The sequence below is a fragment of the Battus philenor genome, unplaced genomic scaffold (genome assembly GCF_028537555.1).
Source record: "Battus philenor isolate CCGP_79_NKW_IND1 unplaced genomic scaffold, ilBatPhil1.0.hap1 SCAF_4, whole genome shotgun sequence".
Taxonomy (NCBI): domain Eukaryota; kingdom Metazoa; phylum Arthropoda; class Insecta; order Lepidoptera; family Papilionidae; genus Battus; species Battus philenor.
The window spans coordinates 536,089-680,267 of NW_027181704.1; the positions used below are offsets into that span (position 1 = coordinate 536,089).

General features: G+C 35.0%; 1 protein-coding gene across 1 annotated transcript; it reads right to left on the bottom strand.

The window, feature by feature from the left end:
* Window positions 1-77,695: 77,695 nt before the first annotated feature.
* Window positions 77,696-115,521, bottom strand: LOC137928910 (protein O-mannosyl-transferase TMTC1-like). Its single transcript, XM_068771915.1, has 14 exons — window positions 115,223-115,521; window positions 100,440-100,617; window positions 92,075-92,148; window positions 90,955-91,089; window positions 89,711-89,881; window positions 88,920-89,109; window positions 87,131-87,252; window positions 86,763-86,927; window positions 84,100-84,213; window positions 83,067-83,210; window positions 81,769-81,968; window positions 81,102-81,258; window positions 79,269-79,386; window positions 77,696-78,037 (listed from the first exon to the last, which is right to left on the bottom strand). Exons 1-14 carry the CDS (start codon window positions 115,519-115,521, stop codon window positions 77,696-77,698), a joined length of 2,409 nt encoding a protein of 802 aa, XP_068628016.1.
* Between the last annotated feature and the right edge of the window lie 28,658 nt (window positions 115,522-144,179).

The window sequence follows — 144,179 nt, forward strand, 5'->3', positions numbered from 1 at the left end:
ATTATGTACGACACTGATCTATGTTTCAATCAATTAGTTTATTTCAGAGAAATATATGGCTATTTTTTTGACATACATTAATTCATCTATAATTTTTAAGAAAAAATTAAAAAGAAAACTTTCTAGTTGGCGATTCAAATATGCAAGGCATAAGCCTCCCTTCTTTGTCATTATGCATCTAGAGGTCTGATGAATTTTTTGCACAAATTCAAGGAACCCATAAAAATGAATATCCAACCAGACAGATCAAACAAGGAAAGTGACACAATCCATAACGCACTATTATACGACAAAAAGTAGAAGATATTTGAATCCGGTCATATTTAACACAATAAATCTCTTACGAGGTGTTACCGATCACCTAATTGTTAGTACTATGAAGAATCTAATGAAGAGATACCTTTTTACTCACAAATTACGTTGTGTATAAATAAAAAAATTCCACTGAATATAAGTAAAGTTAGTTCTGCAGGTTCTAGTGTATTTTTTTGGAGACTTGCGATCATTGGTCCCGGCATAGTCTTATATATTATTAGCAACTTTTATTCATTCATTATGTAGGATTGATACTGCTCGAATAGTATCACTCGAGAATCAATAATAAAAAGGAATAAGATACAAGTTAACAGAAGAGAGGTAAATATTGTGAATGAACTGCAAAAAAGGAAATAAAAACTGTGATTTAGAAAAATATAATAATAGTAAAGGATAATAAAACAATGGATACAAAATAAAACTTAAATAAATATAGTAATTGTAAAACAAAGAACAAAAATAAAAATTAGAGAAAGGCGATGTATGATAGGTAACAAGATATGAAAAGGAATAGAAGAGAATAAGATGGACAAAAGAGAAGCATGGAAATAAGAAAAAAAAAAGATGAAAACTATATTTTAAAATAATGTCCTTACTTACACATGGCACGAGAGGGCCTTTAAAATGTATGCTATGAAAAACTAATATATTTTACACTTTGTGCATTAATTATATAGAACTGCCACTGTTCACAAGATTCCGGAGGATGGGCAGCAGCTTCTACTGCGTACCATAACGCCACACTGTGATCGCCAAACGACTGTTTAGAATGGCGATTATGGTAGATCCACCCTTTGATATACTTAGGGAAGGTCCATGCATCGTAGTGTGCGTCTATGGGTTGAAACGACGAGATTTTCTATCTCTACAAATTTATTTAAATTCAGAAACCTTTCTAAATAAAGATAAATAAACTCAATATAATACCGATAGAAAGTAATAGCTATAAATTATGAATATACTTTCACTTAAGTACGCGAGTGTACCTTTTGTGTCGCTTTTGAAATTTTTCCTGTCATGTATACTGACGGTGTCTTTTAGTTGCGGCAGCATACGTCAGGGTACATTCGCCGACTAATGCACTGAATACTCTTTTCATATCAATAAGCACTTCATATAACAAGTTCTTTCAACTTTTGGTGAGGTACACTTAAAGCTAGCAATGTATTTAAGAAAAAATAAAAAAGATCATCAATAGTTAAGAAATGTCACGTAGGATTTACAATAACCATGTAAGTCTGGAGAAGAATCAAAAAAGTCAAATTTCATAAAAACTAGAAACATTGAATTCCTTTATATTTTTTTTAATAAAGTGCCGCAAATCATTATTGGACTATCATTAATAAAATTCAAACGCATGTTAAAAATAAATTGATTGATATATCTTATTATTTAATAAACAAATATTTAAATGACAAGAATCCTTGGCAGTGATGTCGCTTAATTATTTTGATTTCATTTAGGCTATATCTGATAAAGTGTATATGTATAAATCTGTGTTAAACTTTATTAATAGACATGTTGTTGTAGAGTTTCTTCCTGCTTCTTCTCCACAACTATAATACCTTGCGAATCATAGAAGAGTCAAAAATAAAATAGATTAAAAATTAAATATATAATAAGTTGACGATCAATAAGAGTTCTTTCAAAAGTTCCAATGTTAAATAACTTAATTTTATCTTTTATCTTATCATTTAATGGCATCCATCAAGTTTTACTTACGAGTATTCCTCGCGTTAATTATTTTGAGAAAACCCATAACGAAATCACAATGTTTGTGTACGTGATCCCTTTTACAATATGCTTGCAAAAAAACCTTCACTCTGTATCGGATTTTTCTTACATAGTATTGTTAGTATAAGTTTAGAGAAAGCTTATCTATATTTATAGTATTAACATTGCGTATGTCTATTTTTCATGTATATATATGTATATGAACATCATAATTTCATATTTAATGGAATCAGGCGTTACCTCGCGGAAGTCCATCCTAAGTAAGAAAAGGACCAATATTTAGCCACCTCCGCACATGCAGTGGTAGTCGTGCAATAAAATGCACCGCCCGCCAGCACGCTGATAAATGCGTATGCGGCAAAAAATGAGAAACACACAACCGCCACCGATCATAATTTCACACGATGCCGATAGATGGCGCGAGTTGTATATTGCCTCGCGCTATCTCACGCAGGTAGTCGCCTACAAGAGCAGTATTTAATATACTAATAAGAATGAATTTCGACAAAGTGTTAAAATTTTGTTTACTAATTTATTTCTAAGAGTGTCTCTAGCTGCTCAGGCATTTGACGAACAAATATCTCACCTGAATTATTAGTTATTTTCCCTCTTGCCTCCTTTGCCTCAAAAAGTAAAAGAAAGCACCTCGAAGTAATTGACATATAAGTAAACGAATGATACGTAATAGCGCTATGGGCATTGAATTACAGCCGGTATTTCTAAAGACATTAGGCTTAAATTCCTTCATATCAGCGTTATAAGTATAATAAAATACCTCATCAGCCAATTCAACAATAACTTAGATATCATTATATGATTTGGTATTAAAAAATAATTATACCATTCCACGAGGCCCTGTAAAAAGTTTACGAGGTCCTTCGAGAATAAGGCTCGCGTCCAATAATTTTTATCGCAACTTCTACGGTCTTTATTGATCGTAAATGTGCCGTAAAAGATATAAATAGGATATGAAATTTAAATGGGTTTTAGTTTTGGATACCTAAAACGAAAGTCTCTCTTCTCTTTTCCGCACATACGCTGGCGTCCCTTGCTGCTCTTCCGTTAATAATGTCCTATCCAAGGGCTCTTATTTCCAGACATTGTAATCACTCTTATTTTTCTTTTAGCGCATTGCCAAGTTAAAGAAGTGGTGGGCAATTCACATGCCCAGTTTAGTTTGGCGCTGGAGTATTAAGATTCCGGAGTAGAGACAATTGACTGTCAAACACGGAACAGGACGCACAAGGTGAACCAGATGTCATTGTTAAAGTCATCGGAAAAAGGCCACTTACAACGGGTATTATTAGATATCTATAGGAGAGGTATATTTCTAACAGGCCTATTTCTTCTTGACGCCTGTTTATTGGGCTGTTTTTCTTTGTATTGATCAAGCATAGAATGATGACCTATTTTTTTTATGGCCCCCGCTATTGGGAGCCTCTCGTACCCTTATTTTGTTTGGGACAGGGAATTTATTTACAAATAATTTTTTCAGGGTTTTATCTTTATTCTACACTCACTTTCATTCTTCTAAATTTCTTTTATTCTTTTATGCTTCACAGTATCTTGCAATTTTTTTTGATCTATTTGACCTATTTTACGACAAGCATAAATAATAGATAGATCATCCATTGTTCCTTGACTGAGACTATCTCTGTTCAAGACACTACGTCTTGTAGCTGGTCGTGGAGGACATTTCGGACGAGAGTCGAGTATCGAATTACCGATTCACTCTGCAATTCCACCTACGCTGCGGAGGCATAGGTATCTCAAGTTTGCAGCTCATGTGCTTGGTTCCTTTAATATGGATGACCAGGTCACTGCTACTGATCTCCAAGATAGGAATCAGTTTGAGGGGCATACAGCAGATTCCTATCCTACAATTTGATATTCATGGTAAGTTTGATTAGTCTAGAATTTAATATTTTTTATCTTAAGCCAATTTTTTTGCTACCTATATTTATAATTCATATCTGATAAATTCACAAAACTTTTTCTCCTTTCTTAGATTTAATGTCTAATAATTAACACAATTGTTTTTTTACTCTAAGATTTATATCTTTGATAATATAAATATTATATATCGTTTCTTTGCCGCTCGTCGCTTCGCTCCGCATATTTGCAAAGTGTATACGCACTTTGCGATAGTTTACCGAGCGCGTTGCCGCACCGACTTTGTTTGCGCTCGGCAGCCGGCGGCGCGTGTTTAAGTACTCCACTTAACCTTATCACGTACATACCGTGGCGGACTGTTTTAGATACACGCAAATATAAGTAAACCTATATACAGGATGATTGGAAATAGGTATAAAAGGTTCATATCACTGACTGTTAAAAAAAAACATAAATTTTAAAGTGAAATACAAATAGAAGAAATGCTGTTGGCTATTAGGCTATTTATTTTTCATTATTTGATTTAAACCTACTACTGAGAAACACCACGCTGTTTAAGTGATAAAGGTTAAAAAATAATTTATTCAACATTAGAACTTTTAACAGAGCTCTTAATGATCGAAAATTTATTTAATCAATTTTATTTTATACTCTACTCTACTTTGTAAGGAATATTTGTGGAGAAAAACCATAAAGAAATTACACACATGATCTTAAAATACTTTAACAGTTGACTCTCTATTACCCAATATATATCAATTCAACGCAATACAAATATAAATAGTATAATTCTTACAATATAAGAAGTAATGATATATTTAATTTATCTTGTTCAGTTGTGAAATTATTAATTAAGTTCAGTTTATGTATTTTATAGTAAACGAATGTGAGTACCAATACGAACAAGATAGGTTATATAGTGTATTAAATAAAAACTTTGTACTTTTTTATCATATCACAATAAAAGATATAACGTAAAGCAGTTTTCAAAAATAATGATAAAATAGTAATAAAAAAACATAATAAAATAAATTATTGTTTAATATTTGACCCTGCAGACATTGTACTTAGCGAAGTTATTGGCCTATTGCATTCTAATAAAAAAATAATGTCTTTCAAAGTGATTAATTCACAAATGGTGATTAGAAATTGGTGTGATGAATCCTTTTTCCACATTTTTGTACACCATTTTCAATAATTATCCTTTAACAATCAAAGATAATTGAATGACTGCGGTCATCGAAAGGAATAATTGAGAGTTTATAAATATTTTAGTTTAAGTAAATGAATATTTTGATAAGCTCGCGAACCAACTGTGTTCCGCGAACTCAATACCGTCTAAGATGAACGCGCATATATAGGCCATCACGATCATGCGAAACAATTAGTAAGAAAAGGACCAATATTTAGCCACTTCCGCACATGCAGTGGTTATGTTACAAGAATGAAGATGCCCCGTGGAGGGGTGAAATACGTGTTGAGTAATTTGGTGGTAGCGGTTGTGTGATTCGCATTGTTTGCCGCATACGCATTTATCAGCGGGCTGGCGGGCGGTGCATTTCATTGCATGACTACCACTGCATGTGCGGAAGTGGCTAAATATTGGTCCTTTTCTTACTTAGGATGGACTTCCGCGAGGTAACGCCTGATTCCATTAAATATGCGAAACAATAATAAAGAAGTGATCAAGGTAAATTAAAATTAAAAAGAGATTTATCTCATTCCGCTTTAATTCAAGTGGTTAAGACACTAATATATCAAAAACCTTAAACGAACTTACGATAATTGCTTCATCAGGTAGAAACTCTAACGGAAAAGATAGAAAATTTAATAGTGTAAGAAAAGCCATAGGCGTCGACTGCCGGCGTCTTCTATCCTTGATTTATGTGGCGCCGGTGATTTGTAACGTTGTCTGACGTATATACGTGTTAACCAATTTGCTTCTGGCACTTTATCGAATCTCACCACAACATTTATCAAGTATTAGATCGTTTAATATATCAATTGTTGATAGATGTTAAAAGTTACTACAATTCTGCCTACAACATTTGTAGTTTGGTATTGTTTGAGATTTGGTATTACTTTATATATTACTGTTTGATAACGACTGCCGCTGAGGCTGAAAGGTCGTGTGTGGACACCATGAGCTAGAAGATGTGGCTTGGGTAGCCCCACTAGCTACAACAACAAAATAGTCAACGTCTTGGGAAGTGGCTAGATGCGGGTAGAGCAAAACAGTGCAGAGTTCTTTGGAGAATGCCTAAGCAGTGTGTGTCTATTGGCTCCCATAATGCTGCTTTTGCTGCTGCTGATGATGAAGACTACTTATTTCCTATGCGTCAATAAAATAAAATGAAATAGGATGACAGTTTTTATATTTTACGTTATTGAAAAAGTAATAAACGTAATAAGTTTTAATTACATATTAAAAGATGTCGTTCAAAACGCTCTAGTGTCAAAATGGGTATATAGATGGCGTTGGCAGTCGGTTGCTTACCTAAATAATTAAAAAAATATCTTAAATATTTGTGAGATCTAAAACGAGAAAACATATATATAAGTATCAGGTTTCAGTTTTGTGATCATCACCTTATTACAGTGGCAATTCATTATAAAAATGATTCATATATCACTGAATAAATCTTTACTTACTGCTGTTTATAATTAAGAATATCTTTTCCTTATTCAATAAAGGCGGGGTAGAGTTAATTAAGTTATTTTGACACGCACTAGATAGCTTCAACAGACTACTTACTGATTACAGAAAAAGTAACTAGTAAACAATCACGTGGAAGATAGATACTCGTCTGATTAAGTCATGTCAATAAATGTACTCTTTAAGACTATTATTCTGAATAAAACCTTTCGTCTACATGTTGTTATAGAAAGAGCTTATCGTTTCGTGAAGGCGTTTCAAGACGGACACGACTTTCAGAATTGGAGACACAACTAAGAAGGGAACTAGAATTTATCTAGATCAGAGTTCCCCAAACTTTTTGTGTCGTAGACCCCTTGCCATGTTTTTCCGTGTTGGGTAGACCACCTACTTACCTGATATTGATTTCTTGTAAATTTCTAACTGTAGTAATGTTTAGTGTTAAAAACTTAAAGTAAAAACATATGTTAATTTATACATTTATTAATTGAATTTAAATTAAAACTACTCAAAATAAAATTTTGTATCTGTTATGTAAAATATACGTAACATTAAATAAACATAAAATAAACTGTACATAAAATAACATAAGTAATAAGTCAATATTTTTGGTGAGAAGGATGAACTTGATGCTTTAATAACAAATTATCAACATTTGGCGTCAATTTTGTAAATAATTAAAGTAATTTTATAAACATATATAATAATTTTTTTACTTCATAAGTACTTTTATAAATAATGTAAATGTTTTGATATTATAAGATAATATGATGTAAGTAAATAGGTACTATCAGTGTATGTGTTGAGATCCACTATCGTGGACCCTCATTTTCATTTCATGGACCCCCAAATTTTTTTTCGCTGACGTAGACCCCTTGCAGGTTATCATAGACGCCTAGGGGTCGATATAGACCACTTTGGGAATCACTGATCTAGATTGACAAATAAGTTTTTTTAAAACGTTAATAGATGTCGTTGGCGCGAGAAATGCATCTAGGATTAATTGCGTTTACATTAAAAACTAATTACATTGGTAAATTCGAGTCAAAGTAAACACATTCAGAATTGGTTCGTTCGCAAATACATTCCTGCACTCGGCAATCATGCAATAATTTATTAAATGGAGATAAAATCGTAATAATTTAACTTCTCATTGCTGTTAATTTGGCAGCGCGAACTTATACATGATTGGATAGAGATGTAAAGGCTTTAAATAGGGTTAAAGTACAGCATGCTGTCAATTAATTAATGGTAAATAATTTCTAAAAACCAATGGAAAACGGACTTACAAAATTCGGTTAGCTAAATATTAAAATAAGTATCTATTTATTATTTAGTCAAGTTAAACCAGAGTTCCCCAAACTTTTTTGTGTCGTAGACCCCTTGCCATGTTTTTCCGTGTTGGGAAGACCCCCTACTAACCTGATATTGATTTCCTGTAAATTCCTTACTGTAGTGAAGTTTAGTGTTAAAAACTTAAAGTAAAAATACATGTTAATTTAATAATCCTACAACTTACACCATTTTATAAACATATACAATAATTTTTTTACTTCATAGGTACTTTTATAAATAATGTAAATGTTTTGATATTATAAGATAGTATGATGTAAGTAAATAGGTACTATCAGTGTATGTGTTGAGATCCACTATCGTGGACCCCCATTTTCATTTCATAAACCCCAAATTTTTTTTTCGCTGACGTAGACCCCTTGTATGTTGTCATAGACCCCTAGGGGTCGATATAGACCACTGTGGAAATCACTGAGTTAATCCATTCGGAGACATCTTTTTAATAACTATATAAAAAAAAAACTTATTTTAAACCGATTTTGGGACTCTATTTATTAAGAAAAGTGAATCCCTTTGGGACTCTATGAGTCCAAGATAGAACTCTGGTAAGCACTGATTCCACCGGAGCCTAAATTGGAACTGACTCTATCATCATCCGATGTCCCATGAGTTGTTCAGTTGTTTTGTCTCGGACAGGACGTCGTTCATACTATCTTCTAAACAATTTATGCTGAAAAGAACTCTAACAAATACATGTTATATCTCTTGTTTAGTTTGCTCATTAATCGGCCATGAGCCGTCTGCTGCCTTTTATCTGCCTGTCCTTGCAGACTGTCACTGCTCGAAGTTATTTCACTGTCGTAAGTAAATCAATATATTTTAGAGTGGTCACAACGTTTATGGTGATTATAAATAGGTTTAAAACTTGTTGCTGCCTTTAAAGTTTCTATATCTATGACCAATCACCCGGTATGCTGGTTTAAAAACTTTCCCATGCAATCAATTATGTTTAACATATCCTGTCTTGTTCAAATCCCATCCCATGAGATGCATTAAGAGGCATTCGAGGAAGGATTTAAAACTTCCGGATCTTTCCGTGGATGCGTCAAAATATTTAGAGAAAATATTAAATAGATTTCAAATAACGCAAATTTTCAATGCAAATATAAACGGAATTTCATTATAACAAATATCTATATATGCTTTTATTGAAGATAAGATCGTACATACGCAGTTGGAACGTAATGAAGAAATATTTCTTTGAAAGAAAGGCCATTAAGTCCATAAAATAATAATAAATAATGATGTACAAAATTAAGATTTAAAGACACATTCCATTTTTAAATAATGTGCGTTATAATTTAAAAATGGAACGTGTCTTTAAAACTTAAGTCTATAACTTATTAAGTTGTATAAGTCGAAGTGTAAACATAACACGAGTGTTGAAATCGTTCGGGTGAGTTTAAAGTGGAAGCAGGCGTGATGTTTTCAAAGATAAATGTTCACTTCAATTGGTATGTGGGGCGATATTCAAATAACAACTCCATCCGACCGTGAAACCTAACAAAAACGGGCAACTTTTTACAGAGTTGTATTTCTTAAAGTCGATTTAAAATTTTATATTGGCTCTTTTTAAAACACCGTTGTACTACATACTTTTGTAGTTTTATCATAACATTATTATTGGCTTAGCCTAAATTGAATATGGAGAGATTTATTAAAGGTACAAACAGTAGGAATTTCTTCATACATATATATATATATATATATATATATGTATATATATATATATGTCTATTTCAAATTTGATTTCTTTCTCTCTCTATTTTCAGGTTATTTAAGGCTCTATATAAACTTGTATATACCATATGCTGCAGTACACTAATAGAAGTGTTGTTGGAGATTTTTCCGTCGCTTCTTTACCCATTCCTAACGCTTTCGAAAGTGGTAATAATGTATTCAAGCAACAATTATCGAACATGTAGAGTTTCTGACCTATCAGGCGCCCTTGAGACAGAATTCTAAACGGTTATTATCGAGTAACAGCCTAAGAAGTCGAGATTTCCTCGCGGGTACGCTTGAGTCTGATCACTCCATGAAGCGTCCACCGAAGTGATCTAACACCTCGGCAGCCTCCAAATTTTCTAAAATTGTAGTATGTAGCTGTCAGAGTAGAGGCTTTATAGAAAGCCATCGAGCGTTGATTCCGCCCTCATCGCTTTTTCCGCGAAATCTGTAAATGCCATATGGGCTTCAAAAAAAATCTATAAATATTATACTAAATTTTGTAATAGTACATACAGTTTTTGTATTTTTATGGTCGATCAATACTGCTCGAAAGTCCCTATAAAAGGTTGGATTTTAACATAAAAATACACTTTAATAATAAGCAAGAAAAGTAAGCGCACCAGGTGGACAAATGGCGATGTTTAAGGTACTCGGAAGGCATTAGATGCAGGCTGTTTCCAATCAGTTCTATTGGGAGATAGCCTATTTCCCACTGTTAAAATTAATCGGTAAAAATGATAATGATAATAAAATTAAAATATACATAATTTGAGTCAATTTACTGAAGCAATTTCGCCAATTTTATTTTAGTTTTTGTTTTATAGAGATGCCAACATTATGTGAAACGATGACATTTATAGACTTGTTGTCTTAGGTAAAGTGAATACCTCAAGGTGTAAAAGAGTCTGGTGGAAATTTTAACGGAATCTCCCTCGCGTTTATACGAGAGTAGTGCCTCGAAGAGGAAGGAATGGCAGAAGATTGTAGCACGTGCAACGATGTTTATAATTACTCTCCCGCCAAAAACACATAGTTAAGAAGATTAAGTTGTCTATACATATTAAATTAAATCCACTTTCCAATGGTCACGCCATAATTTGGAAATAAATTTACCGAATTCATTTATATATTTTTCAATGGAATCAGACGTTACCTTGCGGAAGTCCATCCTAAGTAAGTGCCGATTAGTGGACTCTGTGTTTGGCACTAATCGGTGTAACATAACTCCTGAAGATGCCCCGTGAAGGGGTGAAGCACGTGTTGAGTGATTTGACGGTGGCGGTTGTGTGATTCGCATTGTTTGCCGCATACGCATTTATCAGCGGGCTGGCGGGTGGTGCACTTTGTTGCACGACTACCACTGCATGTGCGGAAGTGGCTAAATATTGGTCCTTTTCTTACTTACATATATTTTATTAGTTTTCTAATACATAATACTTAAAGTAGAATATTTTTGATAAAAATATAGAAATTTTCAAATAAACTTAGAAAAATATAGAACTTATAATGAATATTACAATTTATATTACTCGTATACAAGGCATAGGTCCCTATTGATAATCGCCGCTATGGCTGTCCTGCGGCGATTTCCCCCGACTGCGGCCTTCCAATTCCCCTACCGGCCCGAGGTCTTCACTCGAAGACCTCCCAGTTCCAACGCCATCAGTTGTACAGGAAATATGCCCCGGCCCTGCCGGTTCCAAACGAGCAATTCTTCAAGCTACATCGATCAAAGAACTAGGTTCTTTGACGTATTTTCTCATTTTCGATTCGTTTTACAGCGAAATCAAATGAAATAATAACGATGTTGGGGATAATAATCAAATATAAAGATAACACATTGTGAAATTATCTAATGCCTTTGAGTAACAACAAAATCAATGTGTTTACATCGATAGAAAAATAGTCCGCAAATTTATTCGTGCGTATGACACTAATTAATGGAATGAGCCGGAGCCAATTAACTTTGCTTAGCGTACCGTGCCGCTGTTGACTTCGGCGACAAGCAGATTGCAAATAGTTACACACTGAGTCACACATACCCGTCTGTGCCGACTCAAAGTAATATGCCAGAAATCATTTTTGTAATTTCATGTAATGAAATTTTTGATAATGCTTCATTATTTCTCTCCGTTGTACATTATTTCGGCATATTAATTTGTATTATATAACTATGTCTTCCAATAGGTTTTATACTGCATTTAAATATTAAAATACCATAAATGTTCATGTCCAATATAATAAATGCTCTCTACCTATTTTTCAGAAAATGGTTAAGAACTATTTTATAGACCTGTGATTATCTGTTAATTCATTTATTTATTATTTCTGAGGCAAGTGCGATCGACATCAGTTTGATGTTTTTATTTATTGTTGTGTTATATGTATAATGTATATTATACCTTATTGTTTTTGTGTTTTTTGTACGTTTGTTTGTATGTATGCATGTATGTTTGTATGTTTTGCACACATCAAGTACCCATTATTAGTACTTCCACATTTTCCATATGTTTGTCTGTAAGAACTTGCCTTCTGTGACAAGACCGCCCCCTGTACTTTTTTGTACTTTATTGTGACACTATTTAAATGTATCCTAAAGTGTACAATAAAGAATATTATGCATATATACATACATATATATGTATACACACATATGAATATAGTGACGTAATTCAGTGTACCCTATTGATGTAGTAATTATGTTATCAATAAATATTGATTAATACTGCTGTACGACTGTATAAACATGCTGGGTGTGAACTGTCAAATTATTGAGAAGGCTCAAAATCACCTAGAGAGTAATGATAAAGGCTATGCTTAGAATTTCGCTGAGAGATCGAATAAGAAATAATGAAATCCGCAAAAAAAATAAAGTTATCTACGTAACTTGAACTTAACTTGAATAATTGCCAACTTCAGGAAGCTTACAAATTAATTATTGTAGAATAATCTGGACTTGGGGTTTCGCTGCGAGACTGAATCACAAATAAGGAGATCGGCAGAAGAAACAAGATCACTGACGTTACTTGAATAATTAGTCTGAAATGACAGCGGGAAGGATACAAGGCACGTGAAACCTACGGCTGTTGGAGTAGAAATGTTCTCGAAACGCGACCACAAGTCGGTAGACGCGACGTGGGCACGCCAACACTAGGTAGACCGACGACATAGTTAAGGTTGCGGAGGTAGCTGGATGAAGGCAGTGCAGGACCGGTCATCGTGACGATCCTTGTAGGGAGCCATGTGCCTTTCAGTAGGTTTCTATCGGCTTATATAATGATCGTTATAAATACAGCAAAGTGTTTCAATATATGCACACTAAAAAAGAGGCTTTAATCAGGGTTTCATTGTGTGTAATTATTTGATAATGAAATAAACGTTTTTAAATTAATATATCTTCTAATGATTCCCGTCGAAAGAGCAGTGACTCGAGGTCCGGGAAGGTTATTCTGCGGTGAAAACTTATCAGTAATGGCTGACTGAAACTGAAAATTACTCAAGTGAATTAATATCGCCCCAGTGGATTTCGGCCTAATGGCAGTTTGTGGCAAATAAATTGCACCTCGTTTTTCATTTTATAAAACCAATGATCATTAGTGATAGCTTTGTTTACAGCCTCTTGTTGTTGTTTTGGTTCGAACGTTTTAGTACCGTGTTCTTGCACGAAGAAAACTCGTTTAAGAGCCGTTTTTTACATAATGAGGTTCAGAAAATTTATGATTTGGAACAATCTACTAAACCATAACCATGTCCATCCATATCAGTGCATTAGTTGAAGTTATAGGTAGGACTTACTGCTATATATAGAACCTCATTTATAGATTTTCGATACTAGTTGCAAGTGGTCTTCATCCACAAAATTATATATACGAACTAACGTATTAATAAGCAACTGGATTTTTTTACATCTTAATATAAAAGTTAAATTATTACAAAACCAAGTTATACTTCTTCTTCTCTTTGACTCCGATAGACGTCAATTGCAAGGTTTAAGCGTTCCACAAAGATCGCCATGATGTCCAGACTTCTCGCAGCCTTAACAACCTTGTCGGTTCACTTAGTGGAGTACCCACGCCTCGTCTACCACCGGCTCGTGGTCGCCACTCGAAAACCATTCGGGCCCAACAGCCATCAGTTTCAATAACGATGTGCTCTGCATACTGCCACTTCAGACAGACAATTCTTTGCGCGACGTCAGTAAAATTTATTCATTCTAATAATTATTAATTTTTTATTTTCTGTAGATCAGTCTGCTAACAGATAAAGACCTCTTTCAATTGTCCTGTGATGTCCCATTTATATTGTTCGAGCTTATAAATTTTAAAACTGATAGACAATCAAAATTGTCATTAATAATACAGTTAACGAATGCTTTCATTCCGCAACATCGAGCTACATGGCGACGCACAGGTAGAGAAGGAGCACCAGAACCCACCGGGGCATGACACAACTACTCTGACAATAGTGCACGTAGAAAGAGATCATAAATTAGTTCTGGTAAATCTTTTTCTTTCAAGGGATGTACATGTAAAACTGCGACGAAGATTTTTAATTATGTTCATGGTGTAATTTTTCTTCTACTTTTTTTGGAAGGTTATGCTCTCTTTCCCCCACTATGCTCATTTTGGGGCCGACGTTGCCGATTGTTATAGTTAAATAAATATCGAAATTATGCTTGTATAATGTATACCATATGTAAAGAAGAACGCTGTAACTTCAGATTGCAAATATAGATGGCGTTAGTTGTCACTTATCTTCCGCTATAGTTGGACGTCAAAAGTTAACCACAACTAAAGTGCATCCCCCGTTTAAGTGGAAAATTAAATCATAGCATAGAATCAATCATTAAACCATATTTTGACCAATATATATATATATATATATATATATATATATGATAACGAAGAATTAACGAGATTCTAAAACCTATGATTAACATGTTAAGGGTGTAACGTCAAATTTTAAATTGTTTTTTTAACATTGTAACTAATTCTCTTATACACGGAAGTATGATAATATGCGGTTAGTCCAGATTTTTGGCCACATGGCGACGTCATCGATCAAGTGTGGTGCGAATCTAACGGAACTCTTATGGCTGCGACCATGTAGTCTTTTTCCTTCTACTTTGCCGGCAATCTGTACAAAATACTTATTACAAAGAGATAGTAAAATGTCGAGTATTCTTTTTCACTTGCTTTAGTGTGGAGGCATTGATACTACTACTACTACTCCGCTGGCTCAGTGACCCAAAGTGGGTCTTGGCCTCCGAAGCAAGAGACTTCCACTTTCCTCTATCTTGCGCCATCGTCTGCCATTGGTTAACATTCAATTCGCGCAAGTCTGCCTCAACGCGATCGATCCAGCGATACCTGGGTCTACCCACTGGTCTTCGACCTCTCGGTTTTTCCAGGTACGCTACCTTCACGCTCCGATCCGATCCCATTCGCTCCAAGTGACCAAGCCAGCGAATTCGTTGAGCTTTGTATTCGCCAAAGATATTTGGCTGTGCTACTATAGTCTCAAGGACGGGAGGCATTGATAAATAAAAAAATGAAGGTTCATTTCTTTAATAGACAGTGAAATCACATGAGAATTTATTCCGTCTGTGGGAAAAAAAATTCGACAGACGTAAGCCCGACGTTTTCATCCGATGAAATAAATGTATCCATATTGAATTTGAAATAAGATCGTTTCTCTTTAAGAGGTTTTTCGTTGTTATTCAAACGGAAGTCGGATCGGCGACGTATGAAGCGCGGTAAAGGACTTATCTCTCATGATATTTTCCCCACGCGAAAACGATGAATATATTTTATAGGAAAACATTTTTGGAACAAGCGAATGTCTTGTTCCACTGACATATTTCTTTAAAGAATTTCTGGTTTTGTTACAACCATAGATGCTGTTGGCGACTGAAGCGGTAGTTTATATATATATGTATGTGTGCGTGTGTGTGTGCGTGCGTGTGTGTGCTTGTGTGCGCGTGTGTGCGCGTGTGTGTGCGTGTGTATGCGTGTGTGCCTGCGTGTGTGTGTGCGTGTGTGTGTGCGTGTGTGTGTGCGTGTGTGTGTGCGTGTGTGTGTGAGGATGTGTGTAAACAGTCCAGACGCTCGTCAAGAGATGCCTGATACATTTTTTATAAGTCAGACCTATCTACAATTTGTATAACAAAATCATCACTGTTGACCTTTTATTTATGCCCCTGATTTTGAGGTCTCTAGTTCAACCCTTATAATAGGTGGACAGGGTCTTTATTTACATCATTATTTTTTCATATGATTTTTCATACTCATCTTTCGTCCTTGTCAATGCCTTTCATTCTTTCCTCTAATTTACTTCATTCCTTTCCATACATCGCCCATTCCTTCGCCTTCTGTCCACAATTCTACAATTTTTACATTTGTTATTTTTATCAATTGTGTAACAATTTATTTATTCTTATTTCCTGCTTATTGTGTTACTAGAATAAAAAATATAAAATTAAAAAAAGTTAAGATTTCATACACAAAATTTAATGCGCTATATAAAAAAGAAATTGACTTAATTTAGTTGCAATTTTTACCGGGAAATTTGACACCGTTTTTTCGATACATTTTGTTTTTTTTTACAGTAACGTACTTTTTTTAAAAAACAATTTCAAATCATTTTTTACGAGTAACTTACTTTATTTTGAAAGGCAAGTTCTTCAAGCTTGAACGAACTTCAAGTCTGTTGAGAAGAGCCAGCATTCTTGATTGATTATTTCATCGTTTTTTATCTATTTTATTCAAACGTTGCAATTTTAATTAGTGTGCTAGACGTTTGTAGATTCAACTAAAAACTAATAGGCTATACAACTCGTGGAAGACATGGCTGCATACCTACGAGTCCTTACCTTGTTATTTCTTCCAATTAGTCCAGATTTAAATTTAGGTCCCCCATGTGAAACAATGAAGAACTTACAGATGAAATGATGATGTCTAAAAGAAATTTTCTGTCGTCATATATTCTTTTTACGATTCCATCGAATAGAAAACCAATCGGAGTAGTTGGTGTATAATTTGGAGCATAAATCTCCCTTACACCAAATCTTTCATCTCCATAACTCATTTGAAACTTGGAATCACAAAACTAAGCCATTATTCATCTATTTCGAACGATGGCTGGTGCATTAAGTATGCAAACAGGGCGCGGTTAAACCGCAGTGATTTATGCGCGACGGTTGCCTTGCACAAAAACCTCTTCCCCACTTGCCGATTCGATATGAAATTATCCGGTTCCGTGGAATACATTTCATGAGGTTACGAAGATTAGGAATGTATTACTTCTCGAAATTTAAGATGCAACTGCTTAGAACATTGGATTAAAATTTTGATTACGTTTCTCTATTTAAAAGTAACATTGAAATATATATATTTTCATCAGACCTGTCAGTTTTTGAGGGATCTACTTCACAGGTGATTAATTTTAGATATAAAAGCTTTATAAGTATTCCTCGATTAATGTGTGGTACACTCTACACAAAAATAAATTACTTCGGGTATAATATCGTAAAGATAATGTAATAATATAAAACATTTTCAAAATTTTTGTACCTTACCCTAATTTATTAATTAATTATTTCTGCAGAAAGTATTGATCTGTCGCATTTCAATATAAAAAATAAAATTTCAGTAAATTTTTCAAAATTATCTCGTTGTGCAAAAGCTTTAAAGCTTTTTGTTGGAACCTCTAATCACCCTGTATCAAATTTTATTATTCATTAGCTTAATCTGAATGAAATTCCACCGTCCTCCAGTAGGTAGAGACGAAGTGAACTTCAGGTAATTATTTATGAAACAAATTTAAATGAATCGCCTCACTCCGCTCACTTGAGTAAACAACGTGAGACGCGTCGCTTTGTGAAAGTTAGTTAACCGAAGTTTGGATATTTTTGAAGGAATTTACCCGGTAGTTCACTGTCTATGTACAACCGGATGAAGAAATAAATCCTCTCGAATTCTTATCGAATGAGGAGATCCACAGAAGAACCAAGATCATCGAGATAGCTCGAAGAATTTCTTGTATGAAGTGGCAGTAGGTGGGGCATATCGCTAGTGCAACAGATGGCCATTTGGCCCAAAAGGTTTTCTAGTGGCGACCACGATCCAAAAGACGTAACGTGGACTGACGTGATTTTTAGGATCGTGGGATGCGGGCACCGTAAAACTAGTCGTTGTGGCAATCTTTGTGGCAGGCTAAGGCCACCACACTTAATTGTTACCACCACATTTAATTGTTTCATTAATGTGTACCAATAGACGTCTACATACGTCTATTGGTACACATTAATGAAACAATTAAATTTATTATTCTTGCAGTTTTTTATCTACTTTGACTAGTTAAATTTATTATTTTTACTGATATTAATTCGTGATTAAGTACGAAAAGGACTAATACTTAGCAACTTCCGCACATGCAGTGGTAGTCGTGCAACAAAGTGCACCGCCCGCCAGCCCGCTGATACATGCGTATGCGGCAAACAATGCGAATTACACAACTGCCACCGTCAAATTACTCAACACGTGTTTCACCCCTCCACGAGGCATTGTTATAATAAGCGGCGACGGACTGAGCTCACTCTGTGTTTGGCACTAATCGGTGTACATAACTCCTGGCTGGCGGGCGGTGCACTTTGTTGCACGACTACCACTGCATGTGCGGAAGTGGCTAAATATTGGTCCTTTTCTTACTTAGGATGGACTTCCGCAACTGACTGATTCTATTAAATATTTAATTTGTCATGTCTTTGTCAAGTTTTATGCCCAGCTCACCGCCACTTTAGAGGAGCAATTCTGACAGCAGATGCTCCGAGTAAAGCTTTCTTCATTCCTCTCTGACCTAGAGCTTTCTTATGAGTGCAGTCGTAAATAACAACGTCCCGGATCCGTATGCCATCGCGAATAAAAACACACAATACACTTTTATTTATACAGATACACAATTTGTCTAAAACTTCTACGTTTGACGTCGTGATTGATTGCGGGCTGGATTTATGTGTTGTGTGATTTCTGTAAGGCGCTCGCCGAGCGATGGCGACCTTTGATGTCATATTCATGACACCGGTTGCGGTGAATGATTCCTCTGCGCGCTGACCCGTCGTCTGACCCTTTTTAAACATGATTTAGGCTGACCACTTTGATTTATGATATGTAGGTAATATAATTGCTACGAGATTGCTTATGTGTATATGATATATATGTAAAAAAATGATCTTTTTATTCAAAAATGCAACCTAGCTTGGCAAGACAAGATAACAAATTATAGATTAGAATAAATAGATGATATAACAAAAGTGTAGAAGTCCGGAAATATATATCAGAATAAAACTGTATTGTGATAAACGCAAAAAAGGTGTGATGAAGGAAGAAAAGCGTGGTGTGAATGGAGAGTACATCGATGATAAGAGTATAATAGAAGAAGGGTAAAAGAGATTGTGAAGAATGAAAGAATAAATAATAAAACAATAATTGAAAAAAATATGAGGTACGAGGGGTTCCAAAACGGGGTTGTTAAAATATATATATATTCTCTCGCGGTAATATTTTTAAATATTTTCACTAAACTTGTCGATTACACATATTACAAGCTATTAATAAAGTATACATAAAAATAAACCAAGTTTACAACTTTTCAGAAGTTGATACTGCTAAGTGTAAAGTTGAGACTAAGTTACACTGTGATTAACAATCAAACGTTATGAGATATTTTTTTCTTAGTTCTCAATCTGAGGAATTTTAGCATTAAAAATATTTATATCAAAAACAACCGGAATACAGACAATGTTATGTCCTCTACAGTTTGTGATCATGTAAATGTAACTGGAAAGATATTGACAGTAAAATGGCATAAAGTTGACACGTGCTTAGTGCGTGTTCATGGTTGGCAGCAAGTCATTTATATTTCATTCTGGCCGCCTTAGTAAATGCCTTTATACTCTTTGAATTAGATTACTGTAGTTTTATAAACGTGGTAGTCAAAGAGGATAGTATTATAAATGTAAAACGGGGTCTTCATAAAGAATAAATAAGGATCCATCTGTGCGTATCATAAATCATGTGAAAAGCTTCATATATTTTTTTAAATTGATGTAAGAAGGGTCGCGCGCCCGACACACGTCGGTCTCCCGCTGGTCTCCCGCCGGTCTCCCGCCCGTCTCCGGTCTCCGCAAACCGCGCGCTACGTGACGGCCGTTTATAAATACGTTGTCAGCTGTGTTTAGATATGAATTTTTGATGTATTATACCGCAGTCCATTATAAAAGCACTTATGGTATTAAGGTGTGAAATTTCGACGAAGGGAAGTCCCCGGATTTGACGTTAGCGGTTAGTTTTACGCGTTATGTGTTTTAAGCTTTCGTTTCGGAATATTCTGTACAATAACTTTGCACTAAAATATATCTCCATCATTTGTTTACTCGCAAGAATTGAGTTTCGAATAAACTTAGATCTTCAGGTAAAAGTTATATTGTAATATGGTTTACACGTGTGGTCATTTATGACGGGTCAATGTCACACAGAGAGCAATGTCGAGGGCTATGCTCGGAGTTTCGCTGTGAGATCGAATCTGAAGCGAAGAGATTCGTAGAAGATCACCGACGTAACTCGAAGATATGCTAGGATGAAGTAGCAGTATGTGGAGCACATCGCTCGTGCAACTGACGGTCGTGGGGGACAAAATGTTCTCAAGTGGCGACCAAAAGCCTGTAGACGCGGCTTGGGTAAGTTCCCCACTATGTTAACCAACGACATAGTTAAATTCGCGTAAGTAACTGGATGCAGGCAACGCAAGAGTGGACATAGCGGCGATTTTTAGTGGAGACCTATGCCTTGCAGTCAGCGTATATCGGCTGAAAATAAGAACACTATTTTTATATTAAGAGACAGAGTTAGTTTTAAACTAACTGCCCCAACACACCGTATTGTATAAATATTACATAAATAAAAAATAATAGTGATAACTTTTTTAAATTAATTAATATGTAAATAATAAGCTGTGATTGCTTTTATTTAGTTATTTCCATGGTATGTCAGCTATATAAAAACATTCTATGACATTGTTTAGGACATTGCATAGGTTGATTGGTTATGTGAATTTTAAAGTTTTAAACCGGCGAATGTATAGTTCTTTTGCTGCCTATTAATATGCGGTATTTCAGATATAATAAATATCAATGAATATGAAAAATAGTTTTCAACTTTTATTTTGATGCGTATTTACACTATTCAATGTTTACTATCTGTTCCTGAAGAATTTTTACTGCTAGAAGTTATTGGTCAATCACAATAGAACTTTAAATCAATTTACCATATTTTAAAGTGATCATATAATATAAGGTAATTGAAGTTATGGTGTAAAATTCTTATAACTTTTTGCTGGCGAATGAGCCATATATTCGCCTCTTTATAACTTTTAAACCTGTATATAACGAGAATGCTTCCTTAGCTACTGCAGGAAGGTGGTGACAAATGCAATAGGTAAAAATAAAACAAACACTAAAATATAGAAATTAAGGAGTTGGCGTCTTATTTAAAGACGTTTGTAACACTTTATCAATTTATTTAACACACGAACAAATTTTTATTAGCGCTTGAGTGCGAGCAAAAAGGACGTGCATTCGTCGTGGAACTCTGGGGCGCACTGTGCTCTGCGACCGAGTGAAAGCGGGCAATAGAACAAAGGCGCAAAAGATATAAAAGAAACAAAAGTAACAAAAGGTCTGCGCCCGCGTCACCGGTGCGTGCATGTGCCCGCTGCACTAATTCGGCACACTAAGTTCGCCCGTCGGCTACGCTCGCCCACAAAATCTTACACCTATTATTCATTCATCACATCAGTATATATACGACTCCTACAAAATAAATAAATAAAGTATTACCAAAAATAGTGCAATAAACAGTATAATAGTTTATAATATGATAATTATAAAGAAAATACGTGTTAAATATTTGAACAAAAAATGTAATGTTGCAAAATAAAATAGTAAGGAAATCTAGAATGTAGTGGTTGAGGATGGATGTATGGGTAATGGAATGAATGAGAAAGACTGGGAAAATTGTAGAATGAAAGAAACAGTACGACAGATAAAATGATACATGAAAGAGAAGAATGATTATAATAAAAAATATGAATAAATTACTAGAAATAAAAAGTTCCTGTCCCACACGAGATGGGGGAACGAGAGGTCCCCAACAGCGGGGGCCATTAAAAAAAAAAACCTATGTATAACCAATCATCCTATGTCTTTATTAATTGACAATTAAAGCCAGTGGTTGGTCAGTTGTAGATGACTGGATATACCATCGTAGGTTGCGGATTCGATTCCCGTGATACAATCTTATATAATTCACACTTTGTACGTTAATTATATAGGATTGCCACAGCTTATAAAATAAGTTTCTAAAGGATGGGCAGCAGAGTTCTCTGCGTACCATAATACTACACTGCGATCGCCAATCCCCCTGCCAAGCTTGGCGATTATGATATATTCACCTATAGGTATCTTTGACTTGAAGTTGTCGGCTAAAACTATGAATACAGATTGGTACTCTTACATATATAATCCATTTATATGTAACATCTTAAATTTAAGTTTTATTCTATCTAAAGAGATGTATTGCAATCTGAACAATGTACCACGAATGCAATATGGAAATACCAGAATCTTTTCATCTTGTCTGTCTGACATTTGCGTCTTGCAAACATGCAACGCTGTCAAAATTTAATGTTTTACTAAAACATTCAAATATTTATATTTGCATGTAATATTGTAAATTCTGTAAGTATTAGATTTTAAAATGAATATATAAGCTTAAGGAAAATTTGTTGTATTTATTTATTGTAATGTATTTTAAAGGAACGCATACCATTGGGATATAATTTTCTCGAATGTTAAGTTCGGAAATCGCAGGTCATCGTGACGATCTTTAAGAAAGATATGACATGGATAAATGATTGGATACATCTTTTTAGTTAAAGTGTGTATAAAAATCATAAGTTTTCTTATCTCATACAAATAACCGATTAAATTAAAACTTGTAACTAGTTGTCAAAGTAGCGTGTTGAGTTGCAATAAACAAATACAACAAAAATATAATCACACTAGCTGACTAAATGACCTCTCAAGGTACGTTTAAATATAAATTTTAAATAATTATTTATAACTAGCTGTGCCCGTGACTCCGTACACGTGGAAATTAATAAAAAAATTAGTTTCTTTTCCTTTCAGAATTTTTACAATAAAAGTAGATTAAGCTACACCTTATTACATTAGCTATCTGCCAGAAAAAATTCCGTCAAAATAGGTCCAACTATTCCAAAAATTGACCGGATCAAACAGACAGGCTAAAATCTAAAAAAGATATTTTTGGAATAAGTACCGTATATATATTTATATGCATGTAATATATTTATTTATTTATTTAATATTCTTTATTGTACACGATAAGATACATTTAATAAGTTTTACAATAATATACAGAAAAGTACAATGGGCGGTCTTAACACACAAGGCAATCTCTTACAGACAACCATAATAAGGAAAAGATAAAAGTACTTATAAAGGGTAGTTCACGTGTACAAAAAAAATACATATTCACAAACAAATGAACAAAAATATACATAAACATACATAGACATACATACTTAAACATATATACATACGTATATAACATATATACTTATTATAAAAAAGGTAGTATATATGTATTTTAATATTACAAACAGATACTCCATTTGATTTATTTGTATAGATAAAATTCGCAAAACATTCGCGCCGGTCCAAGCAAGACCAGTGGTTTGCTGACAACTTGTGTTCATTGGGATCTTAGTTTCGTACGTTACATGTTACAAATAAATTATCAAGATATATTCTTTATATGCAAATTATTTTTTTTAAATCGGTTACGTTTTCTATTGCTGGCTACTGCGACCATAATATTATATTTTAAATAATTCTCGCGCGATCTAATTCAAATAAAAATGAGGATTGAATTCAGACGCCGCGTATAATGCTACCGTAATCTTTACATTTGTGCTAATTTTTAAACGGTTTTATTTAGTTCGACCCGTACGGAATTTATTTGGATCAAAATTATCAATTGAAATTTAAGCACCTTCCCGTTGTAGGATTGATCTGAAATTTGGTACACACATTTAATTTAGATGAGAATACAATATAATAAAATCATTAACATTATAAATCTAAGATGGCCGCCGATACAAAATGGCGGATTACATATTTTTCCTTAATCCCCTCAATGTGGGTATCAAATGAAAGGGCTTCACTAGTAAAATACGATGATTATGTCAAAATTTAAAATTCAAGATGGACGCCGTTCCAATATGGCGGACTAGGTACATAACTACACTAGGTCCACAACCACCACAATATGGGTATCAAAAAACTGTTTAACTTAAAAGTTTTTTAAATGTATTTATTTAAGTAGCAAATACGTTCACGGGTGGGAATTTTCATTAAATTCTTCACATTAAATTCTTACACAAATTCAGTGAAAAATTAATATGACAGCGCATAGAGTACATAATTTCTTGTTCTGTTCAGTCGATGCAAGACAAAGGTCTCCCTTAGAGATCGCCACGATGACCGGTCCTGCGCTACCTTTACTAAGTCGTTGGTCTACCTAGCGGGGGGTCTACCCACGCCGCGTCTACCTGCTCGTGGTCGCCACTCGAGAACCTTTCGGCCCTAACGACCATCAGTTGCACAAGCGATGTGCCCCACCGACCACCACTTTAGACAAGCAATACTTCGAGATAGGTCGGTGATTTTGATTCTTTTTCTATTCACATTGAATGTTCATATATTTATAATTTTAATATCTTAATTGATTCTTTTATTTAATTAATTTTTAAATTACAATATTATTATAAATATTAATTGATCGATAAAAAATACACACATTAACAACGGTATGGTATTTTTTGGCAGAATAATATACTTTATTCAAAAAACAAGATTTTAATGTAAGTTTTGAATTTGATTTCTCGCGATCATAACACTAAACGATCCCATGCGTTTAAAAATATGAATTAATAAACCAATTAATACACAGTTTATATTGTTAGTAAGTAAGATATGAAATCAATGATAAATAAAGTTTTTCTGGGTTAATTTTTGTTTATTATTGACTGCGATTGGCCAGTAATTTTTGACTGTGTGAAACCTTCTGGAATAGCTTGAATAAAATAATGCCGAGTTTCTATTTAAACTGTCTTCATCGGATTCTGTCTCTCGCGCGGAAGGCTATTACTCAAGCCGTCGCTAAAGACAATGGTGGAGCCATTTAAGACGCTGCTCAGTTTCACATTCTTTGCCGGCGTTCACTAATGGTTCTGCCGTCTTTGTCGCGGCTCCGTTATTATATAGCCTCGCTGTTGCTACGGCGTGAAAAACTTGCATCAAATATGACACATAAATCTGAAAAAATGATACTTTTTATTTATTATTTAGTTTTTTGGGAAAATTGTTATTTCGTATTTTTTTTTCATTTAACACGTTTACTGCGGCTTGAGGTCGATTCAGTCTCATGGTAGACTTTGCACTGGTGCGGCGCGTAAAACTCGTGTTTTCTTTCTAGTGCGGCGGCTGTTTACACTCAACCGTATGAGGTATGACAAAGACAAATATAGCTTTCTTTATGTCTGCGAAGCATTGACTAAATATTGTAAAAAAAATGATTGAAACATGAGGCAGAAAAGGCCTCAACCGCACTACTAGGAAGTTCAGCTTGAGGCTGATTCGACCTCAGCCGCACCAGCTGAAAGTTCTTCAAAATTGGGCCCGCAGTGAACGTGTTAAGTTTATTTACATTTAAATATAGTATGTATGACGATGACTTTTTGTTATCTTGAAGTCGTTGCTGTAGAAATTTGTCGATTTAAGATAGAAAAAGTCGTCATATAGTTTTGACGGTCAAAAGAACTGTTTATATCAACCTGACTCTTCGAAGTTTTGAAGACACAAAAACTGCGGAAAATCTGAAAGTAGAAAATCAGGGTCATGTGGCAAGGCATGGATGTATTATCATCTATCAATTAAAGTCTCTTAAATTTTATTGGTAATTATGGTGTGTGTGGTGTTGTTATGGTGTATATTTTTCATTTTAATTTTCTCTCAATTTCTTGGTTTAAACAGATCAGTCCGAATCGATGTTTCTGCTCAGCAGTAAATGCTAGTTATAAATATCGACCGGCATTTTATTTTCATTCTTAAAATGTTGATTTATATGATATAAAAAGTTTATAAGTAAGAGCTGGTTTAAAATTGTTAGAATTTTAAACCAGCTCTTGAAAACAATATATAAATAAATATAACCTAAATATATCGAACCTCTTTTATATTGTTCTGAGAAATGCAGAAGATATAATGGCATAGAGAAAGCTTGTTATCTGAAAAAGTTAAGTCCTGATTAGTGATAAAGGAATCGATCAAGAAACATAATACATTGTAATAGGAATGCAAAAATGTTATACTATTTTGTATTAACGTACGCATCGAAATGGTGAATGTTAAGCATTCTAACTAGATAGTAGAAGTGCAGTGCAAACTGCATGACCGGTGCAGATGTACTTGATACACATGATGGCACATGATGGCACGCGCAGAACGAGTGCACAATGCGATGCAAATTTAAACTTTGCTCTTTAACCATTATACAGTGACTATTGTTGTTATTACTTCCTTTATTTTGAAATGAATACATATATTACATTTACACCTAATATTGTGATCAAAATGTAAGTTTTATTTATTCTGATTATTATAAACGATAAAACGCACTTTAACTTACGCTCCAGTCCTTGAAACAGCTTAAATAGTTTTTTCCCGTATAGTCTTGAATATCTTCGATTTAGTTTTTATCTCCTTAATTGGTTTAAAACAATTAGTCTTAGCATTGATTTTTTGAGTTTTCTGAATAGCCAGAAGTTACACAGATCCAAATAAGACGAATACGGTGGTTGCGGAATGATATGAGTTAAGTTTTTGACGCTTTTTAAAAAAAAATTAGGCGAATTTGGCTCCAATGGAGATTTGACGCGTTTGAGATACAAAACATCCTACAAAATGATTTGGGTTGAGCCAAAAGATATTCTAGCTTTTACAAATAGACGCATGGCAAATGTTATAGACAGTCCTACTAAAGAAAAAAATTCCATGCGTTCCTAAGGCCCTGGAATTTTAAATGAAAATTTCACCTTGCTTTTTGATCACAGTAGTATATCTGAAATCGATCGATGGAAATGTATCTGATTTAAGTAAAAAAGGATCATTATTTAGCCACTTCCGCACATGCAGTGGTAGTCGTGCAACTAAGTGTTAACCGGTAATAAGTGGTTTAAGGGTGGCGGTTGTGTAATTCGCATTGTTTGCCGCATACGCATTTATCAGCGGGCTAGCGGGCGGTGCACTTATACGTAAATATTGGTCGTTTTCTTACTTAGGATGGACTTCCGCAAGGTAGCGCCTAATTCCATAAAATATGTATCTGATTTGTTAAGGCAAAGGCTCTTTTCATGACTCTATTTATTACTTGTCGTAGATTATCCTTCTCTAATTTGGTACAGCTGATGTTATTTTATCCTTGCACTTTATTTCCTTCGAGTTTCTTACTTATTCACAAATCTTATGTTGTGACGATGGAGGTACCATTTTTGAAGTCAACTCTTGTATGTGGCGTGAGTAGGAGTCTCGTTAAATGAACCGACGATATATTTAAGATCGTGGGCGGCGTGAGACAGGTCATTGTGGCGATCCTGAACGGAGGTCTATGCCTGAAATTGAAAATGATTTTAGTTACATAAGATTTTTATTTTTACTGTTATTTTTATTTATTTTATCTGTCTGTTTTCGGAATACTACTTGATACGATTTTGTTCCTTTATTTTAACTTCTGTTCTATTTTTTAGCCTTCACATTTTGTTTGTCTGTCTTAATTTTCTATTTCTCTTTCACTATTCAGTCACAGTATCCGCTATTTTCTCTACCTCACTCATTTATTCTTTCTGATGGTTTCTCCCTTATAGTGTTACCCACCAGTTCATAATATTCTAATTCCTCATGAGAATTTAGATGGTATCAGACCTATGACGCTGATAAGGAGTTATTGGATAAATGATTTACGTCACGTGACACGCGTAGGTCCGGCGTAAATTTGATTGATTTATTTAATTAAAATGGCTGCGAGAGGGAGTGAATTTCGAAACGCGTGTTCGATGCTTAATCATATTTTTTTCTTCCCTTCGCCCTCAATTTTTCACTCTCTGATTAATGAATCAGACTACCCTCATTCCGCATTAACGATTTACATATCGCAACTCATGAATGTAATTTCACAAACGTCGGCTTCTTATTCTTCCTCACTATTTCACCTGCAGGTGTCCGCCAGTTTGGAGAAGAATTGTAATTACTATCTAATAACTTTTTATATAAATACATCTATTTGATGATTGCCACTGCTAATAAATTGGTTTTCAGACATTAGACAATTGTGAACTTCTCTACCAATAGTGGCGGTCACTGTATATCCACTCATAAATATCTTTGTGGGCGGCCTATATCTTGTAGTGGGCATCTATAGACTTAAACGACGACAAAGACGAAAATGTTGTTGTCACCTAAAATATAGTATATAGTATGTTTAATATTAGATTTTAAACTAAGGCACACATATAATATATTATAGATAACGTATTTATTTAAAAAACATTTGTAAACGCATAGAATAGTTTTATCATATTTCCTCAAAAAATCTACTAGATGGCGCTAGAGAGTAAACGTCATAGACGTAGTGCTGTTTTACCGACGTTATGTTCTCTTACAAACAACTCTGTATGCGTATAATATGCGCAAAAATAAATTATTATATATCACAAATATTGAGTTTCTCTCTTCCTGAACTATTTATTATATGAAGAGTAACCTACCATCGTCTGCAAACATACCTAAGGAAATCTCAAGCTTTCAAGTTACTTATTGCTGTAAATAGCTTGTATGAAATCTACTAAAGATGTCTTTACAGGATTGTACCATTCTAAAAGAAATGTGGAAAACTTAACTCTGGGCTTAAGTTACCACTAAGTAATCCAGTATGTGCACTATAAGAACAAATTTAGCAAAGTGCATTCTGACTACCAAATAAGCTGCGAATAAGAGTTGAGCGAACTGCGAACACTCGACGAATTGAATTGCAAAGTGCAATTGCCCTCTCCCAAATGCAGTACTTGTAGACCGATATTGTTTCCCAAACGAAATTGTTTTTAACACTTAAAGTTGCAATGGAAGCCATCTTTCGTTTCTATAAACCCATGCTTTTTTCTAGAAGCATCTTTACAAGTATATAGTGCAAATTTTACGAGTTTTTTTAAATAAGATATCAATTATTAATTTTCCATCACTTACCAGCGATAAAAGCCTATGACTTGCAACCGTAGGTTGCAGTTTTGATTTCCAGGATACACTTGCATAATTCACACCTTATCAATTAATTATAAAGTTCAAAAAGTCAATTGTTTAGAGGATATACATCAGCGTCTGCATTTCATAATCCTTCACTGCGATCGCCAACGTGACAATCAGGGTATATTCCCCCGAAATATTTTTGAGGATGGCCTATGCCTTGCAGTGGGTGTCTATGATCTGAAACGACGACTGTTGATTTTCTGACAGTATAGCCAAGGTCACAGGGGGTCGCTGGATGAAGGAAACATAAGACCGACAATGGGAATCTTCGGTGGAGGCCTTGAAAATGGCGCCTGTCTTCTGATATCATGTTGCCTTCGAGGTTTTGACTTCAGAAAAACTAAACATTTTTTAAGTTTATTGCAACCTTAAAATATGTCAAATAATGGGATTACCAGTCCATGGTTTCACTCTTGTTTCAGCTGTTTTATGGGTTAGATATCATAATATTAAATAAATTTAAAAACTGTAATATTTTTGTTAATGGTACCCGTTTTCGATGATGTCTCGTTACCCCTGCCATGTGTAAATCAGTTTTTCAGTTTTTTTTTTTAATTTTGATTTACATACTTCTTTCCTTTGCAATATCTTTTAAGCCTTCCTTTTGTCCTTCACATGTTCTATCTTTCGTGATTTGCAATTCTTCTTCCATCATTGCGTTTCTTTCCTCATCTACATCCCCTGATCACAATTTTACATTACATGCTACAGATTATTAAAAGATATTTTAAAATATTACAATATCCTAACTTTTACAATTAAAACTAAAAACAAAATAAAAAAACATTATTTTGTCTGTATTGCTTCTTATGTAATTTTTATGTACAGGTCTGTTTATTTCCTGCGAATCTTTCCGACCCTTAACATCTAGGGTCGATTCTTGTTCCTATTTATTGTAATCTGCACCACGTTTTTTACAATACTCAAGGAATGTAGTGCGCAGATTGTCGTCGCCGATCTAGCCGATGCTTGCTCCCTCTATCTTTCTTCTTATCTCGACTACGGAATGAGAGCGGAGTCCTTTAAACACAGGACAATCGGCAGTAATGTATTATACATTACGATCTGGTGAAACAAACGCAGTGTTGATCATCCACCTGTAACGAGCACACACGACCTTCTTAAGGTCGTCGGAGGACAGTAGATGCAGGCTTCTTACAACCGGTACTAATGTAAATTTATTGGAGAGGTCTATATCCATCGATTCCATGGATTCTATGATGGTGATGATGTGAATGCTGGTATAGTACTGGTAGCAGAAATAAGCTACGAAAAATACTTAAGATGTCAACATTTGTTTGAATCTCAACAGATCATATCAATTACATATTCAAGTGGAAAGCCTCTGTCGTTTGCGGATTTTTTTTATTGTATCAATTCACGAAGCTTCCACGAATCATTGTTAAAAAATATTTTTATATTCAACCGTAGCGTATCGAGTGGCAGGACCGCAGCGAGGCCGTGGCGCGTAAAAAGCCGCCGTCACGCGATCGCTATATAGCAGTTATTTTCGCATTGCAGGCGCCTTCGTTATTTTATTATTGTTATGCGCAAAACATACGGGAAAATCCTAGTGTGTTTGACTATCGTAAAATTGATGACCGGAAAACTCAAGAAAAACATTTATACAAGGTTAACTTATTCTGTAATTAAATATTGCTTGACTTATGTTAGAATCAAGAATTTGACTTATATGACTCCGCTACTTAGAAGTAAGTCAGAAAAAGTATATCAGATGAGTAAAGCTAATATATAAATATATTTAAATAAACAGTTGACGGTCAATAAGAGATCTGTTAAATGTTCCAATGTTGAATAAATATTTTTTTTCTATATCTTTAACTTTTGTTCCCCCCTAGCATGTGAGGCGCAGAGATTTGACAACTCAGGTAAAAAACCTTTTTGTTTTTAATTTCTTTTATTTCACTTTTTCCTTCCATCTCTCACAATCTCTATCTTTGATCACATTTAAATCATCACCCGTGCATCACCTTCCTTTCCTCATCTTAGTACCTAGACCACATTTTACTACGTTGTCACAGTTTTGACAGACAAAAGACAAAATTTATCGATTTTATCTAGATTTTACATTTGTTGTAATTTTTATTCTTAGATAATAAGACCGGTTGGAAATTGCCTGCTTTCAGCGTCTTCCAACGACCTTAAAAAGATCGTCTATCTTTTAGTTGAATATCCTACTCTGGGAGCCGGTAATTGGTTTCCACATTGGAACAATTAGGTACGTATGTTAAAATGTAATTTTAATAGAGCGAATCCCACTAACTGAAACTAAAATAGAATATATGTATAGAATTTCTTTTAATTAAATAAACATCATCTGTATACGTATTTGTATATCAGTGAAATATGATATTTTCGTTATAAATAAAAAAAATGATCTATTACTACAACAAAAACATATATACGTACTAAAAAAATATCATGCGTTTGTTAAAGTCTAAAATTATATCGTCGCTTCAGGCCATAGACGCCAACTGCAAGGCTCCCCTAAAAGATATCTATGAAAGGATGTTCCATAATCGCCACATGGTAGGCGGGCTGGCGATCGGATATATTATCGTACTTAAAGGACACTGCTACCCATCCTTTGGGAAATTGCCAGTGTTTGTGGCAATCCTGTATAAATAATCTAAAAAGTGAGAATTGTATAAGATTGTATCCGTGGAATTGAACCTATGATCTACAATCGCAAGTCAGCCCTATATATATATAACCATATGCGTCACGGTGGAACCTGTCTAAGCTTCACAGGATCTGGTAGTGAAAACGATAAAAGTTATTATCCAGTCTCTAACACGGAGTTCAGGTTTACGGCTGCAACTCAAGCCGCCGGGATCGCGGGCCGCTGTATGATCGTAAAATTCACCGCGAACGCTGCCTTATTTATTATTTCAACGGTATTACACGTTTTATGGTACATAAAAGTTTCCGCCTCTCTCTGGGTTGTTTACTGGACTGCTACAAAATTTATTGGAAAGCGACATCTCTTTAACTAGACCTCAAACTTACTATCTACTACTGCCTCAAAACTTGTCCACTAGTCATAATCATGACTACGTCGAAGCCCACAGCTGGACAAAAACCTACTACCAATATTCCTATAGGACCTGTTAAAAGCTGCCTTCATCCACTATTTTCCGACAAGTTTATCTGTCGTGTATTTTACGCTGCAATTCTAAAGTTCTAAAGAAAGCTATCGGATACTTTTATACATTCATGCCCAGTATTCTATCATGTATCATATCTATGATGATGAAAAAATGTCATGAAACTTCCACAGCTGGACGTAGATCTCCTCGTTAGTTTTACATTATAACCGGTCAGTACCAGTCTGCGTCCAGCATCTTGAGGCGCTTTTACAAGGTCTGAAATCCACATTGGGGGTGGACATATCGATTTGACGGTACATGGTCTCTACTGCAGAATCTTAAAGCTTCAGGGGCGATTGTTTCTCTGTTATATGACCTACTTATGGTCCAAGTATTTTGTGCATACTGCAAGGAGACAACTTGGAAAAGCTGATGATTACTGGTTAAGGGCCTAATAAAATTGTGGTGTCGCCTAAGAGTTCCGATCCGTTCATCACAATACTCGACACCATGGTATAGAAATCCAACGACCATTCCATAGCAATAGCCAACAATAGGGATCGATGGCATGTAATCATACTGAACATCGTAAAAAAGGTTACGATTTTCAGTATTGAGAAGAATGATACTATAAAGATGATTGTATATTTTATACTTAAGTACTAGTCTTCAAAACGTTCCGAGGTAATCAGTGAAGAAAAATGTTAAAAGATTTACCCCGTCGGACCTGGTAAAGTTCTAATAAATCCAAAAATAAAACAAACATTTATTCTTTCAAACTGGCTTTGCGAAGCACCTTTGAAAAGTCAAGAAATTTATAAACATAAATATTTATACGTTAATCTAATTTTTATCATTTATAACTGACAGGATAGAAATGTTGATCCTATTGAAAAGACATGGAATAAAACTGGATGCTGATAGAATGCCCACTGTAAGTCACAGACCTCTCCTTATGATCTTCATGATGACCGGTCCTCCATCGCATCCAGCCACTTCCCGTGACCTTAACTATATCTTCGCTTGATTTACTGAAGGGTCTTACTCACGGCGCGTCTACCGGCTCGTGGTCGCGACTCGAGAACCTTTCAGCCCCAATGGCCATCGGTTGCACGAGCGATGCGCCCCGCCCATACATAGTAATTCTTTGAGCTACGTCTGTGATCTTGGTACTTCTGTTGATCTCCTTGTTTATGGTTGACAGCCCTCTTGCTCATTAGTAAGAAAAGGACCAATATTTAGCCACTTCCGCACATGCAGGGGTGGTCGTGCAACAAAATGCACCGCCCGCCAGCTCGCCAATAAATGCGTATGCGGCAAACAATGCGAATCACACAACCGCCACCGCCAAATTACTCAACACGTGTTTCACCCCTCCACGGGGCATCTTCAGGAGTTATGTTACACCGGTTAGTGCCAAACACAGACTCTGCGTATTTATCAGCGGGCTGGCGGGCGGTGTACTTTGTTGCACGACTGCCACTGCATGTGCGGAAGTGGCTAAATATTGGTCATTTTCTTACTTAGGATGGACTTCTGCAAGGTAACGCCTGATCCCATTAAATGTTCCATTAAATACTATTGCTCGTTCTCTGCATGACCTTGAGGCTTTTCTTGAGGCCTGTCTCAAGTCACCAGGTCCCGGATCCGTATGTCATCACTTGCAACACACATTGGTCAAGACCTTCAGAAATTGCGGAATCTCGGAGGAGAAGAAGTTTCGGAGCTTCCCGAACGCTACCCATCCGAGTTGAGTGATCTCTTTCTAGAAGTTGGATTTACCAAGCTGAACAATTGTCCCAGATATATATATATATATATATATATATATATATATAGTCGTGTACAACTTTGAGCGTAATACCTGCGACAAGTACTTTAGTCACGGTATGAATATTAAACATTTTAGTCTTTTCCATGATTATTTTGAGGCATACGTATCCGAAGGTTCTACTGAAGTCATCGAGCATTGTACCCAGGTCGTCAATGGTCTCAGCCGACGACTATATCATCAGCAAACCGAAGGTGAGTGGTAAACAGTATTAGCTAGAGCTTAAACAAAGACGCACATACACATAAGGATTTGGTATCCAAATATTACCAGACTATAACATTAATAACACTTTGTAAATAAAAAAGATTGAATGTGCAATGAAAAACGCGAATTGTCGAATCCGCTGATGAATACTAGCAAGGGTCGCTTGATTGATTTATTTAATTAAAACGGGATCGGCTGGTGGTGGGCGGCGCCTCAGCGTACGGTGCTGCCCCCTATTTTAATTAACCCTTTATTTTGGGGCCTCGTTTTTTTGGGTCCACCCTTAGTTTAATAAATTTTATGTGATACCGCGCAATTGTCGTATATATGCAATCGACGGTCAGAATCCTTAGCGACTGGCTATCGCTGTTCATTGTCAATGAAGCTAGTAAAAGTCTAAAGAGGTTTTAATAGGTCAAGAAGTCTAAAGAAGATAAATTGATCGAAAATGGTCAGAGAAGAGTAAAGAGTTGAAAGAGGCTTAAGTATATAAGTTATATAAGCGTTAAGAGGTCAAATAAGAATAGACGCAAAATAACCCTAAATGTGTCTAAGAAACATAAAAAGGTCAGAGAGACCAATTTTTTTTTACTTTCATTGGGAGATCAAATCAGAAATGAGGAGATCCTCGGATTACCATGTGAATTGCCTTTTTTTCTATTTATTGTCTATGGTGTACAAGAAAGTGTATATAAATAAATAAAAAATAACTAACAACCGCGACAAACTTAATTTGTGAGATAAATCTATTTATGAAATCAAATTTACCGAAGATAAATTCCACTCTTCCCGCGTGAGATTACACGTTATAACAGTTACATATGCGTAACTTGACAGGACTTGAGAACAAGTTATAAATTTGTTAAGTTATTTCGACGCCGAATGAGACAAAGTTTATATAGAATTAGTCATGGCTAATTGATTACTAAGTAAACGGAAACAATGTCACAAAAGAAATCTATTGTATAAGTTACTTTATTCTTTAAAAGAAAAACACAATTTTAGCGGATATACAAGACCGATGGTTGTATTTATGAAGGACATTTGTTAAAGTAAAGACAAAAAAAATCTTACCGAGCTTATCTTGGGATGTTTTCGATTTAATTATCGATTATCGATATCGATTTAATTCTTGGCCTCTTTACTCTATATAGCGAGAGCTATTTCTTAGTATACATTAGATGAAAGGACGACCTTATGAGCAGTAGTAGCCCTGTGGTACGGGGATTGAGACTTACAATCGTAGGTCGCGTATTGGATTCCCGAGATACGGTCTTATATAATCACACATCGGGCTTTACAAGAATTGAGAGGAGCAAGAGGCAATCTTCCTTGTGCTGTGACAAATACATGGAAAAAATTGTTAAATTCATACAGAAAAGTTGGAAAGAAAAATATATTACGAGCATTTGTAGCCGCATGTTTGATTATCACGATGCAATTTTACATTATTTACACTTTGTGAATTAATTATATAGGATTGCAACAAGTTTCCAAAGTATGGCAGCTGTGTCTTCTATGTACAATAATACAACAGTGCGATTAACATCTCGCCTGCTAAACGTGATTATGGTTATTACCCTATATGGTATATTACCCCGTAGAAAACTTTTGAGATAGGCCTGTGCCTTGTAGTAGGCCTCTATAGGCTGATATCTAACAGATTCAGGCGTTATTTTGCGGAAGTCCATCCTAAGTAAAAAAGGGACTAATATATAGCTACTTCCCCTATGCAGCAGTAGTCGTGTAATGAAATGCACAGTCCGCTGATAAATGCGCATGCGGCAAACAATGCGAATTACACAACTACCACCGTTAAATCACTCAACACGTGTTTCACCCCTCCACGGGGCATCCTCAGGAGTAATGTTACACCGATTAGTGCCACTCGCACTCTGTGTTTGGCACACGTGTTGAGTGATTTTTATCAGCAGGCTGGCGGGCGGTGCACTTTATTGCACGATTACTGCGACATAGCGGAATATATTTATATATATATATATATAGAATATATATCGAAATATGTAGTCCTTTTATTACTTTCTTTAGGCAGAAACAAAAGTACGAAGAACTAAAATTAAATACTGTTTACTATCTGTTCCTGCAGGATTTATGCTACGAGAAATAAATAGCCTGTTAAATTCCAATAAAAAGAGTTTTGCTTGCAACCATCAACCTGTATTTTTCTTTCTTATTTTCTTTATATAAGGTGGCCAGTATAATCTATACTAGAATGCTATGTTGTCTAGGCGCGCTGCAATTCGAATGTAACTTGGTCGTTTAGGTTGGAATACAAGTGCTTTTAACCTGCAATTATTGTGCAACGCGAGCCCGCTCGCCTGCCACAGTGCGCAGTATTGTTGTGGCAACTGTAGCAAATATTGCAGCCGCGTGACTATTTCAAAGCTAAAGCACTCTCCATTCGGAATTTAGAAAATATTTCCGCATCTCGTTCAAGCTTAAATGCACTTCGATGGTTTACTTTATATTGTTTTTAAATATATAAAGTCGTGAGTTCTATTTCCGGGTTATGTCAATTGGAACCGCTCACAAACAAATTCCCAGAGGATGGGCAGCAGACTTCTCTGTGTACCATAGTACCAAACTGCGATCGCCGAGTCGCCTGACAAGCGTGGTAATTATGATATATCTCCTCATCGACCTATGCCTTGCAGTTGACGTGAATGGGCTGAATTGACAATATAACTTTCTTCGAAATATGTATGTGTCTGTGTGTGTCGTAAATGTGAATGTGTTGTGTTCACAAAGGTTTCTAAGTTGGTATGACCAATTGTCAACAAATGACGCCGTGACGAACGAATGATAACGTTTCGAGTTGTGGGTAACATAGTAATTTATGTAAATAGTAAAATTCAAGTCCGGATAATATAATTAAAAGAAAATGAACTATGTTTTGTTAAATTTCAAGCGGACGAAGTCACAAAGCACAGCTAGTTATGAAATAAAGGTTTTATTAAAATAAAGACAATTGACGAGCTTTCAAAGAAACATTAAATCATTTTGTGGAAATGTTCGATGCGCTTTTCGAGTGAAATGGAAGAGTCCTCGTTAGATCAGAACGGCCGCTGACAGGGATAACGGATCTCGCAAAAATACGACCGATTTCAACAGCGCCAGTGAAATGTAAAAGAATTAGAAAAATCATATATCTTACAGGCGATCCGGCATCCGAGCAAAAAATCCACATGTCACGAACCCGGCGTTTCTCGTCGGACGAAATAAATGTATCTTTATTGAAATAAAATCTCTGGTCTTTAAGTGAGTTTTCCTTTATCGTTTAACCGAAGACCCTTCAAATGTTAATAATATCTATTCGCATATTTAGGCCAGCTCGAAAATATCTATTGTTCACTTAAAAATATTGTGTATATACAGGCTGATTGATAAAGTAAGGATTTATAGCTTATTTATTATCAATGTCAGATTCTAAAATATTAATAACATAATTAAAAAAATTATTGCAAAAAAAATCATTTTCAAAATTAGAATTAATTATTGTTTATAATCTATCCTTGAAGACTTTGTACTGCCAAAAATTATTATTAAAAGGTATGAAGCCTTTTAATAGAAAGAGGAAATTGATATAACATATTTCATAATAATCCCTTTATAAATGATTGTAGGAAATAGTAAAATGCTTAAATCTTTTTACTGACTAATCTGCATTTACCTCTTTGTAGCCATTAGTCACACACCTTGTATATCTGGGAAACAACCTCACAATCATTTTGTAAACGAACGTGATGTCAACTTTATGGCAATAATTTAATTTCAGACATTACAACCAACTCTCTTATGTAAGACTCATAACCTAACGTCTTTAGGGATCCGAAAGCTCTTTTGAGTTGTTGGTACTTCGGTATCTGTGTACACAACAACAAAACTTTGACATTATTCTTTTAGCTTTAGGATGTCTACTATTTGATATACTCTTCCTAACTCCTCTCATATAAATTTCCAATGGTATCGATCTGAAGCAGCTTAGACCTTCCGTGTTCCAACGACTTTAATAAGGTCTGTACACTTATGTCTATCCTACGAACCAGTTCTATTATCTTCATCATCAGGTGATAGACACCCACTGCAAAGCTAAGATCTTCTCCAAATATCACATGACATATTGTCCCATATTTTGAGAACTCCGTACTGTCTCTGGAATAGAGCTAGGAGAAAGGATTAAGGTAAGTAACATCACCTCCCTGATAGTCGACGAAGAACATTGTCCCATATTCCTAATATTGCGCAATAGGACTGAGTATAATACGCAATAATAAGATTTAGTTACGTAAGTAAAGATCGAGTAATACCTCAACACTGTGATTCGAAAACAAAATCTGACGTAAAGTTAGAAATTAATATAAGTATTTGCTAAAAAGAACATGATATGGACGCAAGTTGTAAACTAGTAACTTACTCTGTGATAGTAAAAACAAATCTGAGATATCTTGAGAATGCAACAGAAGGATATAAGAAGAAATATTAATAAAAAGATGATAACAGAAGAAAATATGAAGCACGAAGGATCATAAAATAAAAATCAAAACTGAAAAAATCATTTACCGTTGTAAAAAAAGTCCCTGTGATCCTAACCATGTTGTCGGTCTATCTATAACTAGTGTAGTAATTACAAAAGTACACAATAATAAAATAAATGAAATACCTTTCATTATAAAAGACTCAGCTGTAAAATATTGGACCAATAGTAGGAAGCCCCATTAAAGTCAAATCGAATACTTCAATTCATTTGAACCGTAATTAATCAACCGTCCATCCAATGATACAGACGTATAGCGATGTTTATACAAAATAAATTTGACCATTCATCCTAAATAGAGACGAATTTATCCGTCCGGAAGTCAGTCACTCCGCAATTCTGGTCCGACTTAAATGATAATTAATTCAAACGACTTGATTCCGAGATATCTTTTATTCGAGCATCCATTGTTCCAAGTCGGAATGAATGTTAACATTTCATCGAACTCTTATACCGCTGCGTGACAAATGTACTTTACATTTTAATATTATTAAGATTGTTTTATCGCTGTAATTACATAAGTTACATTATTTAGATAAGGGACTCAGTGATTATGGAATTTCCAGATACCATAATAGGTTGCAAGTTCGATTCTTGACCATCACACTTTTTGTGTTAAATGTACATGGAGATTGTTTATACATGTACAAACTTCAAAGCTGTGTAAAACGATAACTTAGAATTTTTTTCCATTGTAATACGGCAATGACTTGTGGCAGTACAAAATCTCCAGGGACAGATAATAAACTGATAATAATTTTAATATGTAGTAATCCGTTTTATAAAAACATGCCTACTATATTATGATTACGTGTACCAGACTATACCTATAGCCAATCAACCCGTATAGTTAATAATTCCACTGAAATGCGAAATTCAAGGTGTGCAGGGAAATATTGTAGCTTTAGCAGTAATGAAAGAGGGTTATGGGGTTAATTAATATGAATGCAGAGAAAGTAATTTTTTGTATCAGGCTCTTTCGGCATTTTTTTAATATGAACATGTGGTTAATTAATAAATTTAAAGTCAAATAAATTTCAACAATTGTATGATAACTCTATCCTCTTAAATAATATTTTTTACAATTGCATTGATGAACTTCAAACGAAAATACACAAAAAATGTATATACTTTGCAAATTTATTGCGGAATTGAAGTTTGGAATGAATTTGTCTAAAACAGTAGGTATTGGGTACGTTAATCAATATTATAACTAAAGAATGCAACAAATATTGTTGCGGCCTTGTAGCCACTAAACTATCTATATGATTTGCAAAACTTTTGCAAAAAAAATTAAATAGAAAGGAATTTTTAACACGTCAAATGTCGAAACAAAATTTGTAAATATAAAAGGCTATCAACATACGATTTTTAGCATTTGACATATACGAACCGTATATAAGAGGTGCAGCAGAAGTAATTGCATAATGTAAACACACCTTAATTTTTACAAACGGAGCCAAATATCACTGTGATATCCATCTCAAGAAGGAGAAACTATTTTTACTGCTTATTTGACAAATTTTCAATTTGTTTTGACGCAGAGTAAATTTCGTCGACGTGTTCTGTGTGTTCAATTCTCTGAAGTCTTTTAAAATCTTGTGTTTACCGCCACAAACCACGTACCTCACAAACCTTGAAAGCTTACATTGAAGAAGATATCTCCAATGTTTTACCATCAACATTTCAAAATGCCGTACTTGAGCAATATATTTTTTCCAATTAATATTATCAATCTTAAACTTTCAAATGAACTTTTTTTTAGTAAGAGTGCTCTTTTTATTAATTTATAACAAAATGGCTGCCGGTTTTAATTATGTATACTATATATGTATACCATATTACAGATAGTAAGAGTTAGACCAATTTTGACCCAAGATAAACATTAAATATCAGAAAAATGATTTTACGGCAAAGCGAAAGAATATAATGCAAGGCTTGACGTTGCAAATGAGTTGGCAAGAATCGCGGAATCAAGAAGCGTGCATCCAGCGCGCGAGCATACTTAACAATGGCGAGCGGTAGCCGGAGATAGACGAAGTTGACCGATGCGCCGGCGCAGGCAATAAACGCTCGCGTAATATAGGTGCGATCTTTGCGTTACTTTAGGTAAGACCATTTAGTGTGCGTCCTTTTAGGTGGCCACTAGTATTATTGTGTATATTCTTAGACCAGTACACGTTTGGATACACACGTATATTTAAATTATTGTTTTAATAAAGTTCGTCTCTTCCGGAATTCTTATCTTTTTATATAATGAATACATAACGGGTAGACCACGTTTTCAATAAAAAAAATATCTTGTTTGTGTTAGGCATATTTTTTAATTTCTGTTGGACTTTACTTAGAGATATCTCAAGTTTAGAAAAAGTTTTCATTGTACACTGAAACCTTTATTCTATATTTAGTAGTGTAATTACATTGTAAAGTCACGTTCACCCAATTCGAATGTTTCAGTTTAAGTCGCGTACTTAATAGCCAAATGAATGGTACTATTCGAGTTATATATTTTAGTAGGATACGAGCCAATATTCTCTTTGAAGGATGCTCCTGCAGCTAGGACTAGTATATAACTCAGCAAGTCTACAGCCGTGTCGCGATGAGATTTCTCCAATTAATGCAAATCCGATAAAGCCGCTGCTTCCGCCGGCTCAAACGCTGAATATTTATAACGCTTTTTCCTCTGCAATGAAATCCCTTCCATTAACGATCTGAATAAAAGATACCGAGGATAGTGATGAAGGGTGCAGTCAAATCTTATTACAGCATTAACTACAGGCAGGATTATCTCGATATAATACATATAAAGTATAATATGATATAACAATGAAAGTATAGTATGAGAAGATCTAAAGTTACCGACATGATTTAATCAATAAAAAAAATTAAAAGAAATTACTTGACTTTAACTTAGTTTTAAATAGATTACAATTTATGTTATCAAATAATTTTAGAGACTTCATCACTAACATGCCAAAAAATGTGCAAAAAAAATTTAAACGTCATTGTTAAAACAAATGCACCGACTCTTTGTGGAATATAGATCCTAATAAATTAAAGACATAACTCGAAGAGTTACTCATCTGAAGTGACAGTGGGTGAGACACATCGTTCAAGTAGCCATAGGCAGTTGGCGGCGAAAGGTTGAAATCGGCGACCACGAGCCTGTAGATACAGTGTGGGTTAGGTTAGGTTAGGTCTGCCCGGCGTGGCAGTCGGAGCGGCGGATTCTGGCGGACGAGATCGGATAGGACCTTTTCTTGCCAGCAGTCGTGTCGGCGATGCTGAGTAGGTCATCGGCGTGGAGGGCCGTGGCCTCTTTTTTTGAGACCGTCATGGTCCAGAAGGAGGCAGCCGAACGGGATCGGCAGAGGACAGATCCCGCTCGGAGACGACGCCGTCAGCGCAGAGACGTGCCTCGCGTCGGCCCTCCGATGAATGGTGCTCCCCTACCATAAACGGGGCCTTCGGAGTCGCGGGAGTTTAGGGTGGGGGCCCTAAACTCCCACTAGCTTCGGCGACTCTGAGGCGGACGATGGTTCGACGTGGTCTCGAACCATCGTGATAGTACCACGAGGGTTTCGGGGGTAGCGTATCCACGCATACCCCGGGACGGGCTATCGAAAAATAGCAAGGCGCAAGGAAAGACCGCGTGGCGATCCCTGACCGGGAGATACCGCGGTCCCCCGTTTAGCGCAGAGGGCGACCACCGGGGGGGTTTTAGTGGGTAGGAATCCCACATACCCCTGTCCTCCCCCCAGGGGCAGGGCATCTTGAATACCGGAAGATTTCCCCCACCGGAAAAAAAAAGGTTAGGTTAGGTTAGTCGCTTGGTCGACAAATATAGTCAAGGTCGCGGAAAGTCCCTGAAAGCATACTTACACAATGGTGATGATTATTGTAAAACCCACATTCTTTTTTTAAAATCTGGGAAATTGGGTGAATATGAAGTGACCTATGTCAGTTACTTTAGTACCTCTACGGTTCTTTTTATTTCTTAGTCAATCTCGTAGAAAAATTCCGAGCACAACCATGGCTCATTGCCGCACGCAAGGTTGACAGACGATCTTAATCCTTTGACCGTGTTAATGTTGTTTGAAGACGCTGCACGGAGACCGTTTCCAACGGGTTCTATTATTAAAGGTGGAAAGCAGCACCATCGCCTCCTTCATAGGAAATAAAGAACGCAGCCACAAATTTCTTAAATACCGTAGAACAATTATAATACAAAGGAAGGGTTATGATTAAGATAGATCGGAAATAATAATTAAAATGAGAAAAGTAATTAGTACAAGTAGGAAAACGACCAATATATAGCTACTTCCGCCAATGCTGTAGTAGTCCAAACACAGAGTGAAAGCACTTTTTTTGTTTGGCACTAATCGGTGTAACATAACTCCTGAAGATGCCCCGTGGACGGATGAAACACGTGTTGAGTGATTTAACGGTGGTAGTTGTGTTTCGCATTGTTCGCCGCATGCGCATTTATCAGCGGGCTGGCGGGCGGTGCACTTTATTGCACGACTACTACTGCATTGGCGGAAGTAGGTATGAGTCCTTTTATTACTTGGGATGGACTTCCGCAAAATAACGCCCGAATCCATTAGAGAAAGAGATCCGCAGAATAACCAAGATAACCGACGTATCTCGAAGAATTGCTCGTCCAAAATGGCCGAAGGCAGAGCACATTGCTCGCAAAAGCTATGAGCGTTGGGGCCGAAAGAAGAAAATAACGCCTGAACCATTAGATATTTAATTAGTACAAATATAGTATTACTACTAATTAGTAGCTTCTATACCTTTACAGCATTTATAAAAAGGTTAAATAAATATATAATTAAATTAAAGTCAATTCCATCACAGTGTCCTGTCATTTGAAATTTTTAAAGTCGATAAAAAACAGATTTCCCAAAATAAAAAACCGGTGCCCAGAATTCCAGATTCTTTAACATTAATCTATTTTAATTCACGACATAAACTTTCTTAGACTTTTATTATCTTTAATGTCCCTTTGGGAAGGGAGAAGTCATTAAAAACAAATTGTTTCGATTCTAATTCGGGATTCCCTCCATTTTTTATATTAAACAGCCAAAAAACTCGCTTTAAAATAACAATTACGTGTCTTGATCTTTTAGATCTAAGTAAATAAGAAATGCTTGTTCACATTGTCTAGTAAAAGTAAGTTCTTCTGAAAATATGGAAGCAAATTCTGTCAAGTTTTAAAATCGATACCTCATCTACAAAATCAAACTAACTTCACAAATGTATATATAAAAATTGCGTAATTATCAAACTGCGACTATATATTAAAATAAATGATAGAATCATACGCGAAAATATTTGTTAACGGTTGGTTTTTTAATTATAAAACACTTAAATTATTTTATTTTTAAACTGTTCAGGTCTAATAAACTTTAAGTCAGCAAGGTATAAATAGAACTGAACTTGACGCTGCAAAAGGAAGATAATTAATAATTTTGAAGATACCGCGGAATAACTGACATGTGAACGTTTTACAGTTTATTCGTGGTAGTACTAGAAACGTTTGGAACATGAAAATCAAACAAAAAATATAATATATTTGCTTATCAATTGTTTTGTTGACAATGTACCTTGCAATGCTTTATATTTTAATAAACCTGGTTTTCTTTCTCTTCTCTTCTTCTTCTATTTTTAAGTAGCTAAGACCTCCCTCAAAGATGACCACGATGTTTGATCCTGTGCTGCCGGCATCCAGACACTTTCTGTGACGTTAATCATGTCCTCGGTCCACCTAGTGGGCATCGTGGTCACTAAAATAGAACCTTTCGGCCCTAATGATCATCAGTTGTTAAGACGAGCAATTCTTCGAGCTACGTCGGTGATATTGATTTTTGATTCAATGCAATTTCGAGTATAGTCTTCTCCATTGCACTCTGGGTTACCTTGAGCTATCTTAGCAGGTCTATCGTAAGTGATCACTGTCTCGGATCCGTATATCATCACCGGTAACATATATTAGTCAAAACCCTTCGTCATCAAACATTGCGGTATTCTGTTCACCTATTAGTTTTACATCTCCTAAATCTGTTTTCTGGTTTGAAGCTGCCATATTTACTGAAATCAATGGATTGAATAATATTAGTAAGAAAAGGATCAATATTTAGCCACATCCGCACATGCAGTGGTAGTCGTGCAATAAAATGCACCGCCCGCCAGCCCGCTGATAAATGCGTATGCGGCAAACAATGCGAATCACACAACCGCCACCACCAAATCACTCAACACGTGTTTCACCCCTCCACGGGGCATCTTCAGGAGTTATGTTACACCGATTAGTGCCAAACACAGAGAATAATATCAGTAAAAGTCTTTAAATGTCTCACGTTATGTGTTTCAAAATTTTGATTGCTTGCCATATCATTTCATTATTATCATCTCCATTTCAGTTTTAGAACGCCTTCAACTGAACATTAGTCTGTCCTATTTCTAACAAAACTGTAAAACGCAGCCTGCGTTTACAACATGTTATTTTATACGTAGTAATTATCCTACTCGACTCTATTATCTGATATGAAAAACTAGGTAAAGGTTTTAAAGATTATCAATACATTTATATTTCCTCTTTGACGACCTTATTTCGTTTACCATAATATTTAATTTCATATAAATTTATAGGAAGTTAAATGTAATGTATATATATATATATATCTGTCTCTTTTCATTCAATAGACGCCTACGCAAGGCATAGGTCTAAAGATGTCTACGGAGATATACCATATCGAGACGTTTGGTAGATGGATTAGTGATCGCAGTGTGGTATGGTACCCAGAGGATACTGCTGCCCATCCTCTAGAAATTTGTTTGTGAACAATGGCAATCCTATGAACAAAGTGTGAATTATATAAGATTGCTTCCTGAGAACTCAACCCGTGACCTTCGATCTCTAGTCTCAGTCCTCTACCGATAAGTTAGCGTGGCTTGTAATATATGTATATAAATAAAAAAATAAAAATTTTTTTTGTCCAGGTGCATAGAAAATTCTTATGAAGAAACAAAATGAAAAGATTGCAAAAAAAAAAGTTGTACTCACTTTTCGCCCTTACAAACCCACGAAGAGTATGTATGAGTATATACATACATATATATAACATACGAGACAATTTCTTCCTGACATTCATATGGAAGAGGGAAAGGGATAAAAAACGAGTCTTTTACGTATACATATAGATAAAACATTCATATATACAAACATACATACGTATATAGCATACATTTATTTACATATAATTATAATTAATACAATATATATATATATATATATATATATATATATATATATATATATATATATATATATATATATATATATATATATATATATATATATATATATATATATATATAAATGTAATAATAAATAAAACATCAAACTAAAATTTCTGTATTCACATTATTAGCAAAAAGTAATGCGTGACTCATAGTGAACCAAATGTAAAACGTATTTTTGTAATAAACCTGCAATACGTGCATTTAAAGTCATAAATTCGGACAAAGGATGAGTCTATAAACCGATTTTTGCTTAAATAGTTTAAAGGCAAAGTATTCTTTGTAATATTCTATGCAAGTGTATATTGGGCGTAGATTTTCCGCTTCTCTCAATGCAGTCGCGCCGAAAGCTTCCCCACGCGATGATTGTCGGAGCCACAGATGCTGGGTACATTAGAACGGGCGCAGAACGTTTTCCTCGGCGACGTTTAATTTGGAGCAGGCAATGAAGTTTCTGCTCCCAGACTTTACCGCCACGATTACTGCAGCTAGATTAAATTTTACCGCATCCACGGATTCTTTTTATTAAATTAATGGACTTGTGTGATATCAAGTCACGATTTTATTGAAAACTATGAGACGTCATTCAAAATTTATTCAACTTGTAGAAATAAAACTATGTTTACACTATTCTTTGATTTAAATATCACAAAATTGTACATTATTTCAAGTAATCCTTTGTTGATGATGTTCACATTCACTCAGATTATAACCAAAAGTAACTTAACATAAATTATATAATTAGCTAAGTTAGATCAAGTTATAATAAATAAAATGGATCTGTTACAATATGGTATATTACTTCCTATAACACTAGGTATTTTCGTAACGTGCTGTTCAATTGTTTTTAAATTATAAACAATATGTGATTTTCACCATTATCATTTCAACTGAAAAACGTTCACCGTTAAAAACAGGCTTCCTCCATAGATTTCCAATAACGTTTTTTTAAGGCTCCATTTTTGGGGCCTCTTATATTCTCCTAATATATATGGTTAAGGATAATTTTCACAATATTTTTTTTTACGAAATCCTCTTCATACTCCTTCTTAACATCTATTATTCTTTTTCCTTTCTTCACTTCACATTATATTTCATTCCTTCCCATTCTTAATACATACATTTCCTCACTTTCACCACTCAAGGATTCTACATTTTAATTCAATTATTCTTTTACTTTATTTGTTTAGTTTACATATTTATTATAATTTTATTTTGTTAATTCGGCTATAAGCGGCAGGTATTCCAACGAGTTTAACACAGTTGCTTATCCACCAAGATGTATGTGGTACACTGCGCTTATTGTTCCGTGGTCTCTACCAAGCCTTTAGATCCATTGTCTCTTTAACTTGCAATCCGCTTGTCTTTGTCGTTTCTTTCATATCTTCTTTCACTATTTCATATCATAATTCCATACCGCAAAGAAATCTCGAACATGGTTCCATTGTTCTATTGTGCCGTTATAGGAAGAAAATAATGATTTTCATATATTTAAGGGTAGTCGGCAACAAAAGGCAAAAAAGAATAATATATATGTGTTTAATTATTTAACTAAGGGTAGTGGGCAGAAGGCCTGGTCTGATTTTACATCGCAACTCGGTACTCCCCTGATGGTGATGGTAGCCAACCGCACGATCTTCCAGGACTGGTCAGGCGGCAGCAAGTCGAGAGCAGGGAGCGCCGTTAGGTTGCAGTATGTGTCGGTTCCGGTGCACGGTGATATAATTTCAACAGTGTAAAACTCGAAGCGTAAAACTTGCAGCATAAAACTCGCAGTATAAAAGTCGCAGTGTAAACTTTGCAGTGTAAAACTTGTAGTGTAAAGATAGCACCTGTGAATAAATGTCACAGTTATGATATACATATATAAGTATATGTACAATTTGCTCCGCTGACAGTAAACCCGGAGATGGCTTGCGATGAAGTAAGGGCAGAAACCGAAAGCAGTTGGTGTGATTGTTTACTGTCAGAACGGAGTTACAAAATGTAAAGCATGTAAAACAATAATAGGAGAGATTAACAATTAAACAAATTAAAAAGTAATAATGAATACATAATGATGGAACTATGGACACAGACAAAATGTTGAGCTCTAACTTATAGATAAATGCTACTTAATAATGATGTCTTTATAATATTTGTTCAACACTTACCCCTTGGGGTGCGAGACGATGTAAAGGTTGTGGCGTGAGCTAAATGATGCCCGGAGAATGAATAGGACCAAGGCGTGAATTTATAACGTAAATTCTAATCTGCCCCGGCGCGTGTGAAGACACATAGCTGGTGAACGCAACCGACACAAAGAGTGTGCGTCGGTGCGTGAGACGACACCTAGCTAGTGAACGCGACCGGGGCCTGGATCCTTCTCCCGAGCACTGGTGTAAACTCTGTGTGCTGGTGCGCGGGCGCATTGGAATTTTTGTTATAAAAACAAAGATCCGTTAAACCAATAGCATGCTCCCACGACCCTACGCCACTTGAGACGTACCGTTACCCGCTAAGGGTTGAACAATTTTTTGCTCTATTGAGATTTATGAGACGTTTCTCGTGATTATATTTTTTTTTGGTTGAAATTTTAACTAAGATTTATTGGACGTTAACTTGCAACGTTACACTATAATAATATAAAAATATATATATGTGTATTCTGTAATTTAGATGTAATCTAGCCAAAAAATGACAAGTAAGAAAAGGACCAATATTTAGCCACTTCCGCACATGCAGTGGTAGTCGTGCAACAAAGTGCACCGCCCGCCAGCCCGCTGATAAATGCGTATGCGGCAAAAAATGCGAATTACACAACTGCCATCGTCAAATCACTCAACACGCGTTGATTTTAGTGTGACATTTATCACACTGTATGTGCGGAAGTGGCTAAGTATTGGTCCTTTTCTTTAGTTAGGATGGACTTCCGCAAGGTAACGCCTGATTCCATTAAATAAAAAATGACAATTTAAATTCAAAAAATTAAGGTGTTTAAAGTTGCTAAAAAATCATTTACGAATACAGTTAAATATGTAAGAATCGTTTAACATTCATAAGCAATTAGTTGTAAGTTTTTGCGCTTTGCGATTGCGGCGTCGCTCTGCTGGCGGGAGGAGGGCGCTCGCGTGACGGTCGGCCGCGGAGGAAATGAAACCGTAGCCGTAATTAGTCGGAGGCCGACTCGGCGAGTTTAATCGAATTACAAAGTGCAAGATAAAGTTACCCTTTCGCGGCGAGCGCTGCGGCCGCGCGCGAACTTTTCGCAACACTACGGAATGACATTTATAATTACGTTTCATATTATTTTAATCATCGCTTATGTCAATGTTGGATTATTTTGCACTCGAATTTTATTTTTTGTAATCCAAGCTGCCTTTCAGTTGAGCTTTCATGAGCTGAAACGAATTGATATCACATAACATCAGGTTCTAAGGTTAATAGACATATCAGATTTCTTCCAATGTTTTTCTTTGATGCTTTTACAATGGTCTACTCAAAGTGTACAAGGAGACCTCTTTTTTCTTCATCTCTTTCTAGCACTCACACTCCCTGTCTATTCATTTCTCCAATCCAACTCGCACCTTACTTTTCCTCTCTGTACCTTTCTTTCCCTTCCTCTCTCCCTCACTCTCTATATATCATCTCTTTCTCTCACTCCAACTCTCTATCTATTCATTTCTCATACCTAGCTCACACTTTCTTCACACTCTATCTCCATCTCTATACCCTCTCTCTCTTTCTCTCTCTATATTAATGTTTGCAATTATGGAAAGAGTAACCCTTAAGTTCTCTTAACTCTAAAAAAACTAACTTGAGTATAATGCCTATAAAACAAGAACGAATCATTTAACTTCTGTTTTGTATGATGTTAAGCGATGATCTGGTCTACGATGGCATATGTTTGACTTTCTTTATCATTCCATCTTTCTAACTAGCACGCACCTTTTCTTCCTCTCTCTCTTTTCCCTCTTTTAACCTCCTTTTTCTTTTTATTCGTAGCTATACCTCTCTCTCTCTACCTTTCTCTAAATTAATGATTCAATAGAACCTAAGCAATCGAATATAAACTTAAAAAAAATCAACATAAGTATAAAACAAGCCTTTACTAATTTTTTTATCGAATACAGGCAAAGCATTTGACCTCTGTCTCGTTTCATGTTAATGACGAGTTCTACGACCCTACATGCTTGTTCAGAAGAAACTTCTTCACTCTTAACTTAAAGACTTTCAAGTTATTAGCTATAAATAATGACTCCAGCAGGTTGTTCCATACCTTGGCTGTTCGCACTGTAAAAGTATTAGCAAAACGCTTTTTTTTAATGACCCCCGCTATTGGGGGCCTCTCGTACCCCTATTTATGGTGGGACAGGGATTTTATTTGCAATTTTATTTTTCACATGATTTTTTATTTTCTCTCTCTTTTTTCATATTTTACTTTCTCTTTCGATCTATTATCTATCTTTCATGCTACATTTTTACTTTCTTACCATTTCGCTCTGTTCATCTATCATTCTTTCCTCTTTTCTTTTTACATTTTTTCATTTTACATTTTTACTTATTTTCTATAAAACATTATAAATCACATTTGAGTTTTATTTTATCACATAATAGCAAAACGCTTAATGCAGTTGAAGGGATTTCAACCGTGTACAGATGTCGTGAATCCTTGCGTCTCATTGTCCAATAGAAGAAGGGAGATGGGGAAATTATTCAGAGTAACTTCGACGCACACTCTCCTTAACGCACTCATAGCTCTGAAGCTGTGAATATATGCACAGCTGTGGGAAAGTATAGATTCATATATTTTTTTTGAGATTTACTCTTTTCTACTAGTTTTTTTTTATAAAAAAAATTTCAGGCATCGCTTACCATTCAGTGCACATAGGCCTTTATTAACACATATAGGTACATTGTTCCATCGGAAGAGAGCCGGGTAGTTCATTACGTGTTTTTAATATAAACCCGGGTACACATAGGCCGGTTTTTAATTTTTAAACATTTTTCCGGCAGCGCATACATTTTTTAAATTCTTTCTGTATCCGCATTACGTACCTCTTGTGTGTCTTTCATGTGTTTTAAGCTTTTTGTAAATAGATTAAACGAAATTTTACTGTTATTAATAATTGTAAATGAGATTAGGTGGATGGATAGGTCTTAAAGTGGATGACGTAGAGTCAGTCTGGTAAGCTTTGTATATATACGTAAAGTGACAAATCTCAGAATTTTTACATGTAACGTTTAATACTATAGGCAAACATGATAAAGTCAGTGAGGTAGGCAAAACAACAATCAGATGGAACTTGAATACAGACGTGGACTGGTAGTTTGAAGATGTATTAGTAACATCTTGAGTAGCAGATAGCCAAGTCATAAATTTGATAACAGGAGTTAGTAATGATATGTTAAGTTTTAGGAGATCATCTCTTAGAGGCCCAAGTAAAGTTCGAGTTTAGAAAACAGACTTAATTTTATTAGATATATTCGTTTAGTGCTGGACGCTGTTAGCTCTTCTGGCTTTTACAGCTTCTTTGGACTCAGAGCTAAAAAATAAAAAAAAATCTTTATCAAATGCGTTGTCTAACGTATAGTATTGTCTAATTGTGAATCTTTTCTTCGAAGATATTTTAGCTGATTCGATATAACAGTTAGGAGAGGTTATAATCAGTAAACAAATGTGTCACTTCTACTATTTTTCTTCGTTCTTTTCTCCGTTATAACCTTCTTGATGCTTTGATATAAATTTAAAAAAGAGAGACAATATTTCACTCAATTCAATACAATACAATTTATAATATCAAGTAGGTACTTACATGCGCTTCTGAATAGTTGATTATTTTAACATTATATTTAATAAGTTACCACCGGTTCGGAACTCTGATTTATTGCGAAGAGTCGACTAGAAACTCAACAGTTGCTCTTTTGAACGAAATTAACATTTTCTTATGTGTGCATTATAATATCAATTGTGTAAATGGGTCAACAAACCTAGTTAAACGCATTTTGATGAACCAAGAACTGGATGCTGTAATAAGATTAATTTAATAATGTACTTTTAAGTAAGAAAAGGACCAATATTTAACCACTTCCGCACATGCACTAGTAGTCGTGCAACATAGTGCACCGCCCGCCAGCACGCTGATAAATGCGTATGCGGCAAACAATGCGAATTACACAACTGCTATCGTTAAACCACTCAACACGTGTTTGGCACTAATCTGAAGATGCTCCGTGGAGGGGTGGTGTGGAAGTGGCTAAATATTGGTCCTTTTCTCACATACGATGGACTTCCGCAAGGTAACGCCTGATTTCATTAAATAATTTACTTTTAATTTTAGATTTAAAACTAAGAAACAAAAGGTCAACGATATCATGTAGGACATAATTATATGTGCTTATATCTAGATCGATAAAGAACTAAACAATATTGTTTTCAGTACGATTAAAACGTATAGTTTAAAAATCAACAATATAGAGAAACAATGTGGTTACCTATAATATGACTACTCGAGCCTTAAGATTTTGGAGTGAAGACCACATATTGGTAATATGGATTCAGAAAATCGAACGTATTGGTAGCCGTGTCAGGCTTTAACAGTTTCATGTAACTCGGTCAAAGACCCACGTGCTTAACGCAATTGTAACTATATACTAGCTATGGCTATATTCTATTAGTGCTAGATGCTGTTAGCTTTTCTAGCTTCTATAGCTTCGTTGGACTCAGGGTTCGTGGATCTGAAATTCGCGAGCTAATAAAATAAAAAAAAAATTTAAAAGTACAGTTTAGAATGTCACAGTGACAGTGAATGCAGTTAACTTCCAGCTGGTGTTATTGGAAATCTCTGAGAGATGACCGTGGCTATCTCGTAAACGTCTTATTGTTGAAATGATAGTCGCAAAGATCACATGAAATCTATTATACATATTAGAATTGTTTTTTTTTTAAATAAATTACATTTGGAATTTGTGTTTAAAATAGGAAAATTAAAAAATTATGGTTTACAAGCCCATCCAAACATCATGTAACCCTCGTTGTAAGCTGAAATTCCGGTTAACCGTTATCCGTGTGAATGTGTCTGTGGAAGAGGCCAATAAAGAAGGTTTATGGCTCGCTAAACCCGAATATATTTACTTTAGTACACTCAAACTGTTAAGTTGTATTACAATAACAAGGGTTAACGGTCAAACATGAGATCGTATGAAATTATTTGATAGAGATGTGCACATTGTCCCATATAAAACTTTTTAAATACATTATTTCTTCATGTTACAAGAGTAGAAGATAATTTTACAGAATCTACAGTAATAAACATAGAAAGTGAAGTGCAACTCAATTGGGCAGTGTTCAGTAAACTAACAAAGACCTTCTCATCCAATGTCATCAACATCATCAGCTGACTGATGAACTTCCACTGCAAGGTATAGACCTCCAAACCTCGCCACGATGATTCGTCAAGTTTCATCAGTGTGATGAAATGGGTAATGACCGCACAGATACTGGCATATGCCCTGAGGATAACAATTTGGAGTAGGGATGAGGAAGTGGTCATGAACTGTAATGCTCAAAATTGGACATTTTTAGGGTGTCGAAAAACGAACAGGACACCAATGAAGAGAACCTAGGAATTAAGTTAGGTTATACTTTAAGAGAGTGATTACTCACATATAGAAACACATGCAAAAAATGTCAGTAGAATATAAAAAACTTGTCTTGTCAATAATTCAGTCAGGTCAACCAATGAGTGTTACAAGTGATGTCTTACGATATTGAAATATGGTCCCACATTCTAAGCTTTATTTACAAGCTGGCTGGGTTATGCTTGTGATTTCTCTACGATTTAGTAACTGAGAGAGTAATCGAACGAAAGTGAATGACATAGCCCAGAGTATTAACAAGTTGAAGAGACAATGGAAAGGTTATGTAGGATTCAGGACGATACACCGGCAAGTACAGCATGAGACGTTTTGAACAAAATGAACGAACGACCTTGTGAAGGTCATCAGAAAACGCTGGATGTAGACTACTTTCAATCGATTCAATTAAGATCTTAGAGCATGCTGGTGTCATTCAGTGGGCATCCTACGGCTGAAGTTATGACAATGATGTGATTCAAAATAACCTATACAATCACATTTAAAACAACACGAGGATAATATAAATAATTATGAGATTCCTACAATAGCGACACATGAATATATTATCGTGGAGATGTTCGTCAACGCAGTGTCTAGGTTCATTTTAAATTTTTCTTTTAGTACATCAACTGTCACTAATTGTTCTACATTTATTTCAAGCGTGTCGTCGGTTTGGACCAATGATTCCCAAAGTGATTTATATCGACCCCTAGGGGTCTACGACAACCTGCAAGGGGTCTACGTCAGCGAAAAAAAAATTAAGGGTCCATGAAATGAACATGGGGGTACACGATAGTGGATCTCAACACATACACTGATAGTGCTTATTTACTTACATCATACTATCTTATAATATCAAAACATTCACATTATTTATAAAAGTACCTATGAGATTTAAGATTAACCCTTTAAAATTGACGCCAAATGTTGATAATTTATTATTAAAGCATCATGTTCATCCTTTTCATTAAAAAAAATAGAGTTATTGCTTATGTTATTTTATTTATAGTTTATTTTATGTTAGGCATATTTTACATAACAGATACAAAATTTTATTTTGAGTAGTTTTAATTTAAATTCAATTAATAAATGTATAATTTAACATGTGTTTTTACTTTAAGTTTTTAACACTAAACTTCACTATAGTTATAAATTTACAGGAAATCAATATCAGGTAAGTAGGGGGTCTACCCAACACGGAAAAACATGGCAAGGGGTCTACGACACAAAAAAGTTTGGGGAACTCTGGTTTGGACTAACGGATTAATTTTTGAGGGATTCTTTGTATCTCGTTATTTTAGAACACAAATTTCTTCATTAACACGTTCACTGCGGGCCCAATTTTGAAGAACTTTCAGCTGGTGCGGCTGAGGTCGAATCAGCCTCAAGCTGAACTTCCTAGTAGTGCGGTTGAGGCCTTTTCTGCCTCATGTTCATCAATATTTTTTTACAATATTGAGTCAATGCTTCGCAGACATAAAGAAAGCTATATATGTTTTTGTCATACCTCATACGGTTGAGTGTAAACAGCCGCCGCACTAGAGAGAAAACACGAGTTTTACGCGCCGCACCAGTGCAAAGTCTACCATGAGGCTGAATCGACCTCAAGCCGCAGTGAACGTGTTAATAATATATATAGACAAAATCTTTATCGATGGATTGTCTACAACACTGCTTTTAACCCACGTGTTCATCTAATTGCCGGGAAAATAATCTTTCCGCGCGTTTATTGGGTTAAACGCGCGTTTGTGTTGGAGAGCATTAATTTTGACGCGCGCCGGTGGGCCGTATTCACGCGTCTGCCGGTAAGATGTCCGTGTTGATTAAATTAGGCCCGGGCTATTAATGTGGGCCCGTGTACCTCACTCGTTTCTCTACCTAACATTGGCTTACAAGGCGATGTAATTTAAGAATATGTTCTAGCATGTAAACTTTACAGTTCACTTTGCAACAACTCAGGTACATAGCTGAACATTGTACGCGAATATTGTTAAATATCGCAAACGCGTTGTTTGCGGGGAGATCATATTGAGCAGGCAATTATATAATCTTCAAAAGGTTCTTCCCAACACATGTTGAATTTAAATAGATTCAGATTAAAAAAAATTAAAATGTATATGACTAAACTGTGACGAAGTCTTATCTTGTCCTATTGAATATTGGATCAATATAAAATGTCACGTAGGATAGTTTGTAACCAGCGATTCATATGTTTTATTTAGAGTCCTGTACATGCAGTTGCACACATAAATGTTCCATTAGAAGGTGTGTGTAAAAATAGCTCATTCTAGAATTTCACATAAGGTGGCAGTAACATGCGATGTTCCACTCGTAAATGTTACAAAGAGTGATTTGTACCACAGATGGTCTACTCTAGAATGTAACAAGAGATGGCTTGTAATACCGATGGATCAGTCTAGTATGTTAAATAGGGTAGCGTGGATCACCGACAGCTTACTCTAGAATGTAACTAAGAAGGACAGGTACCACCGATGGCTCATTCTAGAATTTTATATAAGGTAGCATTTGATACCGGTCTCACACTCTAGAATACTATATAGAAAGTCTTGTACAGTCGATGATTCATTCTTTTTAGAATTGTTTATTAAGAGTGACGTCTGTACTACCAGAGGCTAGCATTTATAAGAAAAAGCAATAATTAAATAATATAAAGAATAATGAAAATAACAAACAAAAGTGATAAAATAGATGTGATATTAGAAATTTAATTTAAGTACGATATAAATAGTAGATAAGAAATAAAAAATAATTAAGATTAAATTAATTATTAAAAAAATGGTAAAAATAACAAACATAACAATTGTAGAACTATGGACAGAAGGCAAAGAAAATGAAGCGATATATGGAAAGGAATGAAAGATGTTGTGAAGGACGTAAGATAGATTTGGAAATTAATTAAATTTATTTAAAATATTGTAATGCACATAAAGATCCTGTACACCATAATCCATGAGGTTGGACGAGAGGCCTTGAAAACGGGGCCAATAGAAAAAAATAGCTTACATTTAAGGCGATTAAGACACATTTGTGAATACAAATAAGAAAATTCGATAGAAATTTAATGATTAAATAATTTAAAGAAAGTAAACGACATATTGATTTAATGATATATATTTTCCTATGAAAATATAATATAAGTACTTTAAAAAAGTAACTTTAAATATACCTGGAGATAAATTAAGTATAAAAAATTGAAACAGACTATTCTATAACATGTTTAAAATGATTAAAAAGCACCGCAAATAATGGATTTGTCCAAATTGAACCGCTAGTGGGCTTTTTGCTCAATGCCAACGAAAAGACCGCCCGGGGCTTTTACAAATTCAATAGACGCTGAATTCTCTCTATTTGACATATTTTCATTCGCTTTATGTAAAATTTTAGGCCTTTTCACTTTTTTGGACGTATTTAGTATTTTATTTTTATCTAGAATTTTACAGAGTAAATATTTTACAAGAAATAATTTATTTAAATTAACTTTATATTTTAGTAGCACAGCCAAATATCATTGGCGAAAATAAAGCTCAACGAATCCGCTGGCTTAGTCACTTGGAGCGAATGGGATCGGATCGGAGCATGAAGATAGCGTACCTGGAAAAACCGAGGGGTCGAAAACCAGTGGGTAGACCCAGATATCGCTGGATCGACCGCGTTGAGGCAGACTTGCGCGAATTGAATGTCAACCAATGGCAGACGATGGCGCAAGATAGAGGAAAGTGGAAGTCTCTCGCTTCGGAGGCCAAGACCCACTTTGGGTTACTGAGCTAGCGGAGTAGTAGTAGTAGTAACTTTATATTTTTGTACAAATATTCACTATGATTTATATAAACATATAAATACATATGCATGTAAATTTATGTATATTTCGTATAATCGTCATAGTTGTGGTATACATCAAATCGTGTAAACAATAAGGTAATCCAAGCATCGTACCATCCTGAAAATGAAAACCTTTCCAGAACTTCCGGATAGTGAGTAGAACCAAAATAAACAGCTTTTCAATCTGATCAATCGATCACCTATTAATCAAGAAAGAATTGACACGTAAAGAGGAGACCCCAAGAGCACGTAGGCAATGTCGAATCCAATCTCAACACACCAGGTTCCAGACCCAGAGGGCGACCGAAAAGTGGATGGATGTGGTCAAAAAAAGACATGCGGTTCATGTTTACTTATAGATATATAGTCAAAAAGATCGTAGTGGAAGCAGAAAACGAAGAAGACAGACCCCACCATCAGATGGGGATAATAAATGTCAAGGGAGAGAGAGAGAATCATGAGAGGATTGCTGATATTTCTTCCGACACTCCCTTTTCGAGCTCTAATATTTTTTTGTCAACTTGTATAATGTAAAGCAATACATGTAAATGTCATAAACCAGAAACCATATCATAAGGTGCCAATATTTGCTATGAAAAATTTGAACGCAGCGAAAGACGTGGATAAAAATTATGTACAAGTACTAATGCATTGAGTGCGGTGCTCGCACCGGGGCGGCTGGCAAGACGGGGGAGTAATTATTCACTCGTGTTCACGAGCCCCGCTATTACAGCCGAGATAAAATCTCAGTTCTCTCTAATGAGCTGCTAAGGTAACTACGGGTAAACGCAGTAACATTTTTAAATACACGATAAATTTCGAAGTTTATCCTGTATCTTTTTGACTTAAGCTTCATGCATCATGTGTCATATGAATCGATAGACGCTTATTAGATGGTATAAGTCTTCCCCAAAGATCGGTCCTTCGCTGCCCGTATTTAGCGATTTCCCGGGACTTCAACTATGTCCTCAGTCCATCTAGAAGGTTCTACCACGTTCTACCCACGCCGCGTCTACCTGCGCGTGGTCGCCACTCGAGAATCTTTGGGCTGTAACGACCATCAGTTGCACAAGCGATGTGCCCAACCGACCACCACTTCAGACGAGGAACTCTTCATTTTAACACGTTCACTGCGGCTTGAGGCCGATTCAGCCTCATGGTAGACTTTGCACTGGTGTGGCGCGTAAAACTCGTGTTTTCTCTCTAGTGCGGCGGCTGTTTACACTCAACCGTATGAGATATGACAAAGACAAATATAGCTTTCTTTATGTCTGCGAAGCATTGACTCAATATTGTAAAAAAATGATTGAAACATGAGGCAGAAAAGGCCTCAACCGCACTACTAGGAAGTTCAGCTTGAGACTGATTCGACCTCAGCCGCACCAGCTAAAAGTTCTTCAAAGTTGGGCCCGCAGTGAACGTGTTAAAAACTCTTAAGTTATAATTGTCTGGAAACCACGACGACGGTCATGATATGTGTAACATAAGCAAATGTTTTTTAATACTTATATACCGAATTTTTTTATATAAGTATTAAATATGAGTCGCTGGATGTAGGACGCTTCCAAGCAGTTTTATTAGAAATACAGAGAGGAAAATGTTTAAGCAACTTTTCTTTGGGCTTACCATACTTTATTCGAAGAAAATCATCATTTTAAGACACAAGTCACAAGACCTCTGATTACCTTATTGATTACCCTATTCCATATAATTTAAAAAAATTAAAAAAAATAGTCATTAAAATTCGTTTCCTGGTTTACTCTCAGTATTAGCAATGCGGAACCCAAAACAAGACCTCTGATTACCTTATTGATTACCCTATTCCAAATAATTTGAAAAATTAAAAAAAAATAGTCAATAAAAATCGTTTCCTGGTTTACTCTCAGTATTAGTAATGCGGAACCCAAAACAAGACCTATGATTACCTTATTGATTACCCTATTCCAAATAATTTGAAAAATTAAAAAAAATAGTCATTAAAATTCGTTTCCTGGTTTACTCTCAGTATTAGCAATGCGGAACCCAAAACAAGACCTCTGATTACCTTATTAATTACCCTATTCCAAATAATTTGAAAAATTAAAAAAAATAGTCAATAAAAATCGTTTCCTGGTTTACTTTCAGTATTAGTAATGCGGAACCCAATTAAAATATCTTTGTTCAAGATAACTTGTAGGCGTCAATATTTCAGGCTGTTGGGGGTAACTGGAGGCCTCACAAATTCCCTCCTCACACATCCACCTTAATTAAACCGAGCGCGTGTTGGAGCACTCGAAATCCATTTACGCGGACCATTGTTCAAAAGTTGCTTTAGTTTAAACTCCCACAAATGAAGTGGAGACAAAGCAAACACGGCACTAATGGACTTCTTTCAGCTCTCTCTCTAATTGTTTATCGCTTTGTGCGGCATTCCGAGTCAAGACCCGTGTTAATATGATTTAGGGTGCCCCCTTTTACGTTCCGTATAACTTGACTTTGCAAGTTTTTGGTATTGAATAGGGCTGCCACAATATGTTGCCCCTAAACTTTGTTTTTCACATGAAGTTTATCGAGTAAAATAAAATATGATGCAAAAATAAAATGTTACTAACAAAACTTTGAGTTGTCAACTATTTTTTATTAAACAGTTTTATTTAGTTCGACCCGTATGGAATTTGTTAATTGAGTCAAAATTAGAAATTGAAATTTATGCACCTTCCCGTTGTCAGATTGACCTGAAATTTGGTACACACATTTAATTTAGATGATAATACAATATAATAAAATCAATAACATTATAAATATAAGATGGCCGCCGATACAAAATGGCGAATTACATATTTTTCCTTAACCCCCTCAATATGGGTATCAACTGAAAGGGCTACACTAGTAAAACACAATGATTATGTCAAAATTTAAAATTCAAGATGGACGCCGTTCCAATATGACGGACTAGGTACATATTTTTCCACAACCACCACAATGTGGGTATCAAAAAACCGTTTAAAGTAAAAGTTTTTTAAATGTATTTATTTTGTTTTGTTACGCTTACATACCATTCCATCAAACGGCCCTTCCATTCATTCACCAGATCATACTTTATTAGATCAGGATTTTTTGTCCACTACAGACAAAGCATTTGTCGTCTATCTCGTTACATTTTAAGTAATGACGATGTCTAGAATGCTACACGCTTGCCCAGAAGAAATCTATTCACGCTTGTCTTAAACACTATCAAGTTAGATTAAGCAAAATTAATAGAAAGGTATAAACTATAAATAAATAGAAGAGATATAACTATTGTGAATGAACTGCAAAAATTAGAAATAAAAACTGTGATACAGAAATGTATAATAGTAAAAGATTATAAAATAATGGATACAAAATAAAACTCAATAAACAAAAAATTAAAAATGTAAAATGATTGCAATATTCTGGAGGGAAGGCAATGTATGATGATGTATGATGTAGAAAGGTAACAAAGAATGAAAGAGAATGAAAAGGACAACAGAGGAATGAATGAAATATCTTAATAAGAACCGAAGAGGAGCATGGAAAAAAACAAAAAAAAAATGTAAAAATTTATTGTAAGTAGTATCCCTGCTTATACATGATAGAAAAACACGACAGGTCTACAAAAACGGCGGCCATATAGATAAAAAAAATATTTGGAAATACGTTTTTCGTACGTTTTCCATTCCTTGAATGTTCGAACTATAAAAGAAGTGTCAAAACGCTTAGTGTGGGTTGTAGGGATTACAACCGTGTACGAATGTGGTGAATCCGTGCGTTTTGATGTCCAATGGAAAAAAGGAGATGGAGGAATCGATTGACGTAACTCCGACACATTCTCTCTGATTTTAACTTTGTGATTTCTTTTTTAGTTATCAGTTGTATGTTTGTATCTGTATAGATACTCTGTTTCAATATTTACACTTAAATCTACTTGTAAATGAGATTAACTTAGATAATGTGTAGCGATAAACGTAACTACGACTATTTGTAACTACTGTACATAAATCTATATGCTTATTTATTAGGAGTCCGAGTTTTAGATTAATATTTATTCTTTTCCTTTTTAATTCTATATAAATTTAGAAACACGTGAAATTTTTATATTCTTAAATGAACTTTCTTCTTTCTTTTCAGCCGATGGATATCCACGGCAGGACGTAGACTTTTCCCAAAGATCGTCACGATGACCTGTTCCTTCCCGCCCCTTTAAATATGTTGTCAGTCTACTTAGTTGGAGGCCTACTCACGCCACATCTACCAGCGCATCGACGACACTCGAGAACCTTTCGGCTAAAGGCTATGGGGCGCACGAGCGATGTGGTCGCCCACTGTTACTTCAACGAGCAATTCTTAGAGCTACGTCGGTGATCTTGATTCTTCTGCGATTTCCGTATTTTTGATCCGATATCACAGCGAAAATCCGATCACAGCATTTTAATTTATTTACGTCTAATATTATATCTAATATATAAAATTCTCGTGTCACGGTGTTCGAACTTGAACTCCTCTGAAACGGCTTGAGCGATTTTTACCAAATTTTATTTGCGTATTTAGTAGGTTTGAGAATCGGCTACTATCTATTTTTCATACCCCTAAGTGATATGATATTTTTTTATGATACAACATACAAAAATACATACAACCCTAAATTTTCACCCCTCTACGATCAACTCTTATTTTTAAATTGAAAATTAAAAATATTTTTTTTGCAAAACAACGTTTGCGGGATCAGCTAGTATATTAATAATAAATACCATTTCAGAATATTATATCAAAAGTTCGTCTCCGTAGCTCGACACATTTTGAAAAGGGTATTTTATTCTGTAGAAAAAATCTTTGCAAATAATTAGCAACCGCTCGAAGCGGTGTGCGGTAAGCCAGTTATAAATGATCATTAGTGGGTCTCCAGGTGGCCCCCCGCCGCGGATCGACAATAGTTCCAGTCAAATGTCACCCAGGAGCGACCTTCGTCACACACAACTATTTATACCAACTTCCAACATTTATTTAGTCGTAAACTATATTATTCTAGTCTCTTCATCAAGTACAGTATAAGCTTTACAGAATATTATTTACAAAAGCTAGGAAAACAGAATTGTGTGTTTTACTAATATTTATGACTACAGTACGCAAAACAACTATATTGATATATGCCCTGATCGTTCCCCCTGTTTGATGTGCGATAGAAACGTTACAATTTTGGGTAATATTTCAGATATATATTTTTTTTAACATTTGTCTCTTTTCTTCCTTCACAGTATCTTTCATGCTTTTTTCTTTCTTTGATTGTCTTTCCTCCTTCTCTATTCTCAAAGTATCACAGATTATTAATCACATTATTGTTTTCCAGTTTTGTGTTTTTATCTTAAATTTTATTATATTCGATACCTAATTTATTAATATTCATCTTTAGTACTTTTATATCTATTATTAAATATTTTTACATTCTTTTTTTATATTCGCTAATTAATCTTAGCTGTAAAAATAATGATAAAATATTAAAAATCCCGCTATAGTGTTTGTACAACGTAAAGATCAGGAATAAGAGGATAATAAGCAGAACTGTAACATCAAGAACGCGTCAATGTTTTATTTGTCCTTCAATTCAGCTGTGGTTCAATCCTCCCCATTGCACTTGACATTTCCTATACACCACTACGCAATCAATGCAAATTAAAAATATGTACTTAAATAAAAAATACAGTGTACTTAATTTAAAAACCACATTTGAACCAAAGTTAAAACAACGTCCGTTTTATCCTTCACTTATTTTGAGATTTTTGATATAAGAGACGAATTAGTGGTTCATAACTTTCGACGACAGATGCCTTAGTTTAATAGTAATACTAGCTGATCCCGCAAACGTGGTTTTGCAAAAAAAATTAAAGTTTTTAATTAACAATTAAAAAATAAGGGTTAATCGTAGAGTGGTGAAAATTTAGGGTTGTATGTATTTTGGTATGCTGTATCATAATAAAATAAAAACCAAAAAATTTGTTTGAAAAAAAAAATTAGGGGTGGACCACCCTTATCACTTAGGAGTATGGAAAATAGATAGTAGCCGATTCTCATACCTACTCAATACGCATATAAAATTTAGTAAAAATCGGTCGAGCCGTTTCAGAGGAGTTCAAGTTCGAACACCGTGACACGAGAATTCTATATATTAGATTTTATACAGTGTGTCCCGTTTTCTTATGGTTTAAATAATAATTTCGTTTCAGTATTACAACGCATATTATACGGAAGTATTTTGATGATTTAATATTAGCAGCGAGCATCTGTGATAGGTCACAAAACACTTGTAGAACATCACACGTGACGCGTCATGTGTTGGATGACAAGAGTGAATTAGTCATATAACTTCCCGCCGTAGAGCGACAGCAATAAGATACTAACGAGCCTATTTACAAGGCTTAAGTTACTCTATGTAAACACGTTGTCAAACATAATATTAATAGATAATGTAACGGATTGGCTATTTTATTTTGTTGTCTAATGTCCCCCCTCTTTTGGGGGCCTCTCGTACCCCTATCTTTAGTGGGACAGGGACTTTATTGGCAATTTAATTTTTTCACATAATTTTTAATTTTCTCTCTCTTCTTTCATACTTTACTTTCTCTTTCGGTCTATTATCTATCTTTCATGCTACATTTCTGCTTTCTTTCCCTTTTGCTCTGTTCATCTATCATTCTTTCCCTTTTTCTTTTTACATTTTCAATTTACATTTTTATTACTTATATCCTATAATTATTTTCTATCACAATTTTATGTATCATTTTGGTTCTATTTTGTCTTTTTTTATCTATTTATCTATTGGATTGGCAAATTGTAACGGCAGTGAGCCGATCACATAATGACGTCCTGGAGGTTCTGGAATGAAGACCAAGGGCTGGTGAGAGAAGCGAAGGATCACAAAGAGGATAGATAAACTTGTTGAGATCACTGGAACATGCTTAATGTAAGCCACCTCGAAATGGTCTTATTGAAAATCTATAGGGAAGATATCCAGCATTAGACGCCATATGGTTGAAATGATGATATTTTATGTTCATCGTTTTAGCCCAAATACGCCCACTGAAAGGCATAGAACTCCCCTAAAGATATTTATGGTGAGACATAAATATCTTTAGGGGAGTACCATAATCGCCACGCTTGAATAGATAGGAGAGACGGGTGGATGACCCCATTGTGATATTGTAGTACTATATGCTGTCCATCCTTTTGTAACTTGTTGAGGCAATCCTATGTAATTAATGCACAAATTGTGAATTATAAAGAATTATGTCTTGGGAATCAAACTCAGGACCTAAGGGTATGTCTGAGTCCCCTACCACTTGGCTAATTATGAAATATATAAATCACTAATACTTTCACATTATGGGAAAAAAGTCATAACAGGTAAAAGTCGATTACTACTTACATCTAATCGAAACACTCGACAGGTAGGTTGGCAATCGCATCTCGATACTGTGGTTCGCGGAGAAAGCTGCTGTACATCTTCTAGAAATTTATTAGCGGACAGTGGCGATCCTATATAATTAATGCACAAAGTGTGAATTATATCATATTGTATTCTGAACAATGAACCCACAACCCACGATTACATAGCTCAGTTCTGTACGCTAGGCTACAAATGATAGACTGCTAATATGGAATCAGGCGTTACTTTGCGAAAGTCCATCCTAAGTAAGAAAAGGACCAATATTTAGCCACTTCCGCACATGCAGTGGTAGTCGTGCAACAAAGTGCACCGCCCGCCAGCCCGCTGACAAATGCGTATGCGGCGAACAATGCGAATTACACAACTGCCACCATCAAATCACTTAACACGTGTTTCACCCCTCCACGGGGCATCTTCAGGAGTTTTGTTACACCGATTAATGCCAAACACAGTGTCTAATATAGTTACGTACGTAGTGTCTAAAAGACTAGATGAAATTCAAAATAGAAATTTATCTGTAAAACTTTCCAACGCAACAAAACGAATGACCTGTCAGAAGTTAGCAACATTTTGTTCGAAAATTTCATGCGCAATTTAATTTTTCATTGAAGTATTTTCACGTTATATGCCAGCACGCGCCCTAGGGGCCGGGCGTCGGAAATACACAGAGATAAATATTTAGTCGCATTGTTGTGACAACGGAATACAGTAAATGTTAAACTAACATCATTTCAGAGATATATTTTATGTTTAAGGTAAAACCGATGGAAATATAATATTAGAGATAATTTTAGATACGATTTAGTCATGTTTTATCCATCGGTAATTAGATATGAAATTAAAATGTAATAATTTGGCATTGGTACAATTAAATGTATTTTATATTGTTTTCTCTGTTGTATAGTACAACGTTAATATCTTCTTCTTTTCAGCCGATGGACGCCCAGTGCAACGAACCCAAAAATCGCCACCATGACCAGTTCTGCGTTGACTTTACCATGTCATCGGTCTACATAAATGGGGGCGTATCCACGCCACGTCTACCTGCACGTGGTCACCACACAGTGACCTTCCAGCTCCAATGGCCAGGACTACTAGCATGTAATTATATCAATAAATATTCTACTTATAATCAAACCATAAATAAATTAATTCAATATTTAATTTTTGGTTAAAGCTTCATAAATCGGAAAACAACATCAGCAACTAACTAGAAGTAAGCTGCTTGACATTAAATGGGTATTAAACACCGTTCTCGGGGCTGACGATTCACACACCAGGCTTAGACTTCCTTACATTACCGTTCGAATTCATTAATCAGAATCCTTTCCTTAGTAAACTGAATTTTAATTGACACTACCAATGTTCGTTTTAAGCTTTTCTACCGCTTATAAATTGACTAAGAATTTTCTCTTTGTTTTATCAATTAAATCGCAGTACTTGTTCATCTCAGCTGTGTTGTCTTTAGATATAATTGCATCACTTGGAACAGTAATTATTTCACATTTCAATATATTTGTAAATACTAATAAATCCGGCTTGTAAGTCGTCACCGATATATTTTCATATCCTGTATTGTATAACATACGTCTTCATCATAAAATCCCAAAGAGAAGCTGCTTCTAAGATAGGATAAGACTTTTCTTACATTAGGCTTTAAAGGGATGTATGCGTAGCTCATTTTGTCAATTAATGTTTGGTACACATTTTTCAAATATCACAGGTTCTAGAAATAACAAATAACTTAAGGAAACTATAGTAAGAAAAAGCTTTTTAAAAATTCTGATCACTACGTATTAAAATTAATCTCTCTTCATTCATCATTTATTCCTATGTTCCCAAGATGGGGCAGAGGGCGTCCACAGTACGTCGCCATACCGAGCGGTCTTGAGCTTCGCGCTTTACTTCGCTCCACGTCATTCCAACTGCCTTCACTTCTGCAGTGATCGTCTGCCGCCAGGTTTGCTTTGGGCGGCCACGTCTTCGCTTTCTTTGAGGATTCCATTCTAGAGCTTGCCTCGATATGTGATCAGGGTACCTTCGGAGCGTATGGCCGATCCATTTCCACTTGCGGCGTTTGATCTGCTGGTCGATCGGCATCTCACCGCAGCTTCTCCAGAGATCTAAGTTAAAGACTTTCACAGGCCAGTATATACCGAGAATACGTCGAAGACAGTTGTTAGGAAAGAATTGAAGTCGTCTTGAGATATCTTTGGTGACCTTTCATATTGGACCGGAATATTTTAGGTTTAAATCTAGGAGAGTTAAACTTAAAATATTCCGGGTCATTCACTTATCTCTGTTATAAATAATTGTAAATATCTTTTATAATAGTTGTTATACTTTTGCTTTATCCCGTATATATACTATATATACAAATAAGTAAATTTATGTTTATTGCGTGCATGTGTTCGAAGGTATACTATGTTTTGTTTTTGGACTTTAATGTTTTCATTTTGTTTTGTTAATGCTCTATAGCCGGTATTATTTTCTAACCGGCCAGCTATAAAAATTGTATTTTTATTAAAAAGTAAGGTTATTATATTATTGTAGTCTCACTTCATTTATTATAAAGCTTGTAATAAAAGAAATATTTCTAATGCGTCATTACAGAGACACAGACCGTTTATGATTATTTCCTTAGACGAAGGGATGTCATAGTAAAATGAGAACGTTCATGAATATTCATAGCTTTCATCTAAATTGGACAGGCTTTATTAAATCAGCAATTTCTGATCCGTGCCAAGTTGGAACATGAATTGTGTTAACTTACCTACTCCGCGTAACTTATTAGATTCGACGTTCCACTATAACGATAAGTTAGGTTACTCTATTGGTTTGTACCTTCGTGAAATAAATAATACGTTTAATTATGTTTATATTTATGTATACGTGTAAGTTTATTATACTCTAAAATGTGTAGTAAATTTTTAAGTATTATTTTTATTATGTATGCCTTAAACTGCTTTCTTATCCTTGTTCCTCATGTTCATCCAAAATTTGTATGGTAGAACTCGCCTCGAGCGAAAACACCTCCTTTTGTACCTCTATATAAATAGTTTAATTTTTAGTTATTAACTATTCCGTAAAAAAAATTATACTTTTTGATATATAATACAATAGAGTGCAGTATCTGGTATCACTTAAAAACCTTAATGAAGCAATTTTGTCCACCTAGTGGACGGAATTCCCTGTCTCCTCTAGAACCTTAAGGTCGTCGATGATCTGTTTTGCGCGCCTTGTAGTCTGCCTACAGCCACTTCTGTCGATTTCTGCCCAAAGCCAGTGGACTGGGCTAGTCTAACCCTCCATTTTGGTTTACATTGCAAAAAGAAATCTTCAGCGTGGCCACCTCCACGGTTTATTGAGCGACTGTGGGTTTCTCAAAGACTCAAACCATGCCTTATGATGATCGATTGTTATTGTTGTTGAAGAAGCGTAACAAGTATACATGAGCGTTCATTTAAAATGCTTAATAAAGAAATTGTTTTTTTTCTAAACGTTAAATTATTTATTACTGTCGTTGTCGCGAAGGCATAATTTGATATTATTTAATGAGACATTCATACATATGCATAATGCCTACCTTTAAACAACATGAGGTCATAAAAATGCCAACGAATTTAGTATTTATGATTAAAAGCCTACACAGCTAGAAGACTAAGAGGGGTAAGAAAGAAAACAAAATTTGCATTGCTAATGACAATAATGACTTCCTAACAGTGTGAAAAATGTTTAAGGTTTCCTCTGGAAAATTTGGTTATTTGGGATATCTACTAAAACTAACTCTCAGTATAGACTTTTCATCACTTACTCGGACGCTACTCTCGATTCGCATCCAAAAGACGTAACCACGTGACCTTATGTGAAAACATTAATATACCTCCATACAACTTACTTAACCTCCTCAAGACGTATGTCATGACTCTAAACTTGAAGTGCGTTAGAAGAAGGAGGTTAAAAATCTAGATTTATTTAAAAAATTATAGATGAAATATTTATTTCAATTTTTCGTAACTTAATAATAAAGAAAAATGTAAATATTTTCTGATAAATTAAAGTAGATATTCGTTAGAACAATTGACTCCGTGCCGCGGGGTGGGGAGGGGGAGGAAGGGAGAGAGGTTAAATGACAAATGATGTAGTAAGATGAGTGGCTAAAACACCGGCTGGAAAAAAATGAAAAGCACCGCGTGACGGATGGAGAGTGAATTACGTGACCTCTTGTAAAACTACGAGAGGTAATATATGTACCCCTATTTTTGGGGTTGTTGTTGTCCTATTAATTTTTTTTTCCACTATCCTTTTATTTTCGTTCTCTACTATCATTCTTCACATAATCTATCGTTCCATTCTTTCCACAATTCATTCTCTTTCTCTTTCGTTCTAATTCTCATTCATACATCGCTTCCTTAGTTCTCTATTTTACAATTTCATTTACATTTTTTGACATTTTACGATTTAAGTCTGTTAAAAAAATATTTTTTTAATTCTTTTTTATTTTTGAAATTACGGTATCCGTAAACGAAATTACGGTACTAAAAAGTAGTCCTGAGTACCTGTATAGGTTTAAATTCAAGGAGAGGTACCCAAATATCACCGAATATGTAAAGTATCATTCAGATCGTTCATCTGAAGGAACGTACACATGAAAAACCCCTTTCCCTTTACTTACTTTTGTACATGCGCTACCTTTTCTTTTTACAATTTTCAATTTATTTAAACTCTTAGTTTTTTTAACGTTTTTTAATTCTGGAATTTTAATTTTTTTATGTAATCTGTGTATGTTTGTGTTTCATTGATCTTTCTGCACTACTATTTCAGATATTGTAACTTGTGTTAATTTATTTAATAGATGAAATTTTTTTAAACCAATCTTTATACGTACTGTGTTATACCCTTGATGTCCATACAGATTGTATATGTCATGGTTTTTTTAGTAAATGAATAAAAACCTATGACGTAACATTCCAAAAATTTTCCATAAGAACTTAAAATTAAAACAACTTTCATAACTTAGATTCTTAACATAGACTCTATTCAAAATTTATTATTTAATCAAGATTGATGTCAAGTTGAGATTGAGAAGCCATGAGATTGAAATAAAATGCATAGGTCCTTAAAAAAGGTATTTTTATACAATTTACACAGATGTCTTTTAGTTCATTAGTAAGTGTTTAACTTTCCGTATATATTTAATTTCTAACAAAGCATTTAATTTACTATTCAGAAGTATAACAGATTATTAATATGCCTATATCGGAAATAATTTTTTTTTACAATATATTGTATTTTTGCTCATTTTTATGAGCGATGTCCGTGACTGGACATGAGCCGTCTTGTAAATTATGTATATATACATAAAATATATATATATATATACATATATATATTTATATATATATATATATATTTTTTTTAAGAGTTAGCTATACAAATATTTTTTTTAATATGTGCTACATGGTCTGATATTTTTTTGTTTTTTCCTTACAGTGAAAAATGTAGATTTATTTATTTAACAGTTTATTGTACACAATAAAAACACTAAAGTAACAATACAAATATAACTGACACAACAGGCACTACTTATTTCTAACCAGAAATTTCTTCCAATAGGCCTACGGAAGGAGATTCATAAAAAGAAAGGCAGACACAACGTGCACAATAATTAAATTGAAATATTTACAATAGATACGACTTTTATGGTCAAAAGTACTTAACATGAATTACATACTTAACATGAACATAAATGTATACTTACATATTATATACTTACATAAATAAGCATAATAAATAATATATATACATAATATAAGCATAAATACATATCTAACATATATAACTAAAAATATTATATATACTAGACAACTAGCGATAAATAGTGCTCTTTGACTCGCTTTTTAAATACAGGTAATGATGGACAATCATGTACTTCGTAGGGGAGAGCGTTCCATAATCTTGCGGCATGGACAGTGAAGGAATAGGAAAAGAAATCAGAGTGATGGGTGGGGATGGCCAGTGACGTCCTTACGTTCGAACGACAAGGTTTGTCCTGGGCCCGGGAGAAGTGGAAGAGGTTACGGAGATAAGAAGGAGCAGAGGGATTGTATAGGATGTTATAGAGAGTAGAAAGAACATGAGCGTTCCTGCGGTGACGAATTGGAAGCCACTTGAGTTGCGATCTGAACTGGGAAATATGATCGTACTTACGTAAACCGAAAATAAATCTAATACATACATTTTGGAGACGCTCTAGTTTGTTTAGAAGCTCCTCAGTGGCATCCAGGTAGCACGCGTCAGCGTAGTCAAGAATGGGGAAAAGGAGAGTCTGTACGAGGGAGATCTTGGTTTTCAGAGGTAAAAAGTTCTGGAGACATTTGAGCGAGTGAAGTAAAAAATGTAATTTTTTGCTGACCTCATTGACGTGCGGGAGCCAAGACAAATTGGAATCGATGATTACCCCAAGATTCTTTGCAGATTTGCTAAAAGGTATAATAACGCCATCGTAAAGCAATGGACGGATAGCAGTGGCAGCGCCAAGACGCTTATACATATATGCGCTCCCAATAAGCAAAGCCTGTGACTTTTTCGGGTTTACTACTAGTCCGAATGACTTAGCCCAAGTAGAGATCCGCTCCAGATCGGCATTGATAAGAGCAATAGCATCATCAAGATCAGAGATTTTAAAATGCCGATAGATCTGCAAGTCGTCTGCATAAAGATGGAAGTTAGACAAAATTACAGTGGTGACTGTGTTTATAAAAACGGAAAACAGGAGTGGTGACAGTACACCACCCTGCGGCACACCCGCACCGAGATCTCACCAGTCTGAGGAGACATCATCAGAGTGGATCCGCTGAGAACGACCACGAAGGTAAGACTCAAACCACGCCAAAGCAAGAGGAGAGACGTTAAGAGAGCGAAGAATAGCGAGAAGGACATCAAAGTCTACAGAATTGAAAGCGCTGCTAAAGTCGAGTAGTGTTAATATCGTCAGAGACTTGTCCTCCATTGCAAGACGTATATCATCTGTGACCTTTAGCAGCGCTGTCACAGTACTGTAACCTGACCGGAAACCTAACTGGAAGGGAGAAAGTAGACTATTTGATGTAAGATAAGAAGACAGCTGATTGTGGACAATGTGTTCGAGGACTTTGGAAAGGTAAGGCAATAAAGATATGGGACGAAAATTGGAAAAGGACGTAGGATTGGAGACTTTTGGAAGAGGAATAATATTTGCACGCTTCCAGGCTGATGGAAAACAACTATTTACTAAGGAGTAATTAAAGATGTTACAGAGAATGGGTAAGAGTTGTGGAAGTATTAGTAGATAATATTTATTAAAATAAACTTTGATATAAGCGTTTACATATTCCTGTATTTCAACATTTTTACTATTTTTCTGACTTATTAGTCTATTACTTCTATAAGTTGTGGATATATTTTGCTGTGTTATGCGTCAAATGAAAGAGGAGAAGAAAAACTACTTTTCTTCGTAACGACCCACTGAAGTTTATGGAACTTAATTGGACTTTTTTTTGCACAATTTTTTATCAGAAAAGTTAAATCACTTTGATTCTACTTTAGGTTATGTGCTTACTTTAACAATAATAAAAGAGAATGTATTGTAATCTTGTATTATGTTTTTTTATGTAACAAATAACTCAAAAAAGAGAATAGTTACAAAAAACCAGTTTTTTCACTGTTAATAATTGACTAAATCATATCAGACCATGGTGCCTATATTAAAAAAATTATATAGATTAACTTTATCCACCTGCAAAATATCTACACTCTGTAGGTATTAAATTGTTTTACTTACACTTATTTATGGCCTCAAAATTGAAGAAGGACCTCGGACCATACGTTTTAATAGCCACTAAAACAAGTTTACTGACCCCATAATTCGTGGTGATTTACGCTTTGCGAACTGTTTATGAGATAAGTCACAGTTTCCGGAACGGGTGGCAGGATGGGTCGCGTTGAGACAATGGAACAGGGATGCTGTGGAGGTGGCGTGATAAATGATACACGAATGATTACACGAAACACGAAACGTTTTATCTGAAAAAAAAAACACTGTGCGTGTCTTTTCCCGTGAAACCATTTTTTTATTTCCGACAGCTGTAATTTGTACCCCATTGTAGGCGTCATATATTTATATTATACAGTTTGATTGTATTTTTTTTTATTTTCTTGATTTTTATATAGCAAAAAAATAATAAAATTGTAAAATTACGACTAACATAAACTTAAAAAGATATATTATTTACTAATTAATTAACTATATTAAAAACTAAATATATAATTACGATTTATATGTCAGCAAAAACTAAGGAGATTTCGTTCATATTTTTAATCACCCTGTGTAAGGTAATGATTATGAAAAATGTTGCTTTGAATTATTTTTTCTGTACAAAGTCTGCAAAGACAGTTACAAACAATTAATAAATTTTTGAAAATGCTTTATCTTATCACCATTCGTCGTTTTAGCCCATAGACGCCCACTACTGGGCACAGTCCTCACCTAAAGATATCTATGGGATATACCACGCCACGATTGACTGGTGGGTTTGTGATCGCTGAGTAGTATTATGGTACGCAGACGACGCTGCTGATCATCCTGTGAAAACTTATTTGTGAGCCGTAGCAATCCTATATAATTAATTCAATATAGTGTGAAATTTTCCAGGAATCGAACCCAAATCGATGGCAAGTCTCAATCCTCTATCGCATGGCTACAACTACTCGTTTGTTACCAATGATGTTTTACCTTTGTATAAATAAACGAAATTTAATTTTAGGAAACGATACCCATAAAAGTCTATGGTTTATTATTATTCAAAGCAGTAATTCCCAAAGTGTATATCGACTTTATCGACCTCTAGGGGTCTATGTCAACCTGCAAGGGGTCTACGTCAGCGAAAAAAATTTTTTTTTATGTTACGTATATTTAACATAACAAATACAAAATTTTATTTTGAGTAGTTTTAATTTAAATTCAATTAATAAATGTATAAATTAACATGTATTTTTACTACAACACTAAACTTCACTACAGTTAGAAATTTACAGGAAATCAATATCAGATAAGTAGGGGGTCTACCCAACACGGAAAAACATGGCAAGGGGTCTACGACACAAAAAAGTTTGGGGAACTCTGATTTAAAGTATCAAGAAGAGTCCGATGTGTTATAATTAGTTTTAATATTAAAATAAAATTGTATGTGTACTGAACGTTAAGTTTATCATTATCATTATCATAATTTCTACCGACAACACTGCAATCCATCATCTGGAAATTTGTTTTGTTAGCATTGTAATGTGGGAATCACACCCGCGAGTCCCGATCGCAGGTCTCAGTCATCTACAGCTGGCCCAACCCTGCCCACCACTTGCTAACAACTTATTTTTGATCTTTATTATTTCTAAACCCATTGATTTTAGACAAGTAGTTGTTCTATACAATAATTTACACAAAAGTAGGTATATATTCAATCCTTTTAACCATTTATATGTACACCAAATTTTCAGGACATTTTCAAACATAAGACCAAATCATTTATTAATATGAAATAGTGGTAACATTAAATTTGATTGTTGAATGAGATACCGCTGACTATAAGACGCTAAGTCACTACCTATTTCTAAAAAAATATTAAAATATATTTACTAGACCCATGATTATATATTCTGTAATTACTTTTTTAAACGGTTTTATTTAGTTCGACCCGAACAGAATTTATTTGTTGGGGTCAAAATTAGAAATTGAAATTTAAGCACCTTCCCGTTCTCAGATTAAACTGAAATTTGGTACACACATTTAATTTAAATGACAATATAATATAATAAAATCAATAACATTATAAATCTAAGATGGCCGCCGATACAAAATGGCGGATTACGTATTTTTCTTTAACCCGCTCAATATGGGTATTAAATGAAAGGGCTACACTAGTAAAACACGATGATTATGTCAAAATTTAAAATTCAAGATGGACGCCGTTCCAATATGGCGGACTAGGTACATATTTTTCCACAACCACCACAATATGGGTATCAAAAAACCGTTTAACTTAAAAGTTTTTTAAATGTATTTATTTTACTATTTCTGTTTCAGAGCGACCGAAGTCAGTTTGGTATTTTTATTTATTACTGCATTTATATTTATTATTGTAAATTATACCGTATTTATTGAAAGTATATATGCTATACATATGTGTGTATATTTATGTATATGTATGTTTTCTCTATATGTACATGTTAACTAACTATGGTTGGCTGGAAGAAATTGCTTTGTGTAATAAGACCGCCCATTGTACTTTTTTCTTTAATATTATGCAATTATATATTTTCTAGCTTGTGCAATAAAAAGCCTATCTTAACTAAATAGATATAAAAATACTTGTTTTGATTAAATTAGGTTCCCGTAAATAATAAGAAACATGTAAATTAAATTCGTTAAATATAATGATTATTTTATTTATCATACATATAAATTATATATCCATCTAAAGCATTACAGCTTAATACTAATATCTTACATTTTCCTGAGCTTCTGTCAATACGATATGCTAAGCAAGATTCTCAGCACGAGAATATACAAGTTGCGAAAGACCTGGTACAATTACGGTCTTTGTAACAGATGGCGCAATAATAATATAATATTGTGAACGTACCTTAATTTTTACAAATAGAATTAAATGTGATGGTGCTTTAAATATTTATTGTGTAAATATATAGAGAATCAGATGTCAATAAACAATAAAGAATATTTCGCGATTTTTATAAATATTAAGGCGCATTCACATTATGACATTACTTTTGCTCTACCTCTTATATGAAAATTAATTACAAAATTGTTTGGTCACGCCACAATGAAAGACTTCACCGTTTTATTCATCAATTATTTCATGTTTGTAGAAGTATATTTTGTAGTAGGTTCCATGAAAGAAAAACGAAAGATAAAAATGCGATGAAGCTTAAAAAATTTACAAAAATAATACATAATACAATTTGACTTCGCATTTGAACATTTCACATTAATCTTCGCTTATTTATATTGTCATATAACATCTGCATCGGCCAGTAATTATCCATAACATTTTATTATTTAATTCACGTTAATCATTAAACAAATTGTACACTTTTAAAAGTAAAATCATTTTTTTTATAAGAATTACACAGGTCAATAACTTTTTCTGTTACCAAGTATAAAATATATTATCAAGTTGATTTATTAACACCAGGTTATTTAAGCCTTGTATTGTATAACAGTATAGTTACACAAAACAGAAGGGAAATTATCTATCGGCCTCTGTGAAATTTACACGTATCTGTACTTTATCTCTTTTCAGCTTATGGACGCCCGCTGCAAAACAGGCTTCTCGTATGATCGCCACCTGACCGGTACTGCGCTGACCAGCGGCACTAGGTAGACTCACGATATTATCTATGTCGTCGGTCTAGCTAGTGGGGGGTTTGCCCACGCCGCGTCCACCGGCTCCTGGTTATCACTGCGACTTGATAGTCAACAGTTGTGTTATCACCAGACGTCACCAACCTACTCGCAAGCCACTTGCGACTTTATGAAAGGATATTTGTAGCTATGGATAAATGTACCAGAGTACTTCTTTCATTTTTGAGTTGTAATATTTAAAAAAAATCGTGAAATTCAACTAATCAACGTGTCAAAGAATTACTGAGTATTGTTGTCTCTGTTTCACAGAATATTAAAGAATTATTTAAAGAAGTAAATTTATTATCTTCATTATGTCTGTAGGCGCCCTCTGCAAGACATAGACCTCCCTGAAAGATAGCCATGGGTCGCTGCCCCCATGGTGCGACTTCATGAAACTTTGACTATTTCAGCGGTTCACTTAAAGGAGTACCTATCCATGCTGCATCTAACGGCACGTGGTAAAAAAAATGATTCATATTCCATATTTAAATTCGATATTCTATCAATGAATATACTTTTTTATGCTTAAAACCTTTTCGCATAACTTTTTTTATATATCTTAAACAATCAAGGAGTATATATCACCTCTAGCTTACTTTCTGAAAGATCTGAATAATATGAAAATAGTTTTCATTTCAGGCGTATGACGTCCAATGCTGTACATGGACTTTCCATATAGATTTTCAGGACCGATAGGAGATATTTGGAACATTTTATAGCAGTAAATAAAAATTTTGTTCACGTACAAATAAACAATTTAGATAAATGATAGAAAATATTCCGGCAGATTAGATTTCGGGATGCCCATACAATGTATTCCGTTTCATTTCATTTCGACTGACAAGCGCTTGAATGTTGAAAATTTTTGTACATACAATTCTATACAGGATGAATGCGTTTTTAAAACGAACGTTTTTTTAAATTAAATTTGTACAATTTGTTACATTTTTACCTTCATTTTTTTTAAATATAAACGTAACTTTTCTGTTCATATTTCAAAGTAATGTTGAAGGATATTTGACACGAAAGCTAATATAATTTTATCCTCGACTTGTACGGTCCTTTAAATTATTATTTCTTTACAAATTTATTATAATACTGGCAATTTCAACGTGAAATGTAATTTAAAAAATAACACGTATTTTATTGTTTAACTAATAAGTCTTTATCAGATGGTCAGACACGTATGGAGTGAAGTCATCTGTCTCTTTCAGCTTCTTCTTTTTATGTAAACGACAGCTTTTGTTTTTGTGTGCTGTGTCTGATTTATTGTGAATCGGTTTGTATGTGTGACCTGATACTGAAATATCTTTTTTGTTATCTTTTAATATGTTCTTTTGGCAGCTGCTTGTAATGGACCGTTTCACGGCATCACTTTGCTTTGGCACTCTGTGAGTGTCGTGCTTGTAAAGTATTTTTCTCGTGTCTTGGCTAGCGGCGTTGTATGTTTCGCTTGGAACTTCTAGTTTACTGTGATGAAGACACGTGGACGTTACCTGAAAGAGAATTTCTAGGTTAAAAGCTTTTAAGTTCACTTTAGGAGCATTCATAGATACTTGGTAATTGTTTGCTGAGAATAACCTTCCTACTTTTCTTCTTTTCAGTCGATAAGAATTTTCAATCGAAGATAGCACGCTTCGTTTTAGGTGGCGCTTGTGGCAAATTTAAAATTATTGAAACAATCGCTTACTAAAAGGACTTTTTTAAGCCCAAAGATGCCCACTGCAGGACATAGGCCTCCCTCAAAGATCGTCACGATGACTGGTCCTGCGCTGCCCGCATACAACAACTTTCCGTGACTCTATGTCGTCGACCCACCTAGAAGACGACCTATCCACGCTGCGTCTACCGACTAGTGGCTACCACCAGAAAAGCCTTTGGACCCAACGGCCATCGGTTGCAATTCTTCGAGCTTTGACCTTGGTTCTTCTACGGATCCCTTCATTTCCGACTCGATCTCGTAGCGAAACTCTGAACATAGCCGTCTCCATTGCTCTCTGTACAACCTTGTGCCTTTTTATGAGATCCGTCGTAAGAGACCACGTTTCGGATCCATATTTCATTCCCAACAACGTAGATTGGTCAAATAATATAATTATTAATAGTTAAATATTGGAATAATCTAACAGTTTATAATGTCGAATCAGTAAGTTACATTAATAACTTTGTTTAAGTAAAAATGTGATAAAGAATAAAGGCAATAATAAATCAGAACTAATATTTAACTGTAGTAGAAAAGCTTAGTGATCTGATAAGGTATATAAGTTGCAGAACGAGAAAAGTAGACAACCATTAAGCCGTCTGTTTTTAAATATCTCATGTGCGTCTTGTCAATAACATTGCTCATCGTCCCACCACCCGCATGCGTGACGTGGTTTCTATAGTGTCATTGTATTCAACTCCTGAGTTATATGCGCGGGAAGACAAGTAGGGGATACAGACAAACATCATTACATCTGTTGCTAAAAATCTCGTGTGCGTCTTATCGTCTGACAAAGCTGTAAAGATAGAAAGCTTAACTGCGCCTAAGATCTATCGAATATAACTTATATGATGTCATAAAGAATCTCGATTTGATTCTACTTCCTCCTCTTCTTCTGCAATTCTTGTTTTGAAACCAGTTACCAGTATATATGACATTTGGGGGAAAACAATATAAATAAATAAAATTACGAAGCTTTCAATGTTACAATAAAATCTTGATTTAGAAATGGCATAGAAACTTACTAAAGGTGCTCTTGCATATTTCGCAGCCCGGTCTGCAAGTTCGCTGCGGAGGCGCCAGGCTCGGGCCAAAGCCCAGCGTCGAGCCTTGGATACCTCATCACCGCTAGCGCTTCTCCATCTTCACGAAAAACACACTCACAGTTCACATATGATTGGAGACAGGTGTAAAAACTTTAAAGGGGTTAATGTATAGCTCATCTGTCTTCGGAATACTAAATAAAACACACCTAACTATATCTAACTCACACTCCAGCGGATAAATTTCTCATTAGCCAAGGCTATGGTACAGAGGCAGATCCAAGGACGATCACCATCCACAAGGCTCAAGGGCTAAACAGCGAGGTAGTCACCGTTGTTCATCGAACAACAGATACCCTCGGGCCTTATAACAATGTCGATAATGCGGTGGCAGCAATATCACATCACACGAACTCGCGCGTGTATTGCACGGACCAGACTCAAGATGCGATCGCAGGATTCATCCATGTGAATACGGCAACCGCCGCACAGACACTAGCGTACAATTTTAGGATGGAAAATGGAGCAGAAATGGGGAAATGGCAGCTAAAACCGTAATATTAAAAACTGGACATAGTTAGGGTGTCGTGAAATGGAAACAAGACACCAGTGATTATTGAATGATTTAATAACCTAACATTTAAGTTAGAAAATATTTTAAAAGACTTAGTAAACGTTGTGACATCTAGAAGCGTGACGAAAGAAAAATTGCAAATATTATATAAACGAACGCTAATGTCTGTGGAATATAGAAATAAAAAACACCTATTTTAAATCATCATGTATAGTGACCACTATGAAATATGTAACATTTTTTTTGTAATACGACAGGCAAATAACTTAAGTCTAAAGTTAGACAGGACAAATAGTACCAATAATTAATTTTAATATGAAGTAATCCGAAATTTGAAAATTCTTTTTTTTACTATATTATCATTACGTTGTTATTACTGAAACCATTCATATTTTGATTCTTTGATTTAAGTTAGGCTGCACCATAACGGATGACAACACCAGAGAAGAGGAGATCGATATCCGTATCCAGAACTCGCTGAGATGCAGTGCAGCACTTCACAAGGTCCTAGCAGAAGTACAAAAGTCCGTATCTACAAAACCGTAATACGACCAATATTGATGTATGGCTGTGAAGCTTGGACGCTAACTTTGAAAGAAGAACAAAAACTGCTAGTGACGGAACGCAAAATCATGCGGAAGATCTTGGAACCAGCGAGGAATCAAGACGGATCTTAGAGGCTCCGAAAGAATGCCGAAATTGAGACTTTAGTAGCACAGCCAAATATCATTGGCGAATATAAAGCTCAACGAATCCGCTGGCTTGGTCACTTGGAGCGAATGGGATCGGATCGAAGCGTGAAGGTAGCGTAACTGGAAAAACCGAGGAGTCGAAGACCAGTGGGTAGACCCAGGTATCGCTGGATCGATCGCGTTGAGGCAGACTTGCGCGAATTGAATGTCAACCAATGGCAGACCATGGCGCAAGATAGAGGAAAGTGGAAGTCTCTTGCTTCGGAGGCCAAGACCCACTTTGGGTCACTGAGCCAGCAGAGAAAGTAAGTAAGTAAGTATTCATATTTTGATACACTATAAATTAATTGACAGCAAATGAGATATACATTAATCCCTTTAAAACTTTTACACCAATAACCAATATACTTAGTCATGCATATGATGGCAAATTCAAATATATATACTTATTTGTGGCCTGAGCCAAATCAAATTTTATAAATATGTTTGAAAACTGAGTTCTAATCAATAATTAAAATAAAATATAGAGATATATAAGCAATAATATACCGATTAACTAGTTGTAAAGATCTGGCGTGTTGCCCAACGGTGCGTAAGAGCAGACACGAGGAGCGAAGCGGCAACGTCGCATCTGACGTCTTCGAAGTGTCAGACAGAGACAGCCTTATCGCTGACATGTAATATTGGAGCGAGAGCGGCCATAACCCTTTAACAACAACATTATATGTTCTATATTTGAAATAGACTTTAACAAATTAATTCATCTTTCATAAGTTTCCTAACACGCTGAAAAAGGATATTTTACCAAAATAGTAATAAAATAGCTCAAAACTCGAAAAATTTATTGTGAAAAAAAATTGTTTTAACTTCGGAATATGTGGAATTGCAACTGACTTCGCGCATTAGAAAATTCATAGCTGCATGTATCTGTATTTATAGATCAAAATATACATATATATTTATATACATTTATAAATATATATATATGTGTGTATGTATATATATATAAATATATATATGTATATATATGTATACGTATATATATATATATATATATATAAATTACACGTATGTCAATAAAATCTGACAGCACAAATTCAATTCAGACAGATAATTAAAAATAAATAATAGTTTTTACCAACAATGGTATTTTTAATTTCATACCAAATGTTTATCTATACTAAAATATCTAAATTAAAAAAGTATTACACCTTACCTCTTTCCTTCAACCAGTTACCATATCTCTGGTAGTGTTCCCAATTTCTTGGTTCAAGTTCTAAGAGCCTCTCTAGTATTCCTCTCTTCTCTTCTTGAGGCGCGACCAGTAGAAGTTCTAAATACGCTTGCACGAATCGTGGTTCGAGAGATATACACCTTTCCAACATTTTTAACGACTCGCTTATTCTGTTCTTTTTCCTGCAATAGTTAGTTGCTTGAATTTTTTTTCTAACAAAGTATCATGTACACGTATTTCTGGGGACCTTTTATAAAGTAGGCAATGGATTCATACAAATTATTTTGGATTTAAAAAATCTAGGAACAATTGCTCAATTTAAATAGTTTATTATAATGATATTATAATCGTTGTCATCATCATTAGCCATAGGACGCCCACTGCTGAACAGACCTGCCCTTGATTTTACAACAACAGCAGTGAGAAGCGGCCTGCATTCGGTCTTCTTAGATGGCCCTTCACTGCGCTAGTTGGCCCGTGGTCTTGGCTTAAAAAAATCAAACTTGAAGACCCTGGAAGCAGGCTATTTTCAACAGGACTTATTGGAAATTTATGGAGTAGGTGTACATCTAGCAGTGGACATCCCACTGCTGAAATGATGATGATGATCTAAAATTTGATGAAGTTGTAGAAACCTCACCACATCCTTCTTCTACATACCTCATAACCTGTCTACAAAATCGCCCCAATCAAGGCTGCAATTGAGAGGTCGTTCCCTACTATAATAATAAAATCAGGGAGGAGACAATAGCCTCCCTGATAGGCGAAAAAGAAACTAGGAATGAATTTCTCGCTTGTTGCAAGAAAATGGTTAAAAACGTTATACAAAAAAATAAAAATCCAAATATACAATAAGAAATGTGATAAAATAAAACTCAAATGTGATATATAATGTATTATAGAAAATAAGTAAAAATGAAAAAATGTAAAAAGAAAAGAGGAAAGAATGATAGATGAACAGAGCAAAAGGGTAAGAAAGTAGAAATATAGCATGAAAGATAGATAATAGACCGAAAGAGAAAGTAAATATGAAAGAAGAGAGAGAAAATAAAAAATCATGTAAAAAATGAAATTGCAAATAAAGTCCCTGTCCCACCATAAATAGGGGTACGAGAAGCCTCCAATAGCGGGGGCCATTAAAAAAAAACTATAACAATAAAATTTTCCGTATAGTTCAGCCCAAGGTGTACTTGTCGTTACCATATATATTTACCAAAGCATGGATGTATAAGATCAATGTCTCAAATCTACCCTATAAAAATAAAAAGATTGAATCAAACCTGTACAGCTTAGCGAGGTTATAATGTGCGTTGACATGGTTCCGGTTGTACTTGAGAGCCTGCAGGAAGTGGTGCTCGGCGCGCCCTGAAGCCAGGACCAGGGTTCCCAGGTTGTTGTGGGCACTCGCGTAACTTGGCCACAAACTGTGTACACATCAAAAATTAAAAAAAAAAACTTCATTACAGCCATACGACGTCCACCGTTGGGCATTAGAAGCGGCTTCTTTCTAACGCATTCAATTGAAAGGCTTCTTGAACCTTCTTTTATTCTTCTTCTATATTGAAGGAGATAAGACGATCAATTTGCAGCAGTACATATAGACGTTTAAAGAAGTTGATAACGAATTTTGTTAATATTCAGATGTCTTGTATTATTACTTTTTAACTTCCATGTGTACGTAATGATTATCTCTGAACAACGCTGGTTAGAGAAGACCTAAAAGGCATCAAGTTTTCTACTGCACAAAGTGTTTAAAAAGTTTAGGTTAATATTTATGTGATATCTACTTTATCTGCCTTTGCGTTCGATAACAAAACATATAATGCTTTATATGACAATATATGGTTAGTAAAACAACTTGCTGAGACTTATTTAAATTTATCTTTTATTAATATTTACAAACCTAATAAAAATTTCAGTTACTGAAATTTATTAATTTATTTAAGCATTCGTTTGTTATTAGGTGGAACGAATTATTGTTTTTTTTTTTTTTTTTTTATACGCGAAACCTCTTTCTTGGGTTCACAGTGACTGTTTTGCTTAGTCGTTTATTTATTTTTTCACTATTTTTACGTCTTCTTAATATCTCTCACACATTGTTCTTTTATTTCTTTACCTTTCATACCTCGCCTCACATCCTTCAGCGTTCCTCCTGGACTGTTATTTTACAATTTAGACCTATTTATTTATATTTACTATTTCACATACTTCGAAATGAGGTTCACCAGATCAGTTAGTATAATAAATATCAGAAAGTAAGGAGTTGATAATATTAAGCGGATCTATAAATCGGACAGTAATGGAGGAACTTACTTCAGCGCTTCCTTGTAATGTCTGACGGCACTTTCTTGTTGTTCGATATCTTTCAAGAAGTTCGCGAAGTTATAATGTAGTTTGGCGTTATGCGGCAAAACTGCTAAGTCGGCTCTGGAATCGAATATATTCATGTATAAAACTGTCTGCACTGTCATCTTTCATATATTACGTAAGAATATTTTACACTGGAAACATCGCTGGTGCAACCGAGGTTCAAAAGATTCTCCACTTCGTCAAAAGCTAGTAGACGTGGCATGGGCAGGTCCCCTACTGACTTTTGACCCCTATTTGAGTGGGAACAGGGATTTTATTTTTCTCTTATTAATATTTTTTTACATTCCATTTCTATCACCATACTCTTCTTCCATGCATCATTATCTATCTTTCCGTTCTTTCACTCTACAATTCTATCTATCTTTATCTTCTATTCTATTCATCCATTCATTCATTCTCATCCCTGCAGTTTGGTCTTTTTTTATTACATTTTATCAGTCTTTTGTTTATGTATTTTCTTATAGGTATATTTATCACAGTTTTAATACGTCACAGTTCTTACTGACTGACTATGTCCATGTCAGTCAAGGTTGCTAGAAGTAGTCGGACGCTGGCAGCGAGAAACTTGCCTTCGTGGTGATCTTCGGCGAGAGGAAATGTTTTGTATATCTAAATAGGAGGGATATTAGTATGAAACATTATTGAATTTACAGTCATCATTAAACTGCTTTACAGGGAGACCATGGACTCGCAAGCCCAGTGTTGGACTTCCACCCTAAAGACAATCAGGTCTGAAGTCACCGGATTCATGGTTCACACGTATTAAACATACGATTATATACACATAAAGAAATTAGGTTAACACACACATATATTTATCTTACGATTAATTTGAAATTATACATAAATAAATGTTTAAAAAAAAACATTCTGAAACATTATTTTATTTTTCTCACTGTATTACTACTAAAAACAACACTTAATAAAGAAATAGAGAATTTTTTTTCTGTCCGCATTTGTGCTTGTTTTTCTTCGCACCTACTCGGTCACCTTTTTGACCTATATCAGTTGGAACGTGAGCTCGCCTGACAGATGAGGCCTTCTGACATTCAACCTTGCACACTGAATGTAGTTAAATTTAAATATAGAAGTGAAAATTTCACACCGCGTCTCAAAAAAAAGTTTTTATTTATTGGATCTATAACTAGAGAGCTATGCATTTTATCAAAAATATTTTTATCTATTATTTAAGAAGATAATTTTGGAATTCTCTCTGAATAGATATTTGCATAAAAAATTAAATTTATTGTTTAAGAGACTATTTTAATCGAAAAATAAAATTTCATTTAAGACTTTATATTCAAAAATGGTTGCCATTTTACAATTATTTTATGTAAATATTTCAACAAGTCGGTTTATTGCCTTTTACAAGTTGTTTTTAATGTCTGCATCTTTTTGGGGGCGTTACAGATTAGGCAGTTTTTCATATTTTTCAATGAAATTACTTTTCCTCACGAGTATATACCTTCTTCCATATTTTACCTTACTTTCCTCACCTACATTACCAGACAACAGTTTTTATTGATTACAACGGAGTAACTTAAGTCATAAGATAACTATATAAAAGTGTTTTTCAGTTTAATTAAGATTACATGTTGGTGAATTTTCATCATATATACCAGAGGACATTGAATTCTCTCACGAACTTTATGAACTCAAAAAACGATTAAAAAAAAAACTATTTTTTGCTATAAGTGTAAAGTTATTTTTGAGACATTTAAGTTATAAAACATTAATATTCTGTAAGGTCCATTGCCAAAGTGTCGTTTACAGAAACTTCACAAATTCAATTATAGATCTATGAAACGAGGAATTTCGTCTTAATTTGCCTGTTTGTAATAAGTTTATGATCAAACAATATTCGAGGCAGAGTAATAAGTTTTTAATCAATTGTTTTATGTCAACTAATCTTATTAAATTTATTAACTAAGTAGGTTCTAATGAAAAAGGTTTTTCAGGATATTATTTATTCTATTTTGCCAGTGTATATTAAAATAATTTTTGGTATAAGTACTCGATTTTATAGAAGCTAAAATTAAAATAAATTTCTCTTTTATAACATGTTTTATATTAAATTCAAAGAGGAAACATTAAAAAAATAAGTACTTTTCTAATATATTTCTAATTTGATCACATGAACCCTGAAGTTACCGAGATTTCATCATCATTGATGTTATCTATCAAAACGAAGCCAAGTTTTCACCGCAGACGATGTCTTCTCGTGTGCTGTTCACATAGCAGTCGTTCAGGAAGTTTGTTCCAGAGTCCTTGGCATCTCAATCTTCGAGATACTTCGTAATTACATTCAATGCAAGGCAATTAATGTTTTCACTTGACCCCTCTATTGTACCCTTAAATATTTTTTATAATTTTACACCTAGAAAACATCCGTAACATCTTTCCGTAGCGTCTTTTTTCACATCATTATGATTTGAACCCGTGTAATTCGCATTGTTTGCCGCATTCGCATTTATCAGCGGGCTGGCGGGCGGTGCACTTTGTTGCACGACTACCATTGCATGTGCAGAAGTGGCTAGATACTGGTCCTTTTCTTAATCACAAAGCTTGTTGACTCATCGTCACTTACATGAGTTATCACCACGTACCTCAGTAGTGATTCCCTGGTCCTCCAGTCGCAGTTTCGCAACTGAGTCCTGGCAGCTCCGCTGGCGACTAGGACAGCTACTCCCAGCGCCAGGAACCGCCTTCCACTAACACTTCTCCGCCACATCAGTTGTATCCCATACGCAGTTAGAAATACGGAACCGATACTACGAACAAAAGTTCACAATAAAACAACGGATATTTATATAATCTATCAATAAATAAAAATGAGATTATTTTCACGTGCATGAAACACAAATTATGTGATAAGTTATATCCAAATTAGAATTTCATAAAATTCATCACCTTTTATGTCTTTTGTTGAACCTGGCCGTAGAGATGTCTATTAATCAGGATATAGTAAAATTACCTGGGTATGTAGAGCACTCTCTCTGCGACCACGAAGCCGACGGTGACCAGCAGGTTGGAGGCAGGTAGGTACGGGAAGATCAGCAGCATCACACCCACTGCAGCTGGTGTGTGCCTTTGCAGCTAAAACATATAATTCTTCCTTTACCATGTCACAGTACGTATGATACTGTGCTATTATAAGATTACATATATATAAGGTAGGATTGGTGTTTCGCTACGAGATCGAATCAGAGATAAGGAGATTAACAGAAGAACTAATATCACCGACGTAGACATATATATATATATATATATATATATATATATATATATATATATATATATATATATATATATATATACATATATATATATGTAAAAAAATAAAGTGGCAGTGGGGGGACCACATCGCTCGTGCAAACGGTATCCGTTGCAGCTGAAAAGATCTCGAGTGGCGATCATGAGATAGTAGACGCGGCATAGGAAGGCTCTAGGTGATCTGACAACATAGTTCTTCTTCTTCTTCTTCTTCCTTCCCTTTTCTCTTTATTTGGGGTCGGGTCTCCTTATCAATTTGCGCCAGGCCACTCTATCCTGGGTTGTCCCTGCATCAAGTTGAAGGGTTTCCAGTTCCTTTCTGATATTAGATTGGGAACTCTTGGGAATTCTGGGAGGCTTAAGGCAGTTAACTGACAACATAGTTATAGTCCCGAAAAATCTCTGGATGCGGGCAGAGCAGAGCTGATCATCATGACGATGTTTGGGAGAGGCCTGAACCTTGCAGTGGACGTCCATCGGCTGGAGAGTTGAAGAAGAAGAAGATATGTGAACAATGTTAACTCATACAAATTAACAAAACTATATATATACTTAATAATAAGCGTTGATATTTATAAACAGATGCACAACATTAAATACATATTAACTGCAATTACATCCACGAATAAAGTGGAAATGTAATAAGAAATTAAGATTAAAAACTAGATTTAATAAAATCTTAATAACAATAGAAATTAATATTATTTGTTACGAATTCAATGACGATCACATATTTAAAACAATTTTCTTTGCAAGGAGCTATCGTGAAATATTTCGTAAAACGTAGACGAGTTTAAATAAATTGAAAAAATAACGTCTTCTAGATACTTATAGAATATGTTATTAAAAAGCATCTTACAATTTAAAATACGAAATCAAAAATACGAAGCTAGAATTGATTACAGTTAAATGAAACTAGTTCCATATAAAACACTGTAATATGTCATTGTAAGCATTGTACTTTAAATAATTTTTTTTGAAAAAAAAAACAGCGAAAACTTATTCAAGGTCCTAATATAAAATTTCAGTAAGTGTCAAAAATATATAAATGCGATTAATTTTCATTATTTTTGGTGATTTATTAAAAGTAACACATTTTTGATGCCTTAAAAAAGGTTGAGCACCACTGATTTAACAAAAATATGTTATTTGTAATTTTGGGGAGCATACCGCTAATTTTTACATTCAGCGTCTTTCCGCGACATAGGTATGGTTGTGGGTCCATCTAGTGGTGGTCTACCTATGCCACGTCTCTCAACTCGCGGTCCTCGGGAACCTGACAGCCCTAATAGTAAGCGGTTGATTTTCGGCGGATCCCCTTATTTCTGATTCGTTTTCACAACGAAACAAAAAACCTTGTTAGAAAGCCCATTGTAAATGAATTATAAAAAAATAATTTAAGGGTTATTACATGATTTTATTTAAAAAAAAAGGTTTTGCCATCAAAGAGGTTACATTTTCTCAATGAGAATCTACAGCATATATCCTACCTCCATATCAATCAAGCAGCAGTAAGACAACGCCATCAAAGCGACAAGGGCGCCCAGGGTGAGGAGATTACGTGAGTCCCATCCGCTGGTTATAAGAGACACGGATCCCATCTGCCAGTCGTGACTCAGGGTCCAGGGGCATAGGAGCAACCACCAGTTGAAGGCTGCCAGGTAGCAGAACGTCATTAACCTGTGAAAAGATTTAGCTGTTAGGAATATAAATACAATAAATAAATTTAACAAGTATCTCTTTTGAACGAGGAAAATATTATTCCTTTGTATCTATTTTTTCGTCACACAATTAACTTGTTCCTTTGAATGGTAGAAAACCTAAAATTTTTAACATTTATTTTAGTTGTAAATTATGGTTTTCTGTTAATCTTAACTGTTTTTTTTGGTGACGATTATTTAGTGTATCTTGCCGTTTTACACTAAAGCTACTTTGTGTAGGTGTACAATAAAGTGTAAATAAATAAATAAAATATTCAATACTCCGGTAAGATGTTTCAAATCGAAAACAGTCTCGTAGGCACATAACAGATTACATTTTTAACACTTCACATATGGAAATCAAATGAGCTCCATACAAATAAATGCAAAACAAAGGACTCGGTGTTTGACACTAATCGGTGTAACATTACTCCTGAGGATACCCCGTGGAGGGGTGAAACACGTGTTGAGTGATTTAATTACTTCTACATAGGGGAAGTAGCTATATATAAGTCCTTTTCTTACGTAAGTAAGTATTCATAATACTGTCAACACGAGAAAAGAAGAGAAAACATGAATACCTGACTATAAATACAGGGTGGAATGCAGGAGGGTTGTCTTGCGGGGAGAATGCTGGGAGGGATCCCTGCAGCATGGCAACCCTGAAGCCAGCCAGGAGTACCAGCGCCATCACACCACGCACCACGCGGCTGTACACGCCGTCGCTCTTCCATCGGCACCGTGGTGATGGTCTAGACATAGAATTCATAATTAAAACTACATAGAAAGAAAAAGGAATATCCACTAATTCTTTCCTTTTGTATCAAAATGGCCTATTTATTTATTTATTTCGGTATACCAGCAGTGCACATAAGTTAAAAGTATTAGTAATGGGTCTGTTATGTGCTCCTTTATAGGCGACACAACATTAAAAATTTACTTTGTACAACATTGTACAAATAAAGATCAGACCACATCAAATCACAAAAAAGTGTGAAGAGAAAAGAGATCGAACGTAAGAGGATACATCTGGCTTTCGACTTTAGACACCAAAAGAACTCTTGATTTGAAAACGTTTCCACCGGCGCGCAATCTTTAAGACTGTGTGCTTAAAAATACTCAATTAAAATTAAAAATCTGTTATGTATACAGTGAATTATTAAGATCGTTTCTAAGGGCTAAAAGCCGCGATATATATCGATGGTAGAAAATTGTTCAAATATTATGTTATAATAACTGCACATTCATGTGATAGGCAAGTGTAACCCAACGTTTATCCGGTAACAATGTCTTACCCTCTCTCTCCTGTGAAATTATTAATTATATATATTTGATCTCTATGATGGTCGCAAATGGTTACAAATGATCATTATAATGGTCGTTTCAGCCCGTAGGCGCCCACTCCAAGGAACATGCTTGCCCCAAACATATCTATTAGGGGATAAACTAAACTAAACTGCGATCGCCATGCCTGGTAGGCGGGTTGGCGATCGCAGTTTGATATTATAGTACACAGAAGACGCTGCTGCTTAATATCTCAAAACTTGTGAGCAGTGGAAATCATGTATATTTATATATATACATAAGCAACTTACAATAAACAAAATTACAAAGCGATCACAAAAAACAATCTGAGTTTGTTGTCGCCTCTTCTTATATCAAAGCCTTTAGTCGAAGGATACCATTACAGAAAAATTTAACTTGGTTAAAGTTTCAAATTATTTTAACTCTTCTAGGATTCCACATAAGTGAATATTATACATTATCCTGGATGTATAATAATATGATGTATGCAACTGTGTTCTAATATGTAAATTCAAATTACCGCGTGAACGACCCCCAGCAGCGATATAAGTCAAACACGACGTTAAATAGCAATGCGGTTAAGCCGGTTTCCTTAGCCAACATGCTCAAAGCGGCTAGCAGGACGCTGGACCACACGCGGTTCTTTCCGGAAGACCTGCAACCAAACCACGCGTCATAAATACTTGTCTAATTTTTTTACTAAATCTCTAAACATCCTCGAAAATTATCAAAAGAACCCTTTATGAATTTCATGTTCTCCTTATAGAGAAATTAAAAAAGCAAGAACCTCTTAAAACCCAATGTGATGCGGACAAGGAAGATATATTTTTGACGAGAAAAACGCTCTCTTTTTTGGGCATTAGTTAGTTTGTCAGCAACATGATTTTCGTGCTAATATAGCCTCTAGATATTTATTGCAAAAATAGTCCACAGCTGGATATCCTTCCATATATTTCCAACAGGACCAGTTGGAAGTGGCCGGAATTCTCATCTCCCAACGAACTTAACAAGGTCTTCTGTCCACCTTGTGGGCAGCATGTAGTCTGCCCACTGTTACTTCAACTTACCGATCAGGTGGTCTTATTTCTGATTCAATCTGGAAAAACTTACAGGAAAAGTAGTCAAGTATAGACTTTTATATTTTCTTTTATAATTTATTTCAACAAACTTTATACTAAGTGTTAATTAATTGACCTAAATATTTAAGGCAGTTTCGATTAATTAAAATAATTTCATTACTTCATTCTATTGCCATCACTAATGCTCTATTTTATCCAACAGCTTTTACGTACAATAGGGATTAAGTATTTTACACTATTTTATCTTTTAAAACTATATAAGTGATTTAAAATTTTATAGTACTTGTGATGAATAATCTTGAATATAAGAAAGCTTATAAACACGAAAGTTTGAACCACAACCCTGAGACAAGCTATAAACAATGTCAAACAACTTCTCAACACCCGAACTATTTGCCTCACTTAAGTGAAATGCCGTTAAGTACATACAAATACGCGTTACCATATAATTATAAATTTGCTTGTTACCTCTGAAGATTTTCTTGTATAAAGACTAATAAATAGCAGTTTATATTTTAATTTATCGAAAAAAAAAATTCTGCAAGAAACAAACTCACTTACCCATGGTAAAGGAGAACAGAAAAAAGGAACAGAACACAAGCAAGCACGTCCGCTCTGCCGACGACTCCCGCCACCTACGGACAAATAAAACTTCTTACAACTCTTATTTAGTCAATTCTGCTCCTCATCTCTTGAAGGTATATACCGCATTATTGGATATTTGTTAAGTTTTTCAAGTTGAATCGAGATAATACTATATATATATGTATATATATATATATATATATATATATATATATATATATATATATATATATATATATATATATATATATATCTATATATATATAATACCAGCAAAAAGCTCTAAAGTTTTTATACCCCCTTCCAATCAACTGTATAAAGGTATCTATGATCAGTAAAGTATGTTACATCGATTATTATTTTCTATTGTAATCTAAAAGCTTCAAGATCCACAAAGTCTGCGGGGACATATAGTAAACAATAATTAATTTTAATATTTAGTAATATGAATTCGCATACGCTTATTCTCAGTAAATTCTTCTTTTTAGCCAACAGCCAAAGGCAGAGTTTTCTCCCAAAGACCGCCACGATGACCGACGTCGCACTGCTTGCATTCAGTAACCTCCTGTAACCTTAACTATGCCGTCGTTCTACTTAGCAGGGGGCCTACACGCGCTTCGTCTGTCAGCTGATTGTCGCTACTCAAGAGCCTTCAGGCCCCAACTGCCGTCGGTTGCACGAGAGATATACTCCGCCCTCTGCCACTTTATACGAGCAATTCTTCAAGCTACGTCGATGATATTGGTTCTTCTTCGGATCTTCTCATATCTGATCCGCTCCACTACGAAATTTCGATCATAGCCCTCTCCATTGTTCTCTGGGTAGCCTTAAGCCTTCTTATGAGAATAGTCGCAAGTGACCACCTTTCGGATTTGTAATTCATCACCGGCATACCGATCAAAGATCTTCGTCTTCAAACATTGAGGTATTTTGGACGAGAAGATGTTTCGAAGCTTCCTGAACGCCGCCCATCCGAGTTGGATTCAAGTGATCTCTGCCAAGCTGGACGGTTTGTCCGAGGTATATATAATCGTCTACGTCTGTGTGGATGTAGCAGTGAAAACATTTGATTTAAACCAGGAAATATAATTAAACAAAGACACTAGTAAATTCGTCGTAAATATGGCAGTGCCGGTGACATCCCTGTCAATGTAAACCCTATAAGGGTTCTTTCTATGTATGTTGCCTCATAACCATTTTTATCTTCACTCTCTTCATTAACAATTTTTCTGTTTCAGACTATGTTCTCGATAAAGATGTTTAGAAATGAATTTCTCTGTTTAGGGTTTGAAATTGTTAATACAATCATTAAGAAATGACAAACCCCACTGAGTTTCTTGTTAGTTCTTCTCAGTGAGTAGCACGTTCCGAACTAACGGAAACTTAATTTTATGGTGACTATTGTAAATGATTGTTATGATCTTATATAATAGAACTGTTTTTGAATTGAATTTGAATTGAATTAATTGATTTTGAATTGAATATGAATTGACTTTAAATTGAATTTGAATTTAGTTTTAATCGAATTTGAATTGAATATGAATCTACTTTGAATTGAATTTGAATTGAATTAGAACTGAATTTGAATTGAACTTGAATTTGAATTCACTTAGGGTACTGTTGGCTTTGTCAGCTAATGACACAGTGTAAAAAAAGAAAAGATATCTCACATATATAAACAGCTTCGAAGTATATCGTACTATATTATAATTTCGTTATTTATACTTTCTGAAATCATTGATTTTTGGAATAGCGTGTATTAAACAGTAACAAGCGATCGTATTTACACTTACTCAATTACCATTTATATTATTTTTATCACGAGGCAGATATCTACTAAAATATATAGGTATCCACAGAGCATACTAAATTCATCTTACGTGCACAAGTAAGTAGTTATAATGGGACTGTATTTCAAGAGCATATAACTCAAGTTGAACAATAACTTGGAGCCCACGTACACTAAACTAACGTGACTACTTAAGTGGAGTGTAAACTTAACAGCAATCCCGCCGAACAAAGGCACAACTTGATCCAAAGTCGCTCAGACCTCGCGCAACTTACTCCAAAGTTATTGTTCAAGAATAACTTGTATTTTATGAACGTAATATTTTAAAATACTTCTGTAATCTAATATTGTATTCAACACGCGAAAATAACAGCCATGTATACACAAACACACACACACATATATATACTAGCTGATCCCGCAAACGTTGTTATGCAAAAAAAAATATTTTTAATTTTCAATTTAAAAATAAGGGTTGATTGTAGAAGGGTGAAAATTTAGGGTTGTATGTATTTTTGTATGTTGTATCATAAAAAAATAAAAACAAAAAATGTCGTCAAAAAAATAAAAAAAAATTTTTAAGGGTGGACAACCCTTATCACTTAGGGGTATAAAAATAGATAGTAGCCGATTCTCAGACCTACTAAATACGCATACAAAATTTGGTAAAAATCGGTCAAGCCGTTTCAGAGGAGTTCAAGTTCGAACACCGTGACACGAGAATTTTATATATTAGATTTATATATAAACCCTGCATTACTTATAGCCGTGACAAGTGTATAAACTCGTAAGATCCCAATCGAAGAAAGAGAACTATCATTGTGCTTCATCATAAAAAAGCTATGGCTACTGGAGCCTTAAGGTTTTGGGGTGGAAACCACAGACAGCGGACAAATGATCTTATTAAGATCATTGGAAACTTCTAGATGCAAGCCACTTCCAACCAGTGTTATTGATTATACCTAATAGGGGACCTACCCAACCCAACCTTTCGACCTCTACGGCTGTTAAAATACGACCTATTTACATCAACCACTTCAAGATACATATATTAAGCTTCCATATAAGGCAGTAGGAAGGCTGCATCGCTTATATAACAGATGACCGAGGGTCGAAAGGTTCTCAACGACGACCACAAGCCGGTAGACGAGGCGCTGGTGGGTCGACCACTTGGTTAAGATCACGAGAAGACGCTGGATGAGCAGCGTAGGATCGGTCATCATGACCATCTTTTGGAAGGAGGCATATGCCTTGTAGTGAGCGTCCATCAGTTGAAAAGAAGACGAATATGTATAATATATAATACCTTAATTTTTATTTTTAAGCAATCTATTTATGAATTTATAGCCTCTAGAAAAATGATGATTATAATTAGAAATATTTACTTAGTAGTGAGGTAATTGACGTGTTATTTGTTCACTAAATAAATAAGATCGATATGGAAGTACAGAAGTTAAAAGTGTCATGTTACTTCTATAATAAGTCAAATTTCTTCGAAAACCTTATTAAGGTTGGCAAGGAATATATTTCGCTGATATATTTTTCGACTATAATAAGCAGATAACAAGCTATTACGCGGAATGTTTCGTTTCATGGAGAAATATTCAAATTATAATTTACTACGTCTGCGTTTTTATTATTTCCAAGGAGACTTAAATTTCACGCTTTGATATTAAGTAATATACAATATCGATTTGAATGATCTGAATCTTTGAAGAGGTTACAGACGTTCATAGAATTGCCCGTCTGAAATGGCAGTGGAGGGGGGACATCGCTTGTGCGATCGATGGCAGTTGGGACCGAAAGATTCTCGAGTGGCGACCACTAGGTGCCGACAACATAGTTAAGGACGCGGGCAGTCGTTGGAAGTGAGAAGCGCTAGACTGGTTGTGGCGATGGGATCTCTCTCTCTTTCTCCCCCTCTCTCTCTCCCTCTCTCCCCCCCCTGTTTCTCTCTCTATATATAAATATATATCCAACATTAATGAACAAAAACATCCAAAAAAAGGAAAAGAAGATACACAATTGAAATAAATATAAAATATTATATAAAAACTCGAGTGTCAGTTAAAATCGAATAAAATATGATAGGTTTTGAAATAAGCGACTTTATAAGAAAACTTTCGTCGCCAAGGAAAACATCGGGCAAAAAAAGTCGTGAAAACTCAACTTGCCAACTAAAATAAGGGAAATCTTACCGCGTACACGGTTACACACTTAACGCCGCCGCGGCAAGTGGCGGCTTAAGGTGGCGGCGTTATAAAGAAGTTTCGTTTTTCAAATCTTACCGTGCTGGCTTAACCATCAATATTTTCACATGATACGAATACAGTTATCACTTCTATGTCACGGTGGATTAGTTACACGTTATAAAAAAACGCGTTGTACGAACATTCCTATATAACGCGATATTTATAAATTAATAATTTTTAACTTCTCTCCTGAAAGAGACCATAAATCAAATATAAATAAAAAGCTATGTTGTACACAAAATATTTGCAGTATATTAAAATTCAAATTAAGACCATTTTAAAATGTTAATAAACTACATAATCGTTATTATTTCAATTGTATGATGCCCACAACTGTTTCCAATAATGCCGGTAGAAGAGCGGCCTGAATTCGCCGTCTAACAAAGATCTTAACATTTTAAAAACAAAAAGAATTAAAGAAAATGTAGAAGAACGAAGAGGATAGAATGCCAGACGCCGTAACCGAAGTAAGAAGAAAAATTAATAAAACTACATTGAAAAACTTAGTGAAATCAAAGTCCCTGTCCCAAAAAATTATAAGCTAACTAGAGGTCACCAATAACGGAGGCAATCTAAATAAAAAGAAAAACCTTCACAGGGCGGCTTTTCCTTTGGTTAGGTACTTTAACTGAGGTTTGAAATAGAATGTGCAGTCGTTGTGCTTAATAAAATACAATAAACTTTACGGTGTAATTATCATCATCAGCCATAGAACGTCCACTGCTGGGCATAGGCCACCCCATTGATTTCCAATAGGACCGGTTCTACAGCCTTCGCTACGCCGCGGTCTTCACTCAAAAGCCTTAAGGCCTTTGCAGCCATCTATTCATAATGATTATGTCTAATTTAATATTTATAAACAATAAAAGCGGCGATCCCGAACACAAGTGTTTATTTTATTCTTAGCAACGTAACAATGTTTACATTCTACATTTTCGTGACATTACATCGACTTGACAAATAGGGTACTTTTAAAAAGTTATAAGTTAATAAAATATTAATTAAAAATTTTCTTTTATATATCCCTATCCACCTGTCCACCGATTTACACGGTACTTGTTTTACACGTTTTCGCTTTTACACGGTTTTCTAAATTATTATTTTTTTTTTTGGTTTTTATCGCACTCTGCTAAATGCTACTGTGATTGAACACGTGTACTGTGTACACATTTCACGGGGAATCCCGAGCTTATGTGCTGACTTGGCTCAATATGAAGAAGTTTACAAAGATCTTACAAAAAATTCGAAGCAATTGCTAATAACCGATTTTATCACCATCTCTCATAATGTAAATATTCCTGCTTCAAACATCGCATCGGCACAAATAACTTCGAGTGATGAAAGTGAATTCGAACCTTCGATTCCGAAAAAAAGATTGAGAGTAATTTCTGACTGTGTTAAAGGATAATAAAACACCTTTGGTTTTATTTTTGTTCTTCTGTTTAATGTATTGTAATTAAATAAAAAAAAACTGTTTCGTTATATATTAAATATTTTAACTTGTCAATGCATTTTATTTTTATTTCTGTGTGCATCTAAAAATATTGAAAAAAATCACAACTGTTAAATAGCAAAATTCTGCATTTTCTGCAAGATTTACACAGTTTTGACTTAAAAAAAAATAATTTTTGTTTTACACGTTTTTCCCAGGAACGTATCCACCGTGTAAATCGGTGGATAGGTGTATATATATCTATATATGTGTGTGTACATATTCATCTATATATATAAGTGTGTGTGTCTTGTCTGCGTGCTGGTTTCCGCAACCACAGAGCGCTCATTTCGAGATATATACATATAAATATCTATATATAAACTTGAATATACAACATTTGTCGAATATACACTATTTGTAGATACTTAAATGAATATAAAAGAAAAACACACACAAACAAACGTACATTCAAATTACACAGTTTTTTGAACAGCATATCACAAAGGAGCCGTTCCCATTTCGTCTGGTAAACAAAGGACTCAAATACGTGGGTGTTTAGGGGTAAGGAGAGAAAACATTTACAACCCTTTATCTTTCTAACAGTACGGCTTAAAGTAAGCGCCAAGTTTGAAAATTAGAAAATACACAGATATAAACTTAGATCATATGCTCAAAAATTAAATCATTCATCTGATTTTTCATTGTCAAATGAAACGACATGTCTATGCGCCCATCACAATTCAATTTAAAAAATAAATAAGGCATATTTTAGAGTAATGATTACTTTATTTATTTAACTAATCAGAAAAGGTTTTATTTTAAAGCTTCTATCTTGTTTTAGGTACGTCAAAATCACGCTCTTGTAGATCATCAAAAATGTTAATAAAATCATAGAGATTTTAGAATAACCAATTAATCTTATTTTGGAGAGGCCTATGCATTGTTCTTCTTAAAGAAAACTTGAACTCATTTGGTTTTTTAGTAAAAAAATTGACTCATAGACAAATGTATTAAAAATCCTTTCATCCCAAATGCTATTACAACTCTACAATTATCTATTTTAATTATAAATTCTATGTACATTAGTGAATATGTAAGCGTGAATACAATTAACCTTTGTACACCACCGCGTAATGGATTAGACACGTTAAGAAAAGCGACTGCAAAGAGAATTTTAATTAACAACGCGATTACAAATATCCTGTTGCGAGAGTAATTCATGTTTGTTATTGTTCAGTTAAAACCGGCTGGGTTTAATTATGCGCCCTTGGTGTGCATCGGGCATCAGAGGGGTGGCTTGGTGCGCTTGGCTGTGCAGAATTATTCACAAAGCATGAATAAGTAATACACCAGGATGCATACGTGAAAGCCATTGTTGAACCCCCTTGTACTAAACTTTAAGAGTCAGGCTGATTACTTTTGTTTTTTACTTTTTGTTCTAGGCATAATCATTTGTTCGTTACCATTCACAGGTTTACATGGGGTCGAGGTGGAAGCTTTACCGACCTTTTGTCTACCTTTTCACCGTATTCTACTGCTGCCGGCAGATAATTTAGCTCTGGATGTTGATTTTTCTTTATTACACTTAATCGAGTTACCATCGAGTGATTGGTCGCAAGAGTCCACTAGGAAGGATCTTAGCTATATCAGCTGTTGTTATCGTATGTGAAATAACTAATACTAGCATGGGTTTTTGTATCTTTCTGTAGCCTGCACGCCGTGCTTCGTCAACTAAAATATATTTGAAGTAAGACATTCGTTGTTTTCCTTTCAATTCAAATCAGCAGGTATTGTCACGGCAGCATATCATCATTTGACTAATAGTGGCGCCATTTATCGAAAGTTGGTCATACCAACTTAGAATTTTTTTGCTAAAGATGATCACATGCATACTTTACGATTCAGCGTGATTCAACGTGTTTCGTGGCACTGTGTTTGACGTGGTGTCTTTCACTCGAGGCTGTGCATTTCCACTGTCTTCCAATATAGATATTACCAATTTAATGCGTTGTCTTTTTCTTGTTTGGTTTAGCGGATAGACACACATTGGAAGGCATGTTCCTCCTCCAAATATCGGCAAGATGACAGGTCTGCCCTGCCCAGATCCAACGACATCCAGCGACCTTAACTAAGTCGGTCCACCTAGTGGAAGACCCAGGCCGGATCTAACAGCTCACGGTCGCCACTCGTTGCATGACCACTGCCTATTGCCACTTCAGACAAATTCTTCTAGTTACTTTGGTGACGCAGGTTCTTCTCCGGACCTCCTCATTTTTGATTCGATATTCGCAACAAAACTACGAGAAAACCTTTCAATAATCATTAATCTTTCAAACCGAACCATTTTTAAATAAAACGGTGGACAATATTTTATTTAATTATATTGTACGTGTATAAGTCAGTTCAATTTATTGGCGTTGTAAATAGCATCTTCCGCGAATGTGCTAAAAGCGCCCTGCTTGGAGAGTACCTAAAACTCAGGCTGATATTTTTTAACTTTCACAATTTTCCTTATCAGTTTAGTCAAAAGTTCTGAAGCTTTATTATTATTATATTAATTATTTATTAGCATTCGTCTCTTTGATTATGCTATTTGTATCTGGCTAGTTCGAATGACATTAAGAAGAGTATTTAAAAAAATGACTCAGTAAAATTTTCTTCTGAGCTGGTTTACATTTATTTTCTTCTGTCAAAACGAGTGAAACAATTAAATAAATTCGAAACATTTTAACAGTTGAATTCAAAGAAGTAGCGGACAAAGTAGTAACTATACATTTAAATGTAAATAAGCTTTGAAAAAATATGTTTTATGAAATTATTCACGAACCCTACAAAATAGCAATTAAAAGTAAAAAGATTCATTACCGCCTCGGTGTGTATAGGATGGACGGCGAAGAGGAGCGCTGCAAGGGCCGCAAAGGGTCTCTGTAGCCGAGCCACCGCTGACCCTGTACGCGCCACCAGCACGCAACACGCGGCGTGCAGACCCACGTTGCACGCGTGCCACCACCACGCCACCACCCCACACACCATGTAGTTCAACCTACGGCAAGCAAAAACATATTTTATCAATAACATAATCCCAAACATAAGATATAGCTAAACTTCAATTATTCAACATTGCAAATTCAACTTTTATCAGAACTCTTATTGATCGTCACCTTTTTTAATGCATATTATTTTTGACTCTACTCTGCGACGCATAGTGTTCAAGTTGTGGAGAAGAATCAGGAAGAAACTCCACAACAACATAACTTTTAATAGTTTAACCATACATATTTATAAAATAAAGTTTATTAGATATAGTCTGAACTGAGGTGAGAATTGAGGTGTAGATAATTTCCAGGGACTTTGTAAATGCCATGATATAGAGCAATGTTTACCATAAAAGGTGGATATCAGAGACATTGGGCTATCAGATTCCTTCTTACTTCTGTTATTAGAAATCTAGATCGTTCATTTTTCTACAACTATACAAGACTATCAATGATCTTGAATGAATAACTGAAAAAGATAAGAGATAAAATTCATTTATTAAATATTGGAACTTTTAACAGAACTCTTATTGATCGTCAATTTATTATTTATTTACTTATAATCTATTTTAATTTTGTCTCTTGTCTACTTCGGAAAGTTCTATAGCTGTGGAGAAAGGCAGGAAGAAACTCCATAAAAACACATCTTTGAATAAAGTTTGACAATACAGACTTCGACATAAACACTTTATCAGATATAACCAAAATGAAATCAAAATAATCAAGCGACATCATTGCCAAGGATTGTTGACATTTAAATGTTCGTTTATTGAATAATAATCCTTTTCCGTCAGTTAACTTTTATTATGCGCTTTTAATTTTGCAAAAGTTTTGCGGTATTAAAAAATCAGGTTTCGTTTATTACAAATGAATTAGAGATTGTTCGCAGTCGAAAATTTGGTACAGATAGTTTTTACGGTGTTATGTTTTTTTGTACTATGAAGTTAGCTCGGTGTTAAGAATTACAAGATGTTATTGTTTTTGTTTTCCCGTTATCGTCGTCCTCGTGATTATAGTCAGTCATCGTCGAAATCATTGTCATCGTCATAGTTACCGTCATTGTCATCGTCATAGTTACCGTCATTGTCATCGTCATCGTCATCGTCATCGTCATCGTCATCGTCATCGTCACGTCATCGTCATCGTCATCGTCATCGTCATCGTCATCGTCGAAATCATCGTCATCGTCATCGTCATCATCATCGTCATCGCCATTGTCATCGTCATCGTCAAGGACATCGTCTTAGTCATGATCACCGTCAATGTTATTATCATGGCCATCTTTATCTTTATGGTCATTGTCATCGTCATTATCGTCTGTCATAATCTAGTCATCGACCACTTTTAGTTGCTGTGCTGTGATCATTGGTCCACTTAGAAGAAAAACACTCTACATCTCTTCGTCCCTTGCTAGGCTGCCTCTCCAATACCTTCCTCAACCATCTGCCGTCATCTCTTTGAATTAGTACATTTTGTCAACTCTTTACAATGTCTAAGACAATTTTAGTTCGCCGTCAAAATAGTTTTGTTGATTCAACTTTGACTCCTAGTGGTATCATAAGAAAGAAGACGATAAGTCAATGGCAATAAATGCCAAGTACCTTCATAGACGTGAGGTGACGCCTTAGGTTTTAGAAAATAAAGTTGAGATATCTCTTTCCTGTTATAGAAGGCTTTTAAAATTTGTTTCCGCAGCAACCCAGAAAGTAGGTCGATTGGTAACTACTAAAATTTAACCTTCTGTGAACGAATACCATTATTCAAATATAATGTTATTATGTAAGTATGTCGACTAATCTTTGATTTTGAACAAGTGACTTAACCTTAATCCAATTCCCGACCAAGTTTAGTAGAGTTAGGTAACTTATATGGATTTAAGTAGAATGCATGAAGCATTTTAAATGTTTTTAAATTATCTAGAATTGTATGTGAGAGATTCAATTCAAGAATCGATTCGTTGGAATAGCTAAGTCAAACATTTGTGTTAAAGTTACTAAATGAGAAAATCGTTTTTGTCATTTATGGTTTTAATAGCCATCGATACATCAGTATAGAAAGTATGCAAGATATAAAAGCTTCCTATAGTGCCCGGCGATAAATATTGCACATCGACCTTTGGAAAGAGACAATCGGCAATTTCAGCTTTGTAGAGCGTTATCTCTGTCGCACGAAATACAACAACTGACAAAACGTCACATAGGTAGTGTAGGACAGAGATAGTGCTCCACGAAGCCGAAATTAACCGATTGTCTCTTTCTATATGTCGATGTGCAATATTTATCGCCAGGTACTGTAATTAAATTTGAGTATGAAATAAAATGATCTAATGATGATTTAACTATATATGTTAGATAAAACTCAACTCAAATAAGCGTGCGGTGGCAATTTTATAGCAGTGATTTAAAATAATCGCTCGATTATGAGCAGTATTCGGGACGATACTTATTATCTTCGTTTTAGTTTCTTCTATTCTACGACTAATGTGTTTAAACAGAGCTAGCTTACTGTACTGTTCGTCTGTAACATCAAGTCTCAACACGCACGGGATTACGATGGAAGAGACTTTAGTTAGTCTACCAATGCAAAACAGGGTACTTGGTTACATTTCCTCATAGTATATACTGCAGATCGGACCATAAATGAGGAGATAGATGAACGAAAGAAACTCAGGGAATTGGCAAGTTAAAATAACAATGGATAGATTCTAAGTAAGAAAAAGACCAATATTTAGCCACTCCCGCACATCAGTCGTAGTCGTGCAATAAACTGCACCGCCCGCCAGGCCACTGACAAATGCGCATGCGGCAAATAATGCGAACTACACAACTGCCACCGTCAAACCACTCAACACGTGTTTCACCCCTCTACGGGGCATCTTCAGGTGTTATGTTACACCGATTAGTCCCAAACACAGAGTCTAGTTGTAATCAAGTCATACTCTTGGTATATTTAATAGGAGTACAAGTGATCACTGTGAATGATCCGTAGTAAATAATAAAGTATAAAATTAAAAAAAAAAACATCAAAGATGAATTGTTGAATTACTATTTTTGTCTTTGTTCTCATTTGTGAGCATGAATTGTAATTAATACAAATTGTTTGCTTTCCCCGAGAATCAAACTTGAGATCGTCGATCATAGATCCCATAAAAACGTAGATAAAAAAATTGTCATTCGAGAATAATTAGTGAAATACAGATTCATTAGTGAATTGTTGGAACGAATTTGTCGGTCGACATTGGAATTTCTCAACTTTCAATAACGGGACACGGGAAAACTTCTGTCCCGTTCGTTAAATGAATAAAATAAAAGAATAAAAAAAATGTAGACGCGATGAATTTAAATTAATACCGAAGCAGAAGCTCCTCGCCTCCGTGACTTTTTGTTCCGTTTATCAACCAACGAATCGTGATTTTTTGCTCGAACGAAATCTGCGCGTATTTCTAACGGGCTAACTTATCCCTTCTTTTCTCTCCCGATTTTGATGGATTAAGTTTTCTCCTTCGTTTCAGAACGTAAACCTTATTTTTTCCGGCCCGATATATTCATTAAAATCTCATTTTCTTCGGGATACATCTCCCTCGAGATTTTTTTATGTATATGTACATAGGTTTACAGTAAAAGCATTAAAATTATTCAACATGTCAGATATTAATCTCTTATAAAAAATCTATAGAGATCTATTAATTGTATATTTTTATAAAAGTTTTGAGGATGTGAATGTATAGTAAGTACATGTATACCTTCAATTAAAGTATGGTACATCCTAGTCAAAAATCAATGTTTTCAGAAATAATAAATAGCTTAATAATAATATTTGTTTACTATTTGTTCTTGCAGACTTTGCACCTCTAGGATCTATAGGCCGGTTGCATTTTATTAAGAAAATATATTAGTATGATAAATATAAGAGTTCAATTTGATAGAAATTGATTTTAAATTAACTCCTTCATCATACTACAATACAAAATCCACTGCACAATCAGACAAGCAATTCTTCGAGCTACGTCGGTGATCTTGATTCTCTTGCGGATCTCCTCATTTCTAATTCGACCTCACAGCTCAAAGCATAGCCCTCTCCATTGGTCTCTGGTTGACCTCGAGCCTTCTTATTAGGTCCGGTATAAGTGACTACGATCCATATGTCATCACCGGTAACACACATTAATTAAAGATCTTCGTCCGAGGCAGCGTTCCGAGTTCGATTCGGAAAGTGGTCTCTTTCTTGAAGTTGGACTTACTAAGATAGACGATTTGTCCCAGATATATATAGTCGTATACAACTTCCAGCATAGGATCTTACACAACTACTTTAATTTTTAAATTTTAGTATTGCTACTTATATTTAATAATTTTTCTGGGACACTTTATGGTATCAAAAAAGTAATATAAGACATTATATGAGTAGAGAGTAGATTTTAATCGTGGGTTCCAAGCGACATGTGAGTCTTTAACATAGGTAACCTTTTTTTTCTTCACCACATATAAATCATCAATGCGTTTTTGTTCTCTCTTTTTTCATGATCATTACCATCATTACGGCCTTAGAAAGGAGATGATGCCTATATCTATAATTGGATATGAACCACCCCCTTTTACTTGCTTACGTTAAGTCAGTCTTTTACCGTTCACGTTTCTGCACCACAAACCAGCACGGGTGTTCTGCCTACGTAATTTAAATAGCAGAATGAGTTCAGCTTCTCATTCAATTAACTCCGCATGAGATTCTCGTGAGCGCGCGGGCCGGCCGTAAAGATTAATGAAGCATGGGTACAAATAGACAATTAACGAGGGCACCCGGCGAATAATATTTTATCTACAATAACTTCAGCTCGGAGCTTTGTGTTTCTCGGCGGAGCTTACTAACTTAGAGGCGACTTTATAAGCACGACCCAGTCAAACTGTAACGAGCGTCAAAGCCATCTACTTCCGTTCCGCTGCGTGAGACGGCTTAGGGAAATTTTATTAAAATTAACACTCGGGAAAACTTTTTACCTTTCACATTAGTATACGGGAATTTTGAAAAACTTATATGTTATGAAATCTGTTTATGATTGAAAATTGTAGAACGCGTTGTGTTTTAAAATTGAACAGATGTGGGTCTATATTATTTAAAATAGATGTAGATGTCTCTAGTGGCTACCCAGTGCCTGCCTGCACTCGATTGCCAGTTCCAATTGGCCCCGCGTACCGAAAAAAATTTTCTTTTCTTATATTCAACCTATGGACGCCCGCTACAAGGCATAGCCTTCCCCCAAGTATCGCTTTGACGACCAGTCCTGCGCTGCCGTCATTCATCAACTTTACACAACCTTAATTATGACGTCAGTCCAACTAGAAGGGAGCCTATTCACACCAAGAATTTTACTGAAGTATAAATTTATCACTGAGTCCTTTGTGTTAAAATCAGGTAACAATATACAAGAAATACCTGAGGTTATTCTTTGCGCAGATTACTTCATTAAAAGCCAACTTAAGGGTGCCTACAATAAAATTGTTGTAGAGTAAACACGACATGGGGTTTCACTGCGAGATCGAATCAGAAATATTGAGATCCACAGAAGAACCAAAAAGTAATGGCAGAGGCACATTGATAGTGCAGCCCCCCCCCCAACCCTCCTATGTGGGGCGATGACATTGTTACATGCAGGCATCGTAGGACTGGCAATGATAATCGCCTGAAAAGCAGAAGATGAAGAATCTTCTTTGGTTCCATTCCATCACATCCATGGTCAAGAATTTGCTAGAAATTTCATTGAAAACTCGTATTTAAGGAAAATTCCATGGTCGGGGATCAGACCGCACATTATCGGTGCACTAGTGGAAATTTGTACTTTCATTCATTTGACTGTCTGATATGTTTTGCATCAGTACTTGCATACTGTGGACTGGAAAGTATGAATTACATAAACCGCATCCCCGGAATCGAACCCGTGAAGGATCACAAGTCTCAGTCCTCTACCGCTGGCCTACCGTTCAATGATAACGATAATTAGCTCGTTTAAAGATTAATTACTCATTTGCATTTGACATATTGGATTACATTTGCAAATTAACTATCAAATAGCTGTCAATTGCATCATTCATGTTACAGTTGCTTAGAGAAAAATGTACTTTGCATTATACATATAATTACAAGCTTAATTTGCTGACACTTTTGACAATAAAAACGTGATATGCACTTCTGATAGTCCTCTTTTGATATTAACCTGAAACCAAACATAAAGAACTATAAAGTGAAAACTCGAAGATTATTAAAAAAATAAATTTCTTACGAGATATTATCGATCACCTAAGTGTTTGTATTCTGATGGACCTATTTAAGAGATACTTGTATGTTAGTGTAATACATATATTTATCTTCGTTATAGCAATAATATATATAAAAAGCCACGTGCGCAGTTTTATATATATATAAATATATGTGTGTGTGTGTGTGTGTGCGCGCGCGTGTGTGTGTGCGTGCATGTGTGCGCATGTGTGTGTGTGTGGAAACATAAAGATGCAAGGTCACGGTTACATAGTGGTTGTCACCATCTTCACCTTGCCAAACTGTAGCCATCTGTGTAATGGATCGAAGTACCAGCTCGAAGCTTTCTGCTCCATACGGAGACCAGCTAAGAGACTGATTGGTGACGATGCTTTGGTAAGTGCTAAGCTTCACAGCTTGTACAGCATCGGCGAAAAGTTGCCAGTTTATCGTTATTCTACAGACTGCATTTTGGAGTGTGCAGCGGAATTACATCAATTAATTTCCTCATCTCAATCAATTCACAAAATCCGTACACAATTGAAATCCTTTCCACCCGCAATAAGTGTTTTGCTATCGACTTCGAGTGCCGGTCTGGCGTGTAAATCAGAGAGGAATCAATAGCCTCCCTTATAAGAGAAGAAAAAACCAAAGAAGAGTTCCTCCTTCTCTGTATAAAAATAGTAATTAAAGTAATATATAGAAATAAAAGGTAATAAAAATGTAAACAGCAAAAATCCAAAAAAAATTATAATGTAAAACTAAGTGATATTGTAATAATCCTATATAGAAATAAAATAATAAAAATCTAAAAGAGTAATGAGGGATGTATGAAAGGCGTTACAGAGCGAAAGGGAAAGACAGAAGAATTATGGCGAGAATGAAAAGAATGAAAGATCATACGATGTATGAAAGAAGATAATGAAAATAAAAAAATATGTGAAAAAATTAAATAATGTTAACTAATCCCTGTCCCACACAAGATAGAGGGTAAGAAAGGCTCCTAATAGCGGGGGCCAATAATAAAAAAAAAGTGTTTTGCTAATACTTTTAAAGTGCGAACTGCTAAGGACTGGAACAACCTCCAGGCCTTATTACTTCCAGACAATTATAACTTAGCAGTCTTCAAAACAAGAGTAATTAGGTTTCTTCTAAGCAAACATCTGACCATTGTTGACCTCGACATCGCTTAAGATCATGTGATACAGAGGTCAAACTCTTCGCTTATGAAGGATATAAAAAAACTTTCTTAATTTTTGATGAGTAACTAAAAAGTCTCTGATCGTTTTCATGATTAAATAACAGTGCTATATTCGATTGGTCCTGGACTCTGTAAGTCTCTCTGGCTCCTGTAGCTTCTTCGGATTCAGGGCACATTCGAAAACTGGGAGCTAATAATTAAAAAAAATCTATGTTATGATCGACTTCTCGATTGTCGGAGAAAGGAAAGACCAAACTCTTTTTATTGCATAACCTAGCGCTGAAAACTTTTTTTCAGCCGATGTATGCCCACTGTAGGGCATAGGCCTCTCCCAGAGATCCGCCTGCATCACCAAGTGATAGGCATATCTATGTCGCGTCCACCGGCTCCTGGTCACCACTCGATAACCTGGGCCCAACGGCCATCCGTTGCACGAGTGATGTGTCTCCCCTTCACACCAGCGATTCGGTTACAATCTTCTCATTTCTGATTCGATCTAGCAGCAAAAAGCATAGCCCTCGCCATTACTCTCAGTGACATTCTTATTTAGGCTTATCAGTAAACCTAAGTAATAATAAAACGTTTCGCATATTTACGTCGTAACAATGTAAAAGCAAATGGTAGGAGGTTATTAACGCCACGTAACCGACATTTCTACGAATTAATGTGCCTAGTCACGCTACATTTGCAGGAAAATAAGATTATAATATCTCAAAAGAAAGTTTATATTTATTTAGCTTATTTTTCGAACATAATTATCATCGTTTCAGCTGTAAAATCTTAACATAATCATGTTAAGGTTTCATTTTCATGTTAAGTATTAATGAAAATCGGAAATGCTTTGTGAAAATAAAAGTACAATTGTTATTTAAAACTCCTATTTTTTTTTCTTAATTTGGTGAGACTGTTTGTTAAAAGTCAAATATCACTTGACTCAGTCCAAAACATTTTGAAGAACGTTTTGTGTTTCAAACACATCGAGTCTCGATTGTTTGATGTCATACTGCATTTGTTCCTCACGATTTTTTGTCAAAAACTCGACTGATATCGTTCCGCACACACTGTATTCGCCTAATTTGGCTCCGTGTGACTTCTAGGCTATTCAGCAAAGTTGAAAGGCCAATTTTTGCACGCCGTTTTGACACCATTAAGGAGGAAAAAACCAAATTGAAGAAGGTCTTGTAGGATGTACCAGAAAGAGACTATTCTGAATGTTTCGGGGACTAGAAAAAGCGTTGGTAAAAGTGCGTTTAATCGGAAAGAGATTACTTTGAAAGGGATGAAATTAATTTGGAAGAATAAATAAACAATTTACATTTATGTGACAACAAATTCACCGTAGTTTTTATCACAGTATTGGTAAAAAAGACCCAATTTTTTTTTTAAAATAATCAAGTTTCAGGCTTTGTACTCTTAACTAACCAAACCATAACTTTGCAGATTAATTTTAAGTACACAAACTTTTTACGTAAACACCAACAGATATGAAAACAAAGTTTGCATATTTATAGTTGATTTAATTGAAAAATAGTTTTTCGGGTCGCTTATTTCGGAAAAGCGGTAACAACTTTAAAAGACCGCTACTAGATCCCTAGTTGGTCAATGTTTTATGATGCCTTTGAAATCAGTTCTATACTATTTTACAAACAAAAGTTGTACGGGATATTTATAACTTAAAAAGCTGACATTGAATTAGTGTGTATATTGCTCATTTTCTGACAAATGGACCATACATTCACACTTTAGAACTTTTACACCTATTTCTAATCATCCCGTATATTGAGACAAGGTGATCCCTTTTTCTACTATTCCTCGGTTACCCTAGTTTTAATAAAGACCCGTTGCGAGTGAAAATTCTATTTCTGGCAAACGAGCTATACCTTCTACATACTTTTACATCTATGTTCAATCATTATATTATAAGGTGATTTCTGCCTTCGCCATTCCCTCGGTTACCTTCGATTTAATTAGAATTGGTTTTAAGAAAAAATAATAAATATATATATATATATATATATATATATGTGCGTGTGTGTGTGTGTATATATATAGAAACAGCATCTGCTTTAACTTTCTAGACTTGACAATATCATAAAGAAATAATAAAAAATACTGTAACGTCTAAAATAAGATGTCGCGAATGAAAATTCGTTGAAGCTTTACCCCGCACCCGTCATCCAACAATTGACGTCAATCAAAACAACGAGTGTCCTCGGGGTTGACACGACATTGACGATGTAAATCACATTATTATAACTGCCTTAAATTCAGACAGTCAATAAATATGGTATGGAGAAAATATTTATAATTTTCGTTTATGTTTCTTTTTCTGTTTTTATTATATGATTAAAGAAAGACCGCAAGAGCCTTAACATTCTGGAGTGGATACCATGGACAAGGAAGCCATAGACGTCCACCTATAAGGAGAATAGCCGACCTTCTAGAAGCTTCTGGAAGAACTGGATCCAGATTGCTTCCAACCGATCTGTGGACCTCCTGGCTGAATTATAATATTAAATACATTAAGAACTGCTCACGAGTTTTCTCGTGTTTCGCGTTCCGTCTGTTACAGATGGGTCACAAAATAAACTATGTTTTCTACAGGCTGTATTCAGAAGTAACATACTTTCATATAGTATCCTACTTTGCGTATTTAAGTAAATAAATCAGTAGCCAATGTATCAAACTTTGTTAATTCGTTGGTCTGCCAAGAATCTAATAAATCATCTTCACCGAAGGAAACAATCTCAGTAAGAAAAGGACCAATATTTAGCCACCTCCGCACATGCAATGGTAGTCGTGCAACAAAGTGCACCGCCCGCCTGCCCGCTGATAAATGCGTATGCGACAAACAATGCGAATCACACAACTGCCACCGCCAAATTACTCAACACGTGTTTCACCCCTCCACGGGGCATCTTCAGGAGTTATGTTACACCGATTAGTGCCAAACACAGAGTCGATATATATTGGCATGTGCGAAAGTGACTAAATATTGGTCCTTTTCTTACTTAGGATGGACTTCCACGAGGTAACGCCTGATTCCATTAAATACGAACAATGTCATACTTTAAAAAGCACTAGAAAGTTCTCTGAAATTAATTTTGAAATTAAATTTTATAATAATTATTATTACGCAATTTTTTACAATTTCAAATCAAATTTCGTACAAATTATTTTTTATTAAAAAAGTTATAATAACTATTAAAAATCATTCAATAACCCATAAAGCGCCTGTCATTGTACAATTTCTGAAAGTTTCATAAAAATTGCCTTATAAATAACGAAGTTATGATGATTTTAGAACGTGCAAGTTTGCACCAAAACGTGCTGTCCCAGGCGTTTGTCTTACAGATTTCTTTGCGGCTTTTAATTTGTTGATATAAGGGTGTAATGCAGTTATTTTAAAAATACAAAGCTCAAGATACAACCTTGAGACGATAAAGTCGTGTAGTCTAGGCTTGATTTTAAATAGTTTTGCCTAGTAGAAGCAGTATCCATCGAAGGAGATGGAGTAGAAGATTATTCAGATGAAAGAGAGAGGCTGCTATTACTGTTGCAGAGGCAGTAATTACCGGTCGACCGCTAACGAAGTAGCCGCCCCGCGTCCGATGAATATTCCGACGGCTAAGCGGCCAATTTGAAATTCAAATTTTTGTAAAGCGCAACCGGAACGTAATTCGCATATTAATACTTCGCAATTAACGTTAATCTGATTACCCTGTTTGTATAACAGGCTTCGTTAAATATTTTAGTGGGACCGCTAGCCTCTTTCTAACGAGGCTATCCAATATTGCAAATGTTTCTGCAAAAATGGTATAAACTAAAACAATTAAAATCAATAAATGTAATAATATATGAGATATAATAAAAATAATAAACAAGAATAACAAAATAGCTGATATAAATGTAGATTAGTGTGAAATAAATAAATTGTTAAACAAAGATAAAAATAATAAACGTAAGATAGTACAACTACAGAGAAGACAGACTAAGAGTGTGAATCGGTGAATGGAAGTAAGGTATGAAAAGGAATGAAAGATATTCTGAAGTAAATTAGAGGAAAGAATAAAAGAGATATAATTTAAACCTATTTGAAATATTACAAAGTAAATTAAGACCCTATTCACTCATGGTTGAAGTTCCCAAAAACAGAGCCATAACAAAAAATACATATTAGAAATATTGTCCGCATTTTTATTTCTTGAACAAAATCTGTTAGTACAGGTTTGTAGCGCACTGCCTAGTTCTTTTAAGAGAAAAATCGCTTGAGGTATCCCTTAGAAACCTCGCTTTTAATGTTACATTACTTATTATTAAAATTTGTAATTATTTTATTGGCAATTGTGTTACATATACTGTCGCGTTTTGTGTCCGTATTATCATTAAAGAAATATAAGGGTAATTAATGTAAAAAAACGTGTTTCATTTAATTTATAATTGATTATAAATCTTGGGAACAAATTTGCAAAGAAATCTGTCTAAGTTTATTATAGAATATTCTCGAATCAGAGAACGTTTAAAATGCGCGTAAGGAATGAGCGTTGGGAATCGGATTCTAGTTTTAATAAAAATTAGTTCTTCATGTGTTTATTTCATAACGTATTCTAGTCGTCAGTGTAAAAACAAAGTGATTCTATTTCAATAATAATTTAAATAAATTAACTTTTTTTTTAAATGGAATGTTTGCAAAAATATAAAATATGTTTTATTCAATATTGTAACTTTAAACAGAACTGTTATTGATCGTCAACTTATTTATTTCAATCTATTTTACTTTTGACTCTACTCTGCTTCACAAGTTGTTATAGTTGTGGAGAAGAAGTAGGAAGAAACTACAAAACAACACACCTTTTAGTAGTTTAACACAGATTTATATATACACACTTCATCAGATATAGCCTGAATGAAATCAAAATAATCAGGCGACATCGCTGCCAAGGATTCTTGACTTTAAAATATTAGTTTTCTGAATAATAAGACTTTTTCGTTTATTTGCTTTTAATGTGCTTTTTTGATTTTTTTAAATCGTAGTCCAAAAAACTTTGCAGTCGAAACTAAAACCGTTGGTGCTAAAATTAAAAAAAAGATTCAAGAAAATCTTTAAGAAGGAAAACCCTGAGGAGCTTTGAAAAGCGTCACAATGAAATATTGTATAGCATTAAGCCTTCCCCGGCGGTGGCATCATGAAACTTTCATTTATCATTCGACAATTGACGCCGTTCTCTTGCCGCCGAGCACGACAGCTGACAAGTGACAGGTGACAAGTGACAAGTGACTGGCGCGCGACAAACGACTTGTACACAAACTTATATGAAAATGTTTAGATTACAACACAGATGTTGAATATTTTTGACTTTTTCCATCAATATATACAGGATGATTAGTTATAAGTGTAAAAGCTAAAAGAGGGTGAATTTATACCTCATTTACTATCAATTTATGTATTATACTTCTCATTCAAAAACATTTGTTTCAGAAATAAAACTGCATATAAAATCAATTATTGTTTAATATCTGTCCCTGCAAAATTTTTACTGCCAAAAGCTATTAACCCATCGCATTCAAAAATATTACGTCATATTTCAGATTGATCCAACCCTGGGGAAGCGCTTGTAAGTCCAACATAACCCTCATAGAAAGGCTGCAAAATGGCATACTGCGTACCATAAAAAATGCTCCATGGTTCCTCACGAACTCTGAAATCCACGAAGCTCTGGAGATCAAAACAGTAAAGAAGGAGATCCAGCAGTCATCAACTAATTATAAAAATAGGCTAGACAAACACCCAAATAACTTGGCTTCCGAATTGACTTGCATTCAGTACAGGAAACGTCTTAAACACCATGACATCCAGAGACTAGACGCTCGATGGTGAACTAGGAGTGTCTCCCGCCGGGGTGACCCCTTTCAAAGTTATAACCAATCAACAAATCCGCTTATAGTCCTGGGACTGATCGCAGATGAAATAAGGAACACAAAAAAATTTCAGATTGGCCAATTTATACACCGTTAATGAAAATTGGTGTAAAACCTTCGAAGATTTTTACTGACAATTACTGACTAAGCACCCTGTATAATATCTCAATTTGATCACTACACTTCTTAATCCATTGCAACTATAGATTACTATATAATACGGAACGTTGTATGTAAGACAAATTATAGACCTATTTATGATATAATACTAGGTATAACGTAATTAAATATATACTACTGTATACATTTTTACAGGACCAGATGGAAGCGGTCTGCATCGTCCTGAAACCTGAAAGAAGGTTCCAGCGACAATCTATTCTACAAACTATATACCTTGCCAGCCAGTTCAATTTGCCAACCCTCGATGTCCTAATTCCACAATTAATAATGTTTATAGTAAAAGGTAATTGTATCTGAAATCCCACGGCAAATTGTCTGTCTGTATATTGGATACCGTAACAGAGATTGTTCGCAATTTAATACTATATTGTAAATAGATCGGAAAATCCATTAGATATTGATACAAGAGAAACAGATAATTTAAACTGTAAACAGAAATGTTATATCGTCGGATAGTTTGTCGTTGACACCGATAGGAATAGAACAATTACCTCCGAGTCACTAACTTGATAATTGTTTTATAACATCTCGTGTTACAGAACGAATCTTAATTAACAATACTTGCTGTTGCTTTATATACAGGGTGATCGGTTAGAGGCTTAAAAGCTTTATAGGAATGAATGTATATCATATTTGTTTTCTTTCATCATGCCGATAAATTCTATTTAGAGTACCTGCCTCAGAGGTCGCTACAATGACGTCTCTTGCGCTAATGCATCCAGGGACTTATCCTGACCTTGACTATGCCGTCAATCTTAAGGATATGGATGATCTGGGTATTTTTAATGTAATCAGGCGTTATTTTTCGGAAGTCCATCCTAAGTAAGAAAAGGACCAATATTTAGCCTCTTCCGCACATGCAGTGGTAGTCGTACAAGAAAGTGCACCGCCCACCAGCCCGCTGATAAATGCACATGCGGCAAACAATGCGAATTACACAACTACCACCGTTAAATCACTCAACACGTCTTTCACCCCTCCACGGGGCATCTTCAGGGGTTATGTTACACCGATTAGTGCCAAACACAGAGTCCATGATCTAGGGTATTGTAAATATGACTTACCTGAAGGAGAGTGTGGTGAGAGGTCGGTAGGACTTATGGCTGGTGGAATCCGACATCGGTGTGCCCCAGAAGTCATTCCTGAAGACGTGTAACAGCGACCGAGCGCCGGTGACGTCAGCGTTGGAGACGATGGCAGGGATGTCATCGTGTACGAACTCGCCGCTGAGGCTGTTGGCATAAGTCAACGCCCCCACCGCCGCCACCAGCGAATACACTGTCCAGTCATTATCACAAACACTCCGCCACGGTTTCGGCTCCGACACCTCCTCGCGGACCGACGGAAGCGGTCGCCTACGCATTTTCACCACCGTAGTTCACCATTCTTGCCCCAACAGAACATTCTAGAACGCCATTGTCTACAAACGTATTTCACCATGCTTCTCCCATTTCACAGAACATTCTAGAAATTCATTGTTCACAACGTCATTTCCCAATACTTGTCCGAACTTATGGAACATTTTAGAATTGACACAGAACATTTTAGATTGTTTTTATACTATTTTTCTTATAAAATGGAAACATGACGCATATCATAGATTAAATATACCGTAATTTAGGTAATCATTTCTATAGCCAAAACTAGGTAGAAATCTCTTCATATATTTTATCACAATTTTATCTTCTGTTCTCACGCGATTCGATGTATTTCCTGAAACAAGGTAATATATGTTAAAATTTTGTTACAATTGAGTAAATATTAAAATTTAAATTAGAGTATTGTTTTCAAGAGTAACAGATATTCTTATATTAAATACCTCGATCATGCTAAAAAGGAGTACAGTACTTCAGATGCTTTAGTATATCCATGATCTATTTTAATAATGGATTCCATTAATAATAAAATAGAAGTCACGCCACACTCGAAAATATCTCATATCATAGTCCTCGTCTGTGTCTATTGCAAAACTGGCATAATATTATATGCAAAATATTTTTAACTCTTGTTATACTACAGAATGCCCACACAATTAATTTATATGTACGTACATGCACAGGTTGATTCGTTAAAATCTTTAATAGGGGTGAATGTATACCTCATTTATATATGTCATATTAATTTTAATTTATTTTAAAATGCGATAGGCCATTAAGTCTTGACACTACAAATAATGTATTGACATATAGTAAACAATTTTTAATTTTAATATGTAGTAATACGAATTTTGAAACGCTTTTTATTATTTCGAATACCATAGACCTTTGAATCAGAAGTGTCCTACAATAATTGAAAGCAAATGATCTGTATATTCAACATTTTAAGGCTTTTATACCTACAATCAAATCAACTATTATACAAAAATTTTAATTAACAGCTAAATTTCGTTTTTAGAGTTGACAAATCCTTCATGGGTCTGTGTGCAATAAAGATCCACAAGATGTCTTAAAACATTATTTTCTTAATATTAAATTATTTCATATTTGTAATGAGCAAGTGTTGAGTTTCACGCCGGCTCTCAGCAGAAATGCCTTCCGAGCCGGTGGTAGCTTCTTGTAGGGACAACAATCTGCCGACATTTATGTTGATTCTTAAGTGTCTTTAACAACCTATCCAGATAAAAAAAATTCTGATTTTGAATTTAAAAGTATATATGCATTCAAAACTTTTTAGTTAATCTTTACATGTGAAGCTTTATTTATTGACTTATTTACATAGATTGATATTATAATGTACTATATGAAAAATAAAAAAAATAGTTAAATTTCATTTAGAAGAGCAACTGTTCAGTTTCTGGTTGACTTTTCTCAACAGATCAGCGCCCTTAGCCGGTGATAATTTTCTACTTATAATGTTAAAATAATTGACGGTTAAAAAGCGTTTGTAAAAGCCTGCTTGAATAAAGATATTTTGAATTTCGAAAATGAACAAGTCCATTGAAAAGTAATTATAAAAAAACAGTGAAAATACTTTTTAAGTTACAATACAGTTGGAAGAATAATTTTATTCACATATTATTCGTGATTTCCCGTGACCTTAACTGTGTCGGTCCACTAGCTCGTGGTCGCCACTAGAGAACCTATCGGCCCTCGAGCACGGCCACTGATATTTCTGACAAGCAATTTCTTGAGCTACCACAGACTTAAATCGTGATTCTTTCGCGGATCTCTTCATTTCAGATTCTCGCAGTGACTCCAAACAGCCCTCTCTATCGCTCTCTGAGTGTCCTTTAGCCTTTTATGAGGTCCGTCGTAAGTACGTCTCTGATCCATATGTTATCACCGACGACACAGATTAGTAGATCTCCATCTTCAAACATTGCGATATTTTGGTCGAAAAGAGGTTTCGAAGATTCCCGAATGCTGCCCATCCGAGTTGGATTCGGCGAGTGATCTCTTTCTCAAAGTTGAACTTACCATTTTAGACGGTTTGGAGGTATTTATAGTCATCTACAACTCCGAGAGTAGCACCTCCAACAACTACTTAAGTCTTATCAATGTTTATTTTAAGGCCTATTTGTGTGAAGGCTCTATTAGAATCATCGAGCATTATACCCAGGAGATATAGGTGGAACATATTTTGCGATATATATGGACTGTCGACTGATAAACCTCTAGACTGTTCCAGATATAAACCTTCGAACATACGGAAAAATACATCTTAAAGTGACCACGTAAAGAAAGATATGAACTGTATCGGTAAACACGTTTGAGTTCATAATTCAATCAAAAGCAATTATGTCTCTCACGTCAATAAACTCGGCTCAACCCGAGATATAATGAGATTATCTATCCAACATCACATCGACCGGCGGAGTTTGAATAAATATTGGATTACATATGATTGATTGTGTTCAAGTTCAAGTTCTCGAACTGTTCTAATCAATACCATCTTAAGAAAAAGAAAAGTGTTTCATTGCTCATTTTTCTTTTAATTTATTTATAAGATTATTTAAGGTTCTGAAATAAAGACCACGAACCAGCAAGTGACTATTTTTAGACGCTTGATGTGAGCTTGAACCAAATGGTCTTGTTTTAGATCTATGAAGGGTGATAAAGTACAAAATCAAAAAGTTTTTACAATAAATAAGTGATGAGACTAAAATTCATCCAAAATTATGTATACACGGAAATGTTAGATATTTAATAGAATCAGGCGTTATTTTGTGGAAGTCCGTCCTAAGTAAGAAAAGGACCAATATTTAGCCACTTCCGCACATGCAGTGGTAGTCGTGCAACAAAGTGCACCGCCCGCCAGCCCTGCTGATAAATGCGCATGCGGCAAACAATGCGAATTACACAACTCCACCGTTACACTCAACACGTGTTTCACCCCTCTACGGGGCTTCTTCAGGAGTTATGTTACACCGATTAATCCCAAAAACACTCACTCTGTGTTTGGCTCTCTTTGTTACACGACTACTACTGCATGTGCGGAAGGGACTTATTTTAGAAAATAAACTGTTATTTTTCCCATATTTACATTCTCATCTTTTTTCCTTTTCAATGTCATTTATTCATTCATCTTTTATTCTTCACTACTTATTTAATTTTTTTCCTAATCCTACAGGTTTATATTATAGTCGTTATAGTTTTATTTAATTTTTTGTTTCGTTTTTTTTTTTGCATTTACAATTGTTTATAATTTAATATTTACTTTACTATTTTCACACGATATTTTAGAATGATCACGTGACAGTTTTAAAGATTTTTGCTGGCAATTAAGCTATTCACTCACCTATTTAAAGTTTTAACATCTATATCTAATTATCTTCTTCTTTCTTCTTGAAGTGCCTCTCCAACTAGTGGAGGTTGGCTATCAGCTTCCTGCTCTCTTCCTTATTTTTAGTTCTGCGTAATAACTCAGCAGCGCTGGCGATTCCGGTCCACTCTCTAATGTTACGAAGCCACGACTTCTTTCTTCTACCAACCTTCCTTTTACCAGCGACCTTTCCCATCATTATAAGTTGAAGGAGATTGTATCGTTGGTGTCGAAGAACGTGTCCCAAGTAAGCGATATCTAATTATGTTGTATGTAATATACTTGTATATTTAAAATACTTTCGAGTGACGTGCGAGAAAAAAAATTGCTCATTTACCTAAAGCACAAATCGAATGTCGGCGTGCATGAGCCACACCGGGCACATTTCAAATTACATTTGCGTCAATTTTCCTCCCACCCGTCACGAGGTGCGGGTAGATGAGGGGGATCCCCTAATGTCACATTACGTAGCAGAGACGGGAGGCCAAGAAATGTACGAATTTCAATATATTATCTTGCTTTATGTCAATCCAAATATTAATAACAGCCTCTCATATAGCTTCATAAATTTATTTCGTATAAATAAACCTTTATTAATTTTTTAATATCATTATTCGCAATTATTCCAATAGCTGTTATAGTCGAAAGGTTTTCGATTGGCAACTAAAACCCAGTAGACGCGGCGTTGAGAAGCCTCTCGTTAGTAAGTTTAAGACGCACCAGCTTACGAATTAACTTTTATAAAAGCTCAAGTTTAAAGTTGTCTAGGCTCGGAATGAGAACATCCGAAGAAGAAATAGGATTTAATAGAATCAAGCGTTATTTTGCGGAAGTCCATCCTAAGTAAGAGAAGGAACAATATTTAGCTACTTCCGCACATGCATTGGTAGTCGTGCAACAAAGTGCACCGCCCGCCGCAAATGCTCATGCGGCAAACAATGCGAATTACACAATTTCACCGTTAAATCAGTCAACACGTGTTTCACCCCTCCACGAGGCATCTTCTGGAGTTATGTTACACCGATTAGTGCCAAATACAGAGTGCAACCACCGTGACAGTAAAGTGCGGAAGTGGCTAAATATTGGTCCTTTTCTTACACAGAATTAAGGTTAACGACGTAGGTAGAAGAATTGTTGATTGTTGAACACGAGCTCATAGACGTGACGTTAGTAGTTGGGTGGGTCGACAACATAGTCCAGATCGCTGGAAGTTTCTCTACTTCTTCTCTCTGCGTTATCCGAAGTGGAAGTAGTGATATTAGCCAGGCAATAGTAACTGGCCAAGCAAGGTACTGCTCTCTCGGGCGCCCTTGTATCGGAATGCTAAGCGGGTATTATCGACTTATGATAGCCCAAGGTCCCTTGGGTACAGTCACTTCATGGAACGTTCACCGAAACGATCGATCTATTTTTATCGGATTGGGAGGCCGATGTACTATACATCGGCCTCCCAATCCGATAAAAATATAGTATGTTTCTAGTAGTTTATTTAAAGTTTTAATTTTAGTTAATACTAATTATACTATATCATTTTTTTTAAAGTCATATACTGTAACTATAAGCCAATATTGAATGTTATATATAAATTGATTAGTTTTTTAAAACAGTTAATCATGATTTTTTCGAATGATATTTTTCAATTATAAATTCAAACTACATTACTTCAACAAATTTTTTTTAATGACTTTTTAAATAATTTTTCTAGGCTAATACGTCAGAAGTTAGATTGTCAATTGTAACCCTAGTTTTGAGATCTAAAATATAAACAAAAAAAAATAAAAATAGGTTATCCAGTCTAATTACGTCATAAAATATAAATACTTAAGAGTCTTAAACTGTGGCACAGCTTACAAGGAGGCTTTAACAAGAGGCCTTGTTACAAAGCGAAATGCAAAACGTAATTAGCCAACCCTGGCAACTGCCAGTTGCCAACTGCCAGCCCTGGCAGCGGCGACGGATGCCATTATTAATTTACTCCCCGCACCCCATCGCTGCGTTACTGGGGCGTATTCCACAAAGTTCTACGCATACTCTTAATTACAGTTTCCACGAAATTTCACGAAACTTCACACATGAATGGTCCCGCGGAATGCCGCGTGAATTACTACGCAAACTGAAATTTAATAAATCGATCAATATTATATCTATATGATATATTAATTGTCTCATTATATTCTGTAAACAGTTCCGTATTTTCCACTCACGGTAGATACGTATGAAGCAATATGCAGGGTGATTGGTTACAAGTGTAAAAGTTTTAAATGAGTGAATTTGCATTTAAACATTTGCTGTCAATAAACGTATGGGACATCCTGTACTAAATCCAATTGTTACATGATTTATATATAATATAATTATAAATTATAAGGCGTGCTTAATTACTGCCTAATTTTTAGAAAATTTGTTTCTTTATTCTTTCTGAGTAAAGTGCGATTCAAAACAGTTTGATGTTTCTTATTTATTTTTAATACCGTACTTATTACAAATATATAGTATATACCTATATACATATACATGTACATATATGTATGTTTTGTCTATCGGCTTCGTGGTCGTCAGTCGAGAAACTTTCAGCCCAAACTGCCATCTGAGGCACGAGCGATGAGCCTTTACTGCCACTTCAAAAGTGAAACTCTTTAAATAAAATCTGTGATCATGGTTCTTCTTTGGATCTCCTCACCTCTGATGTAACCTCCAGTATAGCCTTTTCCATTTGTCTCTGATTGACCTCGCACCTTCTTATAAGGTCCATCCTAACTTCCACGGATCCGTATGCCATCACAGCCTGAATATTCAGTTTTAGTATTTTGAACGAAAAGATATTTTAAAACACAAGCGTTGTCTGTTTTTCCCTGTTGTATATATAAATGGCGTATTGCTTTTCGATAAACGACTTTATTTCGTTACTTTTAAACTTATAATAATAATGCTTTATTTCATTCCATATAAATTACTTAAAATTAGTAATTTTAATTATTACTTTTGGTACTTTTGTACTTTGTAAGGACCCTCCTCAAGGTAAAAGCCTCCTATAAAACTTTCCATTTTTCTCTATCTCTGGCAACTTGGAGCCACTGTGACCTGCCGTATCCACGATCTCGTCAGGCAGACGAAAAAGAGAGAGGGAGAGCGAAAAGCGGACCTACATTTAAATTAGTGTTGTTTATTAATCCTCATTATTTTTACAATAATACATTAGCTATATACAGGGTAGATGGTTATAGATCTAAAAACTTTAAGAAGGTAAATATATACTCATTGTTATCAATATATGGTACATTTTATCCATATTTCAATGGTTTCAGAAATAAATAGTAAAGTTATTTTATTACATTGTAGATAGAACAAGCATTAATACTGTAGACTTTGTGCCGGTAAGTTATTAGCCAGTGGCATTAAAATAGAAAAATAAATTATAATAATACATTTCAGAATGATCATTATTATATATTTTCCAAAACGATGCCCATCTAAGTTGGATACGGCTACTTTCCAGGTATATATATAAAGACCACAAAGAAACTTATAGTGACCAAAAAGACTTAAATAAATTGAAATAATTTTATAAATGAAAGACAAAATTCATACTAAACGAATGAATAAGAGATATACATTAGTCGCGCTATACGCCAATGCAAAAAGTTCTCCCAGAGACAATTCCAACTGCCATCAATCAAGTCGACAATGTTTAAGAAGACGCAGTTGCTCCGGGCGGTGTCTCTCCATAAATACGGCTCAGATATTAAATCCTTTCTTAACAAATCCTCTGCTCCCGGTTTTTCCTGTTCACTTCATTTGTCATTTCTCGTGTTACGTGCTACGTTTTAATATCCTGTTAAGTATATTATGTATTAATATAAAGGAGCAGTAAATAAATAAATACATTTAAAAAACTTTTAATTTAAACGGTTTTTTGATACCCATATTGTGGTGGTTGTAGAAAAATATGTACCTAGTTCGCCATATTGGAACGGCGTCCATCTTGAATTTTAAATTTTGACATAATCATCGTGTTTTACTAGTGTAGGCCCTTTCATTTGATACCCATATTGAAGGGGTTAAGGAAAAATATGTAATCCGCCATTTTGTATCGGCGGCCATCTTCGATTTATAATGTTATTGATTTTATTATATTGTATTGTCATCTAAATTAAATGTGTGTACCAAATTTCAGATCAATCTGACAACGGGACGGTGCTTAAATTTCAATTTCAAAATTTGACCCAAACTAAACTAAATAAAACCGTTTAAAAAAACACCTAGACGAATTAGGTGATGGTGGTTAAATTATTTCGAATAATTACTATTATTATTCCACCATAAAATTAGCGAAATACAAACACCGATGATAATTAGCTAACCAGCATCTTAAGTATTATTAGGATTGCTGTCATTTTGGTCTGCCGTATATCTAATTTCAATACACATATTTTGTACTTTTGTCGTATAGTTTCAATAAATATGACTTTTGTAAAAAAAAACTATTCCTTTGCGTGTCTTAAATGCGTATTAAATTGCGACTCGAGAAAAATTTCAAATTTCGAACAATAGCTCGAATCATCAAGGAGTTTGGCCACTCCTAGTATATATACTGTACATGAGTAAATATGTTATATATTTAACTTTTATATAAAATGCACCAATACAAGTAGGAAGGGAAATCACACCTCGAAAATAGTTTTCATAAATGAAATTGTACAGTCGTATGTTTTCACTTCATTTTATTACACGTATGTAATCTATATTTAATACACTCACTGTCCGCTAGATGGCGTTGTACTATTGACTTATTTTCCATATAGCGGTATTACATTTTCTCTAATATTTTTAACATGGAATATGATGATTGCTCAAAAATAAATCTTCTGTAAAACTGAATTTGGTATTTCATTGTATATATACAGTTTCCTATAAAATCCGGGATGAAAAATTTATAATTTGTACAGAAATAGTAATTGAGTAGCGGTAGCTAAGTAGTAGAGCACTGACCCTTGTGATCGAAGGTCGCGGATGGGATACCCGACATGCAACCCTTATTTCATACATGCATTACTGATATTCTCTGCTCACAAACAAGTTTCCAAAGGATGATAAGCAGCGTCCTCTGCGTGCCATAATACTGACGCGATCGCCAGTCTGTTTGCCAAGTGTGGCAATTATATCTTTTTTTTTATTAGGGTCTATACTCTACAGATATTAGGGTCTGTGCCTTTGTTTATACAGTTACGTTTAAAACTACTAAATTCTTTTTTGCTCGCGTTTCTGCAATTTATTATAGTGTTTAATTGTTTAATTGAAATCATGTGATTATTATCCTTAGACTAGTTATTAAAAATTACGTTTCATGGGACCACCTGCTCATCCCTACTCCATATTGGCATCCTCAGGCTTTACGCCTGTATTCGTGCGGCTATTGCCGTATTCCCCACATCGATGAATCTTGCGATCGCATCTTGAGTCTCATCCGTGCAATACACGCACGTGTATGACGTGATATTGCTACCGCCGCACGGACATTTATACAGCGCGAGGGTGTCTGTTGTTTATGGATATCGACGACAGCCTCGTTCACTAGCCCCTGAGCCTTGTGGGTGATGAGCATCCTTGTGCTTGCTCACATATATATCATTGGGGGTGGCCTATGCTTCGCAATGGGCGTCTATAAGTTACAACGACGATCAATTAATAATAGTAAAGTAGTTTAAAATTCGTCTCTGAATATTATTGTCGTAGGAATAATTGCTTAAAAATCAGAACGAAATACAAATTTTCAAGAGATTTATTACATTACTTATATATTTACTTAAGACTTATGATCACTTGTCTAAACAAGAACGCCAGAAAAATCTAATTTGATTTAAACTTGAATCAAATTCAGCTATCATAAAATATTATGTTATAAATTAAATTTATATGAGTACACAGCATGTTCTGGTCTGAGAATAACCCACAACAATCTTAGTAATTTTTTATTACTTATACGTCCCTTTAAGAAAGCAGATTAATTAATTTTCAATCTTTACACACCAGTGGAAGTAGTCGAAAAAACCTTAAAAATCTTTAAGGTTTCATTCGAAGAAGTTTTTAAATTTATTGTATAATTTGATTACGTAATTGTATTGATTTACAAGAGAATTTATGGCAAAAACGCAATTGGCGCCCAATTTTCGATCCAAGAAAAGCCTGAAACAATCTCAGTCGGGTCATTCTCATTTTTTTTATCATTTATTTTTTAATTTTATAATTTCTAAGTCTAATTATTAAAAAAATATATGGTTAAGTTACTTTTGTAACTTTTAAATATTTTGTATTGTTTCTTTTAACTTGACTTACACTGCTGCCCAAATGGCATTTGCAAATTTATGGCAGGACCTTAGAGGCTTAGTTTAAAACCTCATTTAAGGTATCAAAACTTGAAAGCTCCTTGGAAGCCTCGGCTCAGGCCGCTACAAAATACAATTTCACCAGATTGGATTGGTACCATAAATTATTGCAATGGAGTTTATTAGTTAAAAATACACGATTTTCGATAAGTGTTATTGATTTTAGGGAACCTAGATAAAAATATATGTTAGCGATAACCTGCGCGCTTAAAACCTTTTTATATTTTTATGTTTGTGTCGCTAGGCATCCTACACGTGCTTCTGTTTCAGGCTGTATATTGTTGCGCGTCAATTTACTTTTATCTAGTTTTGTAAAATTATAAATAAATTACCAGCATGATTTCAATTTAATTAATCTGTTTAACATTCGTAAAGGTTTAGATATGGTTTATTTACTTTGTTCTATCATAATGTTAACCTTTTTAAACATTACTTCGGAGATCGACACTTCAGTTTGTACGTTTAGATAAAGATAAAATTAATTTATTCAACATTTGGAACTTTTAACAGAACTCTTATTGATCGTCAACTATTTATCTATTTTATTTTTGATCGTATTCAAGAAGAAAAGGCAGAAAGAAACTCCACAACAACACATATTTTAATAATTTAACAATACAGATTTTATATGTTACATGTTGATTATAATACATATGAATAATATTAGGTGGACTAACGATATAGTTAAAGTCTTTGAAAGTCGCTGGACGCAAGCTGCGCAGGACTGGTCAGCGTGGCGATCTTTGAGGGAGGTATAAGCCATGCAGTAAGAAAAGGACCAATATTTAGCCACTTCCGCACATGCAGTAGTAGTCGTGCAACAAAGTGCATCGCCCGCCAACCCGTTGATAAATGCGTATGTGGCAAACAATGAGAATTACACAACTGCCACTGTCAAATCACTCAACACGTGTTTCACCCCTCCACGGGGCATCTTCAGGAGTTGTGTTGCACCGATTAGTGCCCATTGACGCCAATTAACGATTAGTGCCTGTGTTTGGCACTACAAAAGAAGAAGGTTAATACATATGTATATTCCATCAACTATTACTTTTAATAAAATTTTCTTCATGATATTTACAATACAATAATTCTGAAAATAAAACATGTTATGGCAGCAATAATTATTATGTAAAATAAGCCTCCTGTCAGAGTACACGTGCTGCGAAAGTCTGCCGCAGGGCGGTTTAAGGAGACATAGAAACGCAATAAAACCGACATGACGGCTATAAAATTGTTCCGCTCAACTTACACGCATTAAATAAGATATAAACTCCACCGACAGCCTGCGACGTTGTCATTTTGAATCATAATTTTTGTGTTTCAATAATCTGTAGCTTTAATAAGAATTAATAGGAAAAATTGTAATGCAATTCGACAATTTTCCGAAATATATACGTACAAATAAAATGCAAACCAAACTTTTTACTACAGGTCGATTGGTTATAATTATAAAAGCTTTAAATGAAGCTTATTTCCAATCGTCCTGTATAAAATCATTACTCTGAAATACGTTACATTAATTTATTTTTAAATGCGATAGACCAACAATGTATGACAATATAGTCTGCTATTTATTATTTTTGAAATCACTGATTTATTTTTAACATTTACCTTATAATAATTGAAAGAAAGTGACTACACATTCGCCTTTTTAAAATTTTGACACATATAAAAAATCATACTGTATGTACTCCTAGTCTTGCTGTAAAGATAAAACCGTTTAACATGAATATATAAATGAAAACTCGATAGAAGTAGCATATAACGATGAAAGCTTTATCTAACAACGCAACGGAGAGAAGAAAACAGAAAACTTGAAACGCCTACAAATCATACTTCGAAACACATTAATAAGACAAAGGCCGATAGAGTCGTAGATTCCTCTTGCCCCCCTTTTCCCCCTCCCGCAATCCCCCGTGACCCCGGGCGGAGGAAATGGTGCGTGAACTCCTCCCGATCAACCACTGCGATAATGTATGATTTGTTCTCTTTCTTATAACATATTAGTTCAATGGTGTATACGAAATTACATTTATTTATTGGCATCATAAAAATGAAAATTCGTTTGTTGGATTCGTAATAATCGATTTTTTAGCTTTCTTCTTTACTTCTGTTAATGGTCCTGTCGTACCTTCCCCTGTAATATGTCTTTTCTTAATCTTTTATCTTTCACACAACTTTCATCATCATTTTAAATTCCACACATACTTTTCTTTTTCATAATTTACGCATGCCCATTTATCAGCGGGCTGGCGCGCGGTACACTTTGTTGCACGACTACCATTGCATGTGCGGAAGTGGCTAAATATTGGTCCTTTTCTTACTTAAGATGAACTTCCGCAAGGTAACGCCTGATTCCATTAAATATTTTCCATAATTTATTTACATTTCTTACGTCACTTTCCTTATTTCGCCTTCACCTTCAGGGTACTATTTTGATGAACTTTATTTCATTCCATACAAATGACTTCAAATTAGTAACTATAAATTATAGGCAAGTTTCAATAATTTTATACAATATTTGTATGGATTCCCTCAGAGTAAAAGCCTCCTCCTAACTTTTCAATTTGTCTCTATCTTTGGCAACTCGGAACCACCCGTGACCTGCCGTAGCTAGGATCTCCTCAGTCCATCTGGCATCAGGTCTGACTCTCGCTTCGGTACCTTGGGGTCCCGTCCATTTTATAGCCCTTGTGTCCATCTGTTATCAGCGAATCTCGCCACGTGATCTGCCCAGCACCACTTTCTTTAGAGAGAATAAGTAAATGCATCTGTTAAACACGTTTTTCTGCGGATGAATGTGAGCTTAGTTTTGTTTTTTTTTTATTTCATATCTAAGCAGCTTCTCTCCGTTAATTTTATTTATTTATTGACTTTTGTTATTAAAATAATTTACATTCCTATTTTTAATATACATTTTTCTAATTGCTTTATTTGAAAATCGTTTTTGACAAAGATTGATAAATTACCTTTGCTTGGTTACAAAATTTAACAGTTTTTTTTTTGAAAATAAGTAACGAGAAACTATGTATTAATGAATATAAGTTGTATCGGTGAAGAAATGTAAACATATTTATCGCGTACTTGATATTAAGTTAGCCTTTGCGAAACTTTCTTTATTTAGATAATAATTAACCGCCATAAAGTAGTTGTTGCCAATTTTCTTATATCGTTGGATTTTATTGTGATTAATAAATAGATCATTGATTTATATATCTAATCTAATTCATAGAAATTTGGATTTATAATGACTTGAACATAAATAATTCATTCTTAATATTAAATATAGGTACGGTAAGGTAATCTAGCTAAGAGGTAGTGTAGTACGCAATAAATAAAAACAAAACTCAAGTGTAGTACAGGAGTCAGATAAACATTGATATATAAAAACTAAAAATAAATTTAAATAAATGACTCAATACTTTGATACTAAAATTTAATTTTAAACTGTCATCTGAAAGAGAGATAAGGGAAAAGACAAAGCGATGACAGACAAATGATGTGTAAGCGATGGAAAGATAGATATCGAGAATGATGAAAGGAAATCACGAAAGAACTTGTGAAGGACCAAAATAGAATGAGAAATAAAAAATGTAAGTAAAAACAAATTATTTACCCGAATATGTAACGTACCTGCTCTACACGTAGCAGGAGGAACTAGACGTCTCCAAAAACTGGGGCCATAAAAACCTAACTAAGGTTAAGTGTAAGCGTCGCTGTGAGATCGAATCAGAAATAAGAAGATTCGCAAAAGAACCAAGATAGTAGCTCGAAGAATTGTTCGTCTAAAGTGGCAGTGGACGCGGCACATAGCTTGTGCAACCGATGGCTGTTGAGGCCGAAAGGTTCTCGAGTGGCGGCCATGAGCAGGTAAAGGTTCCTGGTTTCGGGTAGCGCAGAACCGGTCATCGTGGAGATCTTTGTGGAAGGTCTATATCTTGCAGTGGGTATCCATCGATTGAAAAGGTTTAGTTGCAGAATGCAGTCTACATCCAGGCGATCACATTCTAAATATATGGAGAGGCCAGTCAAGAGGTGGACGTTCTAAAGTCGAAAAGATGATGATTGTTCAAGTCTCACTTATTCAATATAGGCTCATGTAGCTTCCTATAATTTAAACAAGAGATAACTGTTAATGATTCAAAATGGAAAATTTTCTTAACAAATAAATCTCAAAACATCGGCAGTTTATGCTGGTATAGCCATCGCAATTGAAGCTAAATATGTTATCGCCCAATTACTGACCCCACATACACACTCGACACAAAGAGAGACGGACTAATAAAGCGTAGAGTGGAACAGGACACGGGTTGACACACGTCGCCTCAACAAGCCTCTCGTACACCGCACCGCTGTGAGAACATTTGATTATATTATGTCAGTTGGTTTATAAATAGTCATATAGTGCCGTTAGTTCAAGTATTCCGTATGGAACAGCCTTGCGGCTTACACTACACAACTATTTCATTTCAGTTATAACATATATGTAGGTCTTTAACTAAAGTGTGTTTTTGATGACGTAAGGATCCAAAACGTGGTCACTTACGCAGTAATAAGAAGGTACAGTTCACCCAGAGAGAGAGGGCTATGCTTGGAGTTTCGCTGCAAGGTCGAATCGGAAATATGGACATCCGGAGAAGAATCAAGATAACCGACGTAGTTCTAAGAATTGCTCATTTGAAATGGCAGTCGGCTGGTCACATCGCGCGTGCAACCAATAGCAGTTGGGGATGAAGGGTTCTATAGACCTCCCACTCGGTGAATCGACGTCATAGTGAAGGTTGAAGGAAATCGTTGGATGAAGGCAACACAAGACCAAGAAGAGGACTATGTTTGGCACTAATCGATGTTACATAACTCCTGAAGATGCCCTGTGGAGGGGTGAAACACGTGTTGAGTGATTTCACGGTGGCTGTTGTGTAATTCGCATTGTTTGCCGCATACGCATTTGTCAGCGGGTTGGCGGGCGGTGCATTTGTTGCACGACTACCACTGCATGTGCGGAAGTGGCTAAATATTGGTCCTTTTCTTACTAGAAGAGGTTATCGTTACGGGGCGGCTAAATAGAAGAAGAAGGGTATATCTCTTTACTCTTTTACTTACATCGGTAATAGGTGCTTTTACCTTAAATTTATTAATCAAGTTAATCCAGTTGTCGGTACTAAGGATTCTCGTTTCCAATGTAGTCATTATCCCCGTGCCGCACCGGCTGACCGACACGTAACTGCCTACAAGGGTCCCCGTACTAACTCACTAGCCCGCACTTAATTGCCAAATACTTTATAGCTTCGTCTTACGTGTTCATATTACTCGTATTCCCTAAGAGATTTAGGGAATCACTACGCAATTACTATTAAAAATACAAAACAATTTGATATCGAGATTTGAAAGGTAAAGACTTGTCGGTGACATATTTTATACAGAAATTATATGTATTTCTATGAACATTATTTATTATTTTTTTACATTTAAACACTTCCTATATTAATTTTAAGCCAAAATTATTATTCGATATTACAAATACAATAAAACTGCACAGACAATTTTAGATCTGCCACGGGAGAAATTTAAAACCGATATTAAAAACATATAATTAATGAATACTTTTAAAAGTATTTAGGCTAAACGGTTTTTTGATACCCATATTGTGGTGGTTGTGGAAAAATATGTACCTAGTCCGCCATATTGGGACGACGTCCATCTTGAATTTTAAATTTTGACATAATCATCGTGTTTTACTAGTGTAGCCCTTTCATTTGATATTACCGTACCCGTATTGAGGGGGTTAAGGAAAAATATATAATCCGCCATTTTGTATCAGCGGCCATCTTAAATTTATAATGTTATTGATTTTATTATATTATATTGTATTGTCATCTAAATTAAATGTGTGTACCAAATTTCAGATCAATCTGACAACGGGAAGGTGCTTAAATTTCAATTTCTAATTTTGACCCAAACAAATAAATTTCGTACGGGTCGAACTAAATAAAACCGTTTAATAAAAATAATGCATTGTTCTATCCAAGAATACTATTCTGATATTAATATGCGTGGAATTAAATGTTGATGCTCCTTAATTGCTGCTAATTATTGTCAAGAACCCTTTATGAAACTATATTTTTTCACAGCAGAACTGCCTTCCAAGCCGTATATAGCTTCCTTTAGAGACAACAAAGCCGATATTTTATATTGACTGACGATTCGAAAGTCCTTGAATAGTCTATTCTAATATTCTAATTTCGATTTTTTTTTAAGAATTTCACTTCAAGTTACATTGTTTTTAAATAGGAATTTACTAAAGAAACAAAAAATCTACGAAGGATTTTTGGTCTCTGGGTATCTACAGTCATTATCTTTAAGTCAACTGATTAATTGCATGATACAGGCCTCCCTGAAAAATCGCAACTATAATCTGTCTTGAGCTGCCTGCATCTAGCGACTTTCTGCCACCTTGACCATATCATTGCTCCACCATACCATCTAAACCGGCTCGTGGCTGTTACTCAAAAACTTCGATCTTCGGTCTTTGTTCTTCTGTCTTCAGTCTTCGGTCTCCGTTCTTCGGTCTCCGGTCTTCGGTCTTCGGTCTTCGGTCTTCGGTCTTCGGTCTTCGGTCTTCGGTCTTCGGTCTTCGGTCTTCGGTCTCCGGTCTCCGGTCTTCGGTCTTCAGTCTTCGGTTCTAATGGCCGTAAGACAACCACAGTAAGCAAATTGTTAATTTTGGTAAAGAGATCCTATAAATAAATAAATATGGACAATTCCAAGAGGTAATCTAATTGTTTAGATAGTGGTTAAACATGTCTTGAGAGATGATCCAGCCGAGATCCACTTTCGGGGGGATGTCCTGCATGGAGAGTTCACTCTAGCAAAGTAGTAAAAGGTGCGAGCGGAGGCTTCTTAGAGAGCCTTCGAGCTTTACTAAGAAAACTGAGGTATGGATAATAATACCAGGAACTTTGTAAATACCATGATAAAGAGCAATAGTTACTTCACGGCACTCGAAGAAGTTGGTCATCAAAGACATTGGGCTATCAGATTTTTTCTTACTTGTGTTATTGAAAATCTAGACCGTTCATTGTTCGCTATGTCCAACTATACGACACGATCAATGATCTTGAATGAACAACTAATAAGGATAAAATATAAAATTAATTTATTCAACTTTTGGAATTTTCAACAGGGCTCTTATTGGTCTCATCAATTTGTTATTAATTTATTCATAATCTATTTTTTTTTTACTCTACTCTGCTTCACAAAGTGTTATATTTGTGGAGAAAAAGCAGGTAGAAATTCCACAACAACACATCTCTTAACACGTTCACTGCCCAATTTTGAAGAACTTTCAGCGGGTGCGGCTGAGGTCGAATCAGCCTCAAGCTAAACTTCCTAGTAGTGCGGTTGAGGCCTTTTCTGCCTCATGTTTCAATCATTTTTTTTACAATATTGAGTCAATGCTTCGCAGACATAAAAAAGCTATATTTGTCTTTGTCATATCTCATACGGTTGAGTGTAAACAGCCGCCGCACTAGAGAGAAAACACGAGTTTTACGCGCCGCACCAGTGCAAAGTCTACCATGAGGCTGAATCGACCTCAAGCCGCAGTAAACATGTTAATAAAGTTTGACAATACAGATTTATATATATACACTTTATCAGATATATCTTAAATGAAACCATTATAATCAAGCAACATCGCTGCCAAGGATTATTATCATTTAAATATTCGTTTATTGAATAATAAAACTTTTCCCTAAATTTACTTTTATTATGCGCTTTGAATTAAATACACTACCATTAATGTAATAAAATTTTGCGAAAATTTAGTAAAAATCTGGTTCCGTTTATTACAAATAAATTAGAGAGTTTCTACAGTCGAAACTTTGGTACAATTAGTTTTTCACTATGCGTAGTAAATACAATATGGATGTCTTTTATTTTATCAAAATTGGTTTACAATAGCTTGATTTATTCCATGGCTATGTGACATATTAAACGTTTCTAATAAATTTATTCGCAACACTTTAAAAGACGAATATCTTTTATATACCGTCGCTCCATTAATAACGCCAGCGTTTAGGGTATTGCGAGCGGTAGTCGTATTTCGTACGTAGCTTGGCACAAGTGCAAGCTAAGAGGGACTTTGAATTTATGCATCGCATGAAACACATTGTAGTATGTTCCGGCGTGTTCCAGTCTTGTCCCGCTATAGCTCAGCAACATAATTTTACTCCGCTAATACCTATAAAGTAAACTTTGCTTTAGTACTCACATGTATTTATGTCGCAAAACTAAAAGATCTTTGGAAAACCTCTTACAGTAATTATGTTTTACACTACTCACTATTATTTTTCTACTTCTTTCCAAACAATAGATGCTCAGTGCAAGACATGGGTCTCACCCAAAGATTGTGACAATGATGGTTTTGTTTGACTTTAACTACAGCCTTTCTTTACAATCATCTGTCAATCAAGGGGGGCCTAACCAAGTCGTGTCTAATGAATTGCGATCATGGCTCGAGAATCTTTCGACTTCAAGTATCATCAGTTTTTTTTTGGCATCCATTTTTAAGGACGTTCCGTGCTCCTTATCTTGTGTAAGCGTATCATTGCCAAGCTCTTCTTTTGTTCTTCCTTAGATGCTTCATGCATTCAATTTTTTGTTAGTTCTTCTCATACTCCTTCATTCCTTTTCATACCTTGTTGCTTTTCATATATCGTCTCTGTTTCTTTGTCTTTCCTCCAGAATAATGTAACAATTCTAAATTTTAACTTTATGTCTTTATTTACAACGACTATCGGTTGCTCGAATCTCGCTTACTGCCATTTCAGATTCGTATCTTGATTCTTCTGTGGATCTCTTCATTTATGATTTGATCTCGCCAAGAAATTCCAACCATAGCTCTCTCTATTTTTCTCTGGGTGATCTTGAGCCTTCTTAGCCCACCATGAACCACCACTTCTCGGATACGTATTTCATCATCTACAACTCACACTGATCTAAGACCTTCAACTCCAGATATTGCAGTATTTAGAAGATATTTCGAAGCTTCCTCAACACTGTCCATCGGAGTTGGATTCAGCTAGTGATCTCTTTCCCGAATTTGGACTTACAAAGCTGGACTGTTTGTCCCAGGTATATATATTCGTCTAAAACTTCCAGTGTAGCACCTATGGTAGTTTACCCATTTGGCTAAACTTTATGTCTTCTGCAAATAAAAATCTCTGATAGTCGTCTTTCAAATGCTACAGTCTTTTACAATCATTTATAGATCTTGATTACTTCAAGTCACGAATATTCACTGTCAAACTCTAGTCAATAAGCATCTTTAACTATCCCTCAACTTGTCAGTAATTTTGGCAGACCGTTAGGTAAATAAGCGTGTAGGTGAGTACCAATTTTAAAAATCAGGTCAAGAAGATATTTTCTTGCCCGATGACTTCTCGCTTCTAGCTGCTTCTTTGATAGATTTCGACAAGCTACTAAAGAAATAAAGAATTAATGTAATTCTTGTATAATTTTGATAATTACAAGCCAAGAATAATCGGTCTCGAGGATCCAGTGCGCCTTCATGTGTAAAAATAATTACAAAGGAAATGTTCGCGTCACGCGAGGCGGCGGTTGATTTGTCGCTTTAACGTTTGCTTTACTTTTGTAATCGACGTCGCGTGGAAAAACTTTACGGGTAACTTGTGACTATAATTCCACAGTAAATCTCTGATTAAAATCGACGATTACGAAGAAATGAGACCGTTTTAGACAGCTTGATTTTATTGGAACATATTAGTAAGACGATTTAGTAAAAATATGTTTAAAGGACGCTACACGTAGTACACTTCCAAAGAGTCTTATTGGAAATCTAGAGTCTAGCATTTAACATCCTACAGTTGAAACGATGATGAAAAGAATATTAAGATAAAATAAAATACGTTCTTCAACATTGAAACTTTAACAGAACTATTATTTATTAATCGTTATTTTATAACTAATAATTATTATCTTTTAATCTATTATCAATGAGGCATTTTTGTATTTAATGGAATCAGGCGTTACTTCGCGGAAGTCCAACCTAAGTAAGAAAAGGACCAATATTTAGCCAGTTCCGCACATGCAGTGGTAGTCGTGCAATGAAATGCACCGCCCACCAGCCCGCTGATAAATGCGCATGCGGCAAACAATGCGAATCACACAACCGCCACCACCAAATTACTCAACACGTGTTTCACCCCCCACGGGGCATCTTCAGGAGCCATTCTACACCGATCAGTGCCAAACACAGAGTCATTGACTCTGTGTTTGGCATTTATCAGCGGGCTGGCGGGCGGTGCATTTCATTGCACGACTACCACTGCATGTGCGGAACTGGCTAAATATTGGACCTTTTCTTACTTAGGAATTTTTGTACGCAAAAGACGCTGCTGCCCATTCTCTTGAAACTTGGTTGTAAATATTAATATGTTTAAAAATAATTTTAAATGTACATGAAATATATATTTTGAAGTTTTGAAGGTACTTGCAAAGCATATTAAAAATATATATTGATTTCAATGTTTATTATGTTCTACAGTTAGACTTATTTTCTAAATTATACAATTGCGAATATCTACGTTCAACTTCCAATAGTTCTAGTTTTTTGATATTTAGGGTTTTCATAGAAATTTCTATAACAGTTTAGTTCCAATGGAAGGAATAACACTGAGGCAAGATTTAAGAAAAGTATCACAGATCGTTAAATTACAAGCGAATTTAAAATCGAAGAATGAATATTTAACAGTTCCCTTTCGTGACAAAATTAAATGTTACATATTTCTGAGTGCTAATTTTACAGAGGATGATTGTAAATAGTTGTAAAGACTGTAAAACTTTTTATTAAAAATATTTACACTTATAACTGAAGACCCTATATTACTCGAACAATGGACTAATAAGACATTTACTAGATAAAGCGATCCGAAAAAAAAAAGAAAAACATAGTAACATACAGTTGTAAAAATTTCGGAGAGGAAAAATTTCCGGTATTTTAAAATTAGATATCTGATATAGTATTTTCAAATACTTTTAATTTTAAATTGACAAAATTAATATAAAATATAAATAAATGATCATGCAGAAAAGGCGATGAAATTTACGATGTAGAAAAATTAATATAACAAAAGTAATGCAAAATATTTTAAAGAGAAGAACAAAGAAACGAATGGAAGATATTAAGATGAATGAGATAGGGACATAACGATAATGGTAATCAATGAAAAATATTAATTATAGAAATAGATCCTTCTTTATATGGATAACGAAAGATTCTCATAAATAGAAGCTATCATAAAAAATACACAAGTCACAAATTTATTACTTCACTCGGTTTTAGGTGGCCAACAGCTAAAGTTGTCTAAATCTCTTGTCATTAACTAACTAGTGACACCCCCGGGAGCCTCCGTTCAAACGATTACTTTCATTATATTAACGGATTGGAACTTCGCCGGACTCTAAGGTCACTTGGACAGGCGCTCCAACAGTGACTAATGGTAAAATCCCATGGGAAGGGACCTCGGGTTCAGCTGTCACTCAATATGCGCTAAGCAATTCAATTCGACAGTTCCCGGGAGATCTGAACATCGGCACGCTCTGCTTTTTTTAATTCAAAATATTATTATTCTTGTAAAAAAGTAACAAGTAGCGCCATCTATTAGAATATTAAAATACTAAATTAATGAGTAGTAAGCAGTAATAGCTTAACGGTATAGGACAGACTTGCAATCATAGGCCGCGTGATTGATTTCTGCCGCAAAGTATTTGTGCATTAATTATATAAGATTGCCACTGCTCACAAATAAGTTTCTATTGGATGAGCAGCAGCGTCCTCTGCGTACCATAATACCACATTGTCACCACCAACCAGCCTACCAGGAGGTCTCCGCCTTGATCTAGAGGTGGAAATGGGTAAAAAAATTGATGAAGAAAATGTTGCCTCCCTGATGGGCGACGATAAATTTCGCCATGCATTTCTCAGATTTTTCAAACAGATACTGCACAGATCATCAACAGAAATAAATTAGAAGAATTTATATAAATTAATCGTCGAAATCTTTCTGTAACATTCTGAAGGATTCTGTACAATTGACAGAATTATTGAAGCCAGTTTATCAGAGGAAAATATCAAGTTTTCAAAGATACAACTCTCATATCCGTTAAATGTAAACCCAAAAAGTCAAGCTTAAATATAGATACAAATGAAAATAGAGACAAAAACAAGAATGTGAACAAAGAGAGGCGATGTGTGTGAGAATTGAGCCTGACCTGTGATATTAAAAGATAATGATAGAAAATGTAAGATTAAAATAAAGATTAGAAATAAAATTGTACCTAGCCACCTAAGAGTAAAAAAGATGAGGAAAGGAAGGCGATGAAAGCAAGAAGGAATGAAAGAATAAAAAATTGCAAGATATTGTCAAGGATAAAAGGAAAGAATAAAAGAAATTGAGAAGAATGAAAGTGAGTGTAGAATAAAGATAAAAACGGGGTACGAGAGGCTCCCAATAGCGGGGGCCAGAAAAAAAAGAAAGAATTGAGAACGAAAGGAAAAATAATGTAAGAAAATGTAATGTTTAAACGACAATAGGAGAGAATGCTAGTAAAAACTAAATAAAAAATTAATTGCACAAAAAGTCCATGTAACAGCTACAAGATAAGAGTAACAAGACTCCCCCAAAAACGAAGATCATTAACAAAATAAACAAAAAACATGCGTTAGCATAGTTATTATAAAACAGATAATCTAAAGTCGTGTGTTCACAAATTGAGTTCCGGGTAAACAAGGCGTGATACTGGGATATAAATCGCGGAAATGCGAGAAAGTTTTCCTTCTTACATTTGTATGGAGCTCGAAATCACTCCTGCACTGGATATTCTATACGTTCGCTCCATCGGAAACTAAATTGCGTCTTATTTCACGTAAGAATATATGTGATACACTTATTTATTCAACATTATTATCTATTTTTTAGTTTATTATGCATTTTGGTGTCCTATTGCCATCATTATCATCATGTCAAGAGAAGCCGTAGGCTTTTTCTCTACTTCTTTTCATAAACTGAATTTCGTTTCAGTACCGCTCTTCCACCTGTATGCTGATAATCTGCAGATTCATAGCATCAAGCACCGCTGCGGAAGTTGACAGATGCAGTTGCGAACTTAAAGCTCTCTTCTGTAGAATCCTTCCATATCTTATCGAAGAATATTTAATGGAATTAGGCGTTACCTTGTGGAAGTCCATCCTAGGTAAGAAAAGGACCAATATTTAGCCACTTCCGCATATGCAGCACAGAGCCACAATCACTCTGTGTTTGGCACTAATCGGTGTAACATAACTCCTGTAGATGCCCCGTGGAGGGGTGAAACACGTGTTGAGTAATTTGGCGGTGGCGGTTGTGTGATTCGCATTGTTTGCCGCATACGCATTTATCAGCGGGCTGGCGGGCGGTGCATTTCATTGCACGACTACCACTTCATGTGCGGAAGTGGCTAAATATTGGTCCTTTTCTTACTTAGACGTAGGCTCCTCCAAAAATCGGCACGATGACCTGTCTTGTGCTGCCCGTAACCAGCTCTCTAGTTGGGAGGCGCCCGCAGACGACACACCGTATCTACCGACTAGCAGTCGCCAACTCGAGAATCTTTTTTTATATAGTTGTAATGGAACAGGCGTTTGTCTTCCATCTCATCTGATGGAAAGTGTAGATGAAGACGAAGGTGGAACACGCCCATTCAAAAGAAACTTGTTCACTTTATTCTTAAAGGCTCCAGAGTTCAACTGATCAGGAAAAATAGATCCAGACAGGTCGTTCCAAATCTTGGCGACTCTCAACAAAAACGAGCTGTCAAATCGTATAGTTCGAGATTTCTTTTGGGTACGTCAACAACGTATGGATGAAACTTTTGCCTGCGTCTAGTAGTCCGATAAAGGAATGGAGATGGCCTTTCGACCGCAACAACCTACAGATGCACCAGCGATGTGTCCACTGCCACTTTAAATCTGTCCTATCTCATTATATATATGTTATGTTAGTATATTATCAATGTTTCCCATAAATCAACGTCAAGACAAAAATTAAATGAGAAGGCGGGTAGAGACGAATTCGTTTCTGTAAAGAAGTTATTTTAAAGAAGAAGGCTGTGAAGTGAAAAAGAGAATAAACAACAGAGCTCCTTAATTACATTCAGAGATGTGAGAGTCGGAGAATTTCATACTATGTAGTTTTCCAACCCTGTAAGAAGACCTTGGATACGGATCAGGTGTGAACGGTACGTTATCTGGCTTGGATCTTGGATGTATTTCTGCTCATGTATCTATGATAACAGGTAGACATTCTACTCTGAAAGGTTCTAGGTTACTGCATAGAAACTACGGTGGTATGCGAAAGTGTTCCCGTAGTTTTGACAAAAGGCTTCCATTAAGATTATGAGGTTTTTTAGATAGGTGTCTAACTTGGCTAACTAGGCTTTACCTTCTAGCAAAAAATGGTACGGGATAAGTCTTGAAATTTAAAATTCATGTAAATGTTTTTTCCCACTTACATTTATGAGTGTTACATGAAACAGCGGTAGTAACAAAACAGTAGAGGTTTTCTAAAACATGTTCTAATAATCAACTTTAACGAACCTTGTTGCAACATAATATATTTTTTTATTAATTTTCTAAGGCTAACAATTACCTGCCCTGTCACTTTTATTTCTAAATTGATTTTTGGGAGCTCTAGACGAAAAAGGTTGAATATGTTGATGCGTAACTTTTTAAATAAAACAATGGTTGCATGAACGGCTATCACAATCGGTAATTTGTTTTTAAAAGAAAATAAAACGTGAAATCTGTCGATAACTGATTATAGTACGAACATCGTGGTTTTTACATTATAATAAAGATTTTTTTTACACAATCGAACGATATTACAATTCTTTAAATTTCATCTGTATTTAAATACAAAAACGAACAACTTCTTTACCTGTTAAAATTCAAAAGATCTTTATTCAAGTAGTCATATGCGCTTCTCAATCATCTATTATTTCAACATTATAAGCAGTAAGCTACCACCAGATCGGAACGCTGATCTGTTTAGAAGGGCCGGCCGGAAAATCAACAGTTGCACTTTTAAATAAAATTTCACAATTTTGCACGTGTACATTATAGTATCAATCATGTAAATTAGTCAACAACCAACTTTTGAATGCTGTAATAAGATTTATTTAACAATATAGTTTTAATTTTAGATTTAAAACTAAAAAACGGAAGGTCTAAAAAAACCTGTGGAATTTTAATATATATGTGTATTCTTATAGTCACCCATATAGGATTTGTTAGCGTTTTGGAAGTTTTAAATGCATCCATCTAAATATTCAACATTAAACTCTTTAATCTCCAACCCTATTCACACATCTCTAAATTCACTTTAAAAACATTCTGAAATTGACTTCACAAAAGTAAACGAAATTTCGCAGATTCTTTTACACCGAAACATTTCTATTTCTGAAACATTCAGATGCAAAAGGGGTTTAGATCTTTCCTTTCATTTCCCGAAAGCTATCCGAAACACGCGAGGCCCTTAGGGTGGACCCGTATAATGACTTTCTGTGCCGGAAAGAGTTACGACCAAAGCCTTTGGGCATTCGGAAAAATTTCCACGAATGCATACACTTTGATATTGTAATGAATTATTTCGGCTTATTTTAAGGTATTATCTACCAATTAAAAAACGTAATTTAGGACAATAACGAAAATCTACAGGCAAGACCTATGTCCAGCAGTGGGCATCTTATCTTTATGTATGAAATTACGAAATCTTATTAACAAGTTAAGTCGAACTTTGAGAAAGAAGTTAATCTTTGAACTTTACTCGGCTGGGCAGCGTTTGTGATACTATGAAAGATGTTCTTGTCCAAAAGTCACTCAGAGCCTAAACACGAACTCTCTCTCTCTCTCTCTCTCTCACACACACACACATACTGTTGATTGCTCCAGACCAGTGATTCCCAAAGTTGTCTATATCGACCCCTAGGGGTATATGACAACCTACGATCTACGTCAGCGAAAAAATATTTGAGAGTCCATGAAATAAAAATGGGGGTCCTCGATAGTGGATCTCATCACATACACTGATAGTACCTATTTACTTACATCATACTATCTTATAATATCAAAACATTTACATTATTTATAAAAGTACTTATGAAGTAAAAAAATTATTATATATGTTTATAAAATTGTGTTAGTCGTAGGATGTTGGTTTTCGCTTTGTGGTCGCAATACATTTTGAACTTATAAAAACCTGAAAGTCGCAGTCTCAGAGCTCCGCTACCTTGCACTGACTTGTTCAATTCGTCACTCTAAAAATACGAATGTGGGACAAACAAATAAATTTACAGGAAATCAATATCAGGTAAGTAGGGGGTCTACCCAACACGGAAAAACATGGTAAGAGGTCTACGACACAAAAAAGTTTGCGGAACTCTGAACTAGACAGTCATTTGTAGTCTCTTCTTGGCAAGCTTATAATCATTTAACCAGCCAAGATCCTCTTCATGAAGTGACTCTATGCCCAGAATTTCTTTTCGCAATCAAGAGATGGAGTCCATCCGATATATTCCAGTAGATCAGCAAGTTTAAGTTGCAATAGGCATATCTCATTACATTGGCCCGCACAACAAACAGCCGTTGAGACCTGATGATCCTGGAATGGTGACCTACAAGGTAGGCAGATGACCTTTTTAAAATATTTAAAAAACACTGGATGCATCAAGCAGTGAAAGGCCGAAGTCTGAAATGATGTTAATGAAATTATGACGCGTATGTACTTTCAATGGAGTTCGCTTCAGTTGGTCAATATGAACACGGCTTTCTTATTTAATAAAGAGGAGGGGCTACGCTGAACAACAATGATCAGCCTCTATCTACTTAACACCTATAGACCTATACAGAACCAAATGTTAAGTTGAGAATTTTGTATAATTCTTTTAAATGGTGTCGGTTGGAATAAATAATTTATAATCGAAAGTCTTGTTCCGACAGTTTATAGCAGTAGTCTCCAAAGTGCGCCCTACGGACCCCCGGGGGCCGATCATAATTAAAATTAATATAGGGGTCCCTGTTTAGCGTCAGGGGTCGGCTAAATACATTAATTATAACATCAAATAAAATTGAGTTACATTATGTGGCCTACCAACTACTACTCCATCTTGAAAATTCGCTGGACTATTATATTTACTTTCGTTCTTCTGATATCCTCATTGAGACTACTTCTATGTACATATATAAATGAATGTTTGTCTGTATGTCCTTTATGGAATTGTAAACTACATATTTGATCACGTGATGATCTCAAGCAAGGTTGTTGTGCATGAGTTCACAAAGGTTTCTAAGATAGTACAACTAATTTTCGATAGATGGCGTCACTATCAATCTAAAGAATTGTTTGTTGTTTTGTTGTTGTTTGAATCAAAATGAAAACAGCGAATGAATAATGTCGTTTCGAGTTGTGAGTGATAATAATTTATGTAAATTTTGAAATTCATATCCGGTTCACACTAAACAGGTAGCGCTGCAATGTTACAAATTTTTACAAAAATAAATCAAAAAAATCGCTCAAAATGAATTCCTACAAATATATTTTAGTAGGTGGCGTAGCATTCGCAGTGTAAAGTATATAAAAATTAAAGCATATTTTAGTCGAAAATTAAAGTGAGATGTATTAATTTTCAACTCAATAAGTTTCGCATAAAAACTGTGACTTTTGATACGGTAATTAAAAGGACGGTCACGGGTGTAGAAAAAAGATTTTTTTTTTCTTATTCTCAATATTATTTCGCCTACATTCGAAAACGTACTTTACTGTTAACAAATAAGTCGCAGTTTCGTTCGTACGTTACGTATTATCCTTAGTAAAATGTTTCACAAAGGAGCACATTAATAAAGCGGCCTCCGTGACGCGCGCTGACCTTATCAGCTGTTTTTGTCGACATTAAGATATTAAATATAAAAGGCCACATTTTAACTCGCAAATATTCTTTTAAATTTCTCGTCTATTTAATTCAGCTGCCAGTGCTGTTTCAAAAGACATGACCCTAATCGAGAGAACTAATCCAATACTGCGTAGAAATAATGCTTCAATATTATTATACGATAGGGAGGAGGACAACTTGTAATGTGTACAAGTAGCTACAAAAATGGTCGTATATAAGAACCAGAGCCAAGATGTTAGGCATCTCAAAACACAAAAACCAGGCGTCAACCCATTCGCACTGATGAGTTCCTCAGTGTTCTCAGTCATTTTAGTATCTCAAACGTTTCAATGATTTAAGAACCTTAGATTTAAATTAATAAATATTTTAAGAGACTTTGTAAACACATGCAGAAACGCGAGCAAAAATAATTCGTATTTAAATAGAATATGTAACAACAAAGGCACGAACGCTAATGTCTGTGAAATATAGAAAAAAAAACTTATTTTTAAGAATGTTTTTTTTAAATATTTCAGGAAAATATACATGTGTTGCCAGTAAAATTTTTATACAATATAGTATTTTCAACAGTAGTTTTTTTTCATCCTTTAAGGTTACTTTTTTTAAAGCACACGACATATATAAAGTACAATATATGAGTATTGCCACGTTAGTTTCTTCCCTCAAAAGCAACACCCACAGGCAGCCGAGAAAACCACGTTTGAAAATTATCCCTAGAAGACATATCAAAATTCTAAAGCCTTTTCTATATCAAGTTATACTCGTACATTTCATGTTCTCTTTTCAAAAAATCGCTTCAATTGTTGCGATATCTATTAGCCAATTTTGTACACGAAATTGAATTTTGTCCGCGTTACATCGATAAATA

Excerpts from the sequence above, each read along its gene's own strand:
- LOC137928910 (XM_068771915.1), bottom strand. The coding sequence starts at position 115,521 with ATGCGTAGGCGACCGCTTCCGTCGGTCCGCGAGGAGGTGTCGGAGCCG. Across the intron at positions 89,882-90,954 it reads TGCTGGGGGTCGTTCACGCG|ACCATCACCACGGTGCCGAT; the intron begins GTAATTTGAATT and ends TTCTATGTCTAG. Across the intron at positions 84,214-86,762 it reads ACCAGGGAATCACTACTGAG|AGCCGACTTAGCAGTTTTGC; the intron begins GTACGTGGTGAT and ends ATTCGATTCCAG.